This window comes from Chlorocebus sabaeus, chromosome 29 (assembly GCF_047675955.1).
Source record: "Chlorocebus sabaeus isolate Y175 chromosome 29, mChlSab1.0.hap1, whole genome shotgun sequence".
Lineage (NCBI taxonomy): Eukaryota > Metazoa > Chordata > Mammalia > Primates > Cercopithecidae > Chlorocebus > Chlorocebus sabaeus.
In genome coordinates, this window is record NC_132932.1 from 17,716,791 (window position 1) to 17,837,562 (window position 120,772).

The 120,772-nt window shown below is 45.6% G+C and overlaps 2 protein-coding genes and 1 long non-coding RNA gene across 26 annotated transcripts; 1 reads left to right on the forward strand and 2 right to left on the reverse strand.

Annotated features, from left to right (window-relative positions):
- Window positions 1–28,737: 28,737 nt before the first annotated feature.
- On the reverse strand, window positions 28,738–45,334 carry ISG20 (interferon stimulated exonuclease gene 20). Of its 2 annotated transcripts, none has more exons than XM_007990327.3 (4): window positions 45,038–45,328; window positions 44,523–44,774; window positions 31,984–32,184; window positions 28,738–28,973 (listed from the first exon to the last, which is right to left on the reverse strand). In XM_007990327.3, exons 2-4 carry the CDS (start codon window positions 44,748–44,750, stop codon window positions 28,857–28,859), a joined length of 546 nt encoding a protein of 181 aa, XP_007988518.1. In that variant the 5' UTR covers window positions 44,751–44,774; window positions 45,038–45,328; the 3' UTR covers window positions 28,738–28,856. The 2 variants fall into 2 exon arrangements, with proteins under 2 accessions (XP_007988518.1, XP_007988520.1); XM_007990329.3 differs by lacking the exon at window positions 28,738–28,973 and adding an exon at window positions 28,980–29,354 and having other exon boundaries at window positions 45,038–45,334.
- A 6,791-nt stretch (window positions 45,335–52,125) lies between these two features.
- On the reverse strand, window positions 52,126–79,511 carry AEN (apoptosis enhancing nuclease). 19 transcript variants are annotated; one of them, XM_073013042.1, is made up of 10 exons: window positions 79,406–79,511; window positions 78,039–79,173; window positions 77,746–77,793; window positions 75,299–75,416; window positions 75,085–75,197; window positions 73,485–73,611; window positions 70,660–72,117; window positions 57,640–58,243; window positions 54,978–55,178; window positions 52,126–54,350 (listed from the first exon to the last, which is right to left on the reverse strand). In XM_073013042.1, the coding sequence occupies exons 8-10, from the start codon at window positions 58,177–58,179 to the stop codon at window positions 54,111–54,113; spliced, it is 981 nt and encodes a 326-aa protein (XP_072869143.1). In that variant the 5' UTR covers window positions 58,180–58,243; window positions 70,660–72,117; window positions 73,485–73,611; window positions 75,085–75,197; window positions 75,299–75,416; window positions 77,746–77,793; window positions 78,039–79,173; window positions 79,406–79,511; the 3' UTR covers window positions 52,126–54,110. The 19 variants fall into 19 exon arrangements, 18 of the variants coding, with proteins under 18 accessions (XP_072869143.1, XP_072869146.1, XP_072869142.1 ...); XM_073013045.1 differs by lacking the exon at window positions 77,746–77,793 and having other exon boundaries at window positions 79,010–79,173; XM_073013041.1 differs by having other exon boundaries at window positions 75,299–78,154; window positions 79,010–79,173.
- On the forward strand, window positions 79,464–96,138 carry LOC119620295 (uncharacterized). Of its 5 annotated transcripts, none has more exons than XR_012091811.1 (4): window positions 79,464–79,573; window positions 79,980–80,637; window positions 80,734–80,820; window positions 83,837–85,568. It is a non-coding gene; the product is annotated as an uncharacterized lncRNA (long non-coding RNA). The 5 variants fall into 5 exon arrangements; XR_012091810.1 differs by having other exon boundaries at window positions 79,471–79,573; window positions 79,943–80,637; XR_005236846.2 differs by lacking the exons at window positions 79,464–79,573; window positions 83,837–85,568 and adding exons at window positions 79,586–79,814; window positions 94,660–96,138 and having other exon boundaries at window positions 79,943–80,637.
- The last annotated feature ends 24,634 nt before the right edge of the window (window positions 96,139–120,772 follow it).

Consider the following 120,772-nt stretch of genomic DNA (forward strand, 5'->3'; position numbering starts at 1 on the left):
GGCAAACTCAAAGCCCTTTCTTTTGGGAGTGTGAAGCCACTGACCCCAAGCAGTGGAAGAGGAAATGAAAGCCCAGAGTGGGAGAGAGGCAGATCCAAGATCTTCAGCTGGTCGCATGGCTGGATCTACATTTAAATCTGTGACTGGGGGCCAGGCGCAGTGGCTCACACTTATAATCCTAGCACTTCGGGAGGCTGAGGAGGGTGTATCACCTGAGGTGAGGAGTTCGAGACCAGCCTGGCCGACATAGTGAAACCGCATCTCTACTAAAAATACAAAAATTAGTTGGGCAAATACAAAAATTAGCTGGGCATGGTGGTACATGCCTGTAATCTCAGCTACTTGGGAGGCTAAGGCAAGAGAATGGCTTGAACCCAGGAGGTGGAGGTTGCAGTGAGCCAAGATCATGCCATTGCACTCCAGCCTAGGCGACAAGAGCAAAACTCTGTCTCAAAAATAAATAAATAAATAAATAAATAAATAAATAAATCTGTGGCTGGGTGCATGGCTGGGTCTATGGCTGTGGTGACTTCTGGGTCCACACCTGGGTCTGTGGGCGAGTCTATGGCTAGGTTCATGGCTAGGTCTATGAGTGTCTATGACTCAAGAGCTATAGGTGTCTATGGCTTATGTGGCTGGGTCCACAGCTGGATTCATGGCTGAGTCTATGGGTGAGTATATGGCTAGATCCATTGCTGAGTCCATGGCTCAGCCCATGCCTAGGTCTATGGATAGGTCCACAGCTGAGTCCCTGGCTGGGTCTATGGCTGGGAGTGTGGCTGGGTCTATGAGTGAGTCTATAGCTGGGTCTATAGTTGAGTGTATGGCTGGGTCTGTGGGTAAGTCTATAGCTGAGTCTATGGTTGGGTGCATGGCTGGGTCTATGAGTGAGTATATGGCTGGGTCTATTACTGTGCATATGGCTGGGTCCGTGGGTAAGTCTATGGCTGGGTCAGTGGCTAGGTCCATGGCTGGGTCCACAGTAAGACCTGCCTTTGAATCTAGTCAACTGACCCCAGAGCCCTGGCCTGGGACTCCTGAGGATGAAATATGTATAGTGTGTTGAGTAGAGCCCAGGTGATCTTGTTCGTAGCTCCAGTTCTGCTGCAGGCTAACCTTGTGGCCTCAGATCAGTCTTGTTCCTGCTCTGAGTCTTGGTTTCCCATTTATACAATGAGCCAATGAGGCTAAGATCATAGTTTTTACTGTGTTTCATGGAGCCCTAGGGTTCCGATGAAGTGTTTCCAAGACCTGGCAGGGATGGTGGAGGTTGCAAGTTGCTCCTCTAACCAGAACAGCTTGGCATCAATCAAGCTCCCTCACAAGACTTCATTTAAAAATAAAATTGGAAATTAAAAATAAAATTGGAAAGACTGGAAACCAACCATGTGTTCATCTCTAAAATCTGGCTAGCAAATTATCATACAGCCACAAAATGGAATACAATACAGTTGGCAAAATGAAGGTGCTCTCAAAATTGATTTTAAAAAAAATGTCTCCAGGGTATAGCAAATTTAAAAAGCAAGATATAGAAGGATATCTAGTGTGCTAATTGTTTTGTTTTGTTTTTGTTTTTGCTTTTTGAGACGGAGTTTCACTCTAGTTGCCCAGGCTGGAGTTCAATGGCATGATCTTGGCTCACCGCAACCTCCGCCTCTTCGGTTCAAGCAATTCTTCTGCCTCAGCCTCCCGAGTAGCTGGGATTACAGGCATGTGCCACCACGCCCAGCTAATTTTGTATTTTTAGTAGAGACGGGGTTTCTCCGTGTTGGTCAGGCTGGTCTCGAACTCCCAACCTCGGGTGATCCGTCTGCCTCGGCCTCCCAAAGTGCTGGGATTACAGGCATGAGCCATCGCACCAGGTCTAGTATGCTAACTTTTACATAATAAAAAGTGAGAACTAAGAATAAATATCTGTATGTTTGATTTGCATACAGAAGCCCTGGAAGGATGCATACGAAGCTAATGTGTACCTTCCTGTGCTATCAGGTGGGGTGGGGGTGGCCAGGGGGAGAGTAGATGAAGCTGCAGGTGGAAATGAAATTTCTCAATGTATACCTTTTTATAGCACTTTGATATTCGAATCACGCACATATATTACCTTTTCAAAAAACTAAAACTTAAATTTTAAAAATATACCAAGTGGAAAAAAAAGGGACAGGGGAAAATAAGCTGGCTAGGTGATCTCTAAATTCCCTTGTTGCTTTGATGAGCAGGCTGGTGGGGGAGGTAAGGAATGACTACACATACCTGTCAACAAAGGCAGATGGGGAAGGGAGAGGCCTTGGGTCCAGGAACTGGGGAGGAGAAGCTGTGCCCTCAGGTCTGTGTGCGGGGTCTCTGGGGCTTCTGCCAGTCCTGCTGCATAAACAGCCAATGCAGATGGCCCCTGGTGCCCAAGCCTCAGGCCCTGTGCTCCCTCCCCTGCCTGCCCTGGGCTCCCTCTCTCCCGGGAGTGGAGGCCAACGGCTGCCCCTCATCAGCCTGCCAGCTGGGAGTGGCCCCACCACTGGCCAGTGGGACAGAGCCTCCTCCACACAGGGCTGTCTCCAGCTGACGCCAGCCCCAGACTGTGGCCTGAGCCTCGTCCAGGGCAGAGCCCAGGGCACAGATGTTCCCATTCTCTGGCTCTGGATGAGCTTCTTGGAAAAATCATGGAGCCAGCATTCCTCAATCCACCTTTGAGTGGAGAGAAGAGGGGCCCTTCTCTCCTGCAGCCACTGGCACCTGGCTGCCCGCCCTCGGGGGCCGGCCGCAGGCTGCTGATCCATGCGGCCCTTGTCTGTGTGGCTGGCTCCTGTCCGAAGGTCACTGCAGGGAGGCAGTCCAGCTGGAGAGCAGGCGGCAGAGGCTCCCATCAGCCCCGTCTAAAGTTCTTCATGCTCTTTCTGGCTTTTTCTGGGTGGCTCACCAACAGGAAGTGGTCTGGCTAAGACGAAGGGCAGCTGCTGCAGGACCCCTGAGTGGGACATTGCAGCCAGACCAGGACTGACATGAATCCAGGAGGAGGGAGAAGGGGCTCTGTGTTTATTGTGGTACTGTTATGTTGCCAAGCTTTGCAGTGGGACAGACTTGCATTCAAATCCAGGTTCTGCCACGGAGTAACTGTGAAGTTATGTAGTGTACTCTCTGAGCCTCAGTTTCACCATCTATAAAATGGGGGAAGGTAAAATGAAATGGGGTAATAAATCACCTAATCAGACAGTTGTTGCTGAAAAAATACTGCTTATTCTTTCCCTCTGGGGTGTAAGATACAAGGTCAATGCCAGACAGGGTTTAAGACCCAGAAGCCAACTGCCGGGATTCAAATCCTAGCTTTGCCTAGGGCACCTAATTCACAAGACTGCTGGGAGGAACCAAGGAATTGAGAGTGGTGCTTGGCATGCAGTGAATGTTATATGTTACTTCTTTTTATCATTGTTATGCCAACAACTGCCCACTTTAATCCAAACCCTTGTAGGTCCTTGTGTGAGCTGGAATCCCAGGGCCTCTTCTGTCACCAGGCTGGACTGCTGAGGGTTCGTTCACCAGTTGGCCTTTTCTGGGTCGGCTTCTGAACAGGGGTTGGGAAGGGGGTGGGGAAAGCTCAGTTCAACCCTATCCCCTCAGGGTAGGGACCACAATTCCCCTCACCCGCACTTCAACCAGCATCTGTTTTTCATAAACCCCTTTAGTCTTATGCCTGGGAAGGAGAGTGAATTTCCTTAGGCAACAAAGCCCTCCAAAACCACCCATCATGGGATAGGCGGATCCCGCTGGGCCTCCTTCCCGCTCTGCATCTGGCCCTGCAAACCCTAGGGCCATCGCCACCTCTCAGCCCCTCTGCCAAGGGAGGTGCTTCCCTTGTCCAGGCCACAGCCTGCCCACCCCTCTGGCTCCTGGCTTGCCACTGCTGCCAGCCGCATGCCATCTCTTAGGCTGCCTGATGACTGTGGCCCGCAAGTCCCTGCTGAGCTCGGAGCCAGTGGCCCCCCAACCCAGAACTGCTGCCACCCAGTGGCACTCTCAGTGCCAGCCTGGGACTGCTCTTTAAGAGAATCCCTTAAAAGAAAGAGCATGTGATCCTTCCTAGTGCCTCAGGCAGAAGGACGGACTTCCAGAGTATTCTGCTCCTGGCCCCTGACAGAGGCTGGCAGGGCCCCATCTTCCCATTATCCATCACCTCCTGCCCCTTCCCATGAGCTTTCTGTTCGTTCCTTCCATAAACTCAGTTCAAGCTTTGTTCTCGGGGTCAATGAAAACTTGCTCAAATGTAGGTACATAAAAAAACAGTTTTCCATCTCTTCAAACAAATAAGGCAAGACAACCACCAGCTCACTGTGTCTCTACCATTTTGGTAGGAAGCCATTACTTCTGTATTAAAACAAGACTTCATATGTTTTGAGTGTATTGTTATGGTCCCATTAGGGAATAGAATGAAATCGTCTGCATGCATTTCCAAGCAAAACATGAGACTCCAAAGATAAACGCTAGAATAGAAATCCACCACAGTAAGGGTTTTGTCTGTTTTGCTGACTGATGTATTCCCAGTGCTGAGAAGAGGACTTGCCACATGGAAGGAGCTTCATAAATGTTTGTCAAATAAATGTAACACAAGCTTGCAGCCGGAGCCTACAGGCTGGACATCCAGATGAGGATACATTCTATTCTTCTCCCTTTAGGAGAAATGTCTGAGAATCACTTAGCCATACATCATCTCATTTCATCCTCCTACCAAACCAACAGTGCTGTGTAAGGGACATCTTCATGGAGGGTGACTATTGAGCACCTGAACTCACCCCCACCCCTTGATATTGAGAATGTCCCCATCGTGCGAGTCTTGGTGAAAGACTGGGCCTCACTTTCAGTACAGAAGCTTAAAAGACCAGATTAATTTTTTTTTTTTTTTTTAAGACAGAGTCTCACTTTCACTCTGTCACCCAGGCTGGAGTGCAGTGGTGTGGTCTTGGCTCACTGCAACATCTGCCTCCCTGGTTCAAGCGATTCTCCTGCCTCAGCCTACCAAATAAGGTGCCTGCCACCACGCCTGGCTAATTTTTGTATTTTTAGTAGAGATGGGGTTTCACTCTGTTGGTCGGGCTAGTCTTGAACTCCTGAGCTTAGGTGATCCACCCAGCTTGGCCTCCCAAAGTACTGGGATTACACCGTGCCCAGCCCGCAGGACCAGGTAAATATTTGGCCTGCTCCCTGCAAGCAGGGCCTAAACACACACCAAGGAGCGAGTGACACACAGATACAAGCTTGGGTCAGAGTTCATTCTGCTGGGACCCACAGTGATGTCCAATGTGCACTGCCAATGGCGTGGGACCTGAACCGGGCTGCTCAGTGCTTCTCCTTCCTGCCTGTGTTCTGAGCCTGGCCCCTCCCTGACAGATAATTCTCCAAGCCAACCAGCATTCTTCCAGTAGAGTTGCTTTCTGCTTAGGTTGGTAGAGACGTTTTCTATAGGTCATAAGAACCTTGATGTCTAAAAGTAGATGCTATTATTCTATTTTCTAGATGAAGAAACTGAGGCTTAGGGTGGCACTTATTGAGCACCTACTGTTGGCCAGGTTGTGGAGGGTTAAACATGTGAAGAGGCAGTTTCAGCACATGATAGAGGGGTGTACAAGGGGCCATGGAAGCTGGAGTGTCTGCGGATGGCAAGGGAGGCTTCATGGAGAAAGTGGCACAAGTTGAGACTTTAAGGAGGAGGAGACCAGGTGCGGTGGCCCACGCCTATAATCCCAGCATTTTGGGAGGCCGAGGCAGGTGGATCACTTGAGGTCAGAAGTTCAAGACCAGCCTGGCCAACATGGCAAATCCTGTCTCTACTAAAAATACAAAAAGTAGCCAGACCTGGTGACGCATGCCTGTAATCCCGGCTACCCGGGAGGCTGAGGCAGGAGAGTCGCTTGAACCCAGGAAGCAGAGGTTGCAGTGAGCCAAGATTGTGCCACTGCACTCCAACCAGCCTGGGCAACAGAGTGAGACCTTAAGACCTTATTTAAAAAAAAAAAAAAAAAAAAAAAAAAGGAGGAGGAAGGAGGAAAGGAGAGAATTTTTTTTTTTGAGATGGAGTCTTGCTCTGTCTCAGTGGCATGATCTCGGCTTGGCATGATCTCGGCTCACTGCAACCTCTGCCTCCCAGGTTCAATCGATTCTTCTGCCTCAGTCTCCCAAGAAGCTGGGGTTACAGGCACCCGCCACCATGCCCGGCTAATTTTTATATTTTTAGTAGAGACGGGGTTTCACCATCTTGGCCAGGCTGGTCTCGAACTCCTGACCTCGTGATGTGCCCAGCTTGGCCTCCCAAAGTGCTGGGATTATAGGCGTGAGCCACCACGCCCAGCCAGGAATCTTCTTAACGTGGTATGTTAAGGGTACAGCATGTTATTCTAGAGGCTGGAGTGAATGGTACAGGGGGGCCATGACCACGGATCATGCTGGAGGAGAGGGTGGAGGCCAGTTACTGAGGGGCTTTGCTTACCTTATGAATGGATCTAAATTTTGCAACCAGGCTTCCTCACTGTAAGCAACAAAAATAGATTTTGGCTAATATCATCAGAAAAGGCTTCTATCTGAAGAGTATCTGGGAACTCACAGAACTGGGGGGAAAAAAAAAAAGGCTAATAAATTGGGCTTAGAAAAGAACAGGAAGCAGGAAAGCAACAATCGTTTAGGGAATGAGAACTGCTGGTTTGTCAATGTGCTGCTGCTGCAATAAGAGCAATATTTTTGCATCCTTGACTCAACCTACACAAGACTCAAAGTCTTTGGAGACAGAGACCAGTTGGTCTAGTGTAAGAAGGCCAGGAGCTCTTGATTTATGATTCTGTCAGGTCTGCACACTGTAGAGAAGGAGCAGATCTCAAAGATATATTGAAGTCTTATTTCGAAAGAAAGAGAGGCTGGGCACAGTGGCTCAAGCCTGTAATCCCAGCACTTTGGAAGGCCGAGACGGGCGGATCATGAGGTCAGGAGATCGAGACCATCCTGGCTAACACGGTGAAACTCCGTCTCTACTGAAAAATACAAAAACCTAGCCGGGCATAGTGGAGGGTGCCTGTAGTCCCAGTTACTCAGGAGGCTGAGGCAGGAGAATGGTGTAAACCCGGGAGGCGGAGCTTGCAGTGAGCTGAGATCTGGCCACTGCGCTCCAGCCTGGGCGACAGAGCGAGACTCCTTCTCAAAAAAAAAAAAAAAAAAAAAAAAAGAAAGAAAGAGAAATTAATACTGTGCAACAAATAGCCAACAGACTTTATCATGAAAGATATGTTTAACAAGGGAATGAGAAGTTTTTGACTTCTAAGAAAGCACTTTAAAATCAACAATGAGGGAAGGCAAGATTGTAGGTAGGGGGCCAGTGGAAGAAAACTTCGATAATCCAGGAGAGCAATGATGAGGTCATGAGCTAAGGCAATGAAGATGACAGCAGAAGTGAATGCAGGAGATATCTGGGAAATGGAAGCTTTAGGATTTGGAGGATAATTAGATGTGGGAGGTGAAAGGGAGAAGAGCCAAAGAAAGCTCTGGTTTCTGGCTTGAATGACTTGGGTGGATGAGGAAGTCCTGAAGTCAAGATAGAAATACGTGAGAAGGGTAAAATGGGAATGGTGAGGCTGCATAAGAGTATGGGACATGTTGAGTTTGAAATGCCTGCAGACTGTCCAGTTGAAAAAATTAGAACTTAAGAAAGAGACTGGTGGATCATCAGCTAAAGGAGTAATTGAAGTTATAGACTTCAATAAAATTTCCCAGTGAGACAAGGCAGAGTGAGAAACAGAGATGACTGAGAAGGAAGTGCTAAGAAGAAAACGCTGACATTTAAGTGGCAGGCAGAAGAGGGATCTACGAAGGGGTAGACAGTGAGCTGGAAAGAATGAGGAGAGGCTGGTTATACAAAAAATAATAATAATAAAAGAGAGTTCCAGGAGATTGTGGCTGACATTAATATATGCTGCGGAGAAATCACACAGGATAAGCACTGGAAAGTGTTCATTGGATTTGAGCATTGGAAGGTCATTGAGAACGCAGGTTAGAGCAGTTTCAGTGAAGTTCTGAGGACAGACACCAGGACATTCAGAAGGAGAAGAAAAGACAATACAGTAAATACAGGCTTCCCTGGGGTAAAGCTTGACTGTGAGGGGAAGGAGAGATATGGCAGTAGCTGGAGAGGAGCTGGAGTGATGGGAACATATGAAAGTTAAGAGTGTGCTGAGAGTGGCACTTACTGTTTCTTGACCTCAATCCAATGGAACATCCAAATATTGACTCAGGGTCCTAAAGGGGAAAATATTTTTTAATCCCTAAAACATGATAAAATGTGAGTCATGATGACAGTGAATGAAATCAGTTGTGTCTGGCTAGGCACGGTGGCTCACACCTGTTACTCCTAGCATTTTAGGAGGCCAAGGTGGGTGGATCACCTGAGGTCAGGAGTTCAAGACCAGCCTGACCAACATAGTGAAACCCCATCTCTACTAAAAACACAGAAATTAGCCGGGCATGGTGGCACATGCCTGTAATTCCAGCTACTTTGGAGGCTGAGGCAGGAGAATTGCTCGAACCTGGGAGGCAGTGAGCCAAGATTGTGCCACTGCACTCCAGCCTGGCCAACAGAGCAAGACTGTTTCAAAATAAATAAATAAATAAAATTAAAAAGGAATATGTCCATTTGTTATTAAACTATAAACAGTGCAAATTCGGGGGTCAAAATAGCAAATAAAAACAAAGACAATAAAGGTTATTATTGTGGAGGAATCTGCCAAAACCAAATCAGAGTTATCTTTCTGATTTGCTTAGTCTGTTCACTTCTGAGAGGAGCATATTACTATCTTCAACTATTATTGTTTCCTTATTTAGTTCTATTCATGATTCTTCCAACTGTTGTTTCATCAAGACTGTCCAATGTAGTAGGTAGTAGGCACATGTGGCTATTTACATTTTAATTGGCAGGGCACAGTGGCTCATGCCTGTATTCCCAGCACATTGGGAATCCAACGTAGGAGAATCACGTGATCCCAGGAGTTTGAGACCAGCCTGGGTAACATAGTGAGACCTGCAAACAATTTTTTAAAAATTAGTCAGGCATGGTGATGCATGCCTATAGTCCCAACTACTTGAGAGGCTGAGGCAGGAGAATTGCTTGAGTCAGGAAGATGGAGGCTACAGTGAGCCATGATCACACCACTGGGTGATAGAGGAAGACCCTGTCTCAAAAAATAAAAAAAAGTTTTAATTAATTAAAATTAAATCTTCAATTCCTGAGTCACAGTAGCCACATTTCAAGTGTTCAGCAGCGACATGTTGTCAGTGGTTACTGTAATGGACAATGCAGATATGGAACATTTCTGTCATTGCAGAAAGTTATTTGGGACTGCCTGGCTTTATATAATCCTGGGCTATATTGTTAGATGTATATATGTTTATTTTTATGTCTTCTTGGTCTATGTTCCTTTTATTAATCCATAAAATGCCTCTTTGTCCCTTATGATGTTTGTTACTTGAAATTCTATTTGTCAGAATTTAAATTTGCAACCTAAGCTTTAATTGGTTTATATTTACTCAATGCATTTTTCTCCATGTCTCTTTTTACCTGCCACACCTAAAATCTACAAATTTGTTAATAAAATGCTTCCATTTTCTTGCTGACCAAAGTGATAAAGGAATCACAGAAAATAAAAAGACATTTGATACAAAATTGATACAAAATCACAGAAAATAAAAAGACATTCGAGCTTGTTGAAAAAAATTCACATTAAAAAATTCACGTTAGTTGATTCAGATCTGTCTGATTGTTATTCAGCAACCATTTTTCTGCTTTTATGGGCTTCTTACTGAATTTCTCCTGGGAAGCAATACAAAAAAAATTCATTTCTTTAAATCCAATCACTTTCTGTGTAAGCTGAAAAATGGTCCACCAGAAGATATCCATATCAAATGCCTGGAACCTATAAATATTACCTTATTTGGAAGAAGGAACTTTGTCAATGTTATTAAATTAAGCACCTTGAAATGAGGAGCTAATCCTGGATTATCTGGGTGGATCCTAAATGCTATCGCAAGTGTCCTCATGAAAGAGAGGCTGAAGGAGATTATACATCACCACATGCAGAAAGGGCTATATGAAGATCGAGGCAGGCTTTGGAATGATGCTGCTATAAGCCAAAGACCCCATGGAATGCCAGCAGCCACCAGAAGCTAGAAGAGGCAAGGAATGGATTCTCCCCAGAGCCTGCAGAGAGGGGCTGCCTTGCCAACACGTTGATTTTAGATCTGGCCTTCAGAACGGTGAAAGAATATATTTCTGTTGTTTTAAGCCCTCAAGGTTGTGGTATTTGTTACAACAGCCCTAGGGAACAAATATATTCCCATAACTTTCCTATCTTCAGCCAGAACTTCAACTCTATTTTCTGCCAACAAGAACTTGAGAAATTTCTCAACTTCTTCCAACTACAATTCAAAATATCTCTCTAGCCACCTTCTAACCCCTCTCCCATTAGTATGGTCAGAACTGTTCTTCCTTCCTTTTCCCCAGGCTAACGTCTGCATTCAGGATTTGTCCCATCTTTTATATTCCATGACACTGGGCCTTCAGTCACCCTCTCTGAATAGCACTGCTTTGCTGTTGCTGTTTAAAAGTAATTATATATTGGATATGTGACATGCATATAAATAATATACCAAACATCTGTATACCTATCACCTAAGAAAGAAACCATTATTAATATAGTTGAAGCCCCCCATGTATTACTCCTCAATACCATTCACCCATCTCCCCCATTGCATTTTATTTGATTTTATTTTTCTATAAAAATAATACCTGGCCGGGCGCGGTGGCTCAAGCCTGTAATCCCAGCACTTTGGGAGGCCGAGGCGGGCGGATCACGAGGTCAGGAGACCGAGACCATCCTGGCTAACAGGGTGAAACCCCGTCTCTACTAAAAAAATACAAAAAACTAGCCGGGTGAGGTGGCAGGCGCCTGTAGTCCCAGCTACTCGGGAGGCTGAGGCGGGAGAATGGCGTAAACCTGGGGGGCAGAGCTTGCAGTGAGCTGAGACCCGGCCACTGTACTCCAGCCTGGGCAACAGAGCGAGACTCCGTCTCAAAAAAAACAAACAAACAAACAAACAATAATACTAATAATAATACCTAAACAATTTTTCTAAAAATTAAATATCACAAGGATTATAATAAAAAACAGTGGCCTCCTGGCCAAATGCTCTGCATCACACATAACTGCTACCCAAAGGTAAGCATTTTCAAACCATTTAGCTTTTTCTTCCCGTAGTTAGTTCTAATTTCTAAACAGTACCCATATGTTGATATTTCTTTGTCATCCTATTTGGAATATTACGTACTTCCTATGAAATAGGACTTCTTCCTATGAAATATGAAGAAATGGTCGGGCAAAGTGGCTCACACCTGTAATCCTAGCACTTTGGGAGGCCAAGGTGGGTGGATCATCTGAGGTCAGGAGTTCAAGACCAGCCCGGCCAACATGGCAACATGGTGAAACCCCATCTCTATTAAAAATACAAAAATCAGCCAGGCATGGTGATGTGCACCTGTAGTCTCAGCTACTCAGGAGGCTGAGGCAGGAGAATCGTTTGAACTGGGAGGTAGAGGTTGCAATGAGCCAAGATAGCGCCATTGCACTCCAGCCTGGGCAACAAGAGTGAAACTCCGCCTCAAAAAAAAAAAAGATGGAACACACATCTCTCTTTCTTCACCCTTCCAAAATAGTCACATCATCATTTTGGGGAATTCAATCAATATTTAGTGTTTCTATTGTTATTATTAGGTAAATTATGACAAAAGGGCAACATACCTACTACCTTTGTACATTTTCTCATTCTTGGTACTAGTAATTGTCTCTCATTTTAACTTAGTTTACTATGTGCCTACTATTAATTTATCTCAAACTAATAGAACCTCCTTTTGGTATGATTCTCTTTTGTTATTGACAGATATTCAGGACCCCCCTCTGCACTCTAGGTTGGCTCCTCTCTGGGCTCAATACACAGCTGTCACCTGGAGACATCCTGTCCTCATCTCCCCTGGAATATCTTACACCTTTCTCTTCTCCTGGAGTTCCTCTTTTTCGGATTCCTCCTCCATTTGGGTGGAGCATATCTTCCAATAGCTTCTTTTAAAAGACACGTGGAAGATAAATACTTGAAGGTGTAGATTTCTTAAAGCATCACTTTATTTTGTTTTCATATTTGATCTGTAGTTTGCTTGGGTATAGAGTTTTACGTTACAAGTCATGTTCCTCACTTGATGCTTTTTGATGATGTACAAATAATTTTGTTTAAAAAAAGAGATCACTTTCCCTCGGAAGTTTGAGGCATTACATCACTGTCTTCGGTCTTCTAAAGAAGTCTGGTGCCTTTCTGACTCCCGGACCTTACTGCACGCCCCATTACTCTTCTCTGGAGGCTTCTAGGGTCTTCCTCTTATCCTCAGTGACTTTATTTCCACAGTGATGTCCCTTGGTATGGGTCTTCCTTTAGTCATCTTGTTGAGCCTCCAGGGAGCCCTTTGTCTTAGATGATCCATATACTTCAGTTCTGATAAATTTTCCTCCTCCCTGTTGTCTCTCTTCTCTTCCTAGAATTCCTATTCATCAAATATTAAATTTCTAGGTGAAACCTCTAATTTTCTTGTGTGTTCTGTCCCATTTTCTTTTTTCTTTTTAATTTCTGTAGGTACATAGTAGGCATGTATGTTTATGGGGTACATGGGATATTTTGATACAGGCACACAATGCATGTCAGGGTACTGGGGTATCTGCCACCTCAAGCATTTATCCTTTGTGTTACAATCAATCCAGTTATACTCTTTTACTTATTTAAAAATGTATAATAAATTATTGCTGACCATAGTCACTCTGTTGTACTATCAAATACTATTCATTCTAACTATATTTTTGTACCCATCAACCATGTCTCCTTCCTCCCCACTCCCCACAACCCTTCGCAGCCTCTGGTAACCAACTTTCTACTCTCTATCTCTCATGAGTTTAGTTGTTTTAATTTTTAACTCCCACAAATAAGTGAGGACATGCAAATAAGTGGAATTTGTCTTTCCGTACCTCACTTATGTCACTTAATATAATTACCTCCAGTTCTATCCATGTTGTTGCAAATGATAGGATCTCTTTCTTTTGATGACTGAATAGTACTCCATTGTGTATATGTACCAGATTTTCTTTTTCCATTTGTCTGTTGATGGACATTTAGGTAGCTTCCAAATCTTGGCTATTCTGAATAGTGCTGCAGTAAACATGGAAGTCCAACTAACTCTTCAATATACTGCTTTCCTTTCTTTTGGATATATACCTACCAGTGAGATTGCTGGATCATCTGATAGTTCTATTTTGAGTTTTTAAAAAGAATCTCCAAATGGTTCTACATAGTGGTTGTACTAATTTACATTCCAACAACAGTGTACAAAGGTTCCCCTTTCTCCACATCCTTGCCAGCATTTGTTATTACCTGTTTTTTAAATAAAAGCCATTTTAACTGTGGTGAGATGATATCTCATTGTAGTTTTGATTTGCATTTCTCTGATGGTCAATGATAATGAGCGCCTTTTCATATACCTGTTTGCCATTTGGATGTCTTCTTTTGAGAGATGCCTATTCAGCTCTTTTGCCCATTTTAAAATCAGTTTTATTAGGTTTTTCTCCCATAGAGTTGTTTGATTCCTTATATATTCTGGTTAATAATCCCTTGTCAGATGAATAGTTTGCAAGTATTTTTTCTCATTCTGTGGATTGTCTCTTCACTTTGTTGTTTATTTCCTTTGCTGTGCAGACACTTTTAAACTTGATATGATCCCATTTGTCCATTTTTGCTTTGATTGCCTGTGTGTGTTGGTATTACTCAGGAAATCTCTGCCTAATACAGTGTTCTGGAGAGTTTCCCCAACATTTTCTTTTAGTAGTTTCATAGTGTGAGGTCTTAGATTTAAATCTTTAATCCATTTTGAATTAATTTTTATATATGGCAAGAGATAGTCTAGTTTAACTTTTCTGCATATTGATATCCAGTTTTGCTAGCACCATTTATTGAAGAGACTCTCCTTTCTCCAGTGTATGTTCTTAGAATGTTTGTTGAAAATGAGCTCATTGTAACAAAAAATAAATAAAATAAAAAAGAAAGAAAATGAGTTTATTGTAGATATATGGATTGGTTTCTGGGTACTGGTAACTGGTATTCTGTTCCATTGGTCTACATGTCTGTTTTTATGCCAGTACCATGATGTTTTGGTTACTATTGCTTTGTATTATAATTTGAAATCAGGTAATGTGATTCCACTAATTTTGATCTTTTTCTCAGGATAACTTTAGCTATTCTCGATCTTTTGTGGTTCCATATAAATTTTAGGATTATTTTTTCTATTTCTGTGGAGACTCTCATTGGCGTTTTGTTAAGGATTGCTTTGAATCTGTAGATTCATTGGGTAGTATGGACATTTTAACAATATTGATTCTTCCAATCCATGAACATGGAATATCTTTCCATATTTTGGTGTCCTCTCCAATTTCTTTCATCAGTGTTTCATAATTTTCATTGTAAAGATATTTTACTTCTTCTGTTAAGTTAATTCCTAGGTATTTCATTTGTAGCTATTATATATTACTTTCTTGGTTTCTTTTTTAGAGTGTTCACTGAGGGCATATAGAAACGCTACTGATTTTTGTATGTTGATTTTGCATCCTGCAACTTTAGTGAACTTATCAGTTCTCATAGTTTTTTGGTAGAGTTTTTAGGTTTTTCCAAATATAAGATCATATCATCTACAAACAAGGATAATTTGAGTTCTTCCTTTTCAATTTGGATACACTTTATTTCTTTCTCTTGTCTGATCGCTCCAGCTAGGACTTCCAGCACTAGGTTGAATAACAGTGGTGACAGTGGGCATCCTCATTGTTCTAGACCTTAGATGAAAGGCTTCCAGTTTTCCTCCATTTAGTGTAATATTAGCTATGGGTCTGTCATATATTGCTTTTGTTGTGTTAAGATATGTTCCTGGTATATCCCATTTTTTGACGGTTTTTATCATGAAGGGATGTTGAATTTTATCAAATGCTTTTTCAACATCAATTGAAATGATCATTTTTTGTCGTTATTCTAGTGATATGATGTATCACATTGATTGATTTGCATATGTTGAATTATCCTTGCATCCCTAGGATAAATCCCACTTGGTGTTGATGAATGATCTTTCTATTGCTGAATTCAGTTTGCTAGTAATTTGTAGAAGATTTTTGCATAAATGTTTATCAGGGATATTGGTTTGTAGTTTTCTTTCTTTTCTTTTTTTAATGTGTCTTTGTATTAGAGTAATACTGACCTTGTAAAATGAGTTTGGAAGTATTCCCTCCTCCTCTATTTTTTGAAATATTTTGAGTAAGCTTGGTATTTGTTCTTCTTCAAATGTTTGGTAAAGTTCAGCAGTAAAGCCATTTGGTCCCAGGCTTTTCTTTGCTGGAAGACTTGTTATTACAGCTTCAATCTCCTTAGTTGTTGGTCTATTCCGGTTTTGGATTTCTTCATGGTTCAGTTTTGGTAGGTTGTGTGTGTCTAGGAATGTATTAATTTCTTCTAGGTTTTCCAATTTATTGACATATTGCTTATAGTAGCCTCTAATGATCCTTTGCATTTCTGTGGCATCAGTTGTAATAGCTCCTTTTTCATCTCTGATTTTATTTATTTTGTTCTTGTCTTCTTTTCTTAGTCTGGCTAAAGGTTTGTTGATTTTGTTTATCTTTTCAAAAAACTAACTTTTCTTTTCATTGATCGTTTGTATTTTTTCTTCACTACCATTTCGTATATGTCTGATCTGATCTTTATTATTTCCTTTCTTCTACTAATTTTGGGTTTCATTTGCTCTTGCTTTTCTAGTTCTTTAAGATGCATCAGCTGGGTCCAGTGGCTCACACCTGAAGTCCCAGATACTTGGGAGGCTAAGGTGGGAGGATCACTTGAGCCCGAGAGGCAGAGGTTGCAGTGAGCTTAGATCATGCCACTGTACTCCAGCCTGGGGAGACAGAGTGAGAGTCAGTCTCTCTCTCTCTCTCTCTCTCTCTCTCTCACACACACACACACACACACACAGATGCATCATTAGGTTGTTTACTTAAAATTTTTCTACCTTTCTACTTTTTTTTTGTTTTTTGCTTTTTGTTGAGACAGGGTCTCACTCTGTCACCCAACCTGGAGTGCAGTGGTGCCATCTCGGCTTACTGCAACCTCTGCTTCCCAGGTTCGAGCGATTCTCATGCCTCAGTCTCCCAAGTAACTGAGACTACAGGCATGCACCACCACACCTGGCTAATTTTGGGCATTTTTAGTAGAGATGGGGTTCATCATGTTGGCCAGGCTGGTCTTGAACTCCTGGCTCAAGTGACCTGCCCACCGTGGCCTCCCAAAGTGCTGGGATTATAGGTGCCAGCCACTGCACCTGGCCTGAAATTGTTCTGCTTTTCTGATGTAGGTGCTTACAGCTGTAAACATTCCTCTTAGTATTTCTTTCACTGTAGCCAATAGGTTTTGGTATGTTGTGTTTCCATTATCATTTGTTTCAAGATTTTTTTTTTCTTAGACAAGACAGCATGAGCAAAAAATAAAATAAAATAAAGGATTTTAAAATTTTCCTTCTTAATTTCTCATTGACCCACTGGTCATTCAGGAGCATATTGTTTAATTTCCATGTGTTTGTATAGTTTCCAAAATACCTCTTGTTATTGATTTCTAGTTTTATTCCATTGTGATCAGAGAAGATGCTTGATATCATCTCAATTTTTTTGACTTTTTTAGGACTAGTTTTGTCTTAACATATGGTCTGTCTTTGAGAATGTTCCCTGTGCTGAGAAGAATGTGTATTCTGCAGCTGTTGGATAAAATATTCTGCAAATATCCATTAGGTCCATTTGATCTGTAGTGCAGATTAAGTCCAGTGTTTCTTTGTTGATTTTCTGTCTGGATGATCTGTCCAATGCTGAAAGCAGAGTGTTGAAGTCTCCAGTTATTATTGTATTGGGGTGTATCTCTCTCTTTAGCTCTAATAATGTTCACTTTATATATCTGGGTGTTCCAATGTTGGGTGCATATATATTTACAATTGTTAAATCCTCTTAGTGAATTAACTCTTTTATCATTATATAATGACCTTTGGTTTTTGTCTTGGAATTTATTTTGTCTGATGTAAGTATAGCTACTCCTGCTTTTTTTTGGTTTCCATTTACATGGAATATATTTTCCATCCCTTTATTCCCAGTTTATGTGTGTCATTATAGGTGAAGTGTGTTTCTTACAGGCAACAGATCATTAGGTTTTTGTTTTTGTTTTTTTTTTAAATCTATTTAGCCAGTCTGTGTCTCTTGATTGGGGAGTTTAGACCATTTACATTCAGTGTTGTTTGTTGTTGTTGTTGTTGTTACTGAGACAGGGTCTTGCTCTGTTACCCAGGCTGGGAAGCAGTGGCATGGTCATGGTTCACTGAAGTCTTGACCTCCTGGGCTTAGGCTCCTCCTACCTCAGCCTCCTGAGTAGCTGGGACCACAGTTATCTACCACCATGCCCAGCTAATTAAAATAATTTTTTGGCTGGGTGCAGTGGCTCATCGCTGTAATGGCACTACTTTGGGAGACCGAGACAGGTGGATCACCTGAGATCAGGAGTTCAAGACCAGCCTGGCCAACATGGTGAAACCCCATCTCTACTAAAAAAATAAAAATTAGCCGGGCATGGTGGCAGGCACCTGTAATCCCAGCTACTCAGGAGGCTGAGGCATGAGAATCACTCGAACCCAGGAGGTAGGGGCTGCAGTGAGCTAAGGTTGTGTCATTGCACTCTAGCCTGGGCAACAAGAGTGAAACTCCATCTCAAAAAAAAAAAAAAAAAAAAAAAAATTGTAGAACAGCAACATAAGACAGGGTGAGAAATAAAAATAAATAATATAAATTTATTTATTTATTTATTCATTTATTTTCTATAGAGACTGGGACTTACTATGTTGTCTGGGTTGGTCTCAAACTCCTGGACTCAAGCAGTCCTCTCACCTTGGCCTCCCAATGTGCTGGAATTACAGGCATGAGTCACTGTGCCCAGCCCAATGTTACTATCAATAAGTAAGTACTTTTGCCATTTTGTTATTTATTTTCTGGTTGTTTTGTGGTCTTTTCTTCTTTATTTTCTTCCTTTTAGTGAAGTGACTTTCTCTGGTGGTATGTTTTAATTTCTTGCTTTTTATTTTCTGTGTGTCTGTTGTAGGTTTTTTGTTTGTTTGTTTTGTTTTTCTGTTTTGAGACAGGTTTTCACTCTGTCACCCAGACTGGAGTGCAGTGGAACAATCATAGGTCACTGAAGCCTCTACTTCCTGGGCTCAGGCAATCCTCCCACCTCAGCCTCTCAAATAGCAGGAACTACAGGCATGCACCATCATACTTGGCTAATTTTTTTTCTATTTCTTTGTAGAGGCAGGGTCTCACTATGTTGACTAGGTTGGTCTTGAGCTCCTGGGCTCAAGCAAACCTCCCATCTTGGCCTCCCAAAGTGTTGGGATTACAGGCATGAGCCAACATGCCAGACCTGTTGTAGGTTTTTTGATCTGAGATTACCATGAGGCTTGCAAATAATACCTTACAACTTATTATTTTAAACTGATGACAACTTAACACTGATTGTATAAACAAACTAACAGACAAAGAGAAACTAATAAAAATGCTACACTTCAACTTTCTTTGTTTCTGCTTCATCTTTGAAGGGTATTTTCTTTGCATATACTTTTCTAGGATAAAAGTTTTTTTCCTTCAGCACTGTAAATATGTCCTGCCACTCTCTCCTGGCCTATAAAGTTTTCACTGAAAAGTCTGCTGCCAGATGTGTTGGAGCTCCATTGTATGTTATTAGTTTCTTTTCTCTTGCTTTTAGGATCCTTTCTTTATCCTCGACTTTTCAGAGTTTGATTATTATATGTCTCGAGTTAGTCTTATTTGGGTTAAATCTGTTTGGTATTCTAGAGCTTTCTTGTACTTGAATATTGATATCTCTTCCCCTAGGTTTGGGAAGTTGTCAGTTATCATCCCTTTGAATAAACTTTGAATAAACTTTCTATCCCTCTCTCTCTCTCTTTACACCCTCTTTAAGGCCAATAACTCTTAGATTTTTCTTTTTGAGGCTATTTTCTAGATCCTGTAGGCATGTTTCATTGTTTTTTATTCTTTATTCTCTTGTGTCCTCTGACTGTGTATTTTCAAATAGCCTGGCTTCAAGCTCACCAATTCTTTCTTCTGCTTGACCAGTTCTGATGGTGAGAGACTCTGATGCATTCTTCAGTATGCCAATTGCATTTTTCTACTCCGGAATATCTGCTTGAGTCTTTTTAATTACTTTAGTATCTTTGTTAAATTTATCTGATAGGATTCTGAATTCCTTCTCTGCGTTTTCTTAAATTTCATTGAGTTTCCTCAAAGCAGCTCTTTTGAATTGTCTGTCTGAAAGGTCACATATCTCTGACTCTCCAGATTGGTCACTGGTGACTTATTTAGTTCGTTTGGTGAGGTCATGTTTTCCGGGATGGTCTTGATGCTTGTGGATGCTCATTGGCATATGGGCATTGAAGTATTTATTGTAGTTTTTGCAGTCTGGGCTTGTTTATACCCATCTTTCTTAGGAAGGTTTCCCAGGCATTTGAAGGGACGTGAGTGTTGTGATCTAAGTTTTCGGTCACTGCATCCATACATTAATTAGGGGGCACCCCAAACCCAGTAATGCTGTGGCTCATACAGACTCACAGAGGTACTGCCTTGGCAGTCTTGAATAAGATCTGGAAGAGTTCTCTGGACTACCAGGCAGAGGTTCTTGTTCTCTTCCCTTACTTTCTCCCAAACCAATAGAGCCTCTTTGTCTGTGCCAAGCTGCCTGTGTGACACAGCACCGCTGTAGCTACTACCACTGAGACTGCACTGGGACAGATCTGAAGCCAACACAGCACTGGGTCTCGCCTAAGGCCTGTGATAATCACTGCCTGTTTGCCCAAAGCCCTAGTGCTCTACAATCAGCAAGTGGTAAAGCCAGCTAGGCTTGTGTCCTTCCCTTTAGGATGGTGAGCTCCTCTTGGCCCTGGGCAGGTCTAGAGATGCTCTCTGGGAGCCAGGGCCTTGAGTTGGAAACCTTAGGAATCTGCCTGGTACTCTATTCCACTGCAGCTGAGCTAGCACCCAAGCCACAAGACAAAGTCCTTCCCACCCTTTCCTTCCCATTCTACAATTAGAGGAGTCTCTCCCCATGGCTACCATCATCCCAGGCCTGTGGTGAGTACAACTTGGCTACCACTGATACTCACTGAAGGCCCGAGAGCTCTTCAGTCAGCTTGTGGTGAATGATACCAAGCCTGAGATTCTCCCTTCAGGGCAGTGGGCTATCCTCTGGCCCAGGGCAAGTCCAGAAATATCAAGGCCCATAACGAGTATTGTCTGGGTATCATTGTAGATTACTCAGGACCCAAGGGCTCTTTAGTAAGCAGGTGATGGATCCTGACAGGACTGGGTCCTTCCCTTCAAAGCAGCAGGTTCCCTTCTGGCCCAAGATGTGTCTAGAAATGTTGTCCAGGAGCTAGGGCCTGGAATGAAGGCCTCAGGACTCTGCCTGGTGCCCTATCCTACTTTGGCTAAGCTAGTATCCAAGTTGCAAAATAAAGTCCTCTTTACTCTTCCCCCTCTTCTCCTTAAGTGGAGGGAAAGAATCTCTTCCAGAGCTGCCTGCTGCACTGCCTGGGGCTGGGGTGGGTGGGGGAGTGGTGCAAGCACTTTCTTGGCTTCCCTGGCTGGTGTCTCACTAGGTCATTTGCCCTGCAAATCCACTGGTGCCAAGCCTAGCACAGTACCAAGACTTGCCCAGGAATTGCAGTCCTTGTGGCCTAGATTGTCTCTCAAGTTTATTTAGAACCCTAGAGCACTGTAGCCCACGATGGCAGGGCTTGCTGGAACTCAGGTTCCAACTGCTGGGATGGGAGAGTTCCCTCCGGCTAGGGCTGGTCTACATGCTCCCGCCATGGGTGCCAGCTGAGTTCTGCCTGGTGTTGCTTTCCACTGTGACCAGGCAGCATTGAGTTCCAATGCAAAGTCCCACAATCACTGTTTCTCTCCCGCCCACAAGTGCAGATTATCTGTCTGTACCACAGGCTGCTGCGGGGGAAACGAGGAGGGGATGGCACCAGCAACTCAGGACTATCTTTCCTACCCTCTTCAGTGCCTATTTCAGTGATATGAAGTTAAAACGAGGTACTGTGATCGCTCACCTGATTTTTGGTTTTTATGAAGGTGCTTTTTTATTCACTTTGGTGTTCCTATGGGGAGGATGATCAGTGAAGGCTTCTACTCAGCCATCTTGCTCCACCTCCATCTGTTTTGTTTTCTCTTTAACTTTTTGGTCTATTTTCTGGAAGTTTTACACTACTTGATATTTTAATATTTTATTGCATTTAAAATCTCTGCTATACTATTTTTACTTGTGAAGAACATTTTTTGTTCTTTTAATATTCCTTCTTAAGTAGTATTATTTACTTTTTGGATGTAATATATTTGATTTGTTTTCTGATAATATTAATTATGGTGTCCCCCCCCCCCTTTCTTTCTTTAAAGTGTCCTGCCTGCTTTGTATCTATTCCTTCTCAGTTTTCACCTACTCTTTGTTTGGGTAACTTTCAAGTAGAAACCTTCCTCAAAAGGCTGGTGATCCTTTGCTGGCTATTCATATTGAAGAGTGAGGCACTAAAAGCCTGATTAGGGGATCTGTCTTTGTGTGGAAAGGGCTCGTTGACTGTGGGCCTCACTGTAGGGTGATGGAGCAGAAGTCCAGCTGGTTCACTGGGAACCGCAGATAGGAATATCTATAGGTTTTTGCCATTGGCTTGATCAGTTTCCTCAGAGAGAAATTCTTTTGTCTCATGCCAGGAGGTTAGAGATTAACAGAAGCATTTTGGGGGCAGAGTGTGGGAAGTTGTACAGTTGTGAGGTCTCACTATTCAGAATGCCGTATGTGCCACCACAATCTCCTCTTCCCACCTGTAACTCCTGGGAACTATGAAACTGTTCTCCATTTTTATAATTTTGTCACTTAAGGAAAAATTTTTAAGTGGAATCATGCAGTATACACCTTTTGGGACTGACTTTTACACTCAACATAATTATCTGGAGATTGATCTAAGTTGTTAGGTGTATAAATAGTTTCCCTTTATTCTAGTAGAATTACGTGGTATGGACACACCACAGTTTATTTAACCATTCACCCATTGAAGGACATCTGGGTTGTCTCCAGTTTTTTACTGTTATGAGTAAAGCAGCTATAAACATCCATATACAGATTTTTGTGTGAAATATGTTTTCGTTTCTCTGGGATAAATGCCCAGGAATGCAATTGCCGGGTTGTATGGTAGTTGCATGTTTAGTTTTTTATGAAACTCCCATTTTCCAGTATGACTGTTTTTGCATTTTAAATAAAAACTTAGTTAAACATAGAACTGCAGGTCCAAAGTTCTTTTCCTTCTACTCTTTGAAGATGTTATTCCATTTCCCTGCATTCAATGTTGCTGTTGAGAAGTTAGATATCAGTCTCACTCTTACTTCTTTGTAGGTGATCATTTCCTCTCTGGAAGTTTATAGAACTTTATTAAAAAAATTTTTCCAGCATCTACATTACAGACAAAAGAATTTCATTTTTGACTTTCAGATTTTTAAGATTCCACTGAAATGTATCTAGATGTGAATTTTTACTTACAGACTTAGTTGGGAATGCAATGGATTATTTCCATATTAACATGCATTCTTTTGTATTCTGGGAAATTCTTGGTTATTATTTTTTCAAATATTTTCTCTACTCTATTTAGTCTTTTGGGGTTTCTAGTATATAGATAGTGCATTAGTTATCTACTGTTGCATTAAAAACTACCCTAAAACTTAACGGCTTAAAACAGCATTAAGCCTTTATTATCTTGTGCAATTTCTTGAGGTCAGGAATCTGGGGTGACTTAGCTGGGTGTTCCTGGCTCAGAGTCTGTCAAAGTTGGAGTCAAGATGTTGGTCAAGGCTGAAATCATCTGAAGACTTGGCTGGTATCAGAGAATCTGATTCCAGGATAGCTCACTCACATGACTGGCAAGTTGATGTTGGCAGTTGCCCTCAGTTCCTGCAAATGTGGACCTCTTTGTAGGATTGATTGGGTATCCTCCCAACATGGCAGTTGGCATCCCCCTGAGCAAGGGATTCCAGAGAGAGTAAGAAGAAAGCCACGTTGACATTTATGGTCTGGACTTAGAAACTACACTCTGTTAGTTCCTTCATATTCTACCAGTTACACAGGTCTGACCCAGTCAATGTTGTGAGGAGGTGACTTGACTTCTACACAAGGAAGTGAACACCAGGAGATGGAGATCACTGAGGGCTGTCTTTGAAGCTAGCTACTCTAGATCAGAACATTTCTTCTTCTTTTCTCTATATCTCCTGACTTGTCTTTCATTCTCATTTCTTTATCCCTTCCTGATGTGTTTTGGATGAGGTTCTCAACCAAGTCATTTAGCTCAGTAATTTCTCATTTAGCTGTATACTCTCTGCTATTTAGCCCATCCCACTGGAGTGCAGTAATGCGATCATAGCTCACTGCAGCACTGAACTCCGGGCTCAAGTGATCCTCCATTCTCAGCCTCCCAAGTATCTAGAACCACAGGCATGTACCACCATGTCTGGCTAATTTTTGTATTTTTTGTAGAGACAGGGTCTATGTTGCCAAGGTTGGTCTCGAACTCCTGGCCTTAAGTGATTCTCCCACCTTGGCCTCCCAAAGCTCTGGGATTACAGGTATGAGCCACTGCACCTGGCCATCCCAAGTTATTTCAAAAATTAGTTTTTTTTAAAACATAGGTGTTGTATTATTTGTGCCTTATGCCCTGCTAGTGTATGCACATCAACATGTTTCGGGGGGTGGAGCGGGGGCAGGTAGCAGCTTGGGGGAAACAGCCAGCTCTTCCTCTACCTTCATCCCCAGGGCCTAGTACATCCCCCAGCACACAGGAGATGCTGAGTAAATATGTATTGAGAGGAGAACAACATTAATAACAACACAATGGTTGTTATCTTTTAAGCACTTGTTGTGTGTCCCTATAACCCTACAAGCACCCTCTGAGGTAGGCACTGACATTTCCATTCTGGAGGGACCTCAAGGCTGGAGAGGGGCTCTGGCAGAACTAAGTTCAGATCTTCCCACTCTGTTCTAGCCCTAAAATTGGGAGAATGGAATAGGAGAATGAGGAGTTCAGGACATCCAGCCCTGAAAGAGGGGACCAGGTCAGTGCCCTAAAACCAAGGGTTCCAAGCAGTGTTCCCTGGGCCTCCCCATGTGCCTGGGAGCAGAGGCCTGAAGCTTCTGCCACAAGACACGCATTGCTGGAAATCAGGGTGCTGGGGCCAGGCCAGCATTTGCCTTCTCCCCCACGTCTCGGCAAAGCCACTCGAGAGTCTCTCATCCCCCAGCAGGAAAAGCATATGTTCTTTCCATATAGAGGAGAAATTGTTCCACCAGTGAGTAAGCCTCTTGGCTGCAGTGCCTGGCCCAGCCCGCAGAACACTGGACAGGAAGCTGGGCTTCGCTGGTTACCACTCTTGGAACCGGGACAGGGCTGGCTGACACCCTTGGAGACAACAATGGGCCTTCGGATGGGCTGGGGGACAGTGGGGAAGCAGGGGCTGGGATGTGCCTGGAGACATTTAGCAGTTCAGGGTAGGAGGAGCACGAGTACACCCCTGAATAGAAGCACTTTTCTCCATTCTGGCTGAGATGGGCTGGAAGCGGGGAGGGACGAGGGGACTGAGAGGGGTGGGGCAGCCTTTCCAGTCCCCTCACTGGGTCAGCCCAGGAGTCTGGGTCTGAGTCACAGGTGACTCAGGTGTGCTCAGCAAGGTGGGGCCGGTTTTTAGACTGTTATTTCCAGCTACCCAAAAAGTCTGTCTGGTGCCTGCACAGTCAGCAGGCGGTGACTCTTGTCCCTGGCACCTTCGTTCATCCCGCCACTGCCGCAGGTCTTTCCAGCAGCCTTGGCTGGATGGTGCGTGCTGCTCTTTCCCTCAGCTCACCTGGGTCCTGCTTCTCTCTCCACCTTTTCACCGTTTGTTAAGGACCCACTGAGAGTGGGGCTTGGGGAGTGTGGGGAGAGAAGGGACAAGGAAGCCAGGGTGTAAGAATGGGTAGGGAGCTAGCTGGTGGGGGGTAGAGGAGAAATCGGGAGGGGCTTCACATAAAAGGAAAACATTGAGAAATTGAGTACATTTAACCTGGAAAGTCAAAGACTCAAGGGAGAGGACGGTGACATGAAAACCATTTGAAGATGTGTCACAGGTCACCCCATTAAAGTGGGATTGAATTTCTTGTGGGTGTGAGCTTGAGGGGGACAAACCTTGCTATACATAAATCCAGGGCCTGCACCCTCTGAGGAGTGCTTTTGAGAAGTTGATTTTCTGTCTTTGGACACATCCAGGACAAGGGTAGATGCCTCCCAGTCAGAAAGAGTCAGGAGGTGGACTGGAGTTTAGGTCTCGAACTGGTGGCCTGTGGGCCAGACGCAGCCCTGACAATGTGCACAATGGCCAGCACTTGTGCATGGCCACAGCAAGCTGGGGCTGAGTGGCAATGGCCTGCTCCAGCAAGGCACACACTCCCTGTTCCCCACAGCACAGCTGGTCTGGTTCAGTCTTTCATTTTTCAGGACTGGCCCTTGAGGCATTTTCATCTGTGACCCTTGGAGTAGAGGCCCGGAATATACCCACCTTTCTCCCTCTCTAGTTGTACCCTGTAGGCTCAGCTGCGCCGGCTGCAGGAGGAGGAAGCAGTACCTGCTAAGATGCAGGCTCTCCCGTGGGCTCAGGGAACACCAGATAGCCTGAGCTGCCTGCCCTGACTGGAACCCCAGATAGGGCTGCCCGCGGGCTAGACATTACCACCTCAATAAACATCGCCTTCCTTTCTCCCATCCTCAAACCTCATTGGAATAAACCCCACATTTGCAGGCATCAACTCCAATTGTGTTGAGGAGTCTAGAGGGGCAGCCCCAAGGCAGCTCTTGATTTTTATATCAGTAGTGATGGATGCTGTTTATCGGCCCCTGCCCCTCCTGCCCCCGCCTCCCACCCAGTTCTGGGCACCTTACATACAGACTCTCAATCTTCTTTTCAGCCCTGCGTGGCAGGAAAGCCCACATAGTGGCTGGGAATACTGAGTGTCACAGAAGTAAGACACTCGTCCGCCATGACTCAAGCCAGATCCTCAGCCCAGGTCAGCTGACTCTAAAGCTGGTGCTCTTTCTAGAGCACTCATTGCCCGTGTTTTACGTGACTGCGGCACCTGCTGCTCTCTGGGGTCCTGCCTGCCTGGGAGTGGGGATGATGGGCACCTCCCCAGTTTTCTTTCCCCCCAGGGCATCTAAGCAAGTCGGGCTGGAGATTCCCTTTGAAATGCTCTGCCTTCAGGAAACCTGGTTTGTGTCTCCTATCAAGGAAGCCTGAAGCCATGGACAGAACCTTGGGCCGGGAGTCGGAAAGCCTGGGTTCACCTCCCAGGCCAGGCTGCATCATGCTCCAGCCCCTCTCTGAGCCTTAGCATCTGTGGCTGACTGAAGACTGCCTAGAGGATCCCTGGAGCAGTCCCCTAGGCATTTTTGAAGACACTGTCCCTCACACCACATCCCAAAATGTTCATTATGCAGGTTCTGCCCTCGAAGCTTTTGGGAGGATAGGCGGCCCAAGGCCACCACCTGGTGGCCAATCACAGCCAGACAAGGCCAATGCACCCAGCAGCCTTGAAGGCACATAAGAAATCATAAAGCTGCAGAGGGCTGGGTCATCACCTTGAAACTCTGGGGACAGGGCGGGAGAGAAACCTGTGAGAGCAGATTGCATCTCTCCCTTCTTCCAGACATGGGAGGGGGCCCTCCAGCTTCCCAGAGGTCAATGGCTCAGATGGGAGGCATTGCCATCCTAGGACAGCTGAGAGGAAAAAAACACTTGAGTTTGGGGATCGGGCAGGTCTGGATTGGAATCTCTTGGGTTCTTAACCTTGTTTGAGTCCTCCTTCTGTGCAGTGGGCCATTTGGGACCCATCTTGCCGGGCTGTGGACCTCTCTGCCTGAACAGGGAGCCAAGGGAGGTGGCATGGAGAGAGGCTGGACCTGTGACTGAGTGCCCCTTGGTGGCGCCCAGCCCCGGGGCCAACTCTCAACTGTGGCTGCACATCCTAACACCTGATGCTTAGGCAGTGCTTCTCTCAAAGCATGGTCCCCGGGCCAGCAGCAGAAGCAGCAGCAGCAGCAACAGCAGTGGGGAACTTGTTAGAATGGGGAACTTGCACATTCTCAAGCTCCACCGCAACCCACTGGGTCTCAAACTCTGGGGGTGAACCCAGCATCTGCCAGGTGATGCAGATGCTCACTGTAGTGTCAGAGGACCATGCTCAGGTGCTGGGATGGCTGAGAAAGCACCGCAGGTGACTCAAGTACCCTAGAACCAGAATCACCTGTGGAGGTTAAAAAAAAGGAACAGCTTGGCCAGGTGCGGTGACTCACGCCTGTAATCCCAGCACTTTGGGAGGCTGAGGTGGGTGGATCACTTGAGGTCAGGAGTTTGAGACCAGACTGGCCAACATGGAGAAACCCCATCTTTACTGAAAATATAAAAATGAGCTGGGTGTGATGGTGCATGCCTGTAATCCCAGCTACTTGGGAGGCTGAGGCAGGAGAATCACTTGGACCCGGGAGGTGGAGGTTGCAGTAAGCCAAGATCCAGTCACTGCACTCCAGCCTGGGTGACAGAGTGAGACTCCATCTCAAAAACAAACACCAAACAAAACCAAAACAAAACAAAACAAAAAAAATTTGCTTAGACACCATTCCAGTGATTTTTATTTAGTGTAAGCACTAAACTACTAATTATTATGAAAATAACAAGAATTCTGCAGTTGATTTCTGGTCCACACCCTCCTCCCCATACAGTATGCCCTCCCCTCAGAGAGCCGAGCCCCGAAACAGAGTGCTGTGACTCTTCCTGGGGTACCCTAGATCTGCAGGCAGTCCAGGGAAGAACAATTACTTATCGACACCTGGTGGGTGCTTAAGCTAGGACAGGCATGGTGCTGGGGGCTTTGCATGCAATGTCTCACAAATACCCTACGAGTTGTTAGAATTCTCATTTTACAGATAGAGAAACTGAGAAGTTCAGTGAGTCACCTTAGGTCAAACAGCTACTAAATGACAAAGACAGGATTCCAACCTACTTCTCTCTGACTCCACAGTTCGTTACCTTTCCTTCCTCGTTTTACAAATAAGAGGAGGGGTGACTTGCTCAAGGTTGCTGGGGTGGCACCCTTGACATTTCCTATACCTTCACCTCAAAGTCCACAAATGCTGTGGCACCAAAATCAAGAGGAGCTGAACGCCACCCCAGGAAATACCACCTTTCTAGGCATAAATGCACCAGGAATAGGGCTAGAATGAAACAGCAAAGGGTGGGACTAGTAATTAAGCCACATGCTACTTAGATTCCCAAGCTGCATTTTGGACCCACAGGATTCAAGATATTAAGGAAACTGACACTTGCCCACCTCCCCAGCATAAGACTTCATTCCCTCCTAACATCACACAGAAATGGGTCCTGTCTACTGTTAACCCAGCTCGGAGAGAGGAATAAGAAGAGGACCCAGTGATGGCGTAGAGAAAATACAGAGCCACTTTACTATTAAAAATGTATTTTCCAAAAGCAAGGTAGTTGCTGTCCCAAAAAGCCGAAAGCCTCTAGTCCCTGGGGAATGGGCTGGACAGGGCTTCAGTCTGACACAGCCAGGCGGGGCAGCCCTCGGCGGGCTCGGATTCTCTGGGAGATTTGGTAGAGCTCCATCGTTGCCTTCGCATCTTCCACCGAGCTGTGTCCAAGCAGGCTGTTCTGCAGACACAAGTATAGAGTGGGGACTTGGGATGAAGCTGAATTCAGAGGCCCCATGACGGGATCTTCCCTGGTCACATCCCGATTTCCAGAGTCCCCAGGTGGGTCAGTGGGTGAGAGTCTCTTGAGGTCTCTGACACTCTGGACTTAGGAGATTCAGCAGGTGGCTGGAGCTGCCCTGCCTTCAGCCCTCGGGCCAGTGGCACAAAATCCAGCCTCCTGGGAACCAGGCTGTGCCTTCAAGTCGCCTGCAGTCCCGCAAGGTAAGTAGAGGCTGCAGACTTGCTGTCAGACACACGCAGTGGCTCCAGCAGCTCTAACAAGGAGCTTCAGGACACTGAGGAGGGAGTGAGGAACTCCAGCTAGGGACACGGGGAAGGGCTGCTCAGAGAGAACACAAGGACATCAATAAATGGAAAGGAAAGGCTGCAAGCATTTAGGAGGCAGGGAGAGCATGTGCAGCTAAAATCAGAGACCTGAGAGGGTGGGGGCAGGGGGTGTGTGAAAGATGGTGTGGGGGCAGATGGTGGGCCTGGATTTATCACTGAAGGCCTTGAATGCCGAAGTCGGGAGCCTAGACTTTATGGGGTAGTGCTATGGGAGTCAGGGGGCCCTCAGTCCATTCAAGGGAGAAGCGATGGCCATTTACCACATCTTCCGTGCACTAGGCTGAAGTTAAACCTCTGAGCTGGATACGATTATTCCCCCATTTTACTGATGATAAAACTGAGGCTCACACACAAGCCAGCCAGTTGTGGAGCTGAGATGTGGATCCTGCAGAGGCAAGTACGCTGGGCAAATCCTCACTGCAGTCACCTTTCATCTCCCTTTGCATCCCCCGCTCAGCCCTGGTGTCCTGGTTAGTACCCAGCATGGGAGCCAGCGGGCTGTTGGACCTGGCTGCATTTTCTTGGTGTCCCTCTGTCGAGAGAGGCCTTCCTGTTCTCACAGGGGCTCCTTTTCCAGGCACTCCAGACAGGGTGTTGGGAATACCTGGTTAGGTGGCCCAGCTCAAAAAGTCTTTTTCTCGTTGCCGTTATTATGCTGTACTGTTTTATTTTTTAATGTTTATTTTTTGGCTTGGACACTCTATCATTAATCAACAAGCAGGTAGCATGGTGGTGTCGTCCGCGCTGTGCCTCTGAATACCTGCCCGTCACCATCCTTGCTTGACAGATGAGGAAACTGAGGCACAGGGAGGTTATGTGCTCTACCACTCTGTTCTATGGAGAAGGAAGCCAAGAACAGAAGAAGAATGCAGCACCAGCATCCTTTATTACCAAGTGGGGAGGTAAAGAGCCCTGGACTTGGAATCAGACAAACCCAGGCTCCAATTCCCAGCTCCCCTGCTTATGAGCTCTGTGACCGTGGGCAAGCCACTTTTCCTCTCTGGGTCTCTGTTTCCTCTTCTGTGAAAGGGGCTTGATTATACCTGCCTTAGAGGATGGAATGAGAGATGCCAAGTGCCCAGCGTCCTCCACAGGGCTTGGTAAATGGCAGGGTCCTTCCTTTCCTATGCAGCCTAGTCTACCATGCACGCAGCTTGGCGGGGAGCCACAGGCCTGCCATTTCACCCCCTCGAGGGGCAGTAACACCACTGCCCAACTGTGACAGCTCTACCATGTTAGCTCCTTGTGTCCTGTGGGTCAGTTCTAGTCACAGTGATCAGTAGCACCACTGTCCATGTGAGGGGGGCTGGAGAGCTGGTTTCTAGGGGCATCAGTGCAGGCAGGAACTGCCTGGTGGGGTACTGAGCTTCTGGAACAACCAGGCTTAATAAGCCCAGGGACAGAGCCTAGGAGAAGGCCCTGGGTCAGGCTCAAGGCCCCAGACTGAGAACCACAGAGTGACAAGGGCTCCAGGAAAACCCCAGCCTGGCCCTTATGTGCCTCATGTGCCTCAAGGCTAACAGGCCCAGACTCAGGCCTGTTCCCTGCTCCGGACATGGTTCCTGAAGTTCTTACCAGCAGGCGAGGGGTGGGCTCCATGCTCCCCAGCCCCTCACCCAGCCTCAGGCTTTGGCTCACCCGGCCCCATTCCGTATGCCTTCTGCCCTCCTTGACTGAGACCCTCCTTGACTGAACAGCTCTGTTCAGATCTGGTCTCCTGCCCTGCCAGCCCCATGCTTCATCCTGCTCCCAGGGCACTGCCTTTCCCTCCATCAGATACTCCCTCCCATGTGTGCTGATGACCTGGTTAAGGGCCACCTCCCAACCAACCAAGAGCTCAAGGACAGAGATGGGTCTTGTTCACCATGTGTCTCTAGGATCTGGTCTAAAGCATGGAGCAGGTGTTTAACAAAGAGCCGTTGACCTGAAGGGTCCCTGTGTGCAGCCCTGGCTCTTAGTGTCTGGCCCCTCTCCCTCTGCCCTTCCCACAGGGTAAACTCCCAACACCCCACATCTGCATGCCTTTTCCTGCCGGCTTTGCCCACAGCCAGGAGTGCTGTGGAATCAGTGCCCAGGAGCAGCAGCAGCTGGAGGCTGATGGGAACTGGTGTACAAACATACCAGTTCCCTGGCTCCTGCTGGAGACACATCTGAGGTGAGGTGTGTGTTTTACACCATTGCCCAGAGTTCTATGGTGGGAGCAAGCTTCACTTCCCACAGGGTGACTGGCTTGATTTCAACAACAAAAGCAAACCTTTGTTGGGTGTTTCTCCTTCCCTGCCCTCATCCTCACTCTACCAGCCCAGGGACCAGGCACAGCAGGACCTACCATCAATGCCTCGGGCAGGCTGCCGAGGTGTGCGAGGGCATGAGGGAGGAGGAAGAAGGGGAGGGGACAGGGAGGGAGAAGGGGAAGAAGGGGAGGAGAGCGAGGAGGTGGGGAAGGGGGAGGAGGGCAAAGGGGGATGGGGAGGAGGGAAAGGAGGAGGGGAAGGAAGAAGAGGGGGAAGAGGGGGAGGAAATGGAGACAGATGAGGAGGAGAGGAAGGAGACGAGAGGGAGGAGGGGGAAGAGGAGGGGGAGGAGAGGGAGGAGGGGGAGAAGGACAAGGAGGTTCTCACCTGGATGCTCTTGTGCAGGAGGCGCTCACACAGCACCCGCAGGGAGACGCGTCTGCAGTGGTCCAGCTTGGCCTCACGCCACAGCAGCATGTCGGTGGACGTGTCATAGATTGTGTAGCGGCTCATGTCCTCTTTCAGTGCCTGGAAGTCGTGCTTCAGGTCATGACCCACCACCAGCTTGCCTTTCAGGAGCTGCAGGATCTGGCCAGGAAGACATGTGCCCACCGCTACATGACCCAGCATTCTCTGGGCGGGTCTGGGGCTGGCAAAGGAGCAACCCCTCCTTGAATGGCTGTGTGACCTTGGGCAAATTATCATCCCTCCCTGGGCTTCAAATATATCATCTTTGAAAAGAAGAGATTAGACTAGGTCCCTCCTCACACTTGATAGTTTCAGTCTGTGCCAAAAGCCTACCTGGGCTCCTTCGGGAGCTACACTGTGTAGGAGCAATGATTAGTACGTCTTGAGTATTTCCCAGGTGCCAGACATGCTTCAAAATCCGTCATGCATATTATGTTGTTTAATCTTCCCAACAATTCTATTGTGGCAGGCAGAATAATGACCTCCCAAAGATGTCCACACCCTAGTCCCCAGGATCTGTGAATACATTACCCGGCAAAGAGGAATTAAAATTCCGGGCAGAATTTAGATTGCTAATCAGTGAACCTGCAAATGGGGAGATTGCCTGGCCTACCCATGTGGGCCCAACATAATCACAAGGCTCCTCACACGTGGAGATCAGAGTGAATCCACATGAGGAAAACAGGCTGTTGCTGGCTTTGAAGATGGAGGGAGGGGCCGTGAGTCAAGGTATTCAGGCAACCTCTAGAAGCCAGAAAGGGCAAGGAAATGGATTCTTCCCCAGAGCATCCCGAAGGAACCGAGCCCCACTGACACTGATTTTAGCCCAGTGAGACCCACGCTGAACTTGGAAACTACAGAACTGTAAGAGAATACATCTGTGTTGCTGTGGACCACTAAGTTGATGGCTTCCTTACGGCAGCCACAGAAAACTAACAGTGAGGAGGCAGCACTGCATTTAACTGAGTTTTACAAAGGAAATATCTGAAACGCAGACAAGTAACACGCCCAGGCTTACTCTGATGATTTTAAAACAAGTTTGCAAATTCCTTGATACTCTTCTTAAAAAAGGATGGAAAAAAACTCCCCTCCCTTTGCATATGGGCTGGTCTGTATGACTTCTGACTTCTGTCTGGGACACGAATTCTATAAGAAATCCGGCCACCAGCCAGGCATGGTGGCTGATGTCTGTAATCCCAGCACTTTGGGAGGCTGAGGCAGGCGGATCACCTGAGGCCAGGAGTTTGAGACCAGCCTGGCCAACACGGTGAGACCCTGTCCCTATTAAAAATGCCAAAACTACACGGACGCGGTGGCTAGTCCCAGTTACTCGAGAGGCTGAGGCAGGAGAATTGCTTGAACCTGGGAGGGAGATTGCAGTGAGCTGAGATTGTGCCACTGCACTCCAGCTTGGGCGACAGCGAGACTTCATCTCAAAAAAAAAAAAAAAAAAATCTGGCCACCCCAAAGCCACCATGCTGGAGAGACCATGCAGAGAGCCACCGAGATAGTGATGTGGCCAAGGCAGGCCAGCACCAGCCACCAGACAGGTGGGTGAGCAAACCTTCCAATGGTTCCAGCCTTCAAGGTGCCTTAACTGACGGCCTGTCCTGCTGCAGAGCACCTGCCCAAATTGCAGGTGGCTGAGCGAAATAAGTATTGACATTGTTAGAACCAGTAAGTTTTGGTGTGACTTGCCAAGCACCATTTGATAACTGGGACAGTCACACGGCTGGTTAGTGGCAGAGCCGGGCCTTGAAGCCAGTGGGCTGAATCCAGAGCCTGCCTGCCACTGCCACACTGAGCCAGAAGAGTGAACAACCACTCCAGGCCTCCAGCAGCCCAGAGGCCCAGCTGTGAGTGCCCCAGCCCTGCGTTCCTTGCCTCGCCTCCCACATGGACAGCCTGCTCTGCTCTGATCACACAGGCCAGTCAGCTTGCTTTCACTCAACTGCCACTGGAAAGGATGGGAAGGGGACCTGAAAATAGAACAGATGCGAGCTGTATTAGGGAAAGGGGCAGCTCGTGGCTAGTTCAGGCCCACTTTGGACAGCTCTAGGACAGCCTTTGTCTCCTTCTCTGCATGCAGCCCATGACCTTAGCATGTGCCCCAGGAAAGAGCCTTCTGGTGGCTAACACCTTCCCCACAGCCTGCTTCTCCTTCTAGATGGCCAGCGGCCTCCCGGAACATCATGTGGTCCCTTTCACGCGTTCTCCCCTGGCAACCACAGAAGACTGAGGCTCAGAGAGGAGATGTGAGTTGCCCAGGGTCACGATGCGGGAAGCAGAATCTGTCCCTCCACTGTCAACAGGCAGGGTCACCAGCCTGCCCTGCCGTCCACATGGTCTGTTTGGAGACCTTCTCTGGACAGAGCTCATGCTCAACTTAGAGGACTGGGGATAGTGTGCTAGAGAATGAAGGGGCGCTGCTCCTGAACCACACCAGCGCTTCTCAAGCTTGAGTGCGCTAGAGACCACCTGGGAAATGGCGATAAAACTGAGGCTTTAAAATATGACAACAGGCACACGACCTCAGAGCAGCAGCTCAAGGGAAACTGTGTAGAGGAAACTGCCTAGCACACAGCGGCGGGCAGAAACGGCAGGGGGTGTGGAGAGATGTGGTTGTGTGGGCGGCCATGGGTCACGTGTCTTTTCTTGCTAACATCCTTTGTGCTCCTGAACAATGTGGCCTGTTTTCCCCTTCTAGGGGCTTGGCTCAGGCCCAGTTCACACAAAGCCCTGAAGGAACTCATCCACCATCCCAGAGGCAGCCACAGCTGGGCCCAGACATAGAAGGAACGAGTCATCGTGATGTGGATTCCCAGGAAACTCGTCACTTCCCGAGCCTGAGAGTCTGGAGAGGGGAAGTGGGGGTCTACATGAGGCACTATGGGAGTCACCACGAGACAAACAGAATAAGAGGGAGAGGACAAGCCAAGGAAGGAAGAGGAAGAAGGGAAAGAACAGAACCATCTATTTAGCAGAGAGACACCACTCTTTGGGACAAAGACTCTGGGAAGGAAGAGATGCTGGAACTTGCTGTGTGACCTCAGGGATATCAAAGACCCTCTCTGGGCTTCAGTTTTCCTATTTGTAAGGTGAGGGTCCAGACTGGTGAGGCCTGAGTGGCCCTTTAGCAGCCAAGGCTAAACAGACTGAGGCAGGTCTGAAAAGGGAAGGAGTTGGGCATCTGCTGGAGTCCAGGGGTCGGCGAAAGGCACTGGCAGGCTGGCCTCGGGGCTGTGTGACCTGCTGGCCCCAGGATCTGCCCTGAGTCAGTGTCATGAGGCAAGTGTGTCAGACTTTGCTACTTTCAAACACAGGGGGAGGAGTCTCTCAAGTTCCTGGAAAGAACTGGGGTGGGGCTGGGGGATGGGACATCTACTGATCTCTTAGCAGCCTGGCACTGTGCCAGGCACTTTCCTTACCTCGTCATGAAGCTCCTCAATGAGATTATTCTTAATTCCATTTTACAGAGGAGGGAGCCCAGAATCAGAGAGATTAAGGGGCTTGCCCAAGTCACACAGCTAGTCAGCTGAAAGCTGCAGTGCTGTGTCTGGATCCACCTGACGCCATCATTGTTACTGTAGTTGTTATTATTAGCACAAGGACCAAGGGACAGGGCACTACCAGGCACACAATGATAACCCTACATACCATCCGACCCACCAGCAAAGCAGGGCACAGGGCAGCGTGCACCCAGGTCACACGCAGGGGAGTGCCAGGCCGGGTGCTGCCTGCACACACCTTCCGCTGCGTTTCCACTCTACTCCAAGTATTTCCCAGATGTGCCTGATGCAAAAATCCTGGAGGGCCAGGCCCTACACAGACTTACTAAATTGAAATCTCCAGGGACGGGTGTCAGCAACTGTTTCAGGGGATTCTTCCCATCTAACAAGTCTGCATTGAACCCCACTGAGCAGTCCAGAGCCTGCTGCCTCTACCATGCTTTCATTCATCCATCGTACATTAGTTCATATACCAATTCATTCATTCTTGACTGCCAGGAGAGGAGGCTATGGGTAAGGGGCTCTGAAGAATGTTGTTCTTGCAGAGGACCAGGTCCCTTACTATCACCTTCTGGAGTGGCTCCAGCCTCAGTCTTTGCTCTTGTCCCCTGCCAAGCTCCCTTGGTGTCCCTGCCCCTGGCTAGTGCCTGGTTCCCACAAGGCCGCTTACCCTGGGGCAAATCTGGATATTGAAGCCTTCCTCCTTCATCTGGCTGAGCCCCAGAAAGACCTGCCAGGTGGCAGGGCCCCAACAGGACACTCCCACCTGTGCAAGGACTACCGGGCTGGCTACAGCTGAAATCTCTCCCTGTTCACAAGCTACCATGACTTCCCTTCTGTTTGCATCTGTGTCTGCAACCACAGTGCTTCCCAGGCTGGATGTCCCTCCTTATGCTGGGTTGACATTAAAAGACCATTCAGTCACAAAAGTGATTTACAAGTTACTAAAAATTACTGTTAGACTTTTTAAAAAGAAAAAAGAAAAACATTAACTCACCAGGTGAGACCCCCGAATGTCAGCAGTGATTTGTATCATAGCTTCCTGCATGTCCTTAGGCAAATCCCTGCCCCTCTCTGGACGCCAGGCTCCAGTGCATAGATTCCCTCCTGTGCTGACAGTTTGATTTGTGGGGCTTTCTATAGACCGGGGTTTCTTAGCCTCAGCACTGTTGCCATGTGGGGCCAGATATTTCTTTGTTATGTGTGCGTGGCAGGGGAGGGAGCTGCCCTGGGCATTGTGAGATGTTTGGGAGCTCTCTGGTCTCTACCCACTAGATGCCGGCCACTGTGACAACCAGAAATGTCTCCCAACATTGCTAAATATCCCCTCTATATAATGGTCAGACACAAAGATGTCAGATCATAAGGATTTACATTATAACATAATGTCGCCACATTACAATAAATAAAAAGGGATGGAGTGGGGGGCCTCCACTCACATCAGTGGCCTAAAGTGCTAGCACTCCTGGGTGGACTTGGGACTCCCTGGAGCCTCCCGACCACTATGGGCTACCTTATTGCTGGCTGCTGGCTGGGCACACTCACTACTCCTTACTGGGAGGAGACAGAGAGGTGAGGGGCCTTTGAAAAATGCCTGCATAGCCAGGCGCAGTGGCTTATGCCTGTAATCCCAACACTATGGGAGGCCAAGGCGGGAGAATTGCTCGAGGGCAGGAGTTCAAGACCAGCATGGCCAACATGACGAAACCCCGTCTCTACTAAAAATACAAAAATTAGCTAGGCGTGGTGGCACATGCCTGTAATCCCAGCTACTCAGGAGGCCGAAACACAAGAATCACTTGAGACTGGGAGGCGGAGGTTGCAGTGAGCCAAGATTGTGACACTGCACTCCAGCCTGGACGACAGAGCAAGACTCTGTCTCAAAAAAAGAAAAAAAGAAAAAAATGCCTGCATGAAACCAAGGGCTGGCCAACCCTAGACTCACTTGAGAGGTGTCACCTTGTCTTGTGGGGTCTCATCAAAGGGCTGTTAGGCTTCTGCCCTTTGGGGGCTCTCGGCACATTTAGGGGCCTGGGAGCCTGATCTGTCTTTGGGATTAAAACATTACGGATGATAAATGGGACCAAACTGCCTCCAGAGCCTCCAACAAATTGACACTCAGTGTCCTCATCCACAGAGACAAATAATGACCATTACTGGGCCACACTTCTATTCATGTGCTAGGCAGGACATCGCCCCTTACATACATTGGACACTTAGCATTTATAGACTATAATTCACACACACTGAGCATGGGATCTGAACACCACAGCTCCAGCTCTGGAGCCAGAATCTGAGTCTCTGCTCTACTCCTTCCTTGGACAGCTTACTCAGTCTCATACTTCAGTTTCCTCATTTGTAAAATGGGAATGATGGTACTAGTTCAGGGTTGTGGTGGGGAGTATGAAACGTGCTCAGAATAGTGCCTGGGCCATGGGGCTGGATATACCTGTACTATTTAATCATCTCTGTGTTACAGAGGATCCTACTTAGGGGAGCACAAAGAGGTTGAGCAATAAGCTAGAGGACACAGCAATCCAGAGGCAAAGCTGGGATTGGATCCCCATGCACCCCACTCTAAAGACAGTGTGCTTACTCCCTGTCCGTCAGGGTGGTGCATCACCGCATCTTGACAGCAAAGGCCAGCACAAGGGCAGAGACAATTTGACTCCATGCAGCTGCCAGAACTCTTTTGTATTTATGAAAATCAGTTCAACTTCAATCCCACAAACATTCTCAAGTCACCTGTGTGCAAAACACAGGTTCCAGTCTGGGGGCAGATGAAGTGTATAGTAAGAGCTGTGGAAATAGACAGATGGTGTGGGTGAATGGCAAGCTATGAAGTGCATCAGCAACAGCAAGGAGGGCCAGAGACCAGGGATCAGTGGGGCGGGGATGGTGGGCAGGAGTGGGTAAGTGCATCATAAAGGTCTCTTCTGGCCTGAGGCTGCCAGAATGATGGCATTTCTAGGGATGGGGATAGGAGAGACTAGGAGTTGGCTGAAATGCATGGTAGGCAACGGCCTATGAGAGAAAGCAAGAAAGGCAGGTAGATAGGGGTTTGGAGAGCCTGACTGCTGGGTGCTGAGCTGGGGGAACCTTAGGCAATAGGGAGCCATGGGAGATATTTGAATGGGGGAGGCGGCGATGATCTGAGCCAGGTTTTGGGAAGTTCTTGCAAACATCGGCTGTGAACCAGGCACTGCGCTTAGGGCCACAGTCCATGTCACTGCATCTGACCCGCATGAGACCAGGGAGGAGGCACTACGAGTCCTCTTCTATGATTAGGGAATGGAGTCTCAGAAAGTTCAATAACTTGCTGACAGTCGCACAAACCTATAGGTGATGGAGCAGGAACTGAGAAGCCCAGATGTGGTTCTGAAGACCTGCCTGGTCTTCGAACCCCTGCCTCGTCGTTCAGTGGCTATCAAGTGCCCAGTCTGAGCAGGGTTCTGTGTCACATGCTGAAAGCGTTGTACTTCGCATAGCCTCTAACTGTGAAACAAAAGCATTTCTGCACCAAATCTGGATGAAGACTGAGGTATCCAGGCCCCTAGGCCAATGCTCAAGGGCGCCCAGGGAATTGTGGTTTTACAGGTCTGGATGTACAGGGACTGGGAGAGGCCCTACTCTACTGCCTCCTTTCCCCCTGCTCTGGGCTCCTCTGCCCCCTTCTGTCACTCTGATGAGGATGGAAACTGGGGACGAGGAGGAGGGTGAGGGACATACTGCCCACCCTGACTGCTCAGTGGGAATCTGAGGGTGGGGAGCTCCTCGTGGTGTCCCTGGGCCTCCCATCAGCACCTGAACAGACTCCCACCTCTTCTTCACGTTGCCCTCCCCTTTTTGGTGACACACCAAATGTTTTCTTCCTTTCCTAACGTTTTCTTCACTTCAATTCTCTGTCTGCCAAAGATGATGCAGGCCCTTGTAACTGCTCCCTTGTTTTTTTTTTGGAGACCAAGTCTCACTTTGTCTCCTAGGCTGGAGTGCAGTGGCACAATCCCAGCTCACTGCAACCTCCGCCTCCTGGGTTGAAGCAATTCTCCTGCCTCAGCCTCCCAAGTAGCTGGGATTACAGGCACGTGCCACCATGCCCAGCTAATTTTGTATATTTAGTAGAGACGGGGTTTCACTATGTTAGCCAGGCTGATCTCGAACTCCTGACCTCTGGTGATCTGCCCACCTTGGCCTCCCAAAGTGCTAGGATTACAGGCATGAGCCACCACGCCTGGCCTCTGACTCTTATCATCGTCTTTTTTCTCACTCCCATCTATCCTGCATGGTACTCCCATTCTAGTTTTCTTGAAACTGGTTTTTATCCTCTCATGCATTGCTCAAGAATCTTCAATGGCTCCCTGTGGCCCATTTAATTGCCTACATAGACTCTCCTCCACTTCTTTCAAATACCACCAGCTTCACAGAGTCTTTCCAGAACCATGATGATGTACTGTGACCATCCCCAGGGTTCCCACACTATACTGTTGATACAGGTTGAGCATCCCAAATACGAATGCTCCAGAATCCTAAACATTTTGAGTGCCAACATGACACTCAAAGGAAGTGCTCATTGGAACATTTCAAGTTTCAGATTTTCAAATTTGGGATGCTCAACCAGTAAGTATAATGCAAATATTCCAAAGTCCAAAAAAATCCAAAATCCAAAACCCTTCTGGTCCCCAGCATTTCAGATAAGGGCTACCCAATCTGTACTTCTAGAACAGTGTTGTCCAATAGAAATATAATGCAAGTCACAGATGCAATTTTTTTTTTTTTTTTTTTTGAGACAGAGTCTTGCTCTGTCACCCAGGCTGGAGTGGCAGTGGCACAATCTTGGCTCACTGCAACTTCCACCTCCTGGGTTTAAGTGATTCTACTGCCTCAGCCTCCCGAGTAGCTTAGATTACAGGCACCCACCACCACGCCTGGCTAATTTTTGCATTTTCAGTAGAGATGGGGTTTCACCATGTTGGCCAGGCTGGTCTTGAACTTCTAACCCTAAGTGATCTGCCTGCTTTGGCCTCCCAAAGTGCTGAGATTACAGGTGTGAGCCACCATACCCAGCCCACAAATGTAATTTTAAATCACCCAACAGCCATATTTCAAAAGGTAAAAAGTAAACAGGTGAAATTAATTTTAATGTTTTATTTAACCTAACATATGCAAAATACTATCATTTCAACAGGTAATCAATATAAAAATTATTGGGACATTTTATGGCTCTTTTAAATTTTTAATTATTATTATTTTTTAATAGAGACAGGGTCTCTGTCACCCAGGCTGCAGTGCAGTGGCATGATCATAGCTCGGTACAGCCTCAAACTCCTGGGCTCAAGCAATCCTTCACCTCAGCCTCCTCGAGTAGCTGGGACTACAAGTATGCACCACCATGCCTGGCTAATTTTTATTTTATTTTATTTTATTTTATTTTATTTTATTTTATTTATTTTTTTATGTAGAGGAGGTCCCACCATCTTGCCCAGGCTGGTCTCAAACTCCTGGGCTCAAGTCATCCTGCTGCACTGGCCTCCCAAAGTGTTGGGATTACAGCCATGAACCACTGCATCTGGCCTGTCTCTTTTTTAAAAACAAGCCTTTGGCCAAATGCAGTGGCTCATGACTGTCATCCCAGCACCTTGGGAGGCTGAGGTGGGTGGATCACTTGAGGCAGCAAGTTTGAGACCAGCCTGGCCAACATGGTGAAACCCCATCTCTCATGAAAATACAAAAACAGACGTGGTGCACAGCTACTTGAGAGGCTACTTGGGAGGTCAAGGCGGGAGAATCTCTTGAACCTGGGAGATGGAGGTTGTTGTGAGCGGAGATCACGCCACCATGCTCCAGCCTGGGCGATAGAGCAAGACTCCGTCTTAAAACAACAACAAAAACAACAACACAAATCCAGTGTGGACTTTACACTTACAGCACATCTCAGTTCAAACCAGCTACACTCCAGGTCTGAATTCAGCCTACTAGCAGCATATGGCTGCTGGGGACCCCATTGGACAGCATAGTTCTAGAGACTGTAAGCCTGAGTTTGGATTCCTGAGCAGTTGTCTCATATTTCAGCTATCTTAACAGCGCAAGTTATTCAGTTTATAGGTTGAAGTGTGTCCCACTCTCTCAAATTCATATGTTAAAATCCTAACCCCCAATACCTCAGATTGTGATTTATTTGGAAACAAGGTTGTTGCAGATAGAATTAGTTCGGGTAGGATGACGTCACACTGGAGTAGGGTGGGCTCATAATCCAATATGATTGGTGTCCTTTGAAAAAGAGGAAGTTGGCCAGGCATGATGATTCATGCCTGTAATCCCAGCACTTTGGGAGGCCAAGGCGGGCAGATCACCTGAGGTCGGTAGTTCAAGAACAGCCTGGGCAACACGGCAAAACCCTGTCTCTACTAAAAAATACAAAAATTAGCCAGGCATGGTGGCAGATGCCTATACTACAACTCGGAAGGCTGAGGCAGGAAAATCGCTTGAACCCAAGAGGTGGAGATTGCAGTGAGCCAAGATCGTGCCACTGCAGTCCAGCCTGGGCAACAGAGTGACTGTCTCAAAAAAAAAAAAAAAAAAGAGGAAGATAACCAGGTGCGGTGGCTCATGCCTGTCATCCCAGCACTTTGGGAGGCCAAGGCAGGTGGATTGCTTCAGACCAGCCTGGCCAACATGGTGAAACCCTATCTCTACTAAAAATACAAAAATTAGCTGGGTGTGGTGGCTCGCGTCTGTAGTCCCAGCTACTCAGGAGGCTGAGGCAGGAGAATCACTTGAGCCTGGGAGGCAGAGGTTGCAGTGAGCCGATATCCTGCCACTGCACTCCAGCTTGGGCAACAGAGCGAGATTCCGTCTCAAAAATAAAAAATAAAAATAAAAAGAGGAAGTTTAGAGACACACAGAGAGAATGCCATGTGAACATAAAGGCAGAGATCTGGGTGAGGCATCTATAAGCCAAGGTACCCTAAAGCTTGCCAACAACCCCCAGAATCTGGGAGAGAGGCAGGGAACAGATTCCCACTCACAACCTTCAGAAGGAACTAACCTGGCCGACACTTGGATATGAGACTGCAGCCTCCAGAACCCAGAGACAGAACATTCCTGTTGTTTAAGCCAACCAGTGTATGGTGCTTTGCTATGGCAGCCCTAACAAACTAATAATCAAGCGAGCCCCAGTTTCCTCCTTTGTAATATGGGGATAATAAGGTAAACAATCATGGCCAGATGCAGTGGCGCATGCCTGGGACTTTGGGAGGCCGAGGTGGGCGGAGCACCTGAGGTCAGGAGTTTGAGCGAGACCAGCCTGGCCAACATGGTGAAGCTCCATCTCTACCAAAAATACAAAAAAAAATTAGCCAGGCGTGGTGGCGGGTGCCTATAGTCCCAGCTACTTGGGAGGCTGAGGCAGGAGAATCACTTGAATCTTGGAGGCAGAGGTTGCAGAGAGCCAAGATCGCGTCACTGCACTCCAGCCTGGGTGACAGAGTGAGACTCCGGTTAAAAATAATAATAATAAAACAGACAGACGATAAAATAATTATAATAGCTAACTTTTTTTTTTTTCCCTGGCTCTGTTGCCCAGGCTGGAGTGCAGTGGTGCCATCTTGGCTCACTGTAGCCTTGACCTTCTGAGCTCAAGCAATCCCAGCTGCTGGAGTAGCTGTGACCACGGGCATGTGCCACCATGCCCAGCTAATTTTTGTGGTTTTTGTTTTTGTTTTTTGTAGAGATGGGGTTTCTCCATGTTGCCCAGGCTGGTCTTGAACTCCTGAACTCAAGTCACCCACCCGCCTCCGTCTCCCACCGTGCTGGGATTATAGACGTGAGCCACTGCACCCAGCCAATAGCTAACATGTTTTTGAGTACTTATTTAGGTACTCTCTCTAGACCCTTTCTCAATCCTCACAATAACCCAACGAAGTTGCTACTACTATTATCCTTCTTTTCTTTCACTAGGTGCAAAGAGGTTGAATAACTTGCCCATGGTACCTTAGCTGTTAAGTAATGGGAGCTGAGATTGAAACTGACCCTCTTAAGTCTGCGTTAACAGTTCCTGAGAACCTGCCTGGCAGGGCTGTTTGTGAGAAGTGAATGAGCTCAGGAATGGCCAGTGCTTAGGGGAGCAGCCAGTGTGTAGTGAGTGCTCAGTCAATAGTAGCTATTGTTGTCATTTCATCCCCAGCACCTGGAGCCTGGCACGGGTTGGGTGTGTGCTGCTGAGAGGAACCTGTATTCTTCTTGGACTTCCTCAAACCCTACCATGGCGTCTAGAAACTGACAAGCTCGCCTGCCCTTCTGAGATTTCCCAGGGGTGGCTAACCCTGTTGACGCCTTTTAAGTTTTGCTTTCCACTTAGTAATTCAGAGAAACAGAAAGTGAGACCTGGAGATGATCTCACAATCAGCTAAGAGCAAGACTGTAGGAAATCCCTGGACCACAAACTCAGGATTCAAACTGAGCAGACAGCCTACTCCGGGTCAGAATGCTAGCCTGGGAGCAAGGTCCACCCTCAGCCCAAGAGGCTCAGCCGGTTCTCCAGGACTGGGAGGGCCAAAGCCTCTGGCCGGGGCCTAAGCCAAGAATCCTCTCATTTCCCCACAGGTCTCACCAGTGGCAACCTGGGGTAGAGGGAAGAATGGGGAATGTAGACCCCAAGTCACTGTGTGGGGAAACGTCAGATGGGACTCAGTTTCCCCATTTTAAGACCGGCAAGTTGGACCAGATCCAGACAGATGCCCCAAAGGCAGCTCCCAGATGTGAGTCTATGGTTCTCTGAAGACAGGAAGCCTTCTCCAGGATGTGATGGAGACACCACCGGCTTTCTCCCAGCAGCAGTGTGGGAAATCTTACAAGCGGGGTCACAGGTCACAGATACGCACCGGGGGAAGGGGCCAGGGAAGTGGGAGAGGGGTGGTTTCCGTAGTCCCTGTTGGCCTGGCCTTCACTCACCTCTAGCCTGGCCACGGCAAATGGAGTGGCCCCCACCATGTGCTGAGGGGTGACCCCGCTGACCCGTGTTCTGTAATCGGTGATCTCTCCCTCAGGCCGGATGAACTTGTCGTACAGCACAGCACCGTGGACGTTCACGAGGCTGCAACGAGCCAGGCCGCTCTCCCGGCGGGGCCCCATCCCCACCATCTCGCAGTCCATGGCCACCACCTCACGGCTCCCAGCCATGTTCCTTGGGGACCCTCAGAGATGCTGGAGAGAGGGGTATGGGGGGGCGGTCTCACGCTTGGGTAAACCAAGCCTCCAGGTGTCCTCAGCTAACCCCAGCTGGCCTTACCCTCCACCCTGCCCTTTGTTTCCAACACCACCTGGCCACAGTGGAAGCTGGCCTCTTGCCTCCCCCCTCCCCCTGCCTTACCCTGCCCATGGGTCCCAGGGCCTCTGCCCAGCAGCCTGGGGACCGGGAAGTCCCCTCCCGCGGCCTCCCCAGCTGCTGCTCCAGCTCCCGCTCTCACCTGCCTGCCTCTGCGCCCTCAGCTCACGTCTGCCTCTCTGCTGCCACTGCTCAGCTACTGCAGCTGCTCTCAGCAGTGACTCATCTCTAACTCCAAGCCGGCATCCCGACCCTGTTTCAGTTTCTGGTTTGTTATCAAGTGAAGTCAGGGGCGGAAGGCCGGGCACGTGGGCTGGGCTGCTCCATCTCCTGGGCTACTGGCAGGTGGGGAGCTCAGCTCCGGGCCGAGTCAGGGCTGACGGAGCTGGCAGACTCCATGTCAGGGTGCCCCTCCTTTGCCCCGGCCCTCCCCCTCCTCAGATGACGCATCTGACGTTCGTTCATTCGTGGAGTGGATTGCAACATCTTTGTTTCCTTTCTCACCCTCCGCCCAGAGAATAAACATCCCCAGGACTGGAGCTCAGGGAATGTCCCACAACTAAGTTCTGGGGCCTGCTACCAGTCTGATACTCAGTGGTCTCTTATGGGGACAGGGAAGCTGGTTCTTGGGACATACAGGCTTTTATTGGAATGGGCAGGAGAAAGTTGTGGTGGGGGTGGCTAGTCCCCACTTCCAACCCAGGGAAGGCAAGGAGCAGAGAGGGAGCCCTTACAGGCCTCCGTGGGTTCCGGATGCCTCAATGAGCTCTGCCTCCAGTAGGGCTGACACTGTGAGGGTGAAGGAGAAGCAGGCCTTGGGGGAGCCCCCACCAGCCAGGGCACACTTCCCTGGGTCCACACTCTCCCAGGCTAGGACTTTGAGCTATCAGAACAGTGCCTGCCAGATAGGGAGGGCTCGGTATTTAGTGAATGACAAATAAGTTACTACTGGGGCAGAAAGAAAATCAGCTTTCAATGAGGAAAGTGCTTGTCTTTTACTGTGGTGAGATCCAACAAGAAGCTGAGCGTTCCCCACGCTTGCCTCCTACCCCAGATCTGTGCAGAATCTACATTGATCCCTCCAACCTGATTGCCTCCCAGTGTCATGAAGATCTGTGGTTTGAAAAGTAACTTCCCTAGGTCTGTGATATTTTCACCAAGCGGGATTTGGATACCCAACTTTAACAGACCTCAAAAATAAAACCAAAGACTGAAATATGTCTTCATAAGAAAGGATTGCTCCTGCTTATTGTTCACTGGATGCAAATTTGAGGTGTTTGAGGATTTTTGGTTCCCATCCTGAATAAGCAACTTTTGCTTTACTTCAGACTGTGTGGGGACTTTTTGCTTTTCAAATGCATAGAAGTTATCCTGATTTAGGAGGAAATGAAGTAACATTCCTGTTACTTTATAGGAACATGCACTTAAAAAGTAACCCCCTAAAGATCCAATTGTAGGTTTGATTCTACAATCCCCACAGGACCCCCAAGTGCCCCGTGGTGATCCTCAGGAATATCTTGGCTGCAACCCCTCACACCTTCACCTCCGCTCACCTCCTTGGGTCTCAGACAGAGCACATCCCACTCCTCCAATATTTTCCCCATGGTTCTGTGCCTGCTCTGTGTGACCTGAGCTGCCTCTAATTCTTACCCTTTCCTGTGGAAGCCCTACCCTAGTCCTCACCTGCCTGGCCCGTGTGGCTGCAGGAGTTGCTCCCGGGTCTCCCACTTCCATCTTCATGCCCTGCTCAAAATGGTCCTTTGAGTCCTACCATATTACATTTCCCAGGATCTAATCTCTTCTACTGTTCATGATTGAGGCACTGCTCAAGAAATTTAGTGATTTCCTGTTGTCCAAAAAAAAAAAAAAAAAAAAAAAAAATCAAATCTCAACTCCAGATAGTTTCCAGAACCTCTTCCATCAGCCCACCAGCCTTGCCAACCTCATCTTGCATCACTATCCAATCTAAGGTCTTTCTTTTAGGTTTAAACCCACATTCAGGGCTTTGGTTTATGCACATGGTGACTTCTGTCAAACCATCAGCAGGCTGTTCTGAAACCCCCCCCTGCATCTCCCAAGGACTAGGTCTGATGGCCAGAGGGACCAGTAAGATCGGGTCTCTGCTTCAGGTGGACGAGACAGGCAGTGCTACAAAGGTAAGCCCCTCTCCTGTGCCCTTACCACTCCCACCTCCCCTACTTCCTTCCAACCACACTGGCTCTTTCTGTCTTCCTCCAACATTCTGGTCATGCTCCTGTCTCAAGGCCCGGGCATTTGCTGTCCCCTTACTCTTGAAAGGTCTTCCAATGTGGCCTGGGGGGTCACATTGCTCCCATTCCATGACGTCTTTCCATGAAGCTATCCCTGACCTCTCTATTTAAAACTGCACTTCCTGCCAGGGCGATGGGTAGTATCTATAATCCCAGTTACTCTAGGCTGAGGCAGATTTGCTTGAGGCCAGGAATACGAGACCAGCCTGAGCAACACAGGGAGATCTCATCTCTAAAATGAAAAAATAATCCATTGTGGTGACTCACACCTGTAGTCCTAGCTTCTCCAGAAACTAAGCTGGGAGGATCAATTGCACCCAGGAGTTTGAGGTTATGACAGTACCAATACACTCCAGCCTGGACAGTATAGGGGGCCCTTGTCTTTAAAAACTAAGTTTACTTCCTATCCCCCTTCTCTGGCCTTTTCCCGTGGGAATTAGCGCCCTCTGAAACACTATTTTACTTGTTCATTTACTGTTCCCCCTGCCATCTGTTTAGTCCAATGCTGGGCCCCCAGCACCTAGAACCCTGCCTGGGTCCAGCTGAACTGTTTTTCAAGTGTATTGTGTGCTCTGATGTTGGACACCACGCACCGGTGGCTCAGCACCCAGAAAGAAGCCTGACCCCAGTCAGGATTTCCTGGTGCTGATGCTCTACCTTTAACTGGCATCACCCACTGGCAGGCTACGCCCACAGATCTTGTTGGATCAGGTGACAGCAGGTCAGTCGCTCAGGGTAAACTTGTCAGCCTTTCAAGACACACATCCAGCTACAGCTGACTACCTGTAATGGCCATAACAGGTGCAAGTCGGCCACTCTGTGGTCCTCTCTGGATCCGCAGCACTGGCCTGGCCTCAGGCTGAGATAACTCATACTGGAGGGCGAGAGGCACCTCTCCCCACAGGGGTCATGCTCTCCCAGCCCAGCCATCTCCAGTCCTACTGGGTATGTACCCCTAAAATGTGTATGTGTATTCCTAAATTGTGGTTGGCCCTTGAACAACATGGGCTTGAACTGCACGGGTCCACTGATATGCAGATTTTTTTTCAATAAATATACTGGAAATTTGGGGAGAGATTTTTCAACAATTTGAAAAAACTCAGATGAATTGCATAGCCTAGAAATATCGAAGAAATTAAGAAGCTAGTTATGTCATGAATATATACATGTAAATACTAGTCTATTTTATCACTTACTACCATAAAATATGCACGTCTATTATTAAAAGGTAAAATTTAACAAAACTTACCTACTTACAGACCACACATGGCACCATTCTCAGTCGAGAAATGTAAACAAATGTAAAGATGCAGTCTTAAACTGTAACTACATAAAATTAACTATAGTACATAGTGCACTGTTAACGTAGCCACTTCCTGTTGTTACCGTAGTGAGCTTAAGTGTTGCAAATATCTGCTTAAGATGTATGTGACACTAATCATCCCTGCTTCAGCAGTTCATATCCAGTACATCTGGTATCCCAGTAAGATGGAAAAAGTGATTTCTTGCAGTTTTTGTGGTGTTTTTCACCATGCTTAGTGCAATACTGTAAACCTTGAATCCCACCATGGGACCCATATGAAGTGCCACTACTGATGCTGAAGTGTTCCCAAGAAGCAGAAAAAAAGTCATGACATTACAAGAAAAAGTTGAATTGCTTGATATGTACCATAGATTGAAGTCTACAGCTGTGGTTGCTGCCACTTCAGACAGATGGTTCATCTCATATGTAAATAAAGTAAAAAACTTACAATATCAATAAATACAGTAAATATATTTTATCATCCTTATCATTTTTTCTCTCACTTACTTGATTGTAAGAATACAGTATATAATACATATAACATAAAATATGTGTTATTTGGCCGGGTGTGGTAGCTCACATCTGTAATCCCAGCACTTTGGGAGGACGAGGCAGGCGGATCACAAGATCAGGAGATCAAGAAAATCCTGGCTAACATGGTGAAACCCTGTCTCTACTAAAAATAAAAAATTAGCCGGGTGTGGTGGCGGGCGCTGTAGTTCCAGTTACTCAGGAGGCTGAGGCAGGAGAATGGCGTGAACCCGGGAGGCGGAGCTTGCAGTGAGCCGAGATCGCGCCACTGCACTCCAGCCTAGGCGACAAAGTAAGACTCCATCTCAAAAAAAAGAAAAAAAGAAATATATATATATATGTGTGTGTTATTTGGCTACCTGTTATCAGTAAGGCTTCTAGTCAAAAGTAGTTTATTAGTTGAATTTTTGGGGAATCAAGTTATATGCACATTTTTGACTGTATGGGGAGTCAACACCCAATCCCTATGTTGTTCAAGGGTCAACAGTATATACCAAAGGTTGAACCATAAGAAACAGTGGGGCTGGGCACAGTGGCTCACACTTGTAATCCTAGCACTTTGGGAGGCTGAGGTGGGCAGATCCCATGAGCTCAAGGGGTCAAGACCAGCCTGGGCAACACAGAAGACCTCGTCTCTAATAAAAATACAAAAAATCAGCCAGGTGTGGTGACATGCACCTGTAGTCCCAGGTATTATACTTGGGAGGCTTAGGCTGGAAGATCACTTGAGCCTGGGAGGTTGAGGTTGCACTGAGCTAAGATTGTACCACTGTACTCCAGCTTGGGTGACAAGTGAGACCCTGTCTCAAAAACAAAAAACAAAAAGCAAAAAACTGTAGAATATTAGCAATTTCATGTGGTTTAACATATGTAAAACTATGTTAATAGATACATATTATAAACCACATGTTAAGAAAATGAGTTAAAAATGAACTGTATACCAAAAAGCATGTAAGAAGATGCTTACTAATGATTAGGGAAATGCAAATCCAAACCACATCATCTCATACCCATTAGGATGGCTGCTATGGAAAAACAGAAAACAAATGTTGGCAAGGATGTGGAGAAATTGAAACCCTTGATCACTGTTGATGGGGATGTAAAATGGTACAGCTACTACAGAAAACAGTACAGCAGTTCCTCAAAAAAAAAAACTAACAACAGGCCAGGCGCGGTAGCTCACACCTGTAATCCCAGCACTTTGGGAGGCCGAGGCAGGTGGATCACCTGAGGTCAGGAGTTCAAGACCAGCCTGGCCAACATGGCGAAACCCCGCCTCTAGTAAAAGTACAAAAATTAGCCGGGTGTGGTGGCATGTGCCTGTAATCCCATCTACTTGGAAGGCTGAGACAGGAGAATAGCTTGAGCCTGGGAGACGGACATTGCAGTGAGCCAAGATCGCGCCATTGCACTCTAGCCTGGACGACACGAGTGAGGCTCCGTCTCAAAAAAAAAAAAAAATTACTATACGATCCAGCAATTCCCCTACTGGGTATATATTCAAATGAATTGAAAGGGGGGTCTTCGAGAGGTATTTGTATACTTGGGAGCACTTCCAGCATGCTCACAGCTGCATTATTCACAATGGTCAAGGGGGGAAGTAACCTAAGTATTGTTGACTGACAGATGAATGGATAAACAAAGCATGGTAAATGCATACAAAGGATCATTCAGCCTTAAAAAGAAAAATTCTGGTCAGGTGCAGTAGCTCATTCCTGTAATCACGGCACACTGGGAGGCCAAAGCAGGAGGATCACTTGAGGCCAGGAATTCAAGACCAGCCTGGGCAACATAGTGAGACCCCATCTCTACAAAATAAATAGTTGCCAGGCATGGGGGCACATGCCTGTAGTCCCAGCTATTTGGGAGGCTGAGACAAGAGGAAGACTTGAGCCCAGGAGTTTGAGTCCAGCCTGGGCAACAGTCTCTTAAAAAATAAAATTCTGACACATGCCACAGCATGGATGAAGACACTGTGCTAAGTGAAATAAGCTAGTCACAAAGTGACAAAGACTGTGTAATTATGCTTGTATAAGCTATCTAGTCAAATTCATAGAAGTAGAAAGTAGAATGGTAGTTGCCAGGGGTTGAAAAAAGGGGGAAAAGGCCAGGTGCAGTGGCTTGCACCTGTAATCCCAGCACTTTGGGAGGTTGAGGCAGGGGGATCACCTGAGGTCGGGAGTTCAAGACCAGCCTGACCAACATGGAGAAACCCCGTCTCTACTAAAAATACAAAATTAGCTGGCCATGGTGGTGCATGCCTGTAATTCCAGCTACTCGAGAGGCTGAGGCAGGAGAATTGCTTGAACCCGGGAGGTGGAGGTTGCAGTGAGCCAAGATCGTGCCATTGCACTCCAGCCTGGGCAACAAGAGTGAAACTCCGTCTCAAGAAAAAAAAAGAAAGAAAAGAAAAAAGGGGGAAATGGAAAGTTACAGTTTCACAAGATGAAAAAGTTTGAGATCTGTTGCACAACAATGTAGATACAGACATAACACTATTGGACTGTACACTAAAAGCAATTAACATAGTACATTTTGTTATGTGTATTTTACTACAATTAAAAACATTTAACTGAGTACATAGCTTCAGGGAGAAACAAAAAAGTTAAAACAAATATGGCCAGGTGTGGTGGCTCCTGTTTGTAATCCCAGCACTTTGGGAGACTGAGGTGAGTGGATTGCTTCAGTCCAGGAGTTTGAGACCAGCCTGGCTAACATGGTGAAACCCCGTGTCTACTAAAAATACCAAAAAAATTAGCCGGGCGGGTAGCACATGCCTGTCATCCCAGCTACTTGGGAGGCCAACGTAGGAGGATCTCCTGAGCCTGGGAAGTCGAGGCTGCAGTGAGCCATGATTACACCCTGCACTCCAGCCCAGGCAACGGGTGTAAGACCGTCTCAAACAAAAAACACAAAGCTTGTGCTCTGTAATAGGGCAATAAGAAATAAATTATCTAAATTCTGTAGCTCTGCTATTTTCTTGCTGCAGCCCACTGCATCCTCTTGAAAACTGCCCTCTCAAAGGGCAAAGCACCCAGCAAGGCTTAGTGCCCCAGTCCCCTCCTAAACCCCCAAAGAGCCACCCTACAACCCCAGCTTGCAAATTCACACGAAGGGCCACTTAACCCACTTTTACAATTGAGTTTTATTCTAGAACAAATGGTTTTACAACAAAGCTGATCTTAAATAGTACATTTCCCCGCTGATAACAGCGCTATCTTCCTTCAACCCCCAGACCAAGGGATCAAAGCTACTGCTCAACTGCGTTTGACACCAGCTACCGACTTTTAAGGAATCTAGAACAAAGTCCTGGAGCCAGGCCAGAAGTAGTAAAAGCCTCAGCTAGCCCCTTCCTCTGTGCTGTGCTGACTGGGAGGGAGCCAGTGACTGGACATCTATGACCCCCCAAGTTTGTGGAATGTGGGGCTTCAGCTAAGGGTGGAGTAGTGTGATTTCAGCAGTGTCTCTACCTCCCTGACCCCTGTGCTGCTTTGCTCTGTTGTCACCTCCCGCACAATGTCGGGACACTGACCGGAAGTCAAACCTGTGCCTGGTGACCACAGACAAGCACAGGGATAACCGTGACCCTTGCTGCTGTGTCCTCACCGAGGCCAGCGCCCCACCTGCTGCAACAGCCAAGCCAGAGCAGTTCTGTCTGGGCCACAGCTACTCAGCCTGTGGACTCAGGTGTTATCCTGAAGAAGTTGCAACAAATCCTCAAAGAATAAACAACGTTGTGGCCCCTTTTTGGGCTTAAAAAAAAAAACAAAAGGGAAAACAGAAACTCACAGTGGCTGTGGCTCACCACGTGCCAGGCACTGTGCCAAACACTTCACATTTAGTGCTCATTACAACCCTATGAGGTAGGCCGTACCACTATCCCCATCTTACAGATGAGGAAACAACAGGCTCAAGAGTGAAGTCCCTCGCTTGCCTAGTATCTCAAAGCTAAGTGGCAAGCAAAGATGGGGCTCCAAGGTCTGTGTGACCTGAGTTCTTGGTTACCCAATATTTCAAAACTGTCACTTAGGAAACAAGAGAACATTTTTAGAAATAGGAGAAAACCCAACAGCCACAGTGATAGTCAAAGAGCTGAGGGGGCATCAGACCAGGTTCAGGGCCACTGCTAACTGCCAATGCCCTGCCCCAGCCCCAGGAGACATACAGACTCTACTCCCCTAGACGCGTAGCCCTGCTCTTAATAAATAAATAAAGGTCAGGCACAATTCTACACAAAGGCCCCAGAATTCAAACCACTGTCTTGTTTCTCAGGCTTTTGCTTAAGAGCCCAGTACTGGGTGGACTGGGGAAGTCCCTGATTTGGGTCAAAATAAATATGCCCGTTCTCGTCCAAAGCTTACCTGCCTTCCCTCCTCCCTGAGCTGTGCCTGGGGCCTTCTGTTGCCAAGCATGTTAAGGGGCCAGTTCCCCACGAGAAGCCTGTGGGCTCTGCTATTCCACTGTAGCCTAGCAGGGAGCTGACAGGCCACGCGGAGCACAGAGTTCCTACAATGGCTGTAGCCAGAGTTCCAGGTCAGGGAGGTGGGGAAGAAATGTCTCCTTTAGGACTTAACTCTTTAACTTCAGGGCATATTTATTCTGAACCCAAAATGAGTGGACGAAGAGGTAGGCAATAAAAGGAAGATAACTTTACCCCAAGTCATTGAGTTGGGGTAAGGGAGCTCCAGGATATTGACACCCCTACCCACCAACCCCAGAGAGGGTGATATGATTCCTTTCATTAGCACAGTATGATGACTCAGGAGATCTGAGGGGTGGGGAAGGCCACGACAACCTGGTCAGTCTGTGGACACATTCCCTACTCCTGCTGGGCCCTAGAAGATGGTCCACCTTACATCTCCATCGAGTCTGTAAAGTGCCATTAGCAAAATCACAGGAGTCAGGAGAAAGAACCAACAGTCCTGGAGAGACAGAGCCCTATGCTGTGAGCAGAGGGTGTCAAGATAACAGATGACCCCAAATCCTCTGGCCCTGGGGCTGGCTCGCTGCATCCTGCCCCGCCCTGCCCAGGAAGGAGTGCCCGCTGCTCTCCTGGCCCCCACTTCCTACTGGCCACACCAGAGGCCCAGTCAGGGAGCCCTGCCCCCTTCTCAATTCCTTCTGTCCTGTGCCTCCCTGGCTCCTCCTCTGCTGCCGTGGGCAAGGTCGTCGGGCCAGTACTGGTCCTCCATGTACTGTTCCATGTCTGTGCTGCTGTCAGGTTCTCTGTCCTCAGGGCAGGTCCAGAGGCTGCGGGCCTCCTGCTGTTCCCACTGCACCTCCACCAGCCGGTAGAGCTCCATGGCTGTCATGGCATCTTCTACTGATGAGTGCCCGTGCAGGCCCACCTGCTAACAAGAGCCAACACATCACTGCCTGCAAGCCTGGTGAGAGGCCTGTTACCCCAAGAAGCAAGGAAAGTTACCCAGGGTTCTTTGTGCAGGCCCAAGAATACATATGCTCAGAATGGAGGTTCACAGAAAAGGGATGGAACCTCAACTGTACACCATAAGCCAGGCAGCTTCTCCAAGCCAGTTTTCCTCAAATACAAGGCATGCTAGAAATCTCTTGCTTCAAAGGCTTGCAGACCAGATGAATAATAAATGTGAAGCCCAATAGGAGTAAGAGGTACTAGCTCCTCATCTAAGGCTATATGTCTGGTAGTAGGGGATGGGAGACCACCCTTCGGGGATACAAGAACCAAGAGTGAGGCAGGGTACAGATTCGGAAGAGATCAGCCTAGGAGAATGTGTTCTGGGAGAATTGCAGTACACACTGGGGAAGAAGGACCATGGAGAGAAACACCTGGGGCTGCCTGTACAAGAGGGAGACCCATTTATGCAAGGTCCCTGGACCTGGACTAGGGAAGAGAGAATGACAAGGAGGCTGCAGGCACAGCCCAAAGCCTTGTCTGTGGCTCAAGTGGCATGGAAGCCGGGCGGGCCTCCCTCCCTTCCAGTCATTCTCTCACCACGCACCTGGATCTTCTTGTGCAGCAGCTGCAGGGCCAGGTCCTTTAGAGAGACCCGGGCCCGGGTGTGGAGGCCGGGCTCGCTGAGGAAGTTTGGGACATAGGTGGTATCCCGGGTCTGGCTCCGAGGGTGGACATACTTGAGGGCCTGGAAGTCGTTGTGCAGCGCGTGCCCCACCACCACCTTGCCCTTCAGGAGCTTAAGGATCTGTGAGCAGAGAGAGGAGTCAGGGAGGTCCCCCCATACCCCATCAGGCTGGCAGGAGACACGCCCCGAGAACCCTTGGCCAATAGGTGCATGGATCCCTGTGGAGGGAGGCAGCACAGAGTGGGGAGATCATGAGCTCCACAGTCAACCATGCTGCCCCAAGTCTGAACCCAGACCCTTCTACTGTCTATACGCAGGGGCATACCTATGTTTTCCGCACCTGTCAAAGGGGAACACTGGCAGCAGCATTCCGTGGGGTAGCTGTAAGGACTAAAGGAGGTCATGGATGGAAGTCTTCCTGTTCCCAGATACAAGCAACTCTACTGCTGGCGCTGGCTCTCCTCTCAGGCTGGAAGACGTCACCAGGCCTCCACCCCCCTCTCCCCCACCCCACTGTAAGGTCTGTGAGTGCAGAGACCATGTTGGACTCATTAGTGAGGCTCCAGGGAAAGCGTCACATTTATTCTTTTTTTTTAATGCCTATCTTTTTCCAGTAGCAGAAAGCATTACATTTACTGATTTATTATTTACTTATCACAGGAGGTGATCAATGAAGACCAGCTGGGTGAAGTCAACAGAACCATGGCTGTCACTGGTAGACACACCACCGCAGCAGCTCTTATGAGCATTAAGGGCCATAATCCCTGTCTTCAGGACTCTGCCCCCTTGCCCTGCTGTGTACCAACTCCTCCTCACCCTCTTAACCTGCTCTCTTGCTCAGCTCTGGCCGCTTGCACACTGTGTTCCTCCCCTCCCTGCTGGGTGGCCTCCTCACACACCAGGGAGGCCACGTCCAGGGCCATGGGCCAGCAACCCCCTCCAGCCCTCTTAGCTGGGCTTAGGCTCTCCTTATCACCAGCTGCTGGCCTCCACAGCCTACCTCTGCTGGCAACATATGGTTTATCCCTAAACCCAGCTTTCATGGCAGATGGATAAGATGCATTGAGACTTCATGGTAGGGACATGCCACCATGCTGGTCACTCACCACACTGCCCCTCCCCCCAGTCAGCTATGAAGTGGAAAGAGATGGAGCACACCCCACAGTGGCTCAGAGTCTGGGCAGACAAAAAGTGGTCCTGCTCTCGGGACCACCACCCACCAGGTCAATGGAAGGGACCGAGGAGCTGGAGCGTTCACCACACACCTCCCCTCTTGTTGCTACTCTTACTGATTGGCCTCCTTGATACATAAAATAACCTCCAATCATTTCAAAGGAATGCTCAGGCCACAATGTTATGTGAAAAAGTAGGACACAAGATAGTGTACACCAGTATTTCCCAACCTTGCCTAATCCCAAGAATAACCCAGAAGTGTTAAAAAGTGGTTCTGTTATCAGGCTTGTTTAGAAAATGCAGATTTGTCTCCATGTAATTGATGTATGACACATTTTGGGAACAACGCAAATTTCACCTTTGCTTACGCATAATTTCGTCCTTGAGAAACACTGAGTGAATGCAGAAAACTGCATCCAGCTGAACTGAGCCAAGAGGGCACACACAATATGCACACAGCAACCCTGGTTCACCTGTGTGATGAGCCACACCCATCCACAGCTGGTGTCACACTTCCTGTCTGACTTCAAAGAACTCTCCTTCCACCACTTCACAGAAACTCAAGCTGCAACCTTTCTGCCTCCTGTTCCCACAAGCAAGCTTTAGGACTTTTTCAAGGTAAAGTGCCATACTTATTGGTGTATTGTGCATTTCTTAACCATTTAAGATGTGTGGAATAAGGAAAAAAAAAAGGAAGAAACAACATGTGTAAAACTGGACTACCTTTTTTATTAGGTTTCCATCTTATTTTTGGGGTGCCACTGATGTCCTTTTTAATACTGTTCCCTTCCTCCATTTCCCCTTAAGCCCTGTAGCTTTACGGTGCAAGTCTGCACAGTGTGATGATTTTTTGGAACAAGGGTCGGAGCCCTCCCCAAGCCTAATGGATCCGGGTCTCTACGGAGGGAACTGGGGACAGGGATCCTGGATTGTTGAAAAGGCCTCAGGTGTTTCCTAAGGTCAAGCACGTTTGGGAATTCCTGGTACATCAGTGTGGTCCCAACCACCAATTACATTTTTCTAAGCACTAAGAAACTAACATGAGGAAATAGGCCAAAGCATCCATACCTGACCATGATGCCACTGTGGGCTTTACAAATTTTATATCAACGCATACAACTTTTAAAACAGAAAGCAAACTCTAAAACGTAAGCTGTTTATCACCTTACAGTTGGTGTAGCCTTTCTATATTGTCCTGTGCAACAGGCCAGCAATCCTTATCTGGAGGCAGGTTTGGGATTTTATTTTTATTTTCCCTATTCTATGGAGAAGGAACTTACTGTTTGGAGCAGTTAGGTGACTTTCCCGAGGTTTCTTGCCCACAGTGAAGCAAAGTGGTGACTCAAACCTAGGGTGGCTCTTTCCAGCCCACCACACCTCCCAAACAAGTACCCAACCCTGCCCTTACCTCTTTCTGGGCCACCTGGAAAGGGATAGCCTTGCGCATGTGCTGCCGAGTGACGCCGCTCCAGCGAGTACGGTAGTCGACGATGGGCATCTCGGGCCTGATGTACTTGTCATAGAGGACATCGCCATGGTAACTCACGATGGAACAGCGGGCCAGCTCGCTCACCCGCCCTTGGGGTCCCGTGCCCACCATCTCACAGTCGATAGCCACACACTTGCTGGGCAAGGGCCCTGAGGCTTTCCTGGGAGCAAGCCTTCTGCTGCATGGGGCACCGCCAGATCCAGCCCTCAGACACTGCTTCCCACTGCTGGCAGCCTCAGTTGCTGGCACTGCCCTGAAAGAGGTGCGCAGTAGGGAGGACCCTGGTTCTGGAGGCATGCTCAGTAGCCCCTGCTCCTGCAGCAAGGCCTTCCGGGCCATGAACCGCTGGTGCTGTCGGCTCCTTCTCTTGTGCCTCTTCCGAAGCGCATCCTTGGCATTTGGGATGGTGAAGGAAGGGCACAGGCACTGAGCAGACTCAGGGGCCTCCCGGGGTACCATTCCAGTTAGCTCACTGCTTGGGGCAAGGGAAGCCTGGGGAGTAATCTTCCAATGGGGCAGCAGCCTGAAGAGAGAACACACAGGCCGAGGGGCTGGGTGAGAGTGTGCCAGGCAACCCATCCACCCTCCCTCCCTGCAGCCCAACCACCATCCCCTTCTCCCCACGGTGGGGATGCCCGAGAGCCCTACACTGTAGCTGGTGGCTCCCAGATTGAGCTGAGGACCCAGTTCACTAATAAAAGCATTCATACTGTAAACACATGCAAGTCACTGTTGTAAATACTACATGGAATCCCTCAATCTGTTCAATGACCCGAACAAAGTATTATTATCTACATTTTACAGAGGCACAGAGGTGAAGATATTTGCCCAATTAGTAAAGGCCAAAGGCTGATAGGAACCCAGAATCCACACCCTCAACCTCAATCAAACCATGGCTGAGTCCAATATTGTTAGCAGCTGACTTTTTTTCTGCTGTGATTTTTAGCTAAGAAGTATCAGACTTTGACAGACGTATGGTTATAGGAAACATAAAGGTTACAGAAACTGTGTAGCCCTTTTTAAGAAATCTTTTTTTTGAAATATGAAGGCACAGATCCTCAGAACCTGGAGAAAAAATTTCACAGGAAGCCCGCAGTAATTGAATAGTTATATTTTTTGTAATATGTTAACCAAATGTTATTTATTTATTTATTTATTTAGAGATAAGGTCTCGCTCTGTCACCCAGGCTGGAGTGCAGTGGCATGATCACAGCTCACTGCAGGGCTCAAGTGATCCTCCCACCTCAGCCTCCTGGGTAGCCGGGACTACAGGTGCACACCAGCACACCTGACTACCTTTTCTGTATTTTTAGTAGAGATGGGGTTTCATCATATTCCCCTGCTGGTCTTAAACTGGGCTCAAGTGATCCATCCACTTTGGCCTCTCAAAGTACTGGGATGATAGGTATGAGCCACCATGTCCGGCCTTTAAATGTAATTTCTTTACCTGACTTTGTAATTCATTAATCACCACAGCATCTACAAACATTTAAAAGTCCTGATCTGAAGTGCTTGCAGATTTCCGTGGTGGGCTCCCACCCAGCGGACTTTAAGCCCTCGTCATTGAAAGCTAGGATAAGAGGTGCTCTCGCACATTGCTGCTACAGGAAACGTCTAATGTTCCGGTGAGTTTGCAAAAGCCAGTATCTTCCCGACAGCTGAGGCCATAGCTTGGAAAGCCTATCTCATTTGTTATGCCAAGTCAGTCAGTACATTTTTAACAGATCAAACAAACTAGGGCTTTGAAGTCAGGCAGAGCAGGGTTGAACTCGGCTTATTTATTTATTTATGGAGGCGGAGTTTCGTTCTTGTTACCCGGGCTAGAGTGCAACAGCGTGATCTCAGCTCACTGCAATCTCCGCCTTCCAGCTTCAAGCAATTCTTCGGCCTCAGCCTGCTGAGTAGCTGGATTACAGGCATGCACCACCACGTGTGGCTAATTTTTGTATTTTTAATAGAGATGGTGTTTTGCCATGTTGGACAGGCTGGTCTCAAACTCCTGACCTCAGGTGATCCGCCTGCCTCGGCCTCCCAAAGCTCTGGGATTACAGGCGTGGGCCACCATGCTGGGCCTAACTCAGCTCTTTGTAAATTACCTAAACTGCTGAGTTTCAGTTTTCAGGCATGTAAACTGATCCTACCACCTCCTCTACTGTGTGAAGAGGAAATGACACAATGTATGCTGGGGTATTCCTGTATTCTAAACAGCAGGGGCTCAATAATCACTGTTCCTTCTCCCAGAGAGGTTAGACTCTAGCCTGTGGTTGGTAACCACCTCTTCTCAAGCCAGAGCAGTGCAACCCAGTGGGATAGAGGTTCTTCCAGAAGGACTTCTGGGTGGTGGCAGACTCACAGCCCTTTCCCAAGCCACAGGCCTTCTCCTGCCTCCCTTCCCACTCACAGTCCTCCTGCTCTTTCAGACTCAGCTATTGTTCTGCCACTAGGTTGCACAGGCCAATGCCACACGGAAGCTCTCTCGTGTCTCCACTGTGCCAAGTGCTGGGCAGCTGCAAAGGTGGATCCTGGACTCCAAGAAGTTTAGTTTCATGGTGGAGACAGAAACCAAGCACAAAGTGTGTTAAGGGCTGAATGAGAGGTGCTAGGGAGGCAAAACAGGTTGGAGGACAATTCTCTGGAGGTTTCCTGGAAGAAGCTAAATCTGTGTGCATGTAAAACAGTAACCTTCCAGGTAAAAGGGAGAAGAATCAGTGGCCATGTTAGGGGCAAAGGCTTTAAAAAAGAGTAACCCAGGGTGGAGGAAGAGGGCCCACCAGCAGCCTGAAGTCACTAGGGTGTAGAGCATAAGGCGGGTCATGCTGGAGGCACTGCTCCTCGCTCCTCTCTCCTTTGCACCGTTTCATCTTCTGCTTCCCACTCTGGTGGCCCTTCCACGAGCCACCCCTACTCCAATCTGGTGTTCCCTGAATTGGTGTCTACTGGCCAAGTGAATGGGGGAGCCTCAGAGGCACCTATGGAGGTCACTGAAATACCCCAGAGTAGCCCTGACTCAGGACATTAAGTCTAGCTGGGGAGCAAAGAAATTCAGTCCTCTGTGCTGAGCTCTTATAGCACAATTTGAGAATTATTACACCCTTCCAAGTCCATTGGCACACACAGTCTACCTCAGAGCTGTATGAAGGCAGGTTGGAGCCTTGATTGTCTCTGTCCCTTCCCCAACAGCCAGCCTAGAAGCTAGCACGTGGCCGGTCCTCTTCAGAAGGGTGTAGAAAGAGGTCTGGAGAAGATGAAAACCTGAGCAGTAGCAGCAGACATTAAGAGAAACGGGAAGGGGGTGGGAAGTGAGGTGAATTGCCAGGTTTGATGATACCACAGCATTTCCATAAAGACTCTCCACACTCTAGGGCAGGGCACCGCATCCCGACTTGACTCATCCAGACCTGACCTGTCCTGACTCATTCACCCTGCTTGCTCATCCCATCCTTTCCAGGAGACAAGGTCTCTCTTTTAAAAAGGTCTTAACTGTAACCAACTTCCTCATATTGACAGTCACATCTTAGAACTGACAAATTCACAACCTCAATTTGCTTCAGTCCAGCAATGGGAGAAAAAAGCCTAAGAAGCCCAATGCCAACCGTGCTAATAACTAATCTGGGAAAGCGGGGTGGTGGATAGTCCCCTCCTTTCTCTGTGAGGGGCTGAGGCTAGGACTAGGGTTGGTGGCTTTCCTGACCCTACTGGCAAGGTTTTAAAGAAGCCAGAAATTAAGTTATCTGAGAAAAGGTCTCTATGGCCTCCGATTTCAAGAGAGGAAAGCAGTCCTTTTCCAAACACCCTGACCTTGCTTGACAGAAGAGAGAAAGAGAGGCCCCCCCCCCCACATACTGTTCTATATTATTTTATACTCAGTACCCGTTTTAATAAGAAACGAGGAAGCAAAGCCAAAGGCAGGCAGCACAGCACCGCACCAGGCACCACACCGGAAACCAGGCCTGGGCCTGCCTGACATTAGCCTGATAGTTAAAATTCAAACTGTGACCTAGCAACCGATGTTATCCATAGATTCCAGACATTGTGTGGAAGGACACTGTGAAATTTCTTGTTCTGTTCTGTTTCACTCTGATTACCGGTGCATGCAGCCCCCGGTCACATATCCCCTAGATCCTCAATCAATCACGGCCCTTTCATGTAAAATCTTTAGTGTTGTGAGCCCTTAAAAGGGGCAGAAATCGCGCGCTCAACAAGCTGGGATTTTGAGACACTAGTCTGCTGATGCTTCTAGGTGATTAAAAACCACTTCCTTCACTACCTGGGTGTCTGTGGGGTTTTGTCCATGGCGCCTCCTGCTACATGCTGACACGTCAAAACCAACAGTCATCAAGGACACACCTCTTTGGGGGCCCAAATGTAGCTCAGTGAAGCTGGAGAGAAGTTCCACTCAGATAAAACAACCCTTTCAATAAGGACAAATACAAGCCTTTCTCTAGCCTGGACCCAGCGCTCTGGGAGGTCAGACACCGGGCCTTCAGGCAGGGAGGGGGTCCCTGGCCTAAAGAAAGGGTCCCAGCTGCAGAGTCAATGGAGCAAAGGCCCCAAAGGAACCACGAAGTCAGAATCCTCAGTGGCATCAGAGTCACCAACCTGCTGGCTGATCAGGAGGGCAGAGGGCAATTCTAGACCCTCCTCTGGCACTAAATAGCTAGATGATCTGGGGCAAGTCACGTCTCTTCACCATCGACCGAGGACTGTGAATTAGATAAGGGCTTCCCAAATACTGTTAATTACCAAATGGCATCTGATAAAAGGCTGATTTTCAGGCCCACTCCCACACCGTCCTAATTGCTATTTTGGGGAAAGGGGCCTGAGAATCTACAGTTTCAAAAAGAGCGCGCACGACCCCTACCCTCAAGCCACGATTCTGATAATTGCCCAAATCTGAGAAAATCTGGCTCGATAAGGTCCCCTGTGCTGCTAAAAAAAAAGTCCAAGGAACAATGACAACAACTAAAGTCTGCTATCCCGGCACGACCTCCCCGCTGGCTGGCGTTCTCCAGGCGTGACGCGTGGGAGGCCTGATCTCACCGGGAAGGACTCGGGCGTTGGTCACTTGCTGGCCGCGGCTGCTGGGCCCAGTCCCAACGACCAGCGCCGCCCCCTCTGGCCCTGGACCCCTGAGCAAAGCGAGGACTGGAGACAGGCGGCGCCCGGCCTGCTTTTCTGCCGGCCGGTAGAGCACGGTCAGCCCACTCAGGCGACACCGCCGCAGGCCGGGGAGGACACAACGCGCGGGGCCTGCGACCCCAGACACGCGGCCTCAGCCCGCCCGACCCAGCCGCCCCGGCACAGGGTCCTGGATCTCACCTGAAACCCCGCGCGTCTCTTCCGGTCCGCACGTGGCGTCCAGAAAGCCGGCAGCTCCCACATGCCCGGGCAAGCCCGGCTGCCACTGCCCGCCTATTGGCTCGCTGGACGGCAGCGCCCGCCCAAGGCCTCTTCTGATTGGTCGAGCCTGCCTGGCAGCGGGGAGGCGGACGAGAGCAGAAGGGGAGGGACTCCTGAAGGGGGCGTAACTCGTGCTGCGAGTCAACCATACTGGCGGGAAACTTTAAAGAAAAGGGAGGGGAGCCCGGCCTCCTCTCATCCCTGCGCGGTCCCACCTGTGTCCCCGGCTCCAATCCACTCCTCTACCTGGGTCGGGATGTGGGCTCCTGTGAGCCTGGGACCACCAAAGGCCGAATGACTTACTGAGTACACCCACATCTGCAGATTGGGAACATCGGCCCCTACCTCCTCGGGTGTTCTGGGATTGAAGGAAATAATATACACAGTGGGCACTAAATAAAGACTGAAAGGTTTCCTCCGTCAGCGCTGCTTTTTCATTTATTCTTTTGCAACATTTGACTCCTAAGTATTAAGTTCCTACGTGGGCTTGGCAGTGGGATGCACAGAATAAACACATAAGCATCCTGAGTTGTTTATCTAACAGCAGGGGAACAGCAAGGTTAACAGAAAATTCAGTGCAGCGTGAGGCCGGGGCGCAGTGGCTCACGCCTGTAATCCCAGCACTTTGGGAGGCCGAGGCGGATGATCAGCTGAGGTCAGGAGTTTGAGACCAGCCTGACCAACGTGATAAAACCCCATCTCTGCCAAAAATACAAAAATCAGCCGGGCGTTGACGGGCGCCTGTAATCCCAGCTACTCTGGAGGCTGAGGCAGGAGAATCGCTTGAGTCCAGGAGGTGGAGGTTGCAGTGAGCCGAGATCGCGCCATTGCACTCCAGCCTGGGCAACAAGAGCAAAACTCCGTCAAAAAGAAAAGAAAAGAAAAGAAAAATTCAGTGTAACATGAGTAATAACAAGAACAATAACAAACGGTTCACATGTATTATGTGAGCACCAATGATGTGCCAGGCAAAATATTCAGTTAATTTGTACAATGACCTTACTATTATTTCAGTTTTACGTCTAAGGAAATTGACACTTAAATTAAGGAGAAACACTTAGAGTCCAAAGATCCTTACCTAAGCAGGCTGACTTCCCTTAGTTCCCATTTTGCAAGCAGAAATGGTATTGGAAAGGTACCTGTGATGAGAAATAGGCTAGGAGCTGTTTCTGATGGGAGTACAAATTTGAGGGAAGCAGGACAAGGAATGAGGTCACAAGAGAGATCAATCCTTTTACCCAGGCCCCTGAAGGCTTTGGGGAGGCAGAGGGATTTAAGTCATAGATGGTTCACCAGTGGATCTGCATTTGAGAAAACTCATTCTGGCTGCAGCATAGAGAGGAATGCATGAGGACCGGAGAAAGAGGAGTGGGAGAGCGGTTGTGGAAATTTGGAAGATCCTGATGTCCAGAGTGGTGTGGAGGATAAAGAGCTCCCCCTAAGTAGCATTTGAAATGACAGATTCAAATGCTACTTAGGAGTCAGCGTTGATCAGAGAGCACAGAGGAAGGGGTTATAGGACACTGGTCTTCAGGCATGGAGACTGTGGGAGGTAAATCCAGGGCAAGGAGAGTTTTGTTTGTTTGTTTGTTTTTTTGTTTTTGTTTTTGTTTTTGAGATGGAGTCTCACTCTGTCACCCGGGCTGGAATGCAGTGGCATGATCTCGGCTCACCGCAACATCCGCATCTCGGGTTCAAGTGGTTCTCCTGCCTCAGCCTCCGAAGCAGCTGGGATTACAGGCATGTGCCACCATGCCCAGCTAATTTTTGTATTTTTAGTAGAGATGGGGTTTCACCATGTTGGTCAGGCTGGTCTCGAACTCCTGACCTCGTGATCCACCCACCTCGGCCTCCCAAAGTCCTGGGATTACAGGCGTGAGCCACCGCGCCCAGCCAAGGAGAGTTTTAAGAGAGTTAATATCCAGATCCTCAACTTCCATGGTGCTGGGCCTCAGTACATGCCTGGGGTCTTTGGGGTTCAGCTTCCCTCTCCTCCTATGTAACCAGCTGTCTCCCACTTTTCAAAGGCAATTCACATTGCACCTGTTCTAAATCTTGCTCTGCTGCATTACCTTGGAAAATAAAAGTCTCCAGGAGAAACAATAGGGAAAGTTTAAATAATGTATTAATTATTGTTGAAGACGGGGCTAGAAATCCTTCTACAAGTCAGGTGGTTTCTCATTCTTTGCTTTCACCAAGATCCAAGGAGGATCTAATCATGTTGTTAGGTCATTGAAAACATTTTCTTGAGACTGAGGCTGGTGGACTGCTTGAGGCCAGGAGTTTGAAACCAGCCTGGGCAACATAGCAAGATCCTGTCTCTATAAAAATAAATAAATGTGGAGGTGTGTGCCTATAGTCCCAACTACTGGGGAGGCTGAAGTGGGAGGATCCCTTGAGTCCAGGAGTTAGAGGCTACAGTGAGCTATGATTGAGCCACTGCACTCCAGCCTGGGTGACAGAGCCTGACAGACCCTGTCTCCAATAAATAAATAAATAAATAAATAAATGTTTTGAGTATAGATAATTATCAGGAATTTAAAAGAAGTGAGAGAACTGCCAGACTAAAACCCTTCCCACTTCTCTATGGTTTTAATGTAAACAATGTTTATCAGGCTTACAACTATAAAATCAAAACGACAGACTCACCCTGTCTCATTCTTACAAAAAGTGATTTTCATCTCTGCACTCACAAATTTATGGAAAAATAACTGGCTCAATCCATCTCCTTCAAAGATATATTTTCCATGACATTTTAATGAAGATTAATTAACTTTTATGTTTAAAGATTCTCTCATATGATGAAATGCTATGTATTTATTTTAATCATATGTACTACTAATAATTACAACAACATTTCAATCCAGAAGGAAAAATAATTAACCCTTAGAACCTCATGGTCACAGAAAATTTTTGAGAGTTAACAAGTTCAAATTTATCTACATAATTGTGTGACAGAAATGTACAATAGGGTGCTTCATAAAATATTACCAAGGATGAAAATACATTATGCTTGGATAAAACTCCACAGCAGAAGCTGAATGGGAAGAAAAAAAAGAATGTTGCATATTACGTCAAATAAAAAAACAAATCCAGATTTCATAAAGAGAGATTTTATTTAAAAGGATGATTTTGGGGTGGGGTGAGGGTGGTAAGACTCTCTAAACAGGGAGAACACTCAGGCCATAAATCTACAAACTCTCAAGGGGTAGGCAAAAAGGGATTTATTTCCTTTTCTAGGGAGGAGTAAGCCAGTCTAGAAAGAACCTGGTGTAGGCAAGTGGGATGAATGAGAGTGACAGGATGGGGCAGTAGATCAGGGATTGCTTTATCCTGAGGCCAGCCTGTTCTCAAGGTTGCTGTTACAGAGGGATTTCATGCTGGTTTAGGCTGAGGGTGGGCCAAGATTCAGAGGCCTTGGGGAAGGACAAAAGCTCAACCAAAGTTTTATTAATGAGCATTTTTTTCCAGCTGATCAATGGGCCAAGCAGTTCACCTAATCACTTATGAGGCAAATGGGAACTGGGGGTGTCTGTATCCAGTCTGGTAACAGGGTGTAGTGGGGAATTGCCATAGAGGGGAATCCATGAGTTTTATCTCAGTCATATGGGGAAGGGTGTTTCTTTGCAGTGAGCCATTTCCAGAACCCGAGAGGGTGGGGTTGAGGTGGGGTTTGGGGGTGAGGGGTTAATCATTGCTTTTCTCTAGCAGTGCTTAGGTAAAACTCAACATTGTCAGAAATAGTTTTTTCATGTACTTTAAAAATGAAGGTCAGGCGCTGTGGCTCACGCCTGTAATCCCAACACTTTGGGAGGCCAAGGTGGGTGAATCACCTGAGGTCTCAAGTTTGAGACCAGCCTGGCCAACATGGTGAAACCCTGTCTCTACTAAAAACACAAAAATTACCTAGGTATTGTGGTGGTCACCTATAATCCCAGCTACTCAGGAGGCTGAGGCACGAGAATCTCCTGAACCCCGGAGATAGAGGTTGCAGTGAGCCAAGATCATGCCACTGTACTCCAGCCTGGGCAATAGCGCAAGACTCTGTCTCAATAAATAAATAAATAAATAAATAAATAAATAAATAAATAAATAAAGAAGCTAGGCAAGGTGGCACATGCCTGTAGTCCCAGCTACTTCTGAGGCTGAGGCAGGAGGATCACTTGAGGAGAGCAGGAGTTCGAGGCCACAGTGCACTATGATTGTGCTACCCTCCAGCCTGGGCAATATCGTGAGACCCCACCTCTACAAAAAATAAATAAATGAAAATGAATAATATTTGTATCAAATCATTATGATATTTAGAGTCCATTGCATTCATTTAATGACATATTTTTAAGATGTCCATATTTACAGATGCTCCATGACTTAACAATGAGGCCATGTCCTGATAAACCCACTATAATTCACGAGTTGAAAATGTGCTTAATCCATCTAACCTACCAAACATCTATAGCTTAGCCTGACATACCTTAGATGTACTCACAACATTTACATTGGCCTAAAGTTGGGCAAAATCATCTAACACAAATGCTATAATAAGGTACTGAATATGTCATATAATTTATTCAAGACTGTACTGAAAATAAAAAACAGAATGATTGCATGGGCACTTGAAGTAAGGTTTCTACTAAATGTGTATTGTTTTTGCACTATTGTAAAGTGAAAAAAACGTTAAATTGAGCCATTGTAGGTCAGGGACCATCTATACTTACATTTATCATAAAAAAAATTGCTAAGTGAAAAAACCTGATGTCCCAAGTATTCAGTAAGGGTGGTCTCACACTGGCATCTTGACTGTAGATGGTAGTACTCATACCCATTCTTTCTTAGGGAAACCACTAAACTCACCCTCCAACTTCTGCTAGCTATGTGACTTTTGGCAAGGCTCTTGACCTCGCTGAACCAAGTCAGCCCTTCCCTTCTACCCAGAGGCTGCCTCTGGATTGAGTAAAAATGTCTCCTCCTAGGCCAGGTGCGGTGGCTCACGCCTGTAATCCCAACACTTTGGGAAGCAGAGGCCAGTGGATCACAAGGTCAGGAGTTTAAGACCACCCTGGCCAACATGGTGAAACTCCATCTCTACTGAAAATACAAAAATTAGCCGGGCATGGTGGCACGTGCCTGTAATCTCAGCTACTCAGAAGGCTGAGGCAGGAGAATCACTTGAACCTGGGAGGCAGAGGTTGCAGTGAGCCGAGATCGCGCCACTGCACTCCAGCCTGGGTGACAGAGCAAGACTACATCTTGAAGAAAAAAAAAACAACAACTCCTCCTACCACAAAGACGAGGCCTTCTTTATAACAGAGCTTGTTTAGGCTGGGGCCTGGTGGGGAAAAACCCGTGATCCAAGCTCTGACCTCACAGACCCCATCATTTCCCCCTCCGCATTTTCAATCTGAAAACACTTGAGACAGGATTTGACCTATTTTGCATTTACAAATCATTATGCTACAGTCAGAGTGCCATTCTTCCTGCCCTGTGTACTCATTTTGAGGACTTTTTGGGGTACTGTGGGGATCCCCATGGTGCTGGGCCAGGTGCAGACTTGAAAGAGAGTGTTGATCTGCTCAATTTTTAGAGCAATTGTTCTCCATGTGTCGTCCTAGCCCAGCAGCATGGGCATTTACCTGGGAGTTTGTTGGACCTACTGAATCAGAAAATCAGGGTGTGGGGCCCAGAAAGTCAGGGGATGAGGCCCAGAAAGTCAAGGGGTAGGATTAAGAAAATTAGGGGGTGGGGCCCAGCATTTTAACAAGCTGATGAAATAGCTAATCCTGAGGCATGCTGAAGTTTAGGATCCATTGCGTTGGAGAGTATGAAGCTGACAACACTCCCAGTGCTAAATGTGAATAATGTACTTGTTTTATTCACACAGCTCCCCCCTCTCTTAGCTCTCTTGATCCAGCAGTAGCTGGACTTTGGACCTACCAGGACACAGCCTGGCACCGAGACAATTAAGGTACCTTTGTACCATCCCCCAACTTCTGAGAATGTCCAGGATTCTCAGACCCAGACTAAGTCTCACATGGCTAATTTTTTAATGGAAGACTGGAGGGATTTGATCCAGGGGGGTTTTATTCTCTGCGGTTGCTTGCTCCATTCTAGATAGAGTCCCCTCACATATAAAATTAATCCTTCATTCAGTGGTCCCCAGTCTTGACTCAACATGCTGAACTGTAAAATACACAGATGCTTGGGGTCACACCCCAAGATTCTGATTTAACTGGTCTGGGGTGGGGCCTGAACAGGACGGTTTCTAAATCTCCGCAGGTGTTAGTAGTTTGTCGCTGAGACTGACGAATTGCCGCTAAAGTGGAGTTACCTAAAGCTTCCAGCAGAGGACGCTGCCTCTCTGCCCATCCACGGAAACATGAGCAGGGAAACCTGACAGCCGCAGTTGCGATGGGTGGGGCTGAAAATCAGGCTGCTTCCTAAACCTGGTTGATGCAGTTAAGGCGAGGAGCCAGATGCCCTGACCCTTGATTCGCCGACGCTTTTGTGTTGAGACTCCAAGAAAGTTACCTTAAAAAGTTGTAAGTTAGGGCTGGACGCTGTGGCTTGTGCTGTAATTCCAGCATTTTAGAAAGCCAAGGTGGGAGGATCACTTGAGCCCAGGAATTTAAGACCAGCCTGAGCAACACAGGGAGACTCCGTCTCTACAAAAAATACAAAAATTAGCCAGGCGTGGTGGTGGGTGTCTGTAGTCTCAGCTGATCGGGAGGCTGAGGGAGGAGGATTGCCTGAGCCCAGGAGGCTGGGGCGGCATTCAGCCTAGATCACACCACTGCACTCCAGCCTGGGTGACAAAGTCAGACCCAATTTCAATAAATAAATAAATAAAAACAGTAGTAAATTGTCTATTTTGCTGAGTGACCAAGAGATAAGTCACAACCTCTGCAGGCCTTGATTTTAGTATTTTTAAAGTGGGGAGGGATTTGGTCTACATTCATCTTTCAATATATATTGAGCCCCCTGAAATGGGCAAGATACTGATCTGGAAGGGGAAGGATACATATTTAAATGGGATAAAATTCCTACATGATAAGGGAGACTAATAGAAAGATGGTGGTTTCCATTTGTTCCTATTTCAGGATTGCAGACTTGTGGGTGCCCAAGGCTGGTGAAGAGGACAACCATGAAAACTATGAAAGAAAAGGCAGAAAAGACCAATATTGTGTATATACCTATGCCATTTTGTATTGTGACACTTCACTTGCCTACTAATCATAACAACCTAACAATGTAGATGTGATCAATTCTGTTTTACAGTTGAGGAATCTGAGACTCAGAGATGTTAAGTGACAGACTCAAAGTCACACAGCTCGTAAGCAATGGAGCCAGGATTGAAACTAGGATATGTTTGACTTCAGAGCCAGGACTCCCCCCACCACTTAACACAGGCTCTCGTATCCATCCCTCAAATCAGGAATGCACCCCACTTCCCTCCCCAGATGCTTGTTTCACTGAGGCACAATCTCTCCCTGTTCCATCCCCACACCAGCCCCAGATGCTGAGGGCTGCCCAGGAGAGACTCACCTCCCCTCCTCTCCTGTTCTCCAGCTCTGCCCTTCCTGCCCAATCTGGGCTTCTCTCCCACTGTGAAGGACAGACACCTGCTGAGTGACACCAATTTGCAGACTTCTGAAGTGTAAATGCGATTTCTAATAGGACTGGCTTCCCACTGGCTTCAGGCAGGGTTAGCAGTAAAGGGAAATTTAAAAGACTGGAAGTGCAGAAGAAGAGAGCCAGTTTGGAGGAGAGGGAGCAGCAGAAGCAGAGGCAACCACAGTCTCTGGATAGAAGTGAAGGGCTGACTTGGTTCAGAGAGGTCAAGTGCCTTGCTAAAGGTCACACAGCTAGCAACCGGAAGAGGTAGAATGAGCTCAGCTAATGGCTGCAATTTTCGCATTCCCTAAATGAGTACAATCTCCAATCCCCAACTTAGGTTTGTAATATGCTTTAGTGTCCTCTGCTGTATGGATGGAGGAGGGTGGGAATATACTTAGGAATAGGGAGGGCATTTGGATTTGTTGATTGAAAAATGAATCTACACTGAAAGTATCATCACCGTGACTCAGTGCTCAACTTAAGGCAAGGTACCCCCCAGGCAGAGGGATCAAGAAAGGCTGGGAGGCCAGGCAAGGTGGCTGATGCCTATAATCCCAGCACTTTGGGAGGCTGAGGTGGGCAGATCACCTGAGGTCACGAGTTCGAGACCAGCCTGGCCAACATGGCAAACCCCTGTCTCTACTAAAAATACAAAAAATCAGCTAGGCTGGTGGCATTCACCTGTAATCCCAGCTAGTTGGGAGGCTGAGGCTCAAGAATCACTTGAACCTAGGAGGTGGAGGTTGCAGTGAGTCAGGACTGCACCACTGCACTCCAGCCTGGGACAGAGTAAGATTCTGTCTCAAAAAAAAAAAAAAAAAAAAAAAAAAAGCCTGGGAAATGCTTTTTCTGATCACTAATTCTAATCGTATTCCTGCCACAGTGGGGGATGGCCCCCAAGCACTGGACTGTTTTTCTCTTGGCCATACTTCTGGATGTCACAGCAGAGAGGCATGTACTAAGATCAAGAAATTCCATATACACAAGTCCACTCCCTCAGTTGTGGGGCAGGCACCAGACAAGCTCTGAGCTCAGGTGTGCCCCCTTGCTGCCAGGTGCACCGAACATCCGGCAACCTTGGTCTCCAGTACATACCTCTTGGTACCTGCGTATACTGTGGCTGTCGGGCCACAGACAACGAGGCCCTGAACCCCAGGGTGTGGGGTCACAAGATGCCTCCATTATAGGTGCCCCAAAATGATTGTTGGGGGAATTAGTAATTAAGGAGGGTTTTTCTCCCCCTGCCCTTCAGGCAGTGGTATGGAAGCAGTCCACTGCTCCCTGAAAACAGAGACCCTGCCCCACTTCCCTGCTCAAACCATAGTTTGTCCGTGTTTCTGGAAGAGTCTGCCGAGGGGTGTTCAGGGTGGTTACCAGAGATGTTTTCTAGGAAACACAAAAGATACAAAAAAGAACATGAGGAAGGATAGCAAAAAAGGGGGGCTCCCCCCATTTCCTGCACCCCGCTGCAATGGCTGGCACCATTCGGCAGACTGGGATTTGTTGTTGAGCGCAGTAAGACAACAACAAAATCACTAGTCTTCCAGACGGGGCCAGCCAGTTCACTCTGTATCCAGGCCAGTTCTGCAAGGCGTTCGAGGACCATCCCCCACCCCTCGCCACCAGGTCAGGGGTCTGGATGCTCCTTCAGGCTAGGCGTTGTCTCTGCTCCTATTACCAAATTCATCTCCTCTGAACACCTCTCCTCACCTCAAAATTCCCTGGAAAAATTATTTTATTTCTTACTTTTCCCTTTTTTCTGGAGTGTTCTACTTTCTGTAATGGACATAGTTGTTTTGTTTTGTTTTGTTGAGACAAGGTCTTGCTCTGTCACCCAGACTGTAGTGCAGTGATGCAATCATGTCTCACTCCAGCTTCGGTCTTCCAGATTCAAGTGCTCAAGTGATTCTTCCATCTCAGCCTCCCTAGAAGCTGGGACTACAGCTAATTTTTTTTTTAGTAGAGACAAGCTCTCACTATATTGCCCAGGCTGGTCTCAAACTCCCGGGCTCAAGTGATCCTCCTGCCTCAGCCTCTCAAAGTGCTGGGATTATAGATGTGAACCACTGCACCCAATTTGAGCATACTTCCTTTACAAATAGGGGAATTATTTTTAAGGAGAAGCAGGCAGGTAGCTCATTTCTCTCTTTTCTTTACTAATCATGAAGCACTGAAGCACCATGGAGAAGGGAAAGTAGAGCTCGGAAATGGTGACCCCTCTCTACTGGTGCCTCCCCCTTCTGGAAGCCTATGGGCATGGCCCATGGTGAAAATTCTTCCAGTGGTTACTGAGACCTGGAAGCATTGGAAGTACAGATTCAGAATGAAGTCAGAGTGGTGGTGCTGGGGTAAGCAGAGCAGGAAGAGAGGAAAAGGGGAAGTGGTTGTGGAAAGGAGGCTGGTGGAATCCTGGCCCAGTCATCCCCTCCCTGCAGGCACAATGCTGGGCTCCCTGGTTAATTTCCCTTGCAGTGTGGCCCTGGTGGAGGAGAGGCAAAGCCCCTACTGCCTGGGCCAGCCTGTAATTGCACTGGCAGGGCACATCCGCTCCTTAATTAGCAAAAGCCACAATATCCTGGTGGCTCAGAGAGCATGGCCCTAATTGTATTTCTGCAGCAACTAAAGGATAATTACCCTTCCCTATTGGTGCTGCTTTTAATTCTTTCTCTTTTTAATTGTGAGCGCTTCCTCTTTAGCCCACCCTTCCATCCTTGGGTTTATTCTCTCTATCCAGAATGGGGGTGGGGGCTTGCCTGGTGATGGAGACGCTCAGGAGCAAGGGCAGTCGGGGGAGACATGGAGAAGACTGGCAGCACCCAGCTCTGAGTCCCAGCCCTTTGCAGCAGTCAGCCTGAGACAGGGCACAGTTCTGCCATGGGTCTGAGAAAAACCAAGAAGTTCTTTTGTGGAAGATGTAAGGGAGAGGTGTCCCTCCCCCAGAGGCTGTTATGACCCTCTTCAGTCCATCCCCCAGTGAGGTGCTGGCTCTGAAATTCCCAGCTGCAGAAAACTGAGACCTCCTTTCCCCATCCTTTAACCTATCAAGAAACAGAGATAGATGTGTGGCGTTTAATTTCTTTTACAATAATAATAAGAATAAAAAGTCCCATATCTCTTTGCCACTGTTGAGAGAGGGTTAGTCCTTCATCCTTACATTGTTTTAGAGACAAGGACCTGAGTGTACCATTAGAGAACAATGCTAAGGTAACCCCTTAGTTAATAAGAGAGCTTAGCACCCTAGGTATTTCTAGGAAAAATAGCCCTTTCTTAGGGAGCTGGAAAATAAACTTCAAGAAGTAATAGATAAGCTAAAATGCACCACAAAGAGAGTTTGGAGAGAACCACAGCATCTCCCTGGATGTCACCTTGCAGGACTGACTGATCTAGCTTACATGAGCAACCCTGGCTCTAAAGCCACCACCCAAACCACTGCCCTGCTAGAAGCTCACTATGAGAGCAGGGGCTCTTGCTCATTATTCTTCCCAGTGCCTTGCATGCAGCCTGGCCTGTGATAAATGAAACTGGTTGGCAAAGAAGCAGAGTTCAGAGACACAGTAGGACTGTGAGGTGTGAACAGGGTAAATCCATTTTCGTTGGCTTTTTCCTTACAAAGCCAATGAAGATGAACTTGAACTGACTTGACTATGGCCCTAGTTTTCAAAATTCTTTAATTCTGGGCTCTATCTGAATTGGGAGAACAAGCAAGCAATAAAAGAGGCTGCTATAGTCTCAAAGAAATGTATCTTGAAAAAATGACCTGCCCTTGAGCCCACCAACTTCCACTCCCCACTTCTAATTTCTTTCCTCTGAATTTAGAGCTGTTCCCTTAGCAACACTTGTTTCCATGGTTTCCTCCATTACAATGATCCCAAACCCCTCCTCTCTTTTACCTCATGACAGTAATGGATGATGGGGATCCTCAATGTGGCCACTCCATGTTACCAGGGTAACAATTAACTGAGCCTTAATTTATCTTTTGTGAAGAGGGCTAGGGAATATGAAGCTTTTGATTTGGAGGGGGAGGGTCCAGGTCTAGAGCTACCATTCCCATAAAGAAGAAGTTAAGCTATTTGTCTTAATACTAGCCAGTAGGATTTAGTTCAAACATTTGTTCAGCCCTACTTTAAGCACAACTGAGTTTGAGGGAATCAAAGTGCTACAAGACATAGCTCCTAATATTGAAGGGCTTATAGTCTAGCACTAGGGCTCATGGTACTGCTGACCTCTGGCACAGATGGGGCCAATAAAGAATATGGCTCTTGACAGCACCATGATGATCAGGCATCTATCCACTCCCAGTATCCCCTCCTGCCAAGAACCAAAAAAAGACTGACTGAAGTGGTCTGTACTCACGTTAAGGCTTCTTCCAGGCTGTTATCAGAGAGTTTCTGTCCCAAAAGGGAAAGAACTTTGACTTCCCCTCTTTTTAGGGAAGTGGGGACCAATGCCAGCATCCCTGAGTAAGACTATTCGGTGCAGGAAAAAAGAGAAAAATAAACAGACTTGCTCATTGCCAATGCGACAAAGGACTGGGATAATCTCCAGTTCCAGGATCACCATCACCTACCTGCAACAAGTCTTCCTGGGAAGCGATGAGTCAGCTCTTACACTGAATTAGAGAGTCATTGTCTCCATCCATTCAGCTTTTCTATTTGTCACTGAAAATTCGGGCCGAAAGCGCAGCTCTGAAGAATGAAAGTGGAAAAACAAACAAATAAAAATCAAAGTGGAGAGGACACCAAACACCAAACACAAAACACCAAAGCTGAGAGCTGAGCAGCGTGAATCCAAAAGCTGAGATATCCATTCTGCGTCACACGCAATGCAGCTCTTCCAACTTCTAGCTTTCCATCTTCATCTCCAAAAGTTTTCACCAAATCTCTAATAATGAGGGCCAATTATCTACTTTTAGGGGAAATCACAAAATTCTCTGGACCCTCAGTGTGCTGGTAACAATAACCTGCACTGACTTGGAAAGATGATCACAGTATCTCCTAAAATGAAGGGGAAAAAAGCCATAGGACAATGTATAAGGCAGGTACGTTGAAGTAAGCTATGAATAGATAGGTAAAAAACGTCATCCTTGCAAGTCAGTGCAATCTGGATTAGCCAAAGTCAATTGCAGATCCTGAGTTCAGTACTCTGAGTTCTATCCTTGGCTACTGGATGGAACTAAGGCAGATTCAATCCTTCTGTGCACCCTGCTCACTCAGCTAGTCAGAAAAGGATAAATGGCATCCTCTTATTGGTTGACAAGGCAATACACACCAACCAATGAAAGAATGCTTCTTCCTTTCCAGCCAATAAGAGCTCAGTTATCTTCTTGAAAGGAAAGTAGACCCTTTGTCCATAAAGAAAATAAGCAGAAAGTGAATAATAATTAAAAAAAAAATCAACTGTTGCTATGGGACATTACTGATGTAATCAATGATAGCTGCCACAGAGAATTCATAAAGGAAAGCACTTCTTTGGGAAGAAAAGTACAAAAAGCAGACCAGCTGTCTGGTCTGGTCTAAAGGGAAGTTTCTATAGTAACATGTGAGAGAAAAGCATTTTAATGTAAATACCCCCAAAACTATCAAGTCAGTTCACTGAGGGAATTTTTGGCCTTTTAAACTTATGCTGAAATTACAATGATCAAAAATTTTTACATTAATAATAAATGAAGGAAATGGAGAGAAATGAAGAGAACAAGATGAAAAAAGAAAAGACATGTGTGTTTACTGGTGCAGGGCACCACAGATAACCATATTATAGTTACTGCCTGAAACGGAAATATTCTCCATTCCTGTGTTGTCAAGTAATACCTCAGTTTAAAACAAAGTTCTTTTTGTTGTTGTTGTTGTTGTTTGGAAAAGAGAAAATTCATGGCTCTTAAACAGACATATTTGAGGTGAAATAGTGCACAGAGCACAGGCTGTTCTGGTAACTTGCTAGCAATTTCCTCTGAAATCACTCTGAGAATGTTACAGCTGCCTTCCGAAAATTATGAGTGAAATAATTTCCTACCCAGATGTTTCAAATGAACACAGGCAAGGCAAGGCTGACAGGTGAAACATTGATTGACAATGTTTGTCCATCAAGGGAAACAGAAAAACTCAGAGGGTTAGAAGCTTCAGGTGCTGTATTTGCTAATTATGAAGGCAATGCTGGGGAGGAAGAAAAGAGGAGAGAATCTTGAGGAATCAAATGAGAGTGATGCTAGTGTCCATTTGCTAAGGGAGACACATTTCCCTCTGCCTGTGCTTTCTATGTGGTCTATGGGGCAAGGTGAGAAGTGAGGGTAATCCAGAATTCAGCCCCCTCCCCTGAGGGGAGTGGTTTACTGGGGGGAGAGATGACTCTTAAACCAGGGAGAAAGCTTCTCTCTATAGTAGACACCCTTGGACAATTTCCTTGTTTCCCTCCTGTTCATTCATAAAAAGCAAATTTTTTTTTTTCTCATTTTAAGGGGGAAAAAGAGAGGATGGGGACAGGAACTCAGCTCCTCCAGTATAAAGGACTAAATGAAAAATATAAAAGCCCAAATTGTAAATCCTGGAGAAATGAAGCCAGTGGGGTGGAGCGGGGGAGGGGAGGACTGTAGTGGTGGCAAGGTAAGTTGCTTTGCTATGCGCCTTGACTTAAAAGAAAAACAAACAAACGAACAAACAACAAACATCTTCCAGGATTTCCCCAGACGGGGCCTTATGCGGGATCAGTGCGCCTCTCACCTAGCCCGGAGAAGGCAGGGGCTCCCCAGGAGATATTTTAAATAATCTAGGTCTTCATGGATAATCAGTGGCCAAAGCCCCTCCACCCACCGTAACCAAGGCAACAGGAGGCAGGGGCTGCGATTGGTTGCCTGGTAACCATGCTAGTGCCTGAAGCCCTGTCCCTTCTCTTCCTCCTCCACCTCCGTTTGCCCTTTTGTGATAGCGTCTCTCCCTCCGCTGTTCCCCTTCTTGGTCAAACAATCATCTTTGCTCCTCATACAAAGGTCACTTTGGGCCCCTTTGGGTAAAAAACGCGTACCTTGATGTTCTTTTTGGACAGATTTCATCCACGCTTGAGTGTTAAGACCTAGATAAAATGTGCTTCTTACCTCGGCTTCAATATCTTCTCCCTTCACCCCACTCTTTCCCTTTCACGCATTCTCATTAAGGCGTACAGAGAGCGCGGGGAGGAAGGAAGGAAGGGAAAAAAGAAAGGGGAGAGAGCGAGAGGGAGCGCGGGGGAGCGCAGGATTTAAATGTGGCGATTTTTCACGGAACACCAGAGCCTGGGGCTCGCAGTAGATCCTCTGTCCCGCTTGCCCCTTTGCTCACCGCCTGCAATCGTTCCTCTGCTCCCAGCACCATTGCCTGCATTTGGCGCCAAGTTTTTCCACTGGTCGTAGCCAGGGCGAGAGAGAATGCTCTCCTAGATTCCCACACCTAAATCCCTGGAGAAATGAGGAAGATGAATCCCGCCTTCTTCCACGAACCTGTGTCACCTCCCGACCTCCTCCGCGTGGGATCTGAGGGGCCGCGAGCGCAAGTGGCGTGGGGCTGGGAGGCCGAGCCGCGCGCAGGCACAGACCATCGGCACCCTAGGGTCGGGGCGCTGTCCAGCCTCTGGTGCTGAAGCTGGGGGCTCGGATTTGCTGCGGGAGGGGCTCCAGGGACATTTAGCAGCCTGATTCTCAGCCAACTCCAAGCGGGTAGCGACTCGAAGGAGAGGCGCTTGGTCCGCGGAGTGGAAAGGCTATACACTAGGAAGCAACCGCATTAGACGCTCCCTTTCAGCAGATAAGGGCTCCCCCAGGGCGCAATCCCTAGCGCCTCTCATTCCCCTTCCTGGAATTATTTGCCGCAATTGCGGCGGGTAGGAAGAAGGGCCCTTTGCACTGGGGCGATTACCCAGTGGTCTCCTGGTAGTTTTCACATTTTTTCCTGCGGTTCTGGGCTCTCTGGGTGCTGTCCGGCAGAGTCCCCGGACTCCTGGCGCTCAGATTTGGTGGCAGGCAAAGCAAAGAGGAGAGGCTTGGAACGCGGAACCCAGCGGCTCTTCTGCATGCAACAAGTCAGCTGCATCTAGAATCAGGGGCGAGAAGCGCGGGAGGAGCGGCGGCGGCGGGTTTGGGGCGGCTGGGTTGCGAGAGTCTGCTACCGCGAGGCTGTGGGACAGTCTTTCTCCTACTGGGCGCCGGACCGAGCGAAACAAACTGCAAGCCGGGTTTCCGCGTCGCCGGGGGGGAGTACTGGAACGAGACGCCCCCACACCTCTAGCCCGCCCAGCATCCCCTAGGAGCGCTGACCTGCTGGGCTCCAGAGTCGCTTTCCGTCCTCTTCATTTTGGCATGGCACATTTGGCGGGTGCCAAGCCTGGCCGCTCGCTTCCCCGGCCCTCCAGAGCAGCCTCAGGCTTAGCTTCCCGAATATCAGCTCCAGTCGGCTGCTCCTCCAGTCCCAAGCCCTTGACCTGGAGGAGAGAACTGGACGGGTGACCTCGGCTGGGATTTTACCTGGCATGGGTCGCCACGGCTAGGGAGGAAGACCACTTGCTCTCCGCTTCTTTCTGGAAGAAAGCCCCTCACAACCCAGCTGCCGGCACTTTGCTTCCCCGCAAGAGCCGCAGTGCAAGCAGCAGCGCAGTGCGGAGGAAGTGATGGGGTTTAAGGAAGCTGTTTGTGAAGTGCCCCTTGAATACTTGCCTCTCTGAGGCCGTCAGTCCTGGCCGGGTCCGTAGTCCTGGCATGGTCCCCCGGGTGCAAACACAGTCGCCGCGGCTGCCGGGCCAGGGGAGAACAGCTGTTTTAAAGCCGAGACCAACCCACGGGTGGCCTGTCAGGGCCAAGGATGTTCATGACGTCATCCTGAAGGCAAGCGGAGAAAGCGAGTGTGTGTGTGTGTGTGTGTGTGTGTGTGTGTGTGTGTGTGGAGGGAGGGGGGAGTCGCGCTTCACATCAAACGTCCCCTGTGGCCATGGCAACAGCTTTGGGAGAGGGGGTGCCCGTCCTCATGCCAGCAGCGGGCAGCCTGCCACTCTTGCCGGGGTCCAGCGCTCCGCTGGGGTAAGGTCCGGCATTAGTGCTGAATCCAGTTGCGCCCGGACCAGAAGAGGTACCAAAGCCAGTCCTGTACCGTGCCCGGGCTGTTCATAGCGGGTGGGTGGCTGCCTGGTCCCAGAGAAGAGGCTGGGGGGACTGCAGGCGTCCGGAGGCAATTAAGAGAAACCTTCATTTTCACAGGGCCATTTTCTATTCTTCCACCACCCCACCTGGGCAGGTTGGACCCGGTTCACCTGACCGCTCACAGACGTGTTCTCACTCACACTCGACCGACGCATGCTGGAGCAGAGCACACCCAGGCAGCACCCACGCAGGACCCACCCACCTGCCCGGTTCCTCGCCTGCATACACGACAAACTGAGGCTTCAAAGCAGCCATGAGAGCTTCAGAAAATGACAAACCCACCACGGATCCAGTGCGCATCTAGAGGGCGCAAACTGGTGACCAGCGAACCAGACGGGATACAAAAATGTTTGTGAGGTTCCCACAGTATTTTAAAAATTTGAAGTACTTGTCAAAAAGATTGGAAGAGTTCGCAGAGAAATCTGGGTTTTCCGTCTCTCTCTCCCTCTCTCTAAAACGATATTCTTGTCATGGCCTTTCCATGTCTCTTGAATAGGGGCTGGCATTCTGCATGTAGGGAGAAGCCCTGATCAGTGTACACAGGACTGGGGTCCAGGCAAATGTAGGCCCTCTTCTCCTTTTCGTCAATATCACCAAGTCCATTTATCATCAATCTTATCCTTTTACGCTTTTTTCCTACAGTAAAGAGGAAAGTGTGGCCAAGAGCAGTGACTCACGCCTGTAATCCAGGCACTTTGAAAGGTAAAGGTGGGAAGATCACTTGAGTCCAGGAGTTCGGGAGACCAGCCTAGGTAACACAGTGAGACCCCCGTCTCAAAAAAAAAAAAAAAAGAAAGAAAGAAAGAGGAAAGCAAAACTGTTTTTTGTCTCTGGCTTGTTCCCTGCAGGCCCAGCCCTGGACGGACATACAAGCATCTGTGCTGCCCACCATCCAGCCAACACAGGCAGCAGGATATTTCCTTCTAGTCAGACTGGTGAGTTTTTGTTTTGTTTTTTGTTTTTCACTTTCACATTTCAAAATATGCAAGTATTTGAGAAACATTTTTTTAAATCATATCTTTCATTTATCACTCAGATATTTGATCACATGGAACTTTCTTTACATTTTTTAAACGTGAGGAATAATATCTTATTCATAAATACGTGGAAAAATAAAAGAAGAAAATATTTTAATTACTCTCAGACTCACCCATTCTTATGTAAATGTAACACTGTTTTGCATTTTTCTGGTTGGCAGTCTGAATACAGCTGTAAAATACATTCTTGTGAATGCAATGAGCCAACCAACATACAAGTAAAAAGCACCACCAACAGGGTCATATAGTTGTGTCTTATGCATACTCTCTCACACAGTCACATTTACCAGTTCATACATTAAATGTGCATTTTGAATATTGTACATGCAACAATATGGAAGAGGGATTATCTTTTTTTTTTTTTGAGACAGAGTCTCGCTCTGTCGCCCAGGCTCGAGTGCAGTGGCCTGATCTCGACTCACTGCAAGCTCTGCCTCCCAGGTTCATGCAATTCCCCTACCTCAGCCTCCGGAGTAGCTGGGACTACAGGCACCCGCCACCATGCCAGGCTAATTTTTTGTATTTTTAGTAGAGATGGGGTTTCACCATGTTAGCCAGGATGGTCTCAATCTCCTGATTTCGTGATCTGCCCGCCTCGGCCTCCCAAAAGTGCTGGGATTACAGGCGTGAGCCACCGTGCTCAGCCAGAAGTGGGGTATCTTCTTTCTCCATTATCAGTAGACTTCCCCCTAAGGAAAAACAGGTTCTTATTTATAATGCACTTGCTCTCTTAGCCAAGCGTCTGAAAAATTTTGGTTGAAAGCCAAGGTAACTTTGTACTAGATCAACTCCAAATCTTGGCCAACATTGATTGTTTTTAGCCTATTCAGAAAAAATTGTGGCAGAGAAAGATTCTGCATTTATCTCTTGCTGAAAATCTGTTTGACCTTTGGCCTGATTGGCTCCTTAACACAGGACATTTTTCTTGCAACTGTTCCATTTGTGAATCTTACAGCTACGCCGTAGAGGGAGTGTAAGTAATACTATTAATGCTCCATTCATTATCTCTATAAAGCACTTTAAGTTTTCACTGAGTATTTTACATGATATATCTCGCTTGATTCTAGAAGCTGACCATTTTATAGATAAAGAAGCAGAGTTCAGACTGTTTAATTCACCTTGAGTTCCCAGTGCTCCTTCTGCTGGAAAGACCCACTGTCTCCCTTATATGAGTCATCAAAATTATTTGGTTGCATCTGTAGTCCTAGCTACTCAGAATGCTGAGGTGGGAGGATCAGTTGGGCCAAGGAGTTCAAGGCTGTAGTGAGCTATGATTGCACCACTGCACTCTAGCCGGGGCAACAAAGAACTTGTCTCTTAACACACACACACACACACACACACACAAAAACCGAAAACAAAAAATAAACAGTTAAACAGAAAATTTGTAAAAGTGAAAAGCCAACATACACAAACATTTGGAATTTTTATGCTTTATTTAAAATAGAAATGTAAATTATAAAATGTGGAGTACCATTTTCCACATACTGAATTGACAAAAAAATGTAAAAACCTACTTCCCAATGTTGGAGAGGGTATGGTGAAATAAGTGCTCATACCTATGGAGGTTTCAAGTTGGTTAAATTCACTGGAAAGTAATTTTGCAAGTTGTATCAAGGGTCATAGTGACCAGCCTGGGCAATATAGCAGGACCCTGTCTCTACAAAAAAAAAAAAAAAAAAAAAAGTCATAAACATTAACACTTTCATACCCTTTGGACCAGTTCTTCTTGGGGTATCTTAATAAAATAATCTTGGCCTGGTGCAGTGGCTCATGCCTGTAATCCCAGCACTTTAGAAGGCCAAGATAAATGGATCACCTGAGGTCAGGAGTTCAAGATCAGCCTGACCAACAAGGAGAAACCGCATCTCTACTAAAAATACAAAATTAGCAGGGCGTGGTGGCGCATGCCTGTAATACCAGCTACTTGGGAGGCTGAAGCAGAAGAATCACTTGAAACCAAGAGGCAGAGGTTGCAGTGAGCCGAGTTGGCGCCACTACACTCTAGCCTGGGCAACAAGAGCGAAACTCTGTCTTAAATAAATAAATAAATAAATAATCTTTAATGCAGAAAATGCTAGACATGTAAAGGTGTCCATTGTCACATTAATATTTTTAAAAATGGAAGCAACGTAATATCCAACTCTAAAACTAATATTTATGCTGAAACAAGAGCCAAGAAAATACTTATAATGTTAAGGAAGGAAATTAGCAGAACACAGAACTGTCTTTACAGATGTCATTAAAGTAAGAGCTTTAGAAAGCATACATACAGAAAAAATAGAACAGAAGTACATCAAAGTATGATAAAGTTTCTGTTAAAGAGATCACAGGTGACTTTTAAATGTTTTCTTTTTATCATGTTTTCCAAATTTTCTGAAACATGATTAGGTAGTTTCTATAATTAAAATATAGTATGATACAAATATGAGAGTAGATGGTATTTATTAGGCATCTATTCCTTATTTGGCACTGTTCCAGATGGGCATAATCAGGGCAGGTGTGGAGACTGGGTTTCAGACCTGTGCAGGTTGCTGCAGATCTTGCCTGGGGTATTAGGTGACCATGAGAGAGTTTGACCTTATCTGTAAAGAGCTGATAAGTGGCATTTGGTTTTTACTTGACTCAAATACATCATCAGCCCAGCTGCCCTTGTTCTCCTCCTCAATAAGCTTGCTTCTGTTCCTGATATCTACTTTCTGACCACTTCCTTCTACACATCAAATAATAACGAAAACAATAATAATATTTCTTTTACATTTTTAATAGCACTTCACATTTTTCAATGCTCTCCAACACAATGTTTTACATAACTTTATAGCAACTACTACCAAAAAATCCCCACTTAAATTTAATTACCACAACTCTGTGAAATAGGTGTTATTTTCTCCAGGTTTGTTTATTCTCTGTTTAGGTGCTGTGCCAGAAGCCACACAGCTGATAAGTGGTGGATCCATCTTGAATTTGACTTCTAGACACTCCCTTTCATAAGACAGTGGGAGTTTAATCATGGAATACAATTCTTCTTTGGATTAGAACTTAATTGGAGGACAGATTGGCAGCTCAGCTAACCTTACTGCCATCACCATTAGACAAATAAAGATAAATCTGTACACTACCAGTTTCCTCAATATTCTCATGCATTCATTTCTTGGAATTGACAAACCATGGACCAGATGTCAAAAGATTCTGTGAGGGTCAGGCATCTTGGAGACGTTACTGAGTTTCTAGATGGGTTGACATTTTAAAATGAAGCTTTTCTGGAAAGGAGATTGGATTACAGGTGCTAAGAAACTTGCTTGCTATGGATGGTTAAGGAGGCACCTGTCTTGTGCCAACAACCAGACACCTCAAATGTGGAATTAGAGAACAGTGCAGTGAATGAAGTCATCACACTCACTTCCCACACGTTGGGCATTCTAAGGAAATTTGGATCTCTCGTCTTTCATCCCAACTGTGTCGCAAATATTTATAAACATTTGCCAGATTACCAAGAGAGCCTTAAAATTTAATTTCAAGGACTAACCAAGCACCTGATGGATTTTGTCATATCTGAAGACCAGAGAAGGCTGTTCTTTAAAAAGAAAACGTAATTTTGGCAATAGTGACACCAGTTCAGAAAGAAGTTCTTTTAGGATTTTGACTCTACTTACCTCTAGAAATTAAAATCCAATAATAGAGAATTATAAATATCTTTGGTTCTTGGTTCCTGGGATACTTTTAATGGCCAAAGTAACCCGGGCAATTCTAAAAGTAACACAGAGCTATTCTTAAATAATATAATCATCTTAAGAAATGATAAATTCATAATTTGCTCCAACTGTGAAAAACTGTGCACATTAGGTGATCAGGAGATTTTTAAAAGTCTCTCTTAAAATTTTCCATTGAAAGTAGAGATTTTTAGACATTTAAAAATCCAGCTATACACCAATTGTGAAAGATATACATAGTCAAATGGACACAGACCTTGAACGTCAAGAGTTAAGAAAAAAATATTCTAGACATTACTACCCCAAACCAACCTTGTATAATAACTAATGTAGAATTTAAAGTGAAAAGCATTAAATAGGAACATGTTATAATAATATTAATGATAAAGAGAGTAATTGGCCAGGAAGGTATAACAATTCTGAGCCTGAATACATCAAACAACACAGCATCAAAATATAAAAAACAAGGCTGGGTGCAATGCCTTGTACCTATAATTTCAACACTTTGGAAGACTGAGGTGGGAGGATTGCTTGAGACCAGGAGTTCAAAACCAGCCTGGGCAACATAGTGAGACCCCATCTCTACAGAAAGAAAGAAAGAGAAAGAAAGAAAGAAAGAAAGAAAGAAAGAAAGAAAGAAAGAACGAACGAACGAAAGAACGAAAGAAAGAACGAAAGAAAGAAAGAAAGAAAGAAAGAAAGGCAGGTTTGTATAGAGAAATAAACCAAAACCACCTACAATTCATTATACTGAGATATTTTAGTATACCTGTATCAGAAACTGACAGATGAAGCATTAAGATATTTCAAGTATTCGTATGAATATAGACAATTTTAACTATACAATCAGTAAGTTGATTCCCCATCCCTCTATTTGTGTGTGCATGTGTGTGTATCTGCACTCAACAAATAAAGAACACATATCCTTTTCAGGCACACATGGAATATTTGTAAAAATTGTTAAATACTACTTCATAAAGAAAATCTCAAAAAATACTGAAGAATCAATATGATTTAGATAAAATCAGAAATCAATATTAAAAGCAGAACTCAAGACTGAAAATATAAGCAAAGGCACATCAGTGTTGTGTGGGAAACAAAAAAAAATTAAATTAAAAATATAACCAAAGGAACCCATATATTTGAAAGCTAAAATAAAAATCACAAACAAAACAAAGAAATGACTAAGGAAAAACTAACAAACAAAATAAACCCCCACCTTTCTAAATACTTAAGAATAAAACAAAATTTAAAATGGAAATTTAAAAATAATTCAAACTAAAAAACAATGAGAAGAGAGAATCGCTTGAGGCCAGGAGTTCAAGACCAGCCTGGGGAATATAGTGAGACCCCTCCTATCTGAAAGAAGGAAGGAAGGAAGGGAGGGAAGGAGAGATGGGAAGGGAAGGGGAAGGGAGGGGAGGGGAGGGGAGGGAAGGGAAGGGTAGGGAAGAGACGGGACAGGAAGGGAAGGGAAGGAAAGGGACAGGACGGGACAGGAAGGGAAGGGGAGAGAGAAAGAAAGAAAGAGTTGCACTATCTCTGCTCACTGCAACCTCTGCCTCCTGGGTTCAAGCAATCCTTCCATCTTAGCCTCCCGAGTAGCTGGGACTGCAGGTGTGGGCCACTCCGTCAGGCTAATTTTTAGTAGAGATGGGGTTTACCCATGTTGTCGAGGCTCGTCTTGAACTCCTGGGCTCAAGCAATCTGCCCGCCTTGACTTCCCAAAGTGTTGGAATTACAGGTGTGAGCCACTGCACACGGTAGACATAGAAAAGCTTAATAGACCTATAACAATTAAATTGGTAAATCTTAATAAAAGTATAGCACCCTCTGCCCTCAAACACACAAATTGTCATTTCAGATTGTTTTATACACAAATTCTACCATAACTTTGAGGAACAGATTATTTTTGTGTTACCATACAGAAAAAGCAAAGGAAAGAAATAGTAACAACAAACCACAATAAATATTGGAAATAAATGTATAGGCCAATCTATTTATAAACAAAAATGTAAATAATCCTAAATAAATTTTTAGTAAGCTAAATTCACATAATAAGCAAATAAGTCTTATCCTAGGATTCTAATAATTTTTAACATTTAGAAGTCTATTTGGCCGGGCGTGGTGGCTCATGCCTGTAATCTCAGCACTCTGGGAGGTCGAGGCAGGTGGATCACCTGAGGTCGGGAGTTCGAGACCAGCCTGACTGACATGGAGAAACCCCATCTCTACTAAAAATACAAAAAGTAGCCAGGTGAAGTGGTGGGCACCTGTAATCCCAGCTACTCGGGAGGCTGAGGCAGGAGAATTGCTCGAACCTAGGAGGCGGAGGTTGCGGTGAGCCGAGATCGTACCATTGCACTCCAGCTTTCGCAACAAGAGAGAAACTCTGTCTTAAAAAAAAAAAAAAGAAAAAAGAAAAAAAGAAAAAGTAAAAGAAAAAAGAGAAATCTATTCCTGTAAATTAGCTTGACTTTAATAGATTAAAAGAAAAAATAAAAGCACTGAATAAATCTAGAAAGCATTTGCTAAGATTCAATATTGATTTAAGATAAAAACTTTAGCCAATCTGGAATGAAAGGAAATTGCCTGTCCTTAATAAAAGATATCTATTCACAGTATCACACTTAACATTGGAATATGAGAAACATTCTCTTTGAAGTCAGCAATGTGACTGTAATCAACATGCTACTGGATGTGCCCATGAAGATACCAAACTTTCATTTCAGATAATGTGCTTTTACTAGAAAATGTAAGAAAATCTACAGATAAATGCTATAAGGTAATAAGATTTTTTTTGACAATATCAGTGTTCAAAAATCAATAGCACAATTGAGAAAATCAATGACACTGAAATTAAGTCTTCTAGTTAGACAGATCGAGACAAAAATAGAAACTTCAAATGACTTAAAATCAGGAGTGAAAGAGGAAACATTACTACCAATCTTACAAAGTAAATAACATTATAGGAGAATATGAATATGAATAATCGAACACTGACAGATAACCTATACAATTGGCAGATTCCTATATAACACAAAAATTACTGAAACGGACTCAAGAAGAAATAGAAAATCTGAACAGATCATAACAAGTAAAGAGATTGAATAAGTAATCAAAAAACTTCCCACAAAGAAAGGCACAGGGCCAGATAGTTTCGCTGTTGCATTGTACCAAACATTTCAAAAAGAATTAACACCAATCTTTCATGAACTCTTCCAAAAAATAAAACAGTAGGAAACATTTCCAAACTCTTTCTCTGAGTTGAGTATTACCCTGACATCAAAACCAGACAAAGATATCACAAGAGGAAAATACTACAGAGCAACAGCCTTTATGAATATAAATGCAAAAGTCCTTACTGAAATACTAGAAAACTAAATCCAGAAATATATCAAAAGGATTATACATCATGATCAAAAGCGATTTATCCCAGGAATGGAAGGTTGTTTTAAAATCTAGAAATCAATCATAATAACACTCCATATTAATAGAATAAATGACAAAATCCAGACCATCAACTCAATCCAGACAAGAAAACAGCTTTTGACAAAATCTAACACCTTTTCGTGATAAAACACTCAATAGGCGGTAAGTGGTGACTCACACCTCTAATCCTAGCAATTTGGGAGGGTGAGGTGGGAGTACTGTTTGAGCCCAGGAGTTAAAGACCAGCCTGAGCAACATGACAAGATCCCGCCTCTATAAAAAATTTAAAAAATTAGCCATGTGTGGTGGTACATGCCTGTGGTTCCAGCCACTCTGGAAGCTGAGGCAGGAGGATTTTTTGAGCCCAGGAGGTCCAGGCTGCACTCCAACCTGGGTAACAGAGCCAGACTTTGTCTCAAAAAAAAAATGAAAACAAACAAATAAACAAAACCAAAAAAAAAAAAAAAAAAAAAAAACCCTCAACACTCTAGGTATAGAAAGGTACTTCCTCAACCTGATAAAAGGCATCTACAAAAAATCCGTAACTAACAACATATTTCAAATGGTGAAAGGCAAAGTTTCCCCTTAGATCAGGAACAAGAAAAGAATGTACATTCTCATCACCTCTATTCAATATTGTTTCGGAGGTTCTATCCAGGGTTGTTAGCCAAGGAAAATAAATAAAAGGATTTTGAAAGGAAGAAGTAAAACTTCTCTGTTTGCAGATGACATGGTTTTGTACATGGAAAATACTAAGGAATCCACAAAAGAAACTATTAGAGCTAATAAATTCAGCAAGTTTGCAGGACATATAAAATATATAAATCAGTTTTACTTCTATGTACTAGCAATGGATAATCTGAAAGTGAAATCAAGAAAACAATTCCATTTGTAATAGCATCAAAAAGAATAAAATACTTAGGAATAAATTTAGTGAAAGCAGTGCATGCAAGACTTGTACATTGAAAACTACAAAGCATTGCTGAAATAAATTCTTTTTTCATTAGTGTCTCAGCAAAAGATCTAAATAAATGGGAAAGGTATCCCATGTTCATGTATTGGCAAACTTATTGTTAAGATGACAATACTCCCTAGATTGACATATAGAGTGGATACAATCCTAAATCCCAACACAATATCAAAATTCCAGCTGCTTCTTGTTTTATTGTTGCACAAATTGACATGCTGGTCCTAAAATTCATATAGAAATCCAAGGGACCCAGAGTAGCCAACACACTGTCTAAAATTAAAAATAAAGTTGAAGGACTCACACTTCATAATTTCAAAACTTAATGCAAAACTAAAGTAATTGAGACTGTGTGGTACTGGCAGGAGGGCAAACATATAGATCAACAGAATAAAATTGAGAGTCCTGAGATAAACTCATACATCTATAGTAATTGATTTTCAACAAAGGTACCAATTCAATCTGGTGGGAGAAGAGTCTCTTCAATAAATAGTGCTGGACAACTGGATATTCATATGCAAAAGAATAAACTTGGACCGGTAGTTCACACATATGCACAAATTTACTCAAAATGGATTGAAGACCTAAATATAAGAGCTAAAATCGCAGAACTCTTAGAATAAAACATAGGTATAAGTCCTTGTAAACTTGGGTTATGCAATGGTTTCTTAAATGTAACTTTTAAATCTCAAGCAACCAAAGGAAATATTGAAATTAATAAAAATTAAAAACTTTTGTGTTTTGAGGACTCTACCAAGGAAAATGAAAAGATAACTTACAGAATGGGAAAAAGTATTTGAAAATCATATATCTGATGAGGGTCTAGGTCTAGGATCAAGGACTAACAAAGAACTCTTATAACTCAATTATACAAAGACAATCCAATTAAAATGGGCAAAGGATTTGAATATACAGTTCTCCAAATAAGATACACAAATGGCCAACAAGCACATGAAAAGATGGTCAACATCACTGTTCATTAGGGAATGCAAATCAAATCTACAATGAGATAAACCCACTAGAATGGCTATAATTTTTTAAAAAGGACAATAACAAGTGTGGGTGAAGTTGTGGAGAAACTGGAACCCTCAGATATTGCTGGTGAGAATGTAAAATGGTGTAGCCACTTTGGAAATGTTAACTCGAGTTGCCATATGACCCAACTATTCCACCCTTAGGTACACACCCAAGATAACTGAAAATATATATTATACAAAAATTTGTAAACAAATGTTCATAGCAACATTATTTATAATAGCCCAAAGTGGAAACAATTCAAATGTCCATCAGCTAATACATGGACAAGCAAATATTTATCCTGATAATGAAATATTACTCAGCTATGAGAAGGAATGAAGTTCTGATACATGCTGCAACATGGATGAACCCTGAAAGTATTATACTAAGAGAAAGAAGCCAGATGCCAAAGGCTGCATACTGTATGGTTTTATTTATGTGAAACTATTTATCAGAATAGTCAAATCTATAGGAAGAAGGTAAGTGGTTTTCAGGGAGTAGGATGAAGGGGACATGGGGAATGACAGCTCGGGGTTACAGGATTTCTTTTCAGGATGACAAAAATGTACTGGAATTAGTAGTGGTGGTCGGCCAACCTTGTGAATATATTAAAAACCACTAAATTGTATACTTTAAAAGGGTGAATTTTATACCATGTTAATTATTTCTCAATTTGAAAAAATAACATTCCTGAGAAACACCTAATTAAAAAGATAACTTAATAAATGAACTTACAATATCAAGAAAAAGGCCAAGGGTAGTGGCTCATGCCTGTAATCCCAGCTCTTTGGGAGGCCAAGGCAGGAAGCTTGTTTGAGCCCAGGAGTTTATGATTAGCCTGGGCAACATGGTGGGACACCGTTTCTATGAAAAAACAAAAAACAAAAAACAAAAAACAAAAACAAAAACAAAAAACAAAAAAAAACAGAAAAAAAATGAACAAACAGAAAGAAATTAGCCAGGCATGGTGGTGAATGCCTTTGGTTCCAGCTAGTTGGGAGGCTGAGGTGGCACCATTGCACTCCAGCCTGTGTGACAGAGTAAGGCCCTCTCAAAAATTAAGGAAGGAAGGAAGGAAGGAAGGAAGGAAGGAAGGAAGGAAGGAAGGAAGGAAGGAGAAAATAACTCTTAGGTAACTAGGAATAAATCTAACAATGATTTGCTACAGATTGAGGAGATTCTAAAATTTTATTGAAGGCCATAAAAGAAGATCTAAATAAATGGAGAGGCATTGCATATTTGTGGATGATGGCAATGACATTACAATGTTAACAATAATTCATTTTATGTCTTGTTAGACACAAAAAGCACAAATAAAAATACAAATTTAACATTAAACTTAAAAATGTAAGCAGAGGCAAAAGATATAAATTAAGTAAAATCAAGTTTAGGATGGGAAAAGATATTTACAAGTGTATGATCAACAAGGAATTAATATCTAGAATACCTAAAGCATTTATATAAATCAATAAGAAGAAGACAAAAAATATTGAAAATTGAAAGGTTGTGACCAAGAAATCCACAGAAAAGAACACTCAAGTGGCTGATAAACTAGTGATTGAAGCACAGTCTGACTAATCGTGAGGACAATGCAAATTATTATTATTTTTTTAACCTTTCTTTCATAGGTTATTGGTGTATAGGTGGTGTTTGGTTACACAAGTAAGTTCTTTAGTGGTGATTTGTGAGATTTTGGTGCACCCATCACCCAATCAGTATACATTGCGCTGTATTTTTTTTTTTTTTTTTTGAGACAGAGTTTTGCTCTCATTGCCCAGGCTGGAGTGGAATGGCTCGTTCTCGGCTCACCGCAATCTCTGCCTCTCTGGTTCAAGCGATTCTCCTGCCTCAGCCTCCCGAGTAGCTGGGATTACAGGCATGTTCCACCACGCCTGGCTAATTTTGTATTTTTAGTAGAGATGGGGTTTCTCCATGTTGGTCAGGCTGGTCTTGAACTCCCGACCTCAGGGGATCTGCCTGCCTCAGCCTCCCAAAGTGTTGGGATTACAGGCATGAGCCACCACACCCAGCCCCCTATTTGTAATCTTTTATCCCTTGCCCCCTCCCACCCTTACCCTGCAAGTCACCATAGTCATTGTATCATTCTTACGCCTTTGCATCCTCATAGCTTAGCTCCCACATATCAGTGAGAATATACAATGTTTGGTTTTCCATTCCTGAGTTATTTCACTTAGAATAACAGTTTCCAATCTCATCCAGGTCGCTGAAATGCTGTTAATTCATTCCTTTTATGGCCGACTAGTATTTCATTATATGTATATGTGTGTATATAAATCTAACAATGATTTGCTATGGATTGAGGAGATTCTAAAATTTTATTGAAGGCCATAAAAGAAGATCTAAATAAATGGAGAGGCATTGCATATTTGTGGATGATGGCAATGACATTACAATGTCATTGGGTTCACTCTGATATATATGTATATATGTATATATATACACACATATATCTCACAGTTTCTTTATCCACTTGTTGATTGATGGGCATTTGGGTTGGTTCCATGATTTTGCGATTGTGAATTGTGCTGCTATAAACATATGTGTGCAAGTATCTTTTTTGTATAATGACTTCTTTTCCTCTGGGTAGATTCTCAGTAGTGTGATTGCTGGATCAAATGGTAGTTCTACTTTTAGTTCTTTAAAGAATCTCCACACAATTTCCATAGTGGCTATACTAATTTACATTCCCACCAGCAGTGTAGAAGTGTTCCCTGATCACCACATCCATGCCAACATCTTCTGTTTTTTTTATTTTTTAACTATGGCCATTCTGAGCAATGCAAATTATAACAAGGAATCACACCCATCAAGTTGGGAAAATTAACAGGACTAATAATTCGCCAAGTGTTGAATTTTCACCAATTGTTAGTGAAAACGTGAGGAAACAGGAATTCGTAGACATCTCTATTGGAAGTATAAATTGCTGCCATCACTTTGGAGAATAATTTGGCAATATCTAATAAATTTCAAGGTGTACATACCCTTCAAACAACCCAACAACTCTTTTTCTAGATACATGCCCTAAAGAAGTTTTCAGCCATGGTCACCAGGAATAATATGCCATGAACAAGAATGTTCACTGCAACACTACCTGGAAATAGTAAGACATAGAAACAGCTCAAATATCCACTGATAAGAAAATGGATAAATAAATTATGGTTTATCTATGTAATAAATTCAGTGATATAATTCAGTGAAAAAATACTTTGATCAATTAACTTGCAGCTCTACATGTATCCAGTTGGACATCTAAAAACATGTTCAGTGAGAAAAGAAAAGTTATAAAAAGGTTCACAAACTATCATATGACTATACAAAAGTAAAGCAAAGTAAAGTATGATACTGATACAGATTATTATAGGTAAATACAGATGAAGTAAATTTGTTGTTATTTTTGTTTGGCTTTTTGTTGTTGTTGTTGTTGTTTTGAGGCAGTCTCTCTGTCATCCAGAAGGGAGTGCAATGACTCAATCATGGCTCATTGCAGCCTTGACCTCCCAGATCAAGTGATCCCCCACCTCAATTTTTTTATTTTTTTGTAGAGACGAGGTCTCGCTATGTTGCCTCGTCTGGTCTGGAACTGCTGGGCTCAAGCAATCCCCCTGCCTCAGCCTCCCAAAATCCTAGGATTACAGACGTGAACCACTTCACTTAGCCTGAAATAGATGTTTAATAACATGGGTTAAAGGATATGTATCAACTTCAGGAAAGTAATCACCTCGGGCAGGGAAGGGAAGAAATGGGATGGTGACAACTGTATTTGTGTTGTTTTATTTTTTAATATTTATTTATTTATTTAGAGATGTAGTTTCACTCTGTCACTCAGGCTGGAGTGCAGTGGCACGATCTCAGCCCACTGCAACCTCCGTCTCCCAGGTCCAAGTGATTCTCCTGCTTCAGCCTCTTGAGTAGCTGGGATTACAGGCATGTACCACAACACCCGGCTAATTTTTGTAGTTTTAGTAGAGACAGGGTTTCTTCATGTTAGCCAGGCTAGTCTCGAAATTTTGACCTCAAGTGATCCGCCTACCTCAGCCTCCTAAAGTGCTGGGATTACAGGTGTGAACTACTGTGCCTGGCCTGACAACTGTATTTGTATTGTTTTATCTTTTGCTAAAAAGCATCTGAAGCAAATACATTAATGGTTGTTAAAACTGAGACGTAGATATGTGGCTCTCTTTTGATATTTTCTGTATTTTATATATCTTTGAAATATTTAATAATTTATTCTAAAATGCAAATACAATCTTTGTTTTGTTTGACGGTAGAAATTGATGTTTGATACTGGGGAGTCCTTTAACCTCTCTCGCATAGGTTCTCCTTACTCAAAGGCGAACGGTGACCCTTCTTTTTCTATCTGATAGGATTTTGGTGAGAATCAAACACACTCATACACAAGAGAGCACTTTGCAAACTATAAATTCTTCTTAATGCGTGATACTTTTGTTATCACGTAAAATGAAATGGCAAAAAAAAAAATAATGAGCTAAGAACAGATCAATCTGAGATTTACAACTACAGCTCACACTAATTTTGAATTAGGTTATAGATAAAGAAAAGGTACTCAATTTCCCCTTCATATTTCCTCAGGGTGTTCTAAACCATGCAGATAAAAGGCCACTTGCCCAGGAAGGGGAAGCAAGAAGGTCCTGGTTTCACTGTGAACACAAATGACTGTTTTGGCAGTCTACCTTACTATCCACCAGACTAGTCTTTCAGAGAAAATGCCAGAGGCAGTAACTGAAAGCAGCTTGTCGGAGTCATCAGTTAGTCACTGAAGCAAATCATTTGAGATAAGATAAAGGCGAGCTCTTGACATTCCTGGGACCAGAAGACCTGCCCTGCGAGACTGTGAGCGGCTCAGCTTCTCCTACCCTGGGGAAGGTAATTGATGAGTTAATTAATATGCGCAGCAGATGCATCACTGTCAATAGAAGATGGACTGCTTCTGGTCCTCACTATCATTACTAAGATGATCTCAGCCTTTCAACTTGGTTGGGAGAAACCAATTTCCTGGGAGAAATCTCAATAAAATTGTTTTCCTATCATCAGGTGGAAATCTTGTTAAGTGCTCCAAGGACCCTTGGTTTTATGGGTTTGTTTTTACAGCCCCCAGCAGCCTTGGCTAGGATTTCATTCTAAAATAACATTTCCTCTCTGTAAAAAATGTCTTGTTGCTCCAGGCTCTGGGGCTCAGTGACCCTCATGAGTTTTTGACTGCAGGAGGCCGAGGGGTGAACTGGAGGTTTGCAATTTATGTCAAATATGCACACAGGGACACACAGTTTGATCTGTCCCTTCTGCCTCCTCTTTTTTCCTACATTACTCTCTTAGAAGATGAGATGATGACTCCTGCTGTGACTATCCTGACAGTACCCCCATTCAACAATTCAGAATTAGCAGTAGATGTACAGTAAATTTGTTTTTTTCCTTTTAAATAGACTTTATTTTTTTCTTAGAACAGTTTTAGGTTCACGGCAAACTTGAGTGGTAAGTAGAGTTTCCATTACGCTCCCTACTCCAACACACGCACAGCCTTCCTCCATTGTCAACATCCTACACCCAGAGTGGTACATTTGTTACACTGATGAATCTACATGGACACATCATTATCACCTAAAGTCCATAGTTTGCATTAGGGTTCACTTTGATGTTATGCATTTTATGGATTTGGACAAATGTATAATGACATGTATCCACCATCATAGTACCCTACAGAGTGGTTTCTTGGCCTTAACAATCTGTACTCCACCTATTCATCCCCACTCTCTTCCTAACTCCTGGCAAGCACTGATCTTTTTCCTGTCTTCCTATTTCTGCTTTTTCTAGAATGTCATACAGTTGGAGTCTTACAACAGGCTACATACAAAGGCTACAGCCTTTCCAGATTGGCTTCTTTCACTTAGTAAAACACACTCAAAGTTTTTCTGTGTCTTTTCATAGCTTGATATCTCACTTATTAGGACCTGATTATTTGGTGCAAAATCATATTCCCTTGTCTGGATCTACCACAGTTTATTTATCCTTTCACCTACTGAAGGACATCTTGGTTGCTTCCAAGTTTTGTCAGTTTATCTTTGGGTAAATAGTAAGGAAAATGATTGCTGGATATATGGTAAGAATATGTTTAGTTTTGTACGAAATTGCCAAACTCTCTTCCAAAGTGCCTGTACCATTTTGTATTACTACCAGTAATGAATGAGAGTTCATGTTGCTGCACATCCTCACCAGCATTTGTTTTTTCTGTGTTACGGATTTTGGTCATTCTCGTAGACATGTAGTGGTATCTCGTTGTGTTAGTTGGTACTTTCCCAATGACATAGGATATGGAGAATCTTTCCATGTGCATATTGGGCATCTGTATGTCTACTTTGGTGAATTGTCTGTTCAGACCTTCGGCCCATTTTTAATCAGTTTGTTTTCTTATTGTTGAGTTTTAAGAGTTCTTTGTCTATTTTGGATAACAGTCCATTATCAGATGTGTCTTTTAAAAATATTTTCTCCCAGCCTGTGGCTTGTCTTCCCATTTTCTAACAGTGTTTTAGACAGAGCAGAAATTTCTAATTTTAATGAAGCCTGGCTTATCAATGATTTCTTTTCTTTCTCTCTCTTTTCTCTCTCTCTCCTTCCTTCCTTCCTTCCTTCCTTCCTTCCTTCCTTCCTTCCTTCCTTCCTTCCTTCCTTCCTTCTTTTTTCTCACTCTTGTCGTCCAGGCTGGAGTGCAATGGTGTGATCTCAGCTCACTGCAACCTCCACCTCCCAGGTTCAAGCAATTGTTCTGCCTCAGCCTCCTGAGTCACTAGGATTATAGGCGCATGCCACCATGTCTGGCTAATTTTTTTGTATCTTTAGTAGAGACAGGGTTTCACCATGTTGGCTGGGCTGGTCTTGAACCCCTGACCTTGTGATCCACCTGCCTTGGCCTCCCAAAGTTCTGGGATTACAGTCGTGAGCCACTGTACCCAACCACAATGAGATATTTTATGAATTGTGCTTTTGGTGTTGTATCTAAAATGTCATCACCATGTCCTCACCATGTCCAAGTTCATAAAGGTTTTCTACTATGTTATCTTCTAGAAGTTTTATAGTTTTGCATTTTATATTTAGGTCTGTGATATTTTTTGAATTAATTTTTGTGAAGGCTATAAGATCTGTGTCTAAATTCACTTTTGTTTTTTTGCATGTGGATGTCCATTTTTTCCATCACCATTTGTCAAAAAGCCTATCTTTGTTCCACTGTATTGCCTTTGTCCCTTTGTTAAAGGTCAGCTGACTAAATATATGTGGGTCTACTTGGGGGGTCTCTATGCTGTTCCACTGTTCTACTTGTTTATTCTTTCTCTGATACCACACTGTCTTGACTATTGCAGCATTAGAGTAAGTCTTGAAGTTGGGTAGTGTCAGTCCTCCAACTTTGTTCTTCTTTAAGATTCTGTTGGTCATTCTGGGTTTTTGGCTTCTCCATGTAATGTGACAGTTTCCCTATTATGGCCAGGTTACTTAAGGGTGTATTCTGTTGCCTGAAACCTGAAGACCAGGTGATAAGCCAAGGCCATGGTGCCCAGCTGAGGAGTAGGTATGTCTGAGAACCCAAACATCTTGGAGAGTGTTTGAGAGCCTACCAAGGAAAATAGTCCCATCCCACATACACAGTAGGAAAAGAGTCAGAAAATTAACTTAAAAGCAGCTTATGGATGGGAGTTCAGCACGAATCTCTGAAGCTGCTCTGCTGCCATCCAGGAGTGCCTCACATTTAAGTCTTGATAAACTCATCTACTCACCAAACTGGACTCTTCCAACCCATTCTTTGGTCTCTTGGCTCTCTACCAGTTTAGGGGAAGGTTTTAAAAAATATGATTTGGGGTTTTACTTATAATACTTCATATATATATATATATATATATATATATATATATTTGAGATGGAGTTTTATTTATTTATTTATTTATTTATTTATTTATTTATTTATTTTGAGATGGAGTTTTGCTCTTGTCACCCAGGCTGGAGTGCAATGGCACAATCTCTGCTCACTGCAACCTCTGCCTCCTAGGTTGAAGCGATTCTCCTGCCTCAGCCTCTTGAGTATCTGGAATTACAGGTGCCTGCCACCAAGCCCAGCTAATTTTTGTATTTTCAGTAGAGACAGGATTTTGCCATGTTGGCCAGTCTGGTCTCGAACTCCTGACCTCAGGTGATCCACCTGCCTCGGCCTCCCAAAGTGCTGGGATTACAGGTGTGAGCCACTGCACCTGGCCTCATATAAATTTTAGAATTAGTTTGTTGATATGCACAAAATAACTTGCTGGGATTTTGATTGGTATTGCATTGAATTTATAGATCTACTTGGAAAGAATTAAAATCTTGGCAATATTGAGTCTTCCTATCCATGAACATGGAATATCTTTCCGTCAATTTAGTTGTTTTGTTTTCTTTTGCTTTGTTTGTTTTGAGCCAGGGTTTGGTTCTGTCACCCAGGCTGCAGTGCACTGGTGCAGACTTGGCTTACTGTAATCTCTGCCTCCCAGGCTCAAGTCAACCTCCCACCTCAGCCTCCCAAGTAGCTGAGGTTGTAGGCATATGCCATCATGCCCAGCTAATTTTTGTATTTTTTGTAGAGATGGGGTTTTGCCATGTTGCCCAGGCTGCTCTTGAACTCCTGAGCTCAAGCCCGCCCATCTTAGCCTACCAAAGTGATGGGATTAGAGTCATGAACCACCTTGCCTGGCCTCCATTAACTTATTTTAAAAATTAATGTTTTCAGCATTTTGCAGTTTTCCTCAAGTAGATTATATATCCTTGACATCCTTGCCTTGCTCCTGATGTTAGTGGGAAAGTTTCTGGCTTCTTATTAAGTAGAATGTCAGCTGTAGGTTTTTTTGGTAGATGTTCTTTACTGGTAGAGGTAGTTTCTCCTCTATTCCTACTTTTCTGAGAGTTTTTACCAAAGATTTTATCAAAGTATTTTACCAAAATATTTCATTTTGGGGGTGCTAATGTAAATAGGTGTTGGATTTTGCCAAATGTGTTTTCTGCATCTGTCAATATGGTTGTGTGGTTTTTCTTCTTTAGCCTGTTGATTAAGTGGATTATATTAATTGATTTTTGAATGTTGAACTAGCCTTACATACCTGAGATAAATCCCATTTGGTCTTGGTGTATAATTCTTATTATATATTGCTGGATTCAGTTTGCTAACAATTTGTTGAGGATTTTTGCATCTATGTTCATAAGAGATATTGGTATGTAGTTTTCTTTCTTAAAATGTCTGGTTTTGGTATCAGAGTAATTTTGGCCTCAAAGAATGAGTTAGGAAGTACTCCTGCTGATTGTATTTTCTGAGAGAGATTTTAGAGAATTTATGTAATTTCTTCCTTAAGTGTTTGGTAGAATTCATCAGTGAACCCATCTTGGCTATTGCATTTTATTAATTTATTTTTAATTCATTTTGACTAATATCATTGCTACCAACTTTGTTTAATAGTAATAGTCCCTTATAACTGTATAAAGTAATAGTACTTTATAACTCATTATCAGAGTGGGCAAAACAGGATACATGATTTGTGGGGCCTGGTGTAAAATGAAAATGGGGCCCTTTGTTTAAAAAATATTAAGAATTTTGAGATGGCAATAATAGAGAATTACATCAAATATAGGGCCCTTCTAAGCATGGGCCCTGCATATCTATAAAAGTCAAATGCCTTGAAGCCAACCCTGACTGTAGGGTCCAGAAAGTGAAGCCTAACAGGGATGAGAAGTCCTTTTGAACTTAGGAAGGAACTAGCATTTATTGAGCATTTACTGTGCCTGGCACATTGTCATAATAGGTGTTTAATGAGTGTTTATTAAATAAATTCCAGTGAATTCTCACAACCACTCTATGAGGTGCATACTATTTCCCCAATTTTACTGATCTAGCATCTGAGGCTTGGAGAGGTAAGGAAATGTGCCTAAAGCACAATGCTAGGTACCAGCAGAGTGACAATTCAAATCAGAATTTTCTGAGTTTTAAGGCCATACCCAGGCCAAGGCAACATGCTGAAGATTGTGCCTGCAAAAGCTCAGGGGAACTTCTGCCTGTGGAAGATTCACGGAGAGCGGTGATACATCTGAAAGCTTTGGGACTAATATGGAGGTAGGTGCTGTAGGGGGATGGAAAGACCAAAGCAGGTCAGTTAAGTGGTGGAGGAAGGTGCTTACAGGTGTAGTGGAGGAAAATAGTAATCAATCTGGAAGCCACAGGACATGCTCTGTTATCTGCCGTCGCCTTCAATTTCTTCTTGGAAGAGGTGAATTGTATATTCTCTACTCATAAAGCCTCCCACCATTACAGTCTCTATCGGACCTGCCTCCAGACAACCAATCTGCCCTGACATAATGTCTCCCCAAAGCAGAAATGTTCTTGGATCTAGCTCTCTAGAGGAAAGTGCTTTCGGCCTTACATCTCAAAAAGATTGGGTTTCTTTACCCTGTCCCAAGCTCCATTCCTTTTTCCCACCCTTGGAATGGAGAACTGTTGCGACTCAAATAGAAAGGCCTTTGGTGGGGATGGTTTTGCCCTCCCTCACCTCTAGGTCTGAGTCCAGTCTTCCTGTCATATATTTCTACATCACTGTGGGACTTTCCTCAACATGGGTCACATGGTGCTTAATTTCCCTGTTTACTTGTCTGTGTTCCTAGCTGGCCTGAAGCCAGCATGACATCAGGGATTTTATGTTTTGTTCAATGTCATATTCTCAGCACATAGTCATGCCTGGCACACAGGATGCACTAATAAATGTTTGTTGGATACTGAATGAATGGGGCAAGGGACTCTCCAAAGGCTTCCCCAGCCTCATAGTCATTACTGTAGTGATTGTAGGTTCAGAACCCTGATTTCTCGGCAGGTGGCAAGCAGATCATACCTCAGATTTGGTCACATGTTAGCTGAACTCCTAGAAGCTGATGAAAATGTATGGATTTATCAGAAATATAACTTCCAAGGAGACCAGGCACAGAGATCTTCCAGTTCAATACATTTTCTCTCTGTATATAGTTTATATACTTGGTTGGAAAATTTTGTGTAAGACATGGAGCTTTCCATAAAGATGTCAACATTAAGAAGTCTGTACATTTATCTCCACAATTGGATAAAACTCCCAGTAGGCTGTCATTTCCTGGAGGTAGGACATTGTTCACCAAACAGAGGTACCTAAGGCATTGTTTAATTTTGCTTTTCTGACTCTTTTCCTCTCTCTCTCTGTCTCTATTTTTTAATGTGTCACCAACCTCCCTTCTGTTAACTCTTCTTTCGCTTTTTTTTTTTTTAGATGAAGTCTTGCTCTGTTGCCCAGGCTGGGATGCAGTGGCATGATCTTGGCTCACTGCAACCTCTGCCTCCTGGGTTCAAGTGATTCTCCTGTCTCAGTCTCCTGAGTCGCTGGGATTACAGGAGCACGGCACCGCGCTTGGCTACGTTTTGTAATTTTACTAGAAGCAGGGTTTAATCATGTTGGCCAGGTTGGTCTCAAACTCCTGACCTTAGGTGATCTGTCCACCTCGGCATGCCAAATTGCTGAGATTACAGGCATGAACCACCGTGTCCAATCTCTTTCACTTTTTATTCTTAAATAATTTTAGAGTTATGGAAAGTTGCAAGAATAGTAGAGAGAATTGATGTGTGTTTTTCAGTTTCCCCTAATGCCAAGTCTTTACATAACCATAGGTCAATTTTTTTTTTAGAAATAGAGACGGGGCCTCACTATATTGCTGAGGCTGGTCTTGAACTCCTGGGCTCAAGAGATCCTTCCACCTTGGCCTCCTAAAGTGCTGGGATTAATTACAGGCATGAACCACTGCACTCACTATTTAATTAGTCCCCTGTTGATGGATGTTTAGTTAGCTTTCCATTGTTTTGTCTCTCAATGATGTGGGAATGCATTATGTCATCATAAAGGTGCAAGTATTTATTGTAGGGTAAGTTCCTGGAGGTGACAATGCAGCCAGAGGGCATGTGCAGTAGTAATTCCCACAGATGTTAATGCCATCTCCTTATTGAAGCTTTACTAATCTGCACTCTCATCAGTAATACAAGAGGAAAGCCTTTTCCCCTTATTAACATAATGCACCATCAGATGATTTGCTCCTTGCCAACCTAATCGGTGAAAAATAATATCTCAATGTAGTACATTTAAGTAATTTTTATTGACATATAACATAAAGAAATATGGACCAGCTGGGCACGGTGGCTCACGCCTATAATCCCAGGACTTTGGGAGGCTGAGGCGGACAGATCACGAGGTCAGGAGATCGAGACCATCCTGGCTAACACAGTGAAACCCCGTCTTTACTAAAAACACAAAAAATTAGCTGGGCGTGGTGTCGGGTGCCTGGAGTCCCAGCTACTCGGGAGGCTGAGGCAGGAGAATGGCATGAACCTGGGGAGGCGGAGCTTGCAGTGAGCTGAAATCATGCCATTGCACTCCAGCTGGGCGACAGAGTGAGACTCCATCTCAAAAAAAAAAAAAAAAAAAAAAGAAATATGGACCAAAAAACCCCCAAAAAAACAACAAAAAAGAGAAATATGGACCAACAAGTGTATGGCTCCATTCATTTCCACAAAGTGAATTAATCTATAACAGCACCCAGATCAAGAAAGAGAATTTACCTAGCCTGGCATGGTGGCGGGAGCCTGTAATCCCAGCTACTCAGGAGGCTGAGGCAGGAGAATCGCTTGAACCCGGGAGGCAGAGGTTGCAGTGAGCTGAGATTGTGCCATTGCACTCCAGCCTGGGCAACAAGAGCAAAACTCCGTCTCAAAAAAAAAAAAAAAAAAAAAAAAAGAAGAAGAAGAAATAGAATTTACCAGCACCCAGAAGTCTTCCCTTATCCTCCCACTCTCTGGCCCTCAAAATAACCACTCACCTAACCTTTAACACCTTCAATTATTTTGGCTAAAATTCCAAACTTTATGTGAATATAATCATCCACGTGTCCTCTTCTTTCACTCAATATCTCAGTGAGTTTTATTTTACAATTAAGTTTATTATGAGTGCAATTGAATATCATGTCATATGTTTTATTTTATTTTATTTTTATTTTTAAATTATTTTTATTTTTATTTATTTATTTATTTATTTATTTATTTATTTATTTATTTATTTCTTGAGACGGAGTCTTGCTCTGTATCCCGGGCTGGACTGCAGTGGCCAGATCTCAGCTCACTGCAAGCTCCGCCTCCCGGGTTTACGCCATTCTCCTGCCTCAGCCTCCCGAGTAGCTGGGACTACAGGCGCCCGCCACCTCGCCCGGCTAGTTTTTTGTATTTTTAGTAGAGACGGGGTTTCACCGTGTTAGCCAGGATGGTCTCGATCTCCTGACCTCGTGATCCGCCCGTCTCGGCCTCCCAAAGTGCTGGGATTACAGGCTTGAGCCACTGCGCCCGGCCTTATTTTTATTATACTTTTAAGTTCTAGGGTACATGTGCATAACGTGCAGGTTTGTTACATATGTATACTTCTGCCATGTTGCTGTCAATATGTTTTAAAAGCCATATCTTTTTTGAGAGACAGGGTCTCGCTTTGTCCCCCAAGCTGGAGTACAGTGGTGAGATCACAGCTCACTGTGACTCATAGCCTCAAACTCCTGAGTTCAAGACATTCTCCTGCCTCAGCCTCCTGGGTAGCGGGGACTCCAGGCATGTGTCACTATGGTTTTTGTTGTTGTTATTATTTTACAGAGATGGGGTCTCACCGTATTGCCCAGGTTGTTCTCAAACTTCTGGGCTCAAAGGATCCTCTCATCTAGGCCTCCCACTGTGCTGGGATTACAGGCGTGAGCCACCACACTCAGCCAAGAGCCATTTTCCTAAATTCTCTTTTCTGTGAACTCTCTATTCATATCCTTTGGCCATATTTCTCTTGGGCTGGTAGTCTATATTCTTACTGATTTATAGGAGATCTTTATATATTAGGAAATTCATCTTTTGTCTGTGATATAAGTTGTGAATATTTTTTCCTAGTTTATCATTTGCTTTTATCCATGGTGGTTTCTGCCACATTAAAAAAAATTTCTAGGTGGTTGAATGTATTAGTTGTTCGGGGTTTTTGAGGTTTGTGTCATATTTAGTAAGGCTTTTCCTATGCCAAGATTATTTTTTAACTACCTATAATTTACCTAGTTTTTGGTTTACATTTACATCTTCAAACCAATTGGTTGTCTTTCATTTCTTTCTTTTATCCTCTAGGAAAACCAGAAAAGATGACTGTTTTTCATTTCTAAATAAATTGTAATTTTATTTTTAAATTTTCTCTTAACCTAATAGTTATTTAGGAGAATATGTTATTTTTCTAAGCAGATGATAATTTGGTTATCCTTTTAAAAACAATTACTAATCTTAAATATTATTTTGGCTGGGCGCGGTGGCTCACACCGTTAATCCCAGCACTTTGGGAGGCCAAGGCAGGTAGATCACGAGGTCAGGAGATCAAGACCATCCCAGCAAACACGGTGAAATCCCGCCTCTACTAAAACTACAAAAAATTAGCTGAGCGTGGTGGCGGGCGCCTGTAGTCCTAGCTACTTGGGAGGCTGAGGCAGGAGACTCTCTTGGACCTGGGAGGCGGAGGTTGTGGAGAGCTGAGCTGGTGCCACTGCACTCCAGCCTGGGTGACAGAGTAAGACTCTGTCTCAAAAAAAAAAAAAATTTATTTCACTGTGTTCAGAGATTGCAGCTCTTTATGACTTTTGATTTTTATAATTTATCCAGTTTTTCTTTGTAGCCGAAGGCAGAATCAACTTTTTGAGAGTGTTCTCTGTATACTGTTTGTGTGTATGCACGTAGTTTTACTGGATTTATGTGTGTTTTTGTGTGTTTATGTCATTGCCCATTCAGGCTGCTATTATTTAAAAATACCATAAACTAGGTACCTTAAAAACAACAGAAATCTATTTCTCATAGTTCTGGAGCCTGGAAGTCCAAGATCAAGGTGCTGACAAATTCAGAGTCTGGTGAAGGCCCTCTTCCTAGTGAATAGATGGAGCCTTCTCACTGTGTCCTCATATGGTGGGAGGGGAAAAGGGGCTTTCGGGGGCCTCTTTTTAAGAACACCAGTCCCAGTAATGAGTGCTCTGCCTTCCAAAAGACTTCACTTTCCTGAGGCAGGAGAATGGCGTGAACCCGGGGGGTGGAGCTTGCAGTGAGCCGAGATAGCGCCACTGCACTCCAGCCTGGGCGACAGAGCGAGACTCCGTCTCAAAAAAAAAAAAAAAGACTTCACCTCCTAATATTGTCACATTGGGGGTTGGAGTTTCAACATGCAAATTTGGTGCAAACATTCAGACTACAGCAATATATATGCATATGTGTGTTTCTATATGTATATATTGTGTGTATACATATACATATGTATATGTGCATATATAATGCAATTGCAATATATATTTGTATATGATTAAGTTTGATTGTGTTATCAAATCTTTACTTATTTTTGCTTACTTGATTGATATATATATAGCAAAAATCTTCTACTATGTAGATTTATTAATTTCACTTTGTTTTTCTATGGATTTTTGCTTCACATATTTTAAGGCCATATTCTTAAGTGCATATGGATCCATTATTTTGACATACTTTAATTTTATATACAAGTTAATACATAAACTCATTCTCATTGTTAAAATGCAAATGATACAGAAATGCAAATGAAAAATTATTACTCAGTGCTATGTACATTAAAAGAACAATGAGATGCCATTTTTCACAACAGTTGGATTGGCAACATATTTAAAAATCGAAAATAGTCAGTGACGGTAAGTGTGCGGGAGAAGTAGATACTCTCCTGTGTTGTTAGAGTGGAGTTCTTAGAACACTACTGGCACATGGTAAAAGTGCAATAAATGTTACCTCAACACAAATGCAACTATTGGGAGGTGACATTCAAAGTTTGGTAGAGACTAGCAAAGTGTTCACCTAAAAAGCTTGAGTTCCCTACATCAAATCCATTCTGCTGTGTCCCTGTTTTGCCTCCATGTGAAGAAAGTGCAATCTAAGTCATTGTTTCCTCTCCCAGCGATCAGGGCTGTGTAGAGGTTCTGGGTTGTTTCAGATGCCAAACTACCAGGCTGGTCCCTCTGTAGCTCCACAACTCCACAGGCTTCCCTGGACTATGCACTGTGCCATCTGCATAGTTCCTTCTCACCAGGGGACTCTGTGTCATGTGTGGGTTTAGGAACACTTGGTGAGGTTAGGAGCCTAGGTGCTCAGACCCATCTGACATCTCACCATCCCCTTTGGAGCACTGCCGGGCATTGTGTCCAGGTCTTTTTTTTTTTTTTTTTTTTTTTTCTGAGACGGAGTTTCATTCTTGTTGCCCAGACTGGAGTGCAATGGCATGATCTCAACTCACTGCAACCCCTGCCTCCTGGGTTCAAGCAATTCTCCTGCCTCAGCCTCCCGAGTAGCTGGGATTACACACATGCGCCACCATGCCCAGCTAATTTTGTATTTTTAGTAGAGATGGGGTTTCTCCATGTTGGTCAGGCTGGTCTCGAACTCCCAACCTCAGATGATCCACCCGCCTCAGTCTTCCAAAGTGCTGGGATTACAGGTGTGAACCACTGTGCCTGGCCAGCTCTTTGAGCAGTGGAGACTCAGAGACCTCTGTCTCCTTCCTAGACCCCAGAAAATCCTGCTTCTCCAACTTCACACTTCTCTTACTCCACCTTCCAAGACTCTTCACACAGTTCCTTGTTCTGTGGCTTAACATTTTACAAAAGAGGGGAAGGGCTTTGCTTACTGACTGCTTCCACTTTCTGTCTTGTTCCAAAGTGAGGAAGGGCAAGTTCTGCCCAGCAACTAGAATTGAGGGGGCAGGAGGGAAAACTAAAGGCAAACAGATAAAGTATAATATTTCAATATATTTTCCTGCCACAGCATGTGTTATTATTATTCTACCTGAAAGAATAACACCACTTTATTCTTTCCCAGCTCCCTTTGAGTATGCCTCTCCAACACACACACACACACGAATGCACACACATGCGCACTCCCTTTAAAAAAGACTGACTAGAACTTTCTCGCACCTCTTGGTGCAGCAGAGATCATATTCAATAGCTGCTAACTAGGCTCTCTTGCCCTGTCGCTCTCGAGTTTGTCTCTCCTGTAGGATCATCAAGGTTGCCTGGCAACCACCAGCAGGTCGGCCTTTCACATGGTTTCCTTAAAGAAAATGGCAAAGCTCTCGTTCCTGTTACAGTCCAAGCAATGCCTAATTAGTGTGAACCGGGAATCAATCAGAGAGGAGAGCGGGGGCTGGTGCAGGATGGTAAAAGGGTGCGAAGCGCACAGAGGAGGGCCTGTTATGGGCACTTGGGAGCCGGTGTGATAATAGCCATACTTTCCTAAGGGTCTGTGTCTGAAAATCGCCCACTGACAAAACCGTCATTTCATCTCTTGCCACCTCCGTGATGAAAATGGTGCAGGGCCCACAGCAAAGGGTTGCTTTTTAGGCTGATATCTGAGCTACCATTGAAGGAACAGAGGATCTTTAACCTGCACGAGGCTCCCTTCGAGGATAAGGGACACGAATATCTTCAAATATTTGGATGCTGAGAGTGCAGAAAAGGGATTAGACTGCTTCTGTTTGGCATGAGAGGGAAGCAAACGTGGGCTCACTAGAAAGGAGTGATTTTGTGAATGTAGGTGGTTCATGAAGGAAGGTAAATTCACTGCAGTACAGGCAAGCATGCTGGAAAAGGGTATGCATGGGTGAGTCTAATGCCTTTGATGTGTCCACCCAGCACAGACAGGCTCTGGAAAACCTCACCTTGGACTGGTTTGCATTCCTGAGTGGACACAAATAGCACTGGGTCTGCCCCACTGTCATAGTTCAGGCTGCTATAACAAAACACCATAAACTGGGTAGCTTATACATAACAGAAACTGATTCCTCACAGTTCTGGAGGCTGGAAGTCCAAAGTCAAGGTGTTGGCAGATCCAGTGTCTGGCGAGGGCTTAATTTCTGGTTCATAAATGGAGCCTTCTAGCTGTGTCCTCGCATGGTAGAAGAGGCATAGCAGCTCTCTGAGGCCTCCGTTACAAGGGCACTAATCTCATTCATGAGGGCTCCACCTGCATGACCTAATCACCTCCCAAAGGCTTCACCTCCTAATACCATCACACTGGGGATTAGATTTCAACAAATACATTTTGGAGGGGACACAAACATTCAGACCGTAGCACCCACCCATACCCTGTGCTCTAAGGAACCACCACTCCCTGGTCCCCATTGGCAAGCATTGAGTAGCTGTTGATGTCCTTTGCATGCACCATGGGAATTCCAACCCAGTGTCTCCTGAACCCACAGGTATGGCTGGGGCCATGCTGCTGCTGAGGGCATTGACTACAGAGTCAGGGTTGGGATGATCTGAAAGGATGGACAGTAGAAAGGAGTGACTTACTCTTGCTGCAGTGGCTGGCAGCACCTGCATGGGCCAGGTCAAGGCATATAAGCGGGACTTCTGCAGTTGAAATGAGGAGCCAAGACCAGGTGCTATGGCTCACACCTGTAATCCCAGCACTTTGGGAGGCCAAGGCTGGTGGTTCACCTGAGGTCAGGAGTTTGAGACTAGCCTGGCTAACATGGTGAAACCCCATCTCTATTAAAAATACAAAAAATTAGCCAGGCATGGTGGCGGGCACCTGTAATCCCAGCTACTTGGGAGTCTGAGGCAGGATAATCGCTTCAACCCAGGAGGTAGAGGTTGCAGTGAGCTGAGATTGCACCACAGTACCCCAGCCTGGGCAACAAGCAAGACTCTGTCTCAAAAAAAAAAATGAGGAGCGGGAATCCTGGGGTGGGTGAGAGGAGGTGGAGGGAGAGGACTGGGTGCCAAGCAACATCAAAGTTTATTTCAGGTGCTAGGTGTGACAGGGTAAGGTGAGGACAGGGGAAGCAGGAAAAGCCAGCTATTACATGGTAATGAGCATTGCCATTTGGTGTGTGTCTTCGATGTGCCAGGTGTTGCCATTTAATCATCTTAATTGCAACAACCAGTAAGACAGGCAATATCATCCCCACTTTGCAGGTGAGGAAACTGGGGAGCGGAGAGACCAAATAACTTGCCCAGAGTGATGTAGAAAGTGGCAGGGTGAAGATGCAAATACAGATGTGCCTTTCTCCAAATTCTACCACTTTTCTGCCTTGCTGCTGCCTTGCCCTGAGCAGCCAGATATCCAGCCACTAAGGTTACAGTGTGGACACATAGCCTGGGCCCCTGGGTTGCGAGGGTGGTGTTGCTACTTTTGAGAGTTTAGTGTCACTCAATTGTGCCTTTTGTTTTTAAAAAACAGATTTTATTTATTTATTTATTTATTTATTTATTTATTTATTTATTTGAGACAGAGTCTCGCTCTGTTGCCCAGGCTGGAGTACAATAGTATGATCTCTGCTAACTGCAACCTCTACCTGCCGGGTTCAAGCAATTCTCCTGCCTCAGCCTCCCAAGTAGCTGAGATTATAGGCAGGCACCATCACACTCAGCTAATTTTTGTATTTTCAGTAGAGACAGGGTTTCACCATGTTGGCCAGCCTAATCTCACACTCCTGACATCAGGAGATCCACCCGCCTCGGCCTCCCAAAGTACTGGGATTACAGGCGTGATTCACTGCGCCTGGCCTATTTTTCTTTTAAACTTATTAATAGGATAAGGAAGAGATAGCGAGAGAGTGTGAGAGAGAGAACATGGATAAAGGACACTTAAGTGTAGAGCTTGATGGTGTTTTATAAATGTATAACCATCATCTGGGCCAGGACACAACATTTCCAGCAGCCCCAGTTGTGTTGTTTTTCTTAACACAAACCAGAACTCAATTGGAACAGCTAAACATATACGTTAATGGGTCACGTGCTGTCAGATAGCGCCTAACAAGATCTGCTAACATAGGTACTGTGCTTTCTCCTCAAATGCTATGGTTTCCAGAGCCCAGAAGAGGGGATGAGGTGATTGTACTGGAGATAAGATTCTGAAGCCCAGCATTTGAGATGATTAATGATCCCCGGGCTGCTGCTCCAATTTAGTCTGATATGAAGAGAAGAAAAAGCTGTGGTTAAATTTCCCTGTTCCAGCCCCACTACTACGTTGCTCTGTTATCTCAGCGAGGTCAGAATCAACCTGTGTTTAAACTCCAGGGAGCCTTAGTGGTGGCCCCTAACTCTGCTACATTGCTGCTAGGGAGCCATCTCTCAAAAAAGTAAAGAAGGATTTCTGAAGTGTTAACTGGGGACCCAGAATGCTGCCTTGCAGCCCATGGGGCTTGGCGGGGGGACACTCATTCTCCCCAGCAGGTGTTCTGGGACTCCTGCAGCCCACTGCCTTTGAGGAGGTGGGCAAAGAGGCCTGCGTGGCCTGGTCTAGAGGATAAAAGTGCCAGATGGCCGGGCAGGTGTTCCGGCTGACTTAACAACCTTATCAGATGCACTGTGGGGCCCAGCCCCCAGCAGATAGTAATAATTTGTGAAGGTGGCAGGGGAAGGCATCCGCACTGCTCCCGTCCCTCCTCCCACCTCTTCAGATTGCCCCATGTTGGTGAGAGGGCATCCAGTGGTTCACAGCAGGTGACTGTCCCTCTGCCACTGTCATGCTAGGTTTCTGGCAGAGGTTGCTGGCCACATCCCTAGAAGGACCCTGGCTGTCTGTCTCCCAAGCTTGACACTTATGGACTGGCAGGGGAATGGATTCTGGCAAGTCACCCCATGGCTGGCCACACGGACAGATTCCTGGGAGAGTTGCCAGGGTGATTGACCTTACTGTGGTCACACTGAATGGCACTGACATTCCCAGGTACCTATACTCTGCTCTGGCCTCATGTGCTGGACCCAGGCCTCTAGCATTTCAGTTTTGTCACATCAGAGATGCTCAATGGGGTGGAGGAAAGACAAGAATAACTCTGGGTGGCCTCACTGATAGAAGAGGTGGCCAAACTTCATGCCTAATTACTGTGGGTATTGGTAACATATCACAAACATCAACTTTCTTTTCCAAATGCTCATCCTAGCCATCTTGAGACAGAGGTCAGCTGCTTTATAAATATACCTAAAATTATATCTTTTTCCTGTATCCAACCATTAATGACTAGGAAAACGATGTCCCCAAGGCACAGAATCTCCCCGGCACCCCTGCTCCCATAAAAGACAGAAAGGAGCTTCCAGGTCAGGATGTTACCCTAAACACATGTGGTTTCTTGCTGCCCCTCTCAAAATTGCATGGCAAAGCCATGGACATACAGAAGGAAGTGGACACATAGTGATGAGGAACACAGGAGGAGAGGTCAGAGGGCAGAAAGCCATCAGTAGTACTGAGCCAAAGTAGCTGAGTGCTCTTGGTGCTGCAGAGGACGTAGTTGTCACATCCCCAGAAAAGCTCCAAATTCAGAGCCAAATAAAAAGAGCGACCAGCTGCTTAGCATCTCTCCTAGGCAGAAGTGTAAAAGCTTGTCTGGGGACCAGGAGCATGGACTCCTAGTGTGTTTGATGGTACTCTAAAGCAGTGGCTCTCAAACTTGACCACACGTTAGAATCCTCTGAAAGCTCCAAAATACCCCAAATCTATTAAATTAGCCTATCTGGGGATGGACCCAGGACTTAGTATTTTAAAAACTCCTCAGTTGAGTCCATTGGGCCGCCAAGGTTGGGAACCACTGCCCAGGGTGCATTCTTCTTTCAGGCATGAAGAGAAGGTGAGTTAGCCTGTTCCCTGCCTGCCACACTTAAGAGAAGCCTGCTGGCCAATAAGAGGGGGCTCCTTGGCTGCATTTCCTGCTGTCCCTCCCCAGCCTGGCTCTCCTCCCCTGGAAACGTGGGCCAGTCTCTGGGCTCTCTCACCTTCCTGACTCCACTCTTCTTGCCTGTCCTCCCACTGCTCCTGGAATGATCTTCCTAAGAAGCAACTCTAATCCTATCACACCCTCACCTTTCACTCCCTGCAGAGCAAGTCCTAGCATAGAGACTCTCCTAAAGATTCCTACATTTTTCTTTCTAACCTAATTCCCTTCCTCATCCCTATATTCCAGTCAATCTGAAGACAAGGGCTCCCCTTGTTTTTGCTTATGTCTCCTTCCCACACCCCATAGCTCCAGCATTTAGCCAGGTGACCTTCGCAGGGAAGATGTTCACATAAAGGGCTTACCGAGCTGGATTGAGTTTAGCAGAACATAATGTCTCTGGACAGCAGAATGAAGGAAACATAATTTGTCCTCACTGAGACAATGGCCGTGAATGACCTTGTTTTGAGGGAGAAGGGAAATAACAAGCAACTTGAAAACAACATTTTTCTAAACCTACCATTTTTTTTGCTGTTATTCATGTTTTAAATTTTACATGTTTTAAAACATTTTTTTAATGTATCTTTTAAAGACAGGGTCTTGCTCTGTTACCCAGGTTGGAGTACAGTAGTGAGATCATAACTCACTGCAGCCTCCAACTCCTGGGCTCAAGCTATCCTCCCACCTCTGCCTCCTGAGTAGCTAGGACGACAGCTGTGCAGAACCATGCCCAGCCTTCATGTTTTATTTTAAATATTTTAAATATAAATATCTGTATTTATTTTTACTTTTTTTTTTTCAGACAGAGTCTCACTCTGTCACCCTGGCTGGAGTACAGTGGCACGATCTTGGCTCACCGCGACCTCCCCGTCCTGGGTTCAAGTGGTTCTTCTGCTTCAGCCTCCTGAGTAGCTGGGATTACAGGTGCACACCACACCACTACACCCGGCTAATTTTTGTATTTTAGTAGAGAAGAGGTTTCACCATGTTGGCTAGGCTGGTCTTGAACTCCTGACCTCAGGTGATCTACCTGCCCGGCCTCCCAAAGTGCTGGGATTACAGGCATGAGTGACTGCGCCCAGCCTTTTCCCAGTTATTAAAATAAGCTCATTACAATTTTTAAAAAATTGTGTATAAAGTAGAGTGAATCTCTCCCTCTTACTCCTCCCAGCAATAATCACTGTCAACAGATGAATGTATAAGCTTGCTGGCTTCTTATCACTCACATGCCATGGACTGAAGGTTTGTGCCTTCCAAAAGAAGATGGGGCCTTTGAGAAGTAATTAGGTCATGAGCGTGAAGTCCTCATCATGGGATTAGTGCCCTTATAGAAAGGGAACTTGCCCATGGGCCCTCTCACCACCACCACCACTGCACCCCACCTTGCCCCCCATGTGAGGACATAACCAGAAAGAGAAAACCTCACCAGCACTGAATATGTGGAAACCTTGATCTTGGACTTCCCAGCCTCCAGAACTATGAGAAATAGATTTCTATTGTTTAAGCTGCCCAGCCTGTGGTATCATATGATAGCAGCCTGAGCTAAAATGGCCTGTACACTTTTCCCCTTCACTTTCCTCACTTAACAACATATCATGAATAATTTTTTCCCAAACAACTCAGACTCATCTCACACATTTTAAACACTGATTGATGTTCCACCTTCAACAACTGTACCAGTTCCCCTTTGGTAGATGGTTAAGTAGTTCCTATTGTTAGCTATAACATTTTTAGTTTGTAAAAATAATGTGGAAAATGTAAATCATAAAAACAATTTGAACTCCTGACCTCATGATCCACCCGCCTTGGCCTCCCAAAGGGCTGGGATTATAGGCGTGAGCCACTGTACCTGGCTAACATGGTGAAACCCCGTCTCTACTAAAAAATACAAAAATCAGCCAGGCATGGTGGTGGGTACCCATAGTCCCAGCTACTCAGGAGGCTGAGTCAGGAGAATTGCTTGAACCCAGGAGGCAGAGGTTGCAGTGAGCCAAGATTGCACCACTGCACTCCAGCCTAGGCAACAGAGCGAGACTGTCTCAAAGAAAAACAAACAAACAAACAAAAACAATTTGTTTAAACAAGCAACAAAAGAAACATCAGCCACAGTCCCTTACCCAAGCATGACCATTTTGTACTATTTCATTTTGGCATGGTTCTTCCCATATGTTCTTGTTGACATTTTGTATATGTGTATTTATTTATTTATTTATTGTTTTAAACTTTTAGGTTCAGGGATACATGTGCAGGTTCATTATATAGGCAAACTTGTGTCACAGGGGTGTATCGTACAGATTATTCCGTCTCCCAGGCACTAAGCATAGTACCTGATAGTTATTTTTCCTGATCCTCTCCCTCCTCTCACCCTGAACCCTCAAGTAGGCCCAAGTGTCTGCTGTTCCCCTCTTTGTGCCCATCTGTTCTCCTTATTTAGCTCCCACTTATAAGTGAGAACAGGTGGTTGGTTTTCTGTTCCTGCATTAGTTTGCCGAGGATAGTGGCCTCCAGCTCCATCCATGTTCCTGCAAAGGACACAGTCTTGTTCTTTTGGTATCTGTTCAGTTTGGGTTCTACTCTGGCACTTATTTCATTATAAACTTATAAAATGTTACGCCTTAGTTTTTGCCACCATTGGCTTTAATGTCCCCTGAGGGCCTTTGTGGAGTTTCTGAGCTATTCCTGGCTGTGGGACATGTTGGTTGTGATGGCATTTTGGTATGGATGGTTCTATTCCCCTAAGTATCGTCACTGTAATTTCTTTCAGGGTAATAGTCCTTCCCCCTAAGTTGCTTTTCTTTTCTCTCTTTTATTAGAAAATAAACTTGCTCTTTAATGGGGAATGGGAGAGAGGGCTGTCTGGGTAGGAATGAGGGTAGGGTGTCCATGGGCTGAGTCAGCTTTGGGCTCCTGGTTCTGATTCTGCAGCTCATGTATGGTGTCCTCGCAATCAGGCAAAGTGGCCACACCATAGCCCACAGTGCCCAGGGCATAGCAGCTAGAGGATTCCAGGAAGTAGGTGGGCAGTCACCACAGGACCTCCCATCAGGACAAGGGCAGCTCCAGGCCCAGGGGCTCCCACGGTCAGGGTCAATCAGGTAGAGACCAGGATCACTAGTTCCCAAAGCCACTGTGCTAATTTCATCATGGTCACTGTTTGCCCTGCATCTCCCCAAGTTGCTTTTCTATCTCATCAGCAACCTTCTTCAAAACCTGCCACCCTTATCTGTCATGAGATTAGAGTAAGAAATTTTTAAAAAATAGAAAACAAAGAAAAACTTGCCTCTGAAGTGCAATGCATCGTCCAGAAGGTGCTTGTGCTTTCTCAGCTACCACCCCCTCCTACTGACTCCTCTCCCCATAGCCATGCATCAGGCCCCACTAAAGACCCCTTCTTCTTAAAGACTTTCCCAAACTGAGGAGCATCTGGGCTGGGCTATCACCTGCTGTATGCATCCACGTGGCCCTGTGCTTCCTAACCAGCACTTTCCACATTTCATTCTGTTTCATGGTGTGAGTTACTCACCACTGTATCCTCAGCAGGTGAAAGGGAGGACACGGGGGACAGGGAAGGAGGGAATGCCCTAGCTCCTCCCAGGGCCTCTGGTGGCCTGTGGCCTGCAGGTGAAAGGGAGGTCAGTCCTATGGTAGTCATCCTCATTAGCCTCCTGCTCTTACAGCAGGTCCAAGCTCCACCATTCTTGGGCTTCCAGACCCCAGGAGTAGGGTGGTGTCTTAGGGGAAAGCTTGTGTCTTGTAGGTGGGCAAGCTACCCCCACTCCTCTGGCTGCTCCAGCTGCCCCCATTACAGGGCAGCGCTGGTTGGGGCCAGGAAGGACTGTTTGTTCAATTCTTACAACACAGGGGCTATTACCAGCGGCGCTGGAAGGGAGGAACAGCTGTTCCATCTCCCGAGCCAGTTCCAGCCCCCCTTACCTGATCACCTCCCTAGGTTTTATCGAATCTCTGTGTCTCACAATTACCTCTAATTTCATTGCCTTCATTGCAAAGAAGAGTGCTTTTCCCTGCAGCTAAGATTTTCTTATATTATCCTGGCTTTGCCTCTTCAGCCCCCAGCCTCTTCCTTCCACTCCCAGCAAGGGACATGAGCAGTCATTTTCTGAGACTGGAGTTCTGCCGCACCCCCGCACTGGCCACTCACACCTCAGCCATGCTCCCCTGTCCTGCCTCTGAGAGCAGAAAGCAGAGAGTGGAGGCCCTACGGCAGGAGCCCCCAGTTTAAGGAAAATGCTGCACAGGGCTTTGCTCTATGGTCCAAGCAGCTACTCCCTCTGGAAAGAAGGTTTTGATGTGCTTCCTCCTTCTCGTTGCTCTCCAAAGACGCTCCTTCAACCCCATATCTCAGGCAGATCTAGGAGGTGAGGACCAGACTTCAGGACTGGCTTATTTCATTCATCCAACAAATAATTGTTAGATCTCTAATATGTGCTAGCACTGGACAATCAAAAACTACTTATTTAACACAGATTTTATTCTCAGCACAGTGTCTCATATTCATCCCCTTCCCTGAACATGAATAGGTACCAGAGGCAGTGCGAAGAGGGTATCTGATAAAGACTGAAGGCTGCAGGGTCACCAAAGATAAAGAAAAGACCCTCCTGGGCAGTGAGCATTTAGTTGAGGGCATAAGGGGAAGGTATGTCGTCAAACAGTGGTGCTCAAAGCTGCAGTGTGCTATGATAGGGTATAACTGTAGATATGGTACCTGCCTTTGAGAAATTTCAAAACTAGGGCTGGGCACAGTGGCTTACTCCTGTAATCCTGGCACTTTGGGAGGCCGAGCAGGCAGATCGCCTGAGCTCAGGAGTTTGAGACCAGCCTGGGCAACATGGCAAAACCCCATCTCTACTAAAAAAATTAAAAAATTAGCCAGGCGTGGTGGTGTGTGCCTGTGGTCCCAGCTATTCGGGAGGCTGAGGCAGGGGAATTGCTTGAGCCTAGGAGGCAGAGGTTGCAGTGAGCCGAGATCACACCATTGCACTCCAATCTGGGCAACAGAGTTCCAAAACTGCCTGGGCATAGAAGCAATCATGCATTGAATACCCAATCAGGTCCAGGACTGATGGAGGCAATAGTCATCCTTGCTTTAGAGATAAGAGAAATGAGCCTCAGAGGCTCTCTCCCTTTCTCCTGTTGTGGCCCACCTGACCCTCTGTGCTTCAGGAATGCCAAATTGTGCTTTGTTATCTGCAGATACTATGCTGTTTTACATCTCACTGCCTTTTCCTGTGCAGTTCCTACTGCCTGGAACACCGTTCCTTCAGCATCTTCTACAGCATCTATTCTGGGAGTGCTAGGTTAAGTGCCCATCCAACTGTTGGTGAGTATCTCTCAACTAGACTGCAGGCTTCTCGGAGGCAGAATCGTGACTTTGTCACACTGGTCCTGCCACACTTGGCACAGTGCCTGCTGCAGAGTCAGGGTTCTCAAATTATTGGCTGAAGAGAATAAATATATGTACAGACGCCTGTCTTAAGCAGCACAGCTAGCATGAGGCAAAATGGGTTTTGAACCATGGTTGCCCCTCACATAAGGCACCTTTGTGTGCATTAGGAAAAGACTCCCCCTCTGAGTGAGTGCACTGCAAAAAGGCAAGTCTTCTGGGCAGACCAGCTGGGAAAAGGCACTCCTTCCTTGGCTGACGCAGCCAGGTCTCCGGGCTTGGCTGAGCCAGTGAGTAGATTTCAGCCCTGACTCATGCTTCTTGGGCATGATGACCCAGCTCAGGTACAGCCTGTTTGAACTCAAGTCAGCTTGATACTGAAACCCACACTTTTCTTTGCCATGTGAACAAGAGCAATGTGCCCTCAAAACATTTTCAAGCCAAGAGAAAGCTCTGTGTGTGTGTGTGTGTGTGTGTGTCTGTGTGAGAGAGAGAGAGAGAGAGAGAGATAGATTGATTTTTGGCAAGAGATTTTTGCTATTTTTGGTAAAATAGCAAAATCCCCAAACAGCTGGTGCCATGTTACTCTGGGCTCAAATCCACATACATAAGTAAGATTCCATACATACATAAGATTCCATACATAAGTGAGATTATGCGGTATTTGTCTTTTTGCATCTGTGTAATTTCATTATAAGTATTATATCCTTAAGGTTCATCCATGTTATTGCAAATGACTGATTTTTTTTTCCTTTTTAAGGCTGAATAGTATTCCTTTGTGTATAAATGCCACATTGTCCTTATCCATTCCTCCCATAATGGACACCTAAATTGCTTCCACATCTTAGCTATTGTGAATATTCTTTTCCCCCAAATCAAGCAGAACAATACTCATCCCTTTGCCTGAGCACAACTAGGTGCCAGAGGCAGTGGGAAGAGAGTATCTGAGAAAGACTGAAGGCTACACGGTCACCAAAGATAAAGAAAAGTCCCTCCTGGGGCAGCAAGCATTTAGTTGAGGGCATGAGGGGAAGGTATGTCTTCAGATGGTGGAGTTCAAGGCTGCAGTGCGCTATGATCATGCCTGTGAATAGCCATGGCACTCCAGCCCAGGAAATATAGTGAGACCATGCCTGACTCTAAAAAATTTGGATTTGAAATCTGAAGGCTGCAGAACTGCAAGTAGAAACTGAGCATGTTTTGCAAACAGCAATAAAGGATTTAGCATGAGGAAGTGAGCCTTGCAAAGCAAGAATAGGGTAGGGGATCCGCAAAAGGGTCAAGTGAAACTGTCTCAGTTTTTGTATCTGTAAAATGGGGATGACACTACCTACCTCACCGAGTCCTCACAGATGAAATTCAATAATATAGGTGAAATGAGTAGCATCTGGCATATGGTAAACATTTACTAAATGGTGATTGCAATTATTTTGATTAGCAGATTGGTGATGACAATGATGATGATGGGAGTGTAGTTGTTGGTGGTGTAATATTTAGGGTAATGAATGTCTGCCACTAAATGTCAAGGTGAGAAGAGCTCTGCTAACCTCTTCTAGAAAGGGAGAAAGAACAAGAGCCTCTCATCCTGCTTTTGTTCCCATCCGCTCCTCTTGTGGCTAATGCAGATAGCGAGCAGAGTTGCTAAAAGCCTTGGCAGAAGAACCACAGGAGGACTGAAATGAGTGGAGAGAAAGCTCTCCAGTCCTTCGGCCCCCCTGCCTGTCACTCCATCTTCCCACTCCTTGGGGCACTCTACATGAGAAGGATAGAGGAGGCAGGAGCATGGGGGTACAGTGGGGGACTTAGCGCTCTTCCTAGGGTGAGATGACAATGGAAGGGAGGGCGAGGGATGAGAAGTTGGGACGGTTGAGATGGATGCCAAAGGGTTGTGGAAACAAAATGTGTCCTCAGGCGTGCTTGAAGCCTATACCACCGATGCCATCCATTTGTACAGAAGATTGTTATTTAGCGTTCCACGAACATTTACTGAGTGCTTATGTACATGTCACTGTGGTAGCTTGGGAATCAGTAGTCACAAAACAGAGATGGTCTCTGTATTTGTGGAGCTGACTTAACTTTTAGCCCAATTTAAATACTTGATTACTTTTTGAACAAAACCAGCCACAGTTACTTAGGCCAAAAACCTTCGGATATCCTTGTCTCTTTTCTTTCTCTCACACTGCTGATCTAATCCACTGGCAAGTCCTATTGGCTCTATCCTCAATATGCACCCCAAATCTGACCGTTTCTCACCACCTCCACCTCTATCACCCCAATACAAGCCACTGCCTTCTCTTGCCTAGACCACTGCTGTAGCTACTCCTCTGCTCAATGCCCTCTGTGGCTCCTTATCTTACTCTGAATTGAAGGCAAAGTCCTTGCAGTGACTCACAATGCAGTCATCATCTCGCCTGATTGCCCCTTTAACCCTATTGTACCATGGTAGCAATAAGAGCTGGAAAAATGAAATGAAATCCACTTCCTGGAAAAGGCAAGGAGGGAAGACAAGCTTCAGTCTCCTTTATCACTAGCAGATTTTCCAGGAAGCACAGTGTGATGGACTCTTACATGGGACCCTGTCTTAAACTGACAAATAGCAAGAACAGTAACGAAGGTCAGAGTATTTTAACGACATCACTAGAAATATGGTTAAAAATTAAAGATAAACCTCATACAGGGAAAAAAATGTTTGCAGTCCCAACAAAAGATCAATATCCAGAATATATAAATAGCTCCTGTAAATCAATAAGAAAAATAATCTCAGTGGAAAAATGGACAAAAGATTTGCAAAGGCAACTCACCTGCCTTTACAAAAATAAAAATAAAAAAGAAATAGTCTCTTGGGGAAAATACTTACAAGCCAAGGATCATTAGAGAAGAGAAGGCATAGGCCCTATTCTATTCTCCTGTTATCACCATGCCGGGAAAAGGGCAGTGTGGGTCTACACTCCAGCAGAGGGAATTCTTCTTATTGTTTTATCTTCATGTAGGTCAACCATGAGTGTAAATTTATCTACGAAGATATACACAAGCTGCTTGAGTGCCGGGGAGGCTGGAGGACAGAGTCCTTTTTGCTGTTATTATGGAAAGTTTCAAATGCATACAAAAGTAGAGAGAAAAGTACAATGAACTCAATGTCCCAGAATACTTTTGGCTTAAACCCTACACTCCTCAAGGAAAGGCTCCCCCACAAGAAATCAGAGGGAAGTCCCACCTTCCCCATGGTGGGCAGGGGTGGGCAAGGGTGGGCTGTGGAGGGGTGAGAGGGTGTTGGGCTGAACATTGAAGAGCAGCAGCATCTGACAGGCTGAATGGAGAAGTGGGAGGATTGCAGCACACTCAGGGCTGACTCCACAGACCATCGCAGTCACAAAGCTGGGGACAATCTGACAATTAGAACTGTTCTTTTTTTTTTTTTAAATTGAGACATACTCTACACAATTCACCGTTTAAAAATATACAATTCAGAAGGTTTTAGTATATTAACAGAAGTGTGTAACCAATG

Coding starts and splice junctions, on each gene's coding strand:
- AEN (XM_073013045.1), bottom strand. CDS start 58,179: ATGGTACCCCGGGAGGCCCCTGAGTCTGCTCAGTGCCTGTGCCCTTCC. Junction 55,179..57,639: donor TCCAGGTGGCCCAGAAAGAG/GTAAGGGCAGGG, acceptor CTCTGCTCACAG/ATCCTTAAGCTCCTGAAGGG. Junction 54,351..54,977: donor TGCTGCACAAGAAGATCCAG/GTGCGTGGTGAG, acceptor GGCTCTTGTTAG/CAGGTGGGCCTGCACGGGCA.
- ISG20 (XM_007990327.3), bottom strand. CDS start 44,750: ATGGCTGGGAGCCGTGAGGTGGTGGCCATGGACTGCGAGATGGTGGGG. Junction 32,185..44,522: donor TTGCCGTGGCCAGGCTAGAG/GTGAGTGAAGGC, acceptor CTTCCTGGCCAG/ATCCTGCAGCTCCTGAAAGG. Junction 28,974..31,983: donor TCCTGCACAAGAGCATCCAG/GTGAGAACCTCC, acceptor TTGTGTCTGCAG/AACAGCCTGCTTGGACACAG.